The sequence below is a fragment of the Tauraco erythrolophus genome, chromosome 1, assembly GCF_009769465.1.
Source record: "Tauraco erythrolophus isolate bTauEry1 chromosome 1, bTauEry1.pri, whole genome shotgun sequence".
NCBI lineage: Eukaryota > Metazoa > Chordata > Aves > Musophagiformes > Musophagidae > Tauraco > Tauraco erythrolophus.
The window spans coordinates 10,636-122,496 of NC_141465.1; the positions used below are offsets into that span (position 1 = coordinate 10,636).

At 47.0% G+C, this 111,861-nt stretch overlaps 6 protein-coding genes across 12 annotated transcripts; 1 reads left to right on the plus strand and 5 right to left on the minus strand.

Annotated features, from left to right (window-relative positions):
• Window positions 1-3,626: 3,626 nt before the first annotated feature.
• METTL16 (methyltransferase 16, RNA N6-adenosine) lies at window positions 3,627-19,853 on the minus strand. Its single transcript, XM_086631220.1, has 9 exons — window positions 19,721-19,853; window positions 19,083-19,282; window positions 16,631-16,771; window positions 13,068-13,183; window positions 12,175-12,317; window positions 8,980-9,049; window positions 7,112-7,201; window positions 4,850-5,023; window positions 3,627-4,756 (listed from the first exon to the last, which is right to left on the minus strand). The coding sequence occupies exons 1-9, from the start codon at window positions 19,846-19,848 to the stop codon at window positions 4,127-4,129; spliced, it is 1,692 nt and encodes a 563-aa protein (XP_086487346.1). The 5' UTR covers window positions 19,849-19,853; the 3' UTR covers window positions 3,627-4,126.
• A 1,293-nt stretch (window positions 19,854-21,146) lies between these two features.
• TNFRSF1A (TNF receptor superfamily member 1A) lies at window positions 21,147-38,086 on the minus strand. 2 transcript variants are annotated; one of them, XM_086631433.1, is made up of 10 exons: window positions 38,048-38,086; window positions 28,231-28,432; window positions 27,796-27,924; window positions 27,346-27,489; window positions 25,168-25,249; window positions 24,773-24,840; window positions 24,446-24,568; window positions 24,057-24,094; window positions 23,112-23,271; window positions 21,147-22,553 (listed from the first exon to the last, which is right to left on the minus strand). In XM_086631433.1, exons 1-10 carry the CDS (start codon window positions 38,084-38,086, stop codon window positions 22,252-22,254), a joined length of 1,287 nt encoding a protein of 428 aa, XP_086487559.1. In that variant the 3' UTR covers window positions 21,147-22,251. The 2 variants fall into 2 exon arrangements, with proteins under 2 accessions (XP_086487559.1, XP_086487479.1); XM_086631353.1 differs by lacking the exon at window positions 38,048-38,086 and adding an exon at window positions 34,959-35,003.
• Window positions 38,087-40,198: 2,112 nt separating this feature from the next.
• Window positions 40,199-59,375, plus strand: CTC1 (CST telomere replication complex component 1). Of its 2 annotated transcripts, XM_086616472.1 has the most exons (24): window positions 40,199-40,219; window positions 40,294-40,442; window positions 42,591-42,837; window positions 43,696-43,892; window positions 46,659-46,803; window positions 47,186-47,488; window positions 47,658-47,786; window positions 48,127-48,353; window positions 49,734-49,908; window positions 49,993-50,193; window positions 50,425-50,551; window positions 51,450-51,564; window positions 51,899-52,346; window positions 52,605-52,694; window positions 52,995-53,138; window positions 53,410-53,480; window positions 54,284-54,393; window positions 54,733-54,898; window positions 55,147-55,233; window positions 55,318-55,477; window positions 55,948-56,012; window positions 56,259-56,421; window positions 56,563-56,689; window positions 57,849-58,289. In XM_086616472.1, exons 1-24 carry the CDS (start codon window positions 40,199-40,201, stop codon window positions 58,025-58,027), a joined length of 3,846 nt encoding a protein of 1,281 aa, XP_086472598.1. In that variant the 3' UTR covers window positions 58,028-58,289. The 2 variants fall into 2 exon arrangements, 1 of the variants encoding a protein (XP_086472598.1); XR_015222327.1 differs by lacking the exons at window positions 40,199-40,219; window positions 40,294-40,442; window positions 52,605-52,694 and adding an exon at window positions 59,109-59,375 and having other exon boundaries at window positions 42,658-42,837; window positions 57,849-58,259.
• Window positions 59,376-59,483: 108 nt separating this feature from the next.
• Window positions 59,484-69,007, minus strand: VTCN1 (V-set domain containing T cell activation inhibitor 1). Of its 2 annotated transcripts, none has more exons than XM_009979943.2 (5): window positions 68,976-69,007; window positions 65,990-66,054; window positions 64,159-64,506; window positions 62,353-62,631; window positions 59,484-61,643 (listed from the first exon to the last, which is right to left on the minus strand). In XM_009979943.2, exons 1-5 carry the CDS (start codon window positions 69,005-69,007, stop codon window positions 61,522-61,524), a joined length of 846 nt encoding a protein of 281 aa, XP_009978245.2. In that variant the 3' UTR covers window positions 59,484-61,521. The 2 variants fall into 2 exon arrangements, with proteins under 2 accessions (XP_009978245.2, XP_086487689.1); XM_086631563.1 differs by having other exon boundaries at window positions 59,484-61,667.
• Window positions 69,008-74,999: 5,992 nt separating this feature from the next.
• TRIM45 (tripartite motif containing 45) lies at window positions 75,000-80,058 on the minus strand. Its single transcript, XM_086622563.1, is given in 9 exon segments — window positions 75,000-75,151; window positions 75,983-76,019; window positions 76,021-76,110; window positions 76,332-76,437; window positions 78,344-78,401; window positions 78,404-78,460; window positions 79,445-79,612; window positions 79,615-79,859; window positions 80,045-80,058. Coding segments are annotated over 9 exon segments (927 nt in total).
• Window positions 80,059-85,857: 5,799 nt separating this feature from the next.
• Window positions 85,858-106,740, minus strand: SPICE1 (spindle and centriole associated protein 1). 4 transcript variants are annotated; one of them, XM_086616494.1, is made up of 16 exons: window positions 106,663-106,740; window positions 106,291-106,338; window positions 105,141-105,287; window positions 101,878-101,980; window positions 101,038-101,159; window positions 99,411-99,508; window positions 99,002-99,144; window positions 98,624-98,764; window positions 97,593-97,858; window positions 95,272-95,403; window positions 94,442-94,589; window positions 90,338-90,732; window positions 88,920-89,091; window positions 87,615-87,717; window positions 87,182-87,269; window positions 85,858-86,480 (listed from the first exon to the last, which is right to left on the minus strand). In XM_086616494.1, exons 1-16 carry the CDS (start codon window positions 106,738-106,740, stop codon window positions 86,427-86,429), a joined length of 2,238 nt encoding a protein of 745 aa, XP_086472620.1. In that variant the 3' UTR covers window positions 85,858-86,426. The 4 variants fall into 4 exon arrangements, with proteins under 4 accessions (XP_086472620.1, XP_086472613.1, XP_086472629.1 ...); XM_086616487.1 differs by lacking the exons at window positions 106,291-106,338; window positions 106,663-106,740 and adding an exon at window positions 92,710-92,934 and having other exon boundaries at window positions 88,920-89,103; window positions 105,141-105,173; XM_086616503.1 differs by lacking the exons at window positions 101,878-101,980; window positions 106,291-106,338; window positions 106,663-106,740 and adding an exon at window positions 92,710-92,934 and having other exon boundaries at window positions 88,920-89,103; window positions 105,141-105,177.
• Window positions 106,741-111,861: the final 5,121 nt, after the last annotated feature.

Genomic DNA, 111,861 nt, shown 5'->3' on the forward strand with positions numbered 1-111,861 from the left:
ACTTTACAAAAGAGAACAGCTTGAAATATGCTCTGGCTTAAAGAACACAGTGCCTGTGGATACCTAAAAAAAAATAGAATTAACTGTTGTTATATACACATTCCAAATGTGACTGCAGATGTAAACCGTGACTTAGACTTACCAGAGAAAGTGGAAGAAAGCACTCGAGAACTTCAGCAGCACGTGCAAGAGAGCTGGGGAGACAAAATTTGTAATGGATGGAATGGAAGGATGGAATTTGTAATGGAAGGATGGAATTTGACTTCTTGGGAAAAATCACTAACTAGCACTGCAACTGTCTTGTTAATAATCTTTTTGGTGATTCTTGTGATGTATTATTGTTTGAAGAGACAAATAAATAACAAAACTGCATTTAATGGGATGATTATCCAGGCAGTGGCCGGACAGCAGGATGAAACGGAATCAATCCCAAGGCTCCCACCAGCATATAGTCCATGAAGTCCTAATAATGTACTGTAGGGAACACTCAACTTTTAGCATTAAGATCAAAGTAGTGAAAAGCTTTTCAAAACTTTCAAAGGGGGAAAATGTGTCAAAACTTTGACAAAATAATCAAGATTTAATCAAGTACAAGAGTTGGGTAGAAAACTGAAAAGCAAATACGTAGGGGAGGATTGTTGAGTTTAACAAGCAACTCCAGAGACCTCACTAGGAAGTTACTGGATCTTTCTGCGTACTGTTTTAAACCAAGGAACCACGGATACCTCATCCCCCAGCTACTGCATTTTTCTGTGTTTTAAGAAACTCAGGGAACTGTCACAGACACCAGTTACGCTGCTTGGAAAATCCCTTGCCCCTTCCCATTTTGATTTAAATATAAAGGACTCCAATTAAAAGAGTTAAGTCAAAATAACCAATGATTGTTATAGGAGAAGAATATTGATAAGGTTATAGAACTAGTAAAACCAATCGCTTTAAAGGTCAAATTTAAGAGTGAGAATAACACGCAATTTAATGTAAAAAAACCTTATCGAACAAGGACTCAACAACACGAGTGTATAAAACCTTGAGGATTTCGATGCTGAGGTGGGCACGCTGGGATGGAGCTAACCCCCGTGCCCCCTGCGCCAGAATACAGGAGTGCCTGTTTAGCTGCTTTGTGCCGATGAATTTTCTTCCTGGCTGCTGGCAGCTTTGCTAACAGAAGGAAGACAATAGTGAGGAGCAGGAGGACAAAGGGATGTGGACAAAAAGGAGGAGGCAGACTGTTACAGGTTGATTTCAATAGTTTGGCGAGAAAATGATTCTCAACAGCCAATAACTGTAGAATCAATAGTTAAAATTTATTTAGGGTAAGCAAGCAAAACAGCGCTGGGTGCGCCGGGAGTCTCTGCTCCACCAAGACGCACCCCCGCCGTGGCAGCTTTCTTGTATTTATACAAACACACTCATAGCCCCCCCCAAAAAGGTCAGTCTCTCCCAGGAAACTATTTCCATAGTCCCCGCCTCAGGATACGCCTCAGGCTCCTCCTTGACACGCCTTCTGGTGGTCGTGGGCAGGGGTCTTCAGGATGAAGGCCGGAGGTCTTCCTCACTGTGCACTTTTCACCTTTTCTCTAAAATTCCCGATTTTACTGAGCTTGCAGAGCCAAACTGGTTCCAGCCTGATCTGTCCTTGAGTGGACATCTGGTCGCCTTACCTGTCACTATCTGAAGACAAATGTTAGTTTTTATTAGCCCTTATCTTTCCTACACGGGCCAGTTTCTGTGCATCCCTTCCTCCCTGCAGAGGTGTGAGATGTGAGTCGCAGCCTCGCCGGAGTCCGTCTGATCTGTCTTTTCTCACCAGCCTCCTCCTGGGCAGCCTGTATTTTACAGCAGGGACCAGCACTTTACAACTTCTAACATTTTACAGCAATAATCCATACAACAGTTAGTGTAACAGTTAGTATTTAAACGATAATTGGTTAGTATTTAATATTTATCCTTCAAAAATATTGTGGGTTTCTATGCTTAGCTTATAACTTGCTTAGCTAGTTCCTGAGACGATGGCAGTTTCTATTTGATTGGCAAATTCTAATATGTCACTTATTACAAGATGGAAGGAGAGAGACAAACGATGGACACAGAGCACGGGACAGAGAGAGACAAAAAGCAGGAGAAGGAACAGGACAGGGGGGCGGCAAAAGAGAAGTAAGGGGAGAAAGAGACAGGAAGGCAGGGGCACCGTGTGGCACGGACACGTGCAGCATGGAAAAGAATGCCAGGTAACAGGCCAGAGACATTGTAGTGGGGAAGAAAGAGACGGATGCAGATCAGGACAAAGAGAGGGAAAAGGGGGGGAAAAAGGGACGGGCTGCAGGACAGAGGCAGAGGATAACAAAGAGAAGGAGAAGGAGCAGGACACAAGGATAGAGAGGCGAGGGACAGAGAAGCCAAAAGAAATTCTGAGCAGCGTGGGAAAGGGGGGGTTCCAGGGGAGGGGCGGGGGGCCCAGGCACACAGCGGGGGCAGGGCCTCAAAACCCCGGGACTCACCGCAGCTCCCGCTCCCGGCGCTGCCAGGAGAATCCGACGGACCAGACGCTGCTTGCTGTCCCCCCTTCCTCTTCTGCAGCTCCGGTCGCTCGGCCGCGCTCCCCCGGCGCGAACACCGAGCCCGCCGCGCGGGCTGAGGGGTGCAGCCGGCGGCGCCCCCAGGGCAGGAACGGGCCGCCGCGCCGCCGGCGCAGCCCTGCGGGAGGGAAAGCAGCAGCGGCCACCGTTATCCCGGCAGCGTGCCCCGGCCGAGCCCGCTCCTTCCGCGGGCCGCTCGCTGCCGTTCCGAGCGCGCCGGGGCGGAGGGCTCCGCAGACCCGCAGCCTGCCCCAGCGGGCGGTGTCCGGCTGCCCGTCCCGCCTCCCCGGGGCTCAGCGGGCGGGAGCCACCCCGCACCCGCCGAAGGGGCTCCCTCACGCCACGGTGCCCTCGGCCCTCACCCGCCGCCGCCGCGCCGGGCTCCCCGCCTCGCTGCGCCCGGGCACCGCGCATGCGCACGGCCGCCGCCGGAGCGCCGCAGGGGCCACAGCCGGCGCGCCGGGGCCGCGCTCCAGCACCGCCTCTCGGCCGCGAGGCGACCGGCCGCCGACACCGGGACCTGCCGAGCCGGTGCCAGGACTCCCCCTGCCGCGCACGGACAGGTCGAGGCCGGGCGCGGGGCTCCGCACGGCCCGGCGGGGAGCGGCGGCGCCGAGCGGGAGGGCCTGCCCTGCCCCACCCCGCGGGAGGCGGCCGGGCCGCCCGAGGTACCCCTGCGGAGCCCCGCCGCCCAGGCCGCGGCGACGCCGCCATCCTCCCGCCGCGCCCCTGCAGCCACAGCTGCTGTGCCCGTCTCCGTGCTGCCGCGGGCACTTCGGGCCCGCCGCGCTGGGCGCCAGCTCCCACGCCAGTCAGATAAACCGAGGCAAAATCCGTCCGTCCTTTCAGACCGTTACCCTTGAGCCAGGGCAAGGAGCGGTCTCACGCTCAGCACCGTCAAATCCTCGTTAAACCGAGCGGCTCGGAGCGCTTGGGCTGTTGTCAAACCAAAGTTCACAAACCCCCATGCTACCCGTGGGCTCTTCTGCGTTGCAAAGCCCAAGCACCAGAAAAGTACAAGGCCCGTTTTTTTCCAAAATGATTATTTTAATGAATTGACACTTTCCAGAGGTACCCATCTTGCCCCTCTGTAGGCCAAAGGTTAAACGCGTTAAAGGGGAGAGAGGCGTGCTGCAGAAAACGATTCCCACAGCAGGCTATAACCATTTCTTGCATTACAACAGCAAAAACATTGAAGAAAATATTTCAGTAAAGATTTCTACTTAGTAACAATCTATAATTCTATTGCATCAGGAAACAGACCAGAATAAGCACTGTTGATATGTGAAAGTCACAGCATAGACGTGTTTCACTTTAACATGTACTTTTACAACCGCAGCACAAAATCTATTACCTGCCCATCACTTCATGTCCAATGGAGCACACTTCAGGCACTCCCTGAAGCTTTGAAAAAGCTATTTAAAATAGTAAAGAGGACTTTTTTTTTTTTTTCAAGAGGAAAAAAACAGGTTTTGCAAACTGAAAATTTTAATCCATTAAAAATAGTTTAAAAAAATTGAGGATTGACTTTACCAAAGTAGGATAAAGGACTAACTAGCCACCAGTCGAAGAATTTGGTTCCGTAAGTACGTGCACAGCTGGTTCATCAAGTCTCTGTTCTGTCCTTCAACCCAGTGCATTTCTACTAACAAATCATTTCCTTCTTTTTTCACATTCATTAAACACTTAAAGAGAAAACATCTACTAGCTTCTTTGGGACTTTGTTCTTTTTCACCTGCCAAATTGCTAGCTTCCTCTGAAGGGCAAGCTTCTTCCTTTGCATTACTGGAACCTCTGCCAAGTGATGTTTCTCCCTGCTTCGTTTCTGTCTCCACCTCCTCCTCCTCCTCCTCCACATGCTCACTGTGTTGTTGTTTGGCAGCAGATTCTTCCGTGAGCTCGTCACCTGCGGTCAAGTGGACATCCTCATCAGGTGCCATAAACCCCATTTCAGAGTCTTCAGTCTTGGGGTTTTCACAGTCCAAATTGTTGCTCACACTCTTCTGGCTGTTTTTTCCCTCTTCCATTGCTTGCAGAGTATCTTCAGAAGCTCGAGGAAGTTCTCGTAATTGCCTTGTTCTCTCTCGTTTCTTTCTCCTCAAATGAATCCAGGAGTTTTCAACGGCAGTCACAAACAGGCTAACTTCATCTTTTCCACAGGGAACATGTTTATGCTGAACCTGTTGCAGAAAACAGCACAACTTTATACTATCCTCTCACGGTTACACTTTCAAGTAGGATGTTGTTTGAACACATAATACTTCATACTGTACCTTCAGATCAGTGAGAATCTTCTCTACCCAGGCTCTAACCACAGCAATAGCCTCTACAGCATCCCAGCCCATAGCTGCAGCTTTGATGGATAACTCTTTGACTGTAGAAGCCAAGACTATAAATGTAATTGGTTTTCGTGGTTTTTCTAATTTTCTTCTTTTAGAGGGAGGTGACTAGAAGAAGAAAGAAAAAAAAATTAAAATGCTATGCAGAATTAGTGGGACGACTTTTGTACTTTGACGAAACGAGGATTAAGAGTACAACGTAAGCCACTAAACAGTCATTGGCGTGGCCTGAATTTCACTTCACTCCAGAGAGTTTCAGATTAAAAACAGCTAACAGGATCACACACTTTATGCCAGCCTGATGGACAGAGGGAGTTTATCTTCAGATGTTGGGCAAAAAGCTTCACTGGTTCCTTCAAACTATTAGCTCTCTGTGAGCTGAGAAAGTGCAGCTGTTCTTGGGAGCAGAGGTCAAGTGCCAATATCCACATTTTGATCCAAGTTCACTGAAGGTTTACCTGCATCTTCTGTAAGGTTGGTTCTTGTCTACACCTATCTTAGAGTACATGTACATCTGTATCCAAAAAAGCGACCACCTCACATTAGTTCAGGTGAACGAGCTCCACTTACGCTTGTGTTGACAAGTCTCAGCTAGACACGTTCACATCTATTACCAACAGAATCTATTTGGTAAATTAAAACCAAGTTCTCAGAGGGAAGCTTAAAGTTCAAATCTAGCCCCAAACTTAGCACATTTTTAATACTACTGTCATGGCTTGATGTGGAGGGGGTGGGGGTTCTGGTGGCAGGAGAGGGGTTTTGCTCCCTGCAACCTCCCCAGTTTTGGAACCGGGTCAGGCTTAGTTCTGGCCACCAGATCAGACTGCCATCCCCCTCGGGGTTGAGCCAATAGGGCGCCTCTGCGAATTGCCCTATTTAAGTCAGCACAAAGGAACCGGAAAAGGTGCTTTGCCCAGGAGCGAGGAAAGAAGGGAGGAGGGCACTGCCCCCTCTCCCTGGCTCCCGGCCGGGCAGCTGCCTGCGTCGGGCTGGCGCCGCCCACGGAGAATGGCGGCGGCGGAGCCAGCTGGGGAACTCAGGGGCACCCCACTCCCGGGGTGCCCACTGGGCTGAGTTCACCTGGAGAGGACTGAGATCTGAGAGAAACAGCTGCATCGACAGCAGGTCAGTGAGGATGGAGCCGGAGGAGGTGCCGGAGCCGAGTTTCCCCTACGGCTGGTGGTGAGATGGCAGGTGGCCCCCCTGCAACCAGGACGGCCTCGGTGGAGCAGAGACCCATTCACAGCCCGTGGAAGGAAGATGCCTGAGCCTGAGGATGGTCGTGTTGGGGGCACGGCAAGGCAGAGAGGCATCTGGAGTCTGCGTGACGACCCACGCCGGAGCGAGTGGCTACAGCTCCCTAAGTACCCGAGACTGTGGTAAAGCCCACACTGGGGCAATCTGTGGGGAAGGATTGTTTCTTGTGGGCTGGACTCACGCTGGAGAAGTTTGTGGATTTTTCCTCGTGGGTAGGAGATCCATTGGAGCAGGGGAAAAGGGTGTAAGGACACCTCCTCCTTTAAGAAAGAAGCAGCAGTAACAGCACGGAATGAACTGACCTGCACCCCCCCAGTCCCTGCCCCCTGTGCTGCCGGGGGGAGGAGGTAGAGCCGGGAGGAAAAGGAAAGGGGGGGGAAGGTGTCGGTTTTAAGATCTGGTTTTGTTTCTTTCTGTCCTCTCGAGTAATCGGTTTTGTTTCCCTTTGTCCTTCTAAGTAACCATTAATAAACTGTTTTGCTTTAAGAAAGCCCAGTCTGTTTTGCCCGGGACCATGGTTGGTGGGTGCTCCCTCTGTTCTTGTCTCAACCCTCAGTCCCTTTATTTTTTTTTTTCTCCTCTCTACTTTACTGGAGAAGGAGAGACTGTGTGAGTTTTAGTTGCTGGATCAGCCTAAAACCACGACAACTACTCAACTGCTATTTGGAGAATGTTACAAGCAACCCTTACTTTCACTGAAACCCACACGAAGTTTCTGCACAGGCTTCTTTTTTCCTCTGTAAGCATAAGTCATTTGTGCATCACAGCTGCTAACAGACTGGCAGCCAGGTAAGAAATCCTACTGTCCATAGAGCCCAGCACATCCAACGTTCCAGTCTGAAGGAGGACAATTTGTTTCACAACAGTTATAGCTCATCAGGCCCTTCCTCAAATAAGGGGCACAGAGAATCACAAGCAAACCAAAATTAAGCTACTTACAGGTACTTGTACATCATCATAGAAACTCCACGCCAGTGCCCATCTCATGGTGCGTCCTTGACAGAACTCAGTATGAGTCACTTTAGGAACCTATGCAAAGAAGCAACACAAAATTTCATTTCATATTAATAAACTACATTGTTTTCCTGCACACGTCTTCAAATTTTAAAAAATTACAGAGTTAGTATAGATTTATTTTCTGATGACAGAAATGGAGATTCTTTCCATTCTTTCCAAGTGGCAGTGCCACTTGAAGCTGGTTAGTGCCATGCCTGGTACTGGTGCCCAGGATTTCCCATCTCTGCTCTGCCACATCTGTGCCCTTTCAGAGCTCCACGTTCAGCAGCACACAACGTGACCCTTTTGTACGGCGATCCAGCACACCCACAGCACTAATTTGCATTCTGATTCTGCAAAAAGCACATCCTTTCTCCCTGTTCAGAACCTGCTCCTGTTCCACATTAGGATACTGAAGCCATTGCGGTAGCAAAGGAACACAGAACAAAGGCAGCGAAGGGCTGGGAAGCCAAGCCACTCACTTGTGTGCAGATGGCAGAAATGTGCCCAGAAACACTTCTTTGCCCCCCAAAAATCGAGTCTGAACTTACACTGCCTTTAAATCTAAAACTCAGGTGTTAGTGTTTTCTAGACTTTCCACGCATAGATGCTGTAAGGCACTTATGTATGGTATGGAGAACGTGCTAAATACTAGCAAGGATAAATATCAAGCATCCTACCCGACTGTGAATTACCATCAACTCCAGAGCATAAGCCCCAGGTCTGCACAGAAGGCAAGGAGGTGGGGTGGAGAAATCTGTTACTTTTGAGAAATGTCTTCAAAAAGAGAGAGGAAAAGGTGTCTCTATCCTAGAATTTTTCCCACCTTTGGATCCCTAATTCTATCAAAATTTCCAGTAAATACAGCAAATGTCAAGACAGTCTGAACAATGAGTGGACTTTCTGGAACATTTATGCTGCATCCTAACCTGAACCTGCTATGTGCTTGGTTACGATCAACGTATTCCCAGCTCTGATACAACAAAGATTACAAACCTGAACAAAATGGAATTGGTAATATCAAGAAAAACACAGAAGGAAACCTCAGCTTTTCTATGCAAGTTCACAAGGTTTTACTAAGACTGATGTGCAACAGTTCAAGGACGGGGAAGAAAGTCAGATACTTGAAATCTGGTGCCCAGCCCAGCATCTGCTCTTGGCACTGAGTCTGCAGATTCCCTATGGCCTGTAGTTCATCTTTCTGGGAACTGATTTCACCACGTATTCTCTTTTCTTCCACTCTCCACCATGTACAAGGACAGATCTCACAATCATTTTCTTTGTATGGAAATTGGAGAAGACTACGCTTCCTCCAGAAAGCCATAAAAAAGTCCTTTGCACAGCCTTCTTGCACTAGAACGGCAGCACAAGGTTTAATTTTACTTGGTGCCAGAATTGAATAAAAACAAAACAATGCTGCTATTTAAGTAATGTTGCCATTTCTTTTATCAAACAAATTGCTAGATTTCATGTTATCTAAGAGGAAAGACAGGTACAATTTTTTTTTTCCCCTACAACAGCCCTGTTAAGGCTATTTTAGAGCAGAAACCCTATATGTTCTAGAACGGAAGAAGATATGCTTCTACATGTAATAAAAGACAAAAATCTGGAGATGATAGGTGCTACTTATCTATCAGCTTTGAATCTACAATAATTAAATCTCAACTGCTTTGAGTGCTTCCCTAACAAGGAATCACAGTTTATGACTGTAAATAAAAACTCAGAAAAATCATTCAATAATAATTACCCCCACGCATCGAAACACAGTACACATTGCATAGATCACACAGATGTGCTATATACGAACTCACCCCCTGGATTCGAAGTTCCTCTTTCAACGGTGCTAAACTGCATTTCTTCCCCAACATGCAACTGTACCATCTGCAAACACCACATTAACAAAGCATTTTACAAATACAAATCAACTGAAAACGGCAACTACCAGAAAAAAATACTTGAATCAGAAACCTGCAAGAACAATAGATTTAAAAACAAAACAACAACAAACTAATCACGCTCTTGAACTGAGACGAGGACATAGTACAACACCAATCTGAACAGAAGGCCCACAGACAGATCGGTTGAGTTTCTAGGAAATATGTTAAGATTATTATCAAAAGAACGTCTAAACAACCAAGAATCTTGTTTCAAAGAGTGATTTTAGTTATGTGGAAGATGTTATCCCTTACAATAATTTGTTTTAATTTCTCCACTTTATTTGGAGAATGAATCAGAATAAAAAGGAATATTCAACTATTGACAAGCATTTGTGCCTCAGAAGCAGACCTACTGACTACCCCTTCTGCTCATTCGTAACTCGTTATCCAGGTTTCCATCACCTAACCCATATTTCATGAGGAAACAAACAGGAAAAAAAAAGGAAAGAAATATATTTTCCCACTTCTAGTGGAGCTTATCCTTCCATCCAGCTCCACATCTCCAACATCTCCAAACATTATACCTCTGTTCTTTGCCTAAATTACTATTAGAGCTCTAGAACCCTCTCTTCCATAGTTTTTGGTGACTAGATCCAAAAGGGTTATTCATAAATATTATGTCCTGAAGTACAAAAATTAGAGTTCCCTGTTATCAAGGGACAGTTTCCTCAAGACATACTATGCATCTACATTGAAGATAAGCACTTTAAATTGCTCACATATACAAATTAAATATACTGTAAACTGTAAAAAAAAAAAAAATTGTATCAGTGCTACTAAGGTACAAGTATTTAAACTGATTTCCTGTATAATGCAATATACAGAATTAATATATGCAGCAACACTTTAATTAAACTCCAAAGTTTCCTGCAAAACTAAAACACACATCTTTCCCAAAATTACAAAATACTGAACTTGCAACTCCTAGCTGAAGTAGGGATGAAGGGTAAATAAATCAAGATCATCTCCTGGCCCAGGGAAGCCTCTATTAGCAGTTTGTTCATTACTCACGCCCTTTGGTAGATTTGCCAAACCTTCTCTCTAACAAAACAGGAAACAGTACTTTAGGTAAACTGTTCTTTCTGTAACAGATTCTCCAAGGTAGTTTATCCAAAACCGCAAACTGAACCATTCCTATCCCTCAAACACACAGAGCTTATTTTTCCTAAATACAACAAACAGCTCGCATGTGGGTACGTTCCATGCCTTACGCTGTCCGCTTGTCGGACCAAGAGACACCCTCCTCTTTCCCAGAGGAACGGTGTTGCCAAGAGCAGGAATAGAGGAACAATGCATTCCTCACAATTCCACATCACCTTTTCCTGGCAAAGACTTCCTGCCCTGAGAGTAACAGTCAGTCTCTACCACATTTGCCGCTCCTTTCAAGGTGGTCCAACAGCAGCTTCACCACAGGTGTTTCCCTAGGGTCTACAGGCACCATCCGGCACCCAACACGACGTTGCCACTGCATTTCCAGAAGTCTTCACGGATGCATCCCCTGCCCCCACCTCACAGAACCAATTAAGTCCTCAACTGCGTACACGTGCTTTCCAGATGACAGCACTTCGCACAGCACACCACGTGCTCCTGCGGAAACTACACTGGTGGAATAAAATCACGACATACCAGAAAGAATACGTACACAGGATAAACCCATCCAGCTGCAAGTGGAAGAGCATTTAAAACATATACGGATATACCATCACTTCCTCCCTGACCCGCCTCCCCTCAAGCATTGTATCACCGACTAAATGCAGAATAATTGTTTCAGCTCATATTTAGTTTTGAAAAATCACTAAATTTTAGACACACGTAAGAGCAAACACACCTAAAAGTCTGCAGCAACCAGCCTAAAATAACACTCTACCTACAAAGTTCGACAGGAAGACCAGTCGTTTTCCAGTGTCCTTGCTGGCACAAACAAGATCGCTAAAACTTCTCAAAAGTTTAATTCTTCTGGCTTCTAACCACTTCTGAACATCAAAACCTCTATTTTATCACTCTGCCATACTACCCATCCCCTTTTTATAAGATTTGGTGGGTGACAGATAAAAGAAGAACATTAAAAAAAAAACCCAAACCACCATGTTTCAAGGTTTGGTGAACTGCAACCTACGCAAACCTCAACTTTTTTTTCTTCAAACCACTACAAGACAGAAGCACTTTTAACAGAGCCAAATGCAGTTTCACTTTGTCTTGTTTTTTCAAAAACTGAATATATTCTTCTTTTTTTTCAGGCCCATTATTAGAAAACAAACATTCTAAAGAAAAATTTTGGTATTATGTAGATGAAGATGAGATTCTAATGCAATGCTCTGCCTAGAAGGGTCTAAACAGAATGAAAACCACTTCTTGAATGTATAAAAGGCAGGCTGTATTTCCTTCACTTAGGCCACTAATGAAGGTGTGGTAACACACACATAAAATTTTGGCAGCTATATTTTAGAAGGATGTTAAAAAAACACCCTGAAGGAATCTTCCAGACAAGCCAGAGGAATAACGTGTAACACTGGGGAAGTGAAGGTCTGATAGTCAAAACACTGGAGATGTGCCAGCTGTTTGTCCTGTTCAACAGAAGGTCTCGCTATGGTTTCTACTGCAGCTGATGTTCACCCAAGACAGCACTCGGTACAACAGTGCCCCTTAGGAGGCAAAACTGCCAGTTACCAAAATTCCACCAGGAAAAGATAGAAACTTCTAGGTAACGAACAGATAGCTAGGCAATGTCATACACCCTCCCATCCCAGATGCCCTCACGAACCACCTCTGACTGCTGCTGCAGGCAAGTCTGTGTGCTAATTTAGCTGCAAGCCACAAGTGTCACTGGCACAGGCTTTTTTTGCCCTCCGCCTTTAAACAGCTCAAACGACGAGTTGCAATTGACGCTTAGGAACAACTAATTTTACATAAATGAGACTAATTACTGATGGGTATGTACCATTAAACAAACCAGACACCACTGGACCACAGCTACGTTCCGTACTTAAAATATCACTTTCACATGATTTCTGTGAAAGAAGCAGAAAACAAAGGTGTTTTTTTTTTATTTAACTGGAACAAAGCACTTACCGTAACCTCTTTTTAAGTTGTAGACTATCATGAATAATTCTTTTGACAAATTCTAGTTCTCCCCCCTCAGCCATGATTTCTGTGATCCCTCCTGTATTTACAGAACTGGGAGGGGGACGCCGTGGATTTCGAGAATTCACTCCCTGGACAAAAAAGAACATTTGAGATGAGCATTTAATGAAAAGTTAGGCTGCTTTGTACACTGCTTCCGCCGCAATCTTCAGCGGGTAGCAAGTGTCACCACCTCTAGTTATCTTTCCCCCATCAGAATCATGGATAATAGACAAAGATATGTTCAAAATAAGCATAACTGAGTGAATTTCCTACAATCTCAAACCTAGGTAACAGTGTCCTGCTAATACAAAATATGTGGTTCCAACTCACGTAAGACATGCTGGTTACATGCATTACAATCTATAGTGTTTAATTTCAAGGCTTCAATCTTTTTTTCTACTGCCCTGTATTACAGAATTAAGTTTCTGACTATATTCAGTGAGTATTGCAAGAACTTGTTCTGAGCTGTATGACATTGTCCAAACCACTAAGGAAATGAAAAACACAGACAGGCACGATGCCAGAAACTAATTCCTCTGTACCACTGTTATGCAACGGGCACCTGATTTCAGATTTATTAGCTGTCTACTTGCCACACTAATTCTCTAAGACAGTAAGAACTTGTAAAAAAATTCTACATGTCATCCCCCACTTGAGGAAGGGTAACAGTTAAGTTTTTCAAAACTCCTTTTGGGCTGGGGAGGGAGAGGACTTAAATGCCATTTCATAATGATTGGGGATTTTCCACTCAACCTTTCCCAAGGGAAGAGGTTAAATCGTAGCTATCCTCCCACTCACTCAACACCCAGGTACATGTAACATTTAGTTTGTTAACTTACTTTTGCTTCCAGCTGGTTGGCAAAAAAGGGAGGGTTGCACATGCAGAAATCGTAAACGATCTCGGATTCTTCTTTTAGTGCATCCATTAGAAGAGTCTTCTGTGGTACCTTAACCACTAACAGAAAACAAGAATTTGGTCAGTAAGGAACTTCATATTTTATCTAGCACACCATTTACATTCGGTGTTTCTTGAAACACTGTATTGTATAAAAACTGTACTTTCTGAAAAATACTTTCTCAAAAAAAAAAAATGTAACAAATATCAGCATGCAAATAAAGATTTCAGGTTAAGGAGAAGCACACAAACAGCTTGTGTGCTTATGCACAGTAGCAGAATCACATGAGTCTGGTTGAAACAATAGGAACTGCTCCAGTTATACCGAGTTCTCTGATGCAACTACAAATTCACTTTAAGCCTTTTCAAAAATGAACACGAGTGTCAGTTAATCACCCCACAGGCTCCTGAGAGATAAAAGAAATTCCAGTCTAACCAATTTTTTTAAAGACAGGAAAAACCTCTTGTTTTTGCTAGAGCGCAGAGGTAAGAAAGACAAAGCCAAAGCCATCTCCACTGCAGTCACACAGCACAAGATTAGCTCTAAATCTCATCTTACAACAAACCAGACCGGCCGCCTTAGCGACACCCCGCATCCTGCACGGGAACTGTAGTCTCATACGACTGAGACGAATCGCAATGGAAGGAAAAGATTAGACTTCCTTTCTGGACAAACCTTCTGCTTACTTGAGTCCGCTGACTTTTTATTACCCATCACAAGGATGAAGGCAACATCCCACATACATCTCCACTGTCTTTCCCCAAAGGCTACATAATTCCCTTGGAAATCGTGGTCAAGTCCTGTCATGCATCTTCTGAAGACCACAGGAACTCCAGCCCAAGGAGCAGGAATTTAAATACGGATGAAGTCCAGTTAAAGTATGTATAAAGATTATCACAAGCAGGACTTCTGGCAGCCTTTACCAGTCCTGAAACTCACGGATAATGCACACAGAATGAAGACTATTTCACAACAGAGGCAGAAGGCACACCTCTCTTCCTAACATTTACTACTACGGTTTATCATCATCCTAAGAACACAAAATCGTTAGGGTAGCAGGCAATTACCAAAGTTCACATTATCTACAGCAAGAGTAATACCTAGAACACCCACCGACTTTAAAGCTGCAGTTCTGTAAGGCACGAGCATTTCAGAGTACAGAAATTTATAGTCAAGAGGTAAACAAATTTTAAATCCTCTGAGAATAGGATAGTTCATTTTAAAAATACATTAACACATGGTTCCCTGTTTCACAATCTTAAATTTCTCAGTTAAACACTTAGCATTTCTCCTTATATTAAGTTGTTCACATTTAAAATTGTTGACATTAAAGTGTGACACTTTCTTATCTTGACAGATATCAGTTCCCCTGCTTCCCTTATAACATTAAAAAATAGTAAACCAATAAAATTAGTAATTACTAATTACAGATCACTAAATACAAATTACTAATTCCAATTACACAACGCAGTCAAACCCCGAAGTTCTTCAGCCAGGCACTGCCTCAGTTGGACCGACAGTTTTCACAGGACAGACCACACAGCATCTCCAGCCGCGGCGCAGTGCGCTGCTTTTGGCACTCAGGTGCAACCCAGCAGCTGCTGCTGCACACAGAGGAGATACTCACTCACGTGTCTGGAATATCCAGCCCACGGTTATCGGAGTATTTCACTGTCTTTCTTGTTAGCAATATTCTTTTCAATGTTATGGAGGAGGCAAAAGTAAAAGAAGGAAAAAAGAAAAATGAAAAATCACGGAGTTTGTTTTCACAGTAGAGAAAGCAGACAGCAGGGCTGAGACAAGCAGAGCTCTGCGAAAAGACCACGTTAATCTGAGCAGCAACACGTGGTCCGTTGTACCTACTTTCTAACATTACTGCAAAGTTACTCAGAAGATGACATCAAAGAACTCGTTAAACCATACTCCACCTACATAGCTAGATATTTAATTGACAGTATGTGATTTTATTTGGAAATAAGAAAGCAAATACAACAATCAGGAAGTAAACAATGTAGTAATCATGTCACAAGGCAATCCTAAGTTACTTTGCAAGTAGTTTGAAAACTTCCAGAGTCCAAGCTGTTGAAAATCTCTTAACCTACCATTACATACAGGGTACTGATTGATTTATTTATTTATTCATTAAATACCAGCAGACAAATTCTGGCCATCATCCCATTCCAGTAAAACAGAAGCACAACTCAGATGTACAACTCAGTACACCATGTAATTTCTTTTAGCATTTACCATCAATCTCCAGGTTTATCAGTTTACACATATAGAAGATTCCCTTTGGAAGAAAGTTACTGCAAACAGTATTTCACTTTCAGTTAAAAAACGTTAGTTTTCTTTCCTCTGAGAAGAAAGATGCTATGACGCAATTAGTAAACCATCACAGCATTACTGCTGTTTTTACTATCACTGAATTATTTTTATTCACTGAAGCTAGAACAACAAATGAAACTATTTGGCAAAAATTCCAAGACAGACTCTCAGAATACGACAAAAAGAGTGGGTTTTTTTTTAAAAAAACAGAGGTACAGAACAATTTCTAATATGACTCCAAAATGCTTTGCCAAACAAGTTACTATCTACAGCAGTATGCTCAGCTCTAGCTGAACAATTCAGGTCCAGGAACTAAAAAGTGGTAAAGTGGATGATTCCCAGGCAGTGTCTGGCTATGGGTACCACCAGTGGTCCCTTGCCCGTGACTCTGCCCAACAGCAGTCAGTCATTTACTCCAGCTTACCATCTCTGGCACAACAGCTTCACATGAGGCATTTTTCTTTGCCAGAGGTCTTTCCAGTTTAGTGAAACATCACCAGACCACTAAAAATCCTATGATGGCAGCAGTAACAGTAAACTTTCATTGTTGCCCACATCAAGTCCTGGATCTTCAAGACTGACACAGAGGACAGACCAAGATAACAATATTTTGGTAAAAAGGATGCTACCAATTCCAGCAGAACTCAAGTTTCTCTTTCAGAGCTGAATAACGGGCCTGCTTTTTAGTATACTGAGTTCCTACAGAAAATTTCCCAAGCTCATCCACAGACCAAGTCTGGGATACTGCTACTACCACCACAGGTATGGTTAGGACCTCATTCAGAAACCAGGAGGAAGGACTCTCTCTGCACAAGATGCCTATGTGTGGCAGCATGATGAGAATTACTGAGGGGTGCATCCACGTCTCCTTGCAGCAGCAACAGAACGAACTCTAAGAAATACTTCAGTAAAAGACAAAGAAGACAGAGAGGGGAAAGCACCCCAGGGTGAAGTTTAACTTTCAGATTTTCATAAGGAAAAATAGTTCCCTATCCACACATTCCATTCCAGACAAGCTGCGAGTTTCTGGCTTAAGCACACATGGACCTTAATAAACATTCTGCTTCAGTAAAAACAACTGAGCGTGTATTCGGCAGGAACACGGATTCTGGTACACCACTGAACAAGGCCAAAATAGGTCACAAAGTTTGTATGCTACTAAATACCTTATTCCACCGTACCTTTTATAAGATCAGACAAGTTATTCTGTTCCACATTCTTCTTGGCATAATTGAAGCACATATCATCCACTTCTGTGGCAAGAAAATACCAGCCATTCAAAGTTGCCCCAAGTAACGGGTATATGCAAGATGCTCCTGTCCCTGCAGAAAGAAAAAGCCAGGAGAAAGGCAAAATAAGTCTCTGGTGTTAGACACAGCACGGCTGTTAACTACGTACTTTTTACAACAAGAACTAATTTCAAGAAAACGTTGATTACTGATTATCTACTACTCTAAAGTTCTTTAGTGAACTTTATCTTCTTCATTTGAAGTACAACATTGACAAAGATGCACTTTTAATAAAACCAAGAATTTCATAATCCAGAATAAATTTTCTAGTAAATGATCATCTTCTTTTTAAGCTACGCTTTTTCTACATGACAGTGATTAATCTACATAGTGAAAGTCAAATATATTCTGTTTTTACCAAAAAAACCTATCACATATAACTCTCTTCTGCATTTTTCTGTTATCTACCCCAAATAATTTACTTTGATGCACACAGTAATCACAAAAAAAAAAATCCTGTTCCATCAGACTGTTTCTCCCTAATGTCTTAAAACAATCAAAGAAACAGGGGTGCCAATTAAGATATCTAAAAAGATAGCCAGAAAGATAAAAACTTGGTAACAAAGGAAACACATGCTAGCACAACATTATTCTTTCTCATAGTTACGGCACATCTAGGTGATCCAATTAACAATGACAGTCAAATTTAGGATTAAAGTAAAAGTGAATGGATAAAAGAAAAGGGAAAAACTTCTCACCACCACAAAACTTGAGTTCAGAGACATATTGACAGTCTACTGCTACACTGACTTACCGAAACACAAACAACCTCTGTCAGCAAGCAAAAGCATGCACTTATTTCCAGCGCTCCTTTACTGCCCCTCTTGGATAACTTCCTGCCTTCTCAGAGCTGGAACATCAAAGCTCACTGCAAACTCACGCCGAAGGTTTTAAAACAGCTGGAGACCTTAAAGGATCTGTTGTTTCTGCTTACCCAAACACCACGAAGAAGTTCATGGAAATTGTTTTCAAAAACGCTAATATCAAATGCGCAGAAGCTGGCTAACGAGTCTCAAAGTTAGGAAAAGAGGACAGCTGTGCACGCACTGCAGGACAACATAAACCCTGTATCCATCACAAATCCAGCTAAGAATGCAAGTCAGTAAACTTCAGGAATTTAAAAATGCCATTAAAAACCAAAACCAGGCTAGCAAACACCAAGAAAACAGTGTTGAAAAAACTGGCACGGTAGCTAAAATTACTGAACTCAGGCTTTGAGGAAGTCAGTAACTTCGGCATTTTAACATCAAGCATTAAAACTTCAGTTAAAAAGGAAATTCCAGGTTCTCTCGGCAGAAAACAACAAGCCTTAGAAATCATAAAGGAAGATTCTATTGACAAATATAAAAGACATGAACTAAATTCAAATGTACCATCACAGGTGCCTTCTAAATAATTCATGCAGAATCACCAACAATTTACAGTCCAAATGCCAATTTTATTATCTGTACGTGGAATACAGCTCCATGCTCCTACAGAAACTGCCTTTTTTTATTTCTAATGAAAATAAAATCATGTGCATCAGTGCACATCTGGTAAATTCACATCCCTAATGAACAACTGTTTACGTTAATCTAATCCAGATATCATCTAAATATTGTCTAATAATCCAGATATTGCAATTGAACAAGCTGCAATGCTCTTAGACAGGTGACATCCATCTGCTTAGTGGATGTCCATAGTCCAGTTTAAAAAATATTTAGTTTTCAACAACATACGGGAAATCTTTACAACCAAAAGGCAGCTTTGGTAGTATTTGCCTTGGTTCCCAATTAAGTCTCTTTTACAATTTAGCTCATGAAAATATCCGCATTGAAAAAAAAACAAAAATCAAAGCTTAAAAAAAGACAGATCATTCATCTCTCAAATACACCCAAGACCTCAGAAATTTTATTACTAAAAGGAACACTAGAAAATACTGCTACGCAAGTCACAAACTCTCTTGTGGAGTCATCCAAAAGCAAAATTAGTAATTACTAATGTAATATAACTAATTGATGACTGAGCAGAACTGCCAAAGTTTTTTTTAAATTCCTTTAGAATGACGCTGTTGCCCGCATTACCAGCAGCACAATTTTTGTACAGCTCAACCCAGTTCAAGGCCGCAAAAAGGCGAAAGTCTCCCTGCCACGGCCGTCCCGGTGCTGGTGCCGAGCAATCCCACCCACCGCGCAGCAGGCGACACGCTGGTGCAGCCGGACTGCAAGTTTCACCGTGGCAAGCACGGTGCTGACTTTCGTGTTTCTCAAATGTCGCGTTTCCCTACGGACACATGTAGGGAAACGTCCATGGCCAGTTCCACTGGCAGGAAATAAGGAAAGGAAGGGCTTCCCCTTCCCAGTACCTATGTCGATGCCGCGCCTGAGGACGCGCTTGGCAGCACCCTGGTGGCCGATGAGATCCTCCACCCAGTGGATGTAGTTGAGCCTCAAGGGAACGGTAGGGATCAGCCTCTCCACGGGGATGTCAATCGTAAGCCCAAAATCCTCCTTCAGGAGGGTACAGGTCAGAGCTCTCACCGCCTCGGGGTCCTTGAAATTCAGGCTGAAAGGTAGGAGCAGCGGTTACTGGTGCCGCAGGTGCAGAGGGTGCTGTGAGTGCAGCGGGTGCCACGGGAGCAGTGGTTGAAATGGGTGCCACGGGAGCAATGGGTGCAGCAGGTGCTGTGGGTGCCGCGGGTGCCATGGATGCAGTGGGTGCCATGGGTGCTGCGGGTGCAGAGGGTGCCATGAGTGCAGTGGGTGCCGCGGGTGCCATGAGTGCAGTGGGTGCCATGGGTGCTGCGGGTGCCAGCCGCCCTTCGCTGGCCGCACCCCGGGAGCAGACACCCGCGCGGGGCTGAGGAAGCGGCGGGAGCCGCTCCGCAGCCCCCGAAGGCGGCCGGGCCGGGCCGGGCCGGGCCGGGCCGGGCCGCGCCTCCCCCGCCCCCCCTCACGACGCGCCCTCCCGCCGCTCCGCCGCCGGCCGCCGCGCGGGGCCCACCTCACTCTGCCGGTGAGCGTGGTGTGCACGTGCTGCCGGAAGCCGGGGTACTTGGCGGCCAGCGCGGCGAAGTCGGGCGGACGGTCCTTGTACCGGTTGCGCGCGTGCATGGACTTGTTCAGCGCCATGGCGGCGCGGGCGGCCGGCCCAGCAGCCACCGCGGCCCTCTGGAGCGTACCAAGGAGCGGCAGGCGGGGGGGGAGCGGCAGGGGCGTACCAAGGAGCGGCGGGGGGGAGGAGCGGCAGGGGCGTACCAAGGAGCGGCAGGCGGGGGGGGGAGCGGCAGGGGCGTACCAAGGAGCGGCGGGGGGGGTGGAGCGGCAGGGGCGTACCAAGGAGCGGCGGGGGGGGGGGGGGGGGGTGGAGCGGCAGGGGCGTACCAAGAAGCGGCGGGGGGGAGGGGAGCGGCAGGGGCGTACCAAGGAGCGGCGGGCGGGGGGGGAGCGGCAGGGGCGTACCAAGGAGCGGCGGGGGGGGGGGGAGCGGCAGGGGCGTACCAAGGAGCGGCGGGCGGGGGGGGAGCGGCAGGCACTTCAAATGATGGACTGCGCGGTTCGATGGGGAAGGCGGGGGTTCGATGTCACACCTGGCGAAGGTTTCTGAGAAATTTCCCCACTTTAAGCACAGTTCCGCCTACAGAGCGCACACTTCCAGTAGTTATCATACTGCTGTGCTTGTTGAACAGAAATTGAGAAAGTGTATTAAAATGAGTTTTGTACTGTCTCCTTTGTTTGTTTGTTTTTTAAAAGCCACAATTAAAATAGTAGGTAGGCAGAGCAAAACAAATCCTCAAACCAGGAATTAAAACTGACTCCAGTTCCTGGCTTTGTCACTGACTGCCATGAACTTCCAAGGCTCAAGTTTTCTCATCCGTGGAGCGGGAACGGTCCTTCCTGCCTTAACACGGTGCTTCGGTTCCTCAGACAAAAACATGCTCTGTAAGATTAGTATTAATGTATAACCTAGTATTATCATTTTATTTATTTTCCTCCTTAAAAAGCCAAATACAGATCAAAATGACTCATTGTATATTGCTTAAAAAATCACTTTAAAAATGCTAGAATCACCTTTGACCCTTCAATATCTGAGAAGACCTGCAAGTGGATTTAATTTCAGCCCTGCTTCCTGCCCTCAGCCAGCTTCCTGTGACTTGAGGGCAGCTAAGCTTTACATACAAAAGTTCATAAAACTTGTTTTTTTTTTTTAAAAAAAAAGAATGGAGGCAGAGGTAAAAATATGAATTTTAATTCAGAGCATTTAGTGTATTTACAGTAGAAAATTTCTCTCTGGTCACAGGACAAGAGACAAAACCAAAAAAAATCCACGTTACAAATGTGGGGACTACCTGCACCTGATGCAGGCTAATTGATTTTTGCTACTTCTGGTTCCTTCAGGGTAATACCCATGAGAAAATGATGGTGAGAGCCTGGAGATGGTACCCAACGGCTCTCACACCCAAGTAGCAATCACAGAATGCAGTCCAGGAAGTAGTGTGAAGTTATCCCACAGCTGCTTTTACACACACACCCCCCCCCACTCACACACCCGTGTATATACACTTACATACACAGTCCCGTCTGCAGTTAGATCAGACTCAGCAAGCTGCTCAGAGATGGAGAAGCAGGCAGACACCACCTGTGTGCAAGCAGCTCTTGCAGAGGTGCTCACACTACCAGGTATGGAGGCACCTCCTCACCCCGACATGCGCCTGCCTTCCCACGCCGCCCTCGGACAAGCACACAGGCAGGGCCTTCCTTAATGCTATCTTACATGGTTTGCAGGTACAGAAAACACAACTTCAGAAAAAAGCACCAACCCTCTCATCTGACTCACTGGCTCAGAATCCTTATTCCTCTTGAACCTGAGGGACATGGGGGGAGTGGAAAGGATAATGTTCTCCCGTTTCTCACAGAGCCACCACTCCTCGACTCTTGCCACAGCAATAACTAGTTGATACCAAAAGGGGGCAATCCTCTCCCGCTCCCAGAAACGGGAACATCCTCCCACCACTTCCCTCGGAGTCGGATGTAGCCATCAACGGGCTGAAATGAGAGCCAGTTCAGCTGCCTGACCTTGCAGAAAAACAGATGTGCAAAAAAGTGAGTACTTTATCATCTGAACAGCCAGCTTAACCGAGCCATCCTACAAGTTTACCCACCACATGATGGGTGGAGCACCTGTCTCAGCGAAAACTTGTCTGTAGAGTAGCTGATCTATCAAGTCACTCTGAGCTCCTGTTTTTATCTCGGTCACAGTCCACACACCACTTCCTTTATGAGGTGCTTTCCCTCCTTGGGAAAGGAGTTGTTGCAGAGGTCTGTCTTGGCTTAAAGGTGCTGGACTACACGGTGGTTGAGAAGCAAACCTCAGCCTTCCTTCAGCATCATCTGCTGCTGTCTCCAACAAACCCAGCTGAAGAGTGTGAGAAATACAGGGAGGTATGGGAAAAGGAAGACAGGAGAGGAAGGGAGTTACTATCCTCTGTTACTGACTGTAACAGCCACAGTGAGGGCAGCTAGAGCAAAAATGGATTAAAGGTGGCTGTGAAGGCTGCAAGGCTGAGGAGAGTTCTGGTTTAGCAAAGCCTCTTGAATAGCTTCGCTGCAGCCACTCAGCTCCATCTGGTTGAGAACACAGCTGATGTGCTCCACAGTTGCAGCATGGCCCATCTGCAGTTTCCACAGTCTAAGCATTTCATACTGGGCATCTCGTAAACGCCGATGCTCCATCTCAACTCGCTCTAGATCACAGTCGCTCAGACCCAGACGTCTCACAAACTCTTTCCACCGAGATGGCGGTACGTGATCCACCACAGTGTACAGAATAGCAGGGTCTGTGAAAAGAGAAGAAATAAAGTGTGAGAACTAGGATTTTGCAGCCTCAAGGAGAACACGAATAACACAGTGCTGGATGGTGCCTTGGGATCGTGCATTGCCCCCGCCTTTTCAGGTCCTCTACAAAGCAGTCACACAGACTCAGGTGATGTCCAGACTTGCTCTTATCCCTCAAAAAGCAAATGGGATGCTTCCATATGCTCTTGGGTAAGGTTATGCGCAGAGCTGAGCTTAGGGCCTTGCTGCCACGCAGTCCTGCAAAAAGAATGCTCCGGGTCAACATCCCAGAGGCATTAAGACTGACAGCATGTCACCACATGTGACAATCCATTTTGCTGGTAGAAAAAATGGACAACAGAAAGGCCCTGCATAAATCTTTAGCATGTACAGGCTCAGAGGCTCTGGGCATGCTTCTGCCTTTGTACTGTGCCATGCATGAAGTACACACAGGTCATGTACACTGGATAAGGTCTGTCCAACATCCTCCTGGCTGCATTTGCACAATCAGGTTCTCATTTGCCAGGGGAAGGAGGGAAGTATGAGGGAGTTTCACTCACTGTCTGGAAGCTGTGTCTTCCTGGCAGGTCTGACACAGTCTGGTAATTCATGTGAACTTTGCGGCAGAGGTCCAGGTGGTGGCGGTGCGTTCACTGACAATTCTGTTTCCTTCTGGGACTCAGGAAGAAGGATGGAAATTTCCCTACTTTTTACCTCAACCTGAAAGACACATTTTCGTAGTCCAGAATCACCCACAGCAGCACAATACACCTGTCTCCTGCAAGGAACCACTAGCTTCTTTATACACTAACATTTGTCCAAGATAGGTGGGGAGCAGGTGCTGAGGTTTTTAATTTTTCCTTAACATCTCGTTTGAGCAGAAGGCTCCAAACATTTCTTTCCAGCAGAACCCAAGGAGTTTAACTCTCTTTTGGCATCAAAAAACAGTAGTCTGAAAAAAAACGTTTCTCTGCAAAATCAGGTAAAGATGGGACCCGAAATTGCCACCATTCTAGAAGCTCCATATGCTGCCTTTCCCAGCAGCCTTCTCTGTAAGGCTGTGGAAACCCCACCTCAAATATTTTCAGGCCCTCTTAACTGCAGAATAACATTGGACCTGAGAGAACACTGTGAAGCAGCACTGAGAGGCTTGTAGGGTCAAGATCTGAAGTGAAGCAGAATTAGTTAAATCCTGGAGGATTTAGCTTGGGGTATATAGGGAGAAAAAGGGATTAAGGACCAGCTATCTGAAAAAGAAATATGCATCCAGAAAGAACGGAGCAAAAAGACAGGAGTTTGAAATGCACCCTCTAGAAGACGGGAAGTAAAATGTTAAGGGCTTCACCCTCTACAGGAAAAGACTTCTGAATTAAACAACCCTATTATTCAGCTCATTTGAAAATACAAGGCCTAAAACAGCCCACGGGGAAAAATGTTACTCTGGATCCCAGGCTAACATAGTTGAAAGTGGAAGAAAAATCTCTTACAGCCACCATCTTGCTCACCTCAGATACTGGCTCCTTGGTTGTCTGCGGCAAAGAAACTTTAAAGAAAAAAAAAAGAAAGAAAAAAGAAAGCAGAAATTATTTTCACTTCCTCTTGTCCCAGAGAAAACAGGAAAGCAGCTATTTGCAATCCTGCCCTCGGAAAGGTTTTACAGCAAAATGCACAACTCCCAGCAACAAGTTTACACGCCCTTCCAGCCCCAGCCACGGGCATGGATGCAGAGCTGTAAGAACTGTGTCTCAGCTGTGGAGTTCTCATGTTCCTCTGGCCTTGCAGCAAAGCAGAGTAACGGATCCCGCTTTTTCCCCTCGCACATGTGCACGTACATAAACACCCAGAGAACCACGTCTGTCCCAGTTAATACCACTGCATATGCTGCTGTACTCACCACAGGAGTAGAAAGATGATGCCACTCCATTTTCCCGGACCAGCTTCACAACTTTATTTGCAACGTAGCAGACAGACAAAACTCCAAATATTGCAACGATGATGCCAAGGACAAGGCTCCCATCTGGACAAAATGAAGAGGGCAAATGAGAGAGTGACTGAGAAAGGAAGAAGTAAGTGCTAGAGGAAGAACAGCAAGTGGAGACACACAAATGGTAGGGAGAAACAGAATAATGGTTTGAGAGAGTGGAGAAAATAACACTTGACAAATGGTATTAACAGAACAGAAGCCCACACTGAAAAGATTCCGCTGTCTCTCAGTACTCACTCAGCCCAGAAGAAGTCGGTGAGGTAGTCACTGGGCTATGACACTGCAGGCATTCTTCTCCAATGCAGCTGAAAGAGAAAATTGGAGAGGTGAGCGTGCATGAAATGAAACACCAGCCATTTGAGACAATCCTAAATAACAGTCAAGCCAAGATGAGCCTGCAAAGCAGAGCTCTGTGGGGCAAGTGAGCTCGAGTCCTTAATGGGCTGATGCCTACACACAGAGAAGACTGGGGGTGGCAGAGGGGAAGACCCAATCTCCCCAAAAAGGCAGAGTGTTGTAAAGTTACATCAAGATGGACAGAGCCTTGAGAAAAAATTCCTACCCCTGTGGGGCTTGTGTCTGCTGTCTCTCCTATTCAGTGGTGGGGCATACAGAGGGGAAAAAAAGCTCACCTGTTGCAAGGCTTGCAAACATTACTAAGTGTCAGGAAGAATCGAGGCTTACACCTGCAAATTGCATCTCTCTTCTTTGAACCTGTAGAGAAAAGAAGGAACCGTTACCATAATCTGGACAGAGAAGAAAACAAAAGGAGAAAAATCCACTCCAAGATGGGTGGGAGGTTATTCCTCTTTGAGCCTGATACTGAAGAAGAGAAAGAGGATTTGGTCTATGTTGGAGGACGGGGTTGGCAGAGGATAAAACTAATAAAAAACAAGGGTACCACTGTCCTGGTAATGTTATCCAACAATGAAGGGGTTAACATTTTTGTGTAAGAATTTAGTAGGCGGTTTGCACACACCTAAGGAACAGAACAAGATGAGCATCCTTGAAGCTGCCGGAAGTGATCAGAAGGGACACTCTTTGTCCAGAACTGTCTGCCCTTGAAGGGAACATCCCAGAAAATGTATTAACTTTTTTGTCATGTTTCTCTGAACTGTGAACACGCACAGCAGTGACGTGGGGAAAAGGGAATTCCAGCAGCGGGAGATGGTGACCACCGACTCACAGACGACCTGCCCTAAATGTACCCCAGACCCAAAAGAAAGGGGCGGAGGAGAGAACTGAGCACGGGAAGGAATTTCCATGTAAAGCGAGAGAAAATGAACCGATTGTTGAAGAGAATAACAATGACTACGGAGACACGTGATGGACACGCGTGGTCGCAGCGTGTAACTAAGGTTCTGTCCAGGGGCCGCGGGTGCAGCCAGGAGGAGACACCCCCCGTGCACCCGCACCGCAATAAAGCAATGCCGCTTTCCAACACTGCAAACTGTGTTAGAGAGTTTCTGTCCGGATTGTCTGTCGGTGACAGTAGGTCAAGGACCTCTGTAGAGGCCTGAAAACAGACTAAAATTACAGTGCAGCTGAAATTGGTCTAATGGATAATAGTTCCAGTGCAAAAACAGGGAAAGTCACTCAAGTTCAAGCATGACAGGAAGGGGAAATCACATTAGTCAGGCAAAGACAAGGGAGAAGTGGTCCCTGAGCAGCTGGGACTGGTGAGGAAGTCAGTTCAGGGCAGGCAGAAATCACTTCAAGCCATGGCACACACATCCATTCGTGTGATCTGCTATGCTGTGAGTGGAAGGGGTAAGAAATGAAAGAGCTATTGCTTCTAAGCGAGTCATAGTATGGAGACTGCGTAAAACAGGTACGGGCAGGGGCAGACAACAATAGTGATGGAAGGACAAAGTTGCATGAGGGGAGGGAAAAAGGGAAAAGAACAGGCAGCATCCATTCTGTGGCAAGCGAGGGACAGGACTAAAATATCAACCAAGAGGGAAGGAAATTGCTCAAGGACAGCCTATGATGATGACCGTCGAGGCCAGGTATAAGCCTAGAAACTGTGACAGAGGAAGATTACTGAGCACCAGAGGGAATACATTCACCAGTGAGACGGCAAATCTCATGCTAGGCAGGGTAAGAGATGAGAAAGGGATCAGGAGAAGCAGAATCTGCAAAGAAGAGGGGATAGCTTTAGGACAACAAGGTAAGGAGCATTTAAGAGGCAGGAACAGAATTAGACTACAGCACAAAGTGGAGGGCGACACGCAACATTTGGCTAAGATCTCCGATTCCTGACTGGAGACGAGGCAGCTTGGGACAGCAGACACTCTTCTCTTTAAAGCACTGCACAGTACACTGCGGTGGTTCAGCCATCAGCTGACAAGCAGTTCGCCTGGGCACTGGGACCAGTGGTATTTTGAGCCATTGTACTCAAAGTGCTTCCAGCAGCTGGTGAGGGAAATGCAACGAGCATCAGGAGAAAAGGCAAAAAAGGAAGGCAAGGGGGAAATCTGTTCCACAGCATAAAGACCTCGCTTCAGTACGTGCAAGGCGGAGGTACCAAAATTAAGTAGAAAACACCTCCTGACAACAGCCAAAACCAAGAAACCATTCAAAGACAAAAGGAAGGTACAAACTGTGATAGAAAACAGAGACTGATACCAAGGCAGGCAAAAAATGGCAGCCTTTCTGGGGAAAGGGGGCAGGCAAAACCAAGAGTTGTTCTAAAACTACAATGACTTCAGCACAAGACGCTGCAGCATGTCAGAAGGCAAACAGAGGGCTGCTAATGTCTACCCTAGCACAGTGTGTCCATACCGGAGCCATATCCGTGCTGTACTCACAGTTGGCAATAACTCCACTGACACAGGAGCTGCAGTTCCTACACTGGAAGAGATCGGAAGGGCCAATCTGATATTGATTCTTCCGACAACCGCACACGGTATCTTGCTTTGGGGTGCAGGGGGTCTCTACTATCTGCTGGAATTCTGAGGAAAGAAACGAGAAGTGATTATTCCAACCTCTTCCTTCACCTTCGGTTGAGAGCACTGTTATGATGACAGGTATTGTCATCCCCTAATTTTCCCAGGAAGAGGCCAAAAGGCCTGCAAACAGTGTCTCAGACCGTGGTAATTTGGTAACCCGCATTCCTGATGTCCCCAAACCCTTCCTGTACACTGTCCTTCTGCCCATTCAGTTGCTTACTTTTCTAAGCTTCCTCACTCACCTTGCCATCCCCTCCAGCCCCCACCACCACCAGCCCCCGTCTTCCTCAGCTCCCACACATAACTCACCTGTACGGCAACGTGAACACGGGAAGCACTTCGACATGATGTTATCAACAGCTGTGAATGTGCCATTAGCACACGGAAGACAGAGAGGTGCCTGGTCAGGCTGATCACAGTCTTTTGCCTTGTAGGTACCTGTAAGAAAATCATTTAATGGAGCTCTGACAGGAAGGCAAACGTGTTGTCTTAGGGAGAATGGGAGTCGCTGATTTCTCAGAGAAACCCTGGAGCTGATGGTATAAGGACCAAGCATGCTTTCTCTCACCAGTGTGAAGGACACTGACAGTCCAAAGGAAGAGACAAAAAATAAGAATTTCTCTGGGTAGGGATAGGTACCAAGGAAAGGAAGCACTGATGTAGCTGTAGGACTGAGTTTTAGAGTGCAGAACAGGGAAATGCCTCTAAGGTCAAGGTCCCTGTTACTGTACTTATTTTACATACCTGCATGGCATCTCATGCAGCAATGGGTCTCTCTGGGATGTAGGTATTGTCCTAGTTGACACTGCACCTCCCTCTTTTCTCTCCTTAAGGGGTTAGAGGGATCTCTTCCATCCAAAGTCACCCGATGGACTTGCACTGTATACGGCACTGGAACAACTTCTCCAGACTCCTTCGTCAACCCACAGACAAATATTAGGATAACCTGTAAATACAGAGGGAGAGCGACAGAGAGGGAAAGAAAGAGGGAGAGAAACAAGGTGAGAAAACATCATATCCCCTTGCAGGCAACACAGCTGACTTCAGCACTTACAATTAAATCTTATTACAACAGTGAGTTCAATTGACTTGACCAATTCTGAAATCAGGACCCTCCATTGACAAAAGTGGGTGGGTGCGAGATCATTAAAACAAACAACCACCACCCCATGCCTGTCATCTGTGCTATTAATATGCCATACAACGGTCTCTGTGACAAGCTGGTTGTACATAAAGCAAACACATTTCGTAATGTGCAATTTATAGATGGAATGCCTGGAAAATGCTGCAGCTTGCAAGAAAGTTACTCAAGTGCAAAGGAATGTTTTTATTAAGGAAGACAGTAAGGCTGCCCATCTAGAAACAGTTCCAGAGAGAAGACTGCAATCAGTACTCGCAGTTCTGCTGAATAAATAAACCAGATGAGAAGTCTGGAATAAGAAGGCAGAGGAGGACCTCGCTGCATGCAAAGTACAGAAAAGCTTCCAAAACCCCTCCTGAGCAAGCCAGCCCTAGAAACGTGGGAAAGTTAGGTCTGCAACTTCTTCCCGTCAAAACGTACATTCTTCCTTTTAAACTGCAGCTGTTAACATTCAGTCTGAACAGTCTGCCACAAAAATGTGCATTTTTTTCTTTTAAGATTTACTTGCTGCTTTTCATTTTGAAGATGACTGTTGTCAAGAATTTTAACAGAAACACTAAGAGTGGCATGACTGCAGTATGACTGTAAGAGAGCATGAGTGTGTGTGCACACATACATGGGAAGGAAAAGGAGAACAAAGGGTTACAAGAACAGCCTGTATCAATAATGAAAGACACCATTCCCTGGACATTGTTTTCAGGGGACTATTACCAGCAGGGAAATTGAGAAATGTGCTGTTTATGTTATGGCCAAAAGGTCTATGCTCTGGTACGACCACAGCATGTATGACTCATCACCAGAAGACCTTGTCCCAGGAGAACAGTAATGAGATTGCAGCATATCACGAACATGATTCCTCTGTCTGTTGGCCCAACAGAAAAACAGACCCTAGGCATGTATTTCAAACGTGCATTCAGACAAGGAAAAATGTACAATAACAAATAGGTTAAAAAAAAAAACCACAAACACAAAACCAGGAAACAACTTGGCCCAAGATTTACGGAGCCTGAAGTCAGCAAGTTTCTACAGCAAAAGCCCATCCCATACCAGCTGATGACTCCCGAAGGGTATGATGGACTTGTGCAAAAATTAGTTTGTATGCCATGAACCACCCCAGCGGCGCGATGAAGACTCGGCAGCCACTATCCCTTGACTGCCTTGCACACACGGGATCCTGCCATGCCACCTGGACATACACGTGCTGGTGTTTCCAAGTACGTCATGGAGAGCACGTGCCAATGCAGTCTATGCATCAGATCGCGTGAACGCATGAAAATCAACTCAATCTTTGCAAATAAATACCACCCTGTCCCGTCCATACAATCTCACACTGAGTTTTACTACACTAACTTCCCTACGCTGCCATGCTTTCCCAGCTTGCTGTTTTGGAAGCAGCGAAATGCCAAGCTGCACCGACACAGCTTCAGAGTTCTGGTTCTTTTTGCTTTTTCAGCTAGGAGAGTTACAGAAAAAGCGAAGTAAACCAATAAGGGTAAACCACAATGCTGATACCAACGTTGTGGTTGCGAGCTTAAGAAAGCACATGCAAAATGAGATGGGTATGGCAGCCCCGCGCCGTCCTGTTTCTCTCTCAAACTTAAAGCCTTGGCAGAGAAAGGTACATACACAAAAGCAACTTAAAACCTCCAGAAGGACAGGACTTTGCAACTCTGACAAAGCAAAACCCCCTTTTTTCAGAGAGCTCTGTCATACAAAAGCATACTCAACAGACCAGATGCTAGAATGGTGAACAGGAAAAAGAACCGCACATTTGAATAGCTGTCGTTTCAGACTTAATTAGCTGACCACAGGATAAACGTGAGCGCTCCAACAACAACTCAGTAAGGAATAAAACTCATTTCAGCAGCTGATAGTCTTACAACATCGACTGCTTGCAGGGAAGTGGGGAAAAGATCATTCACACAGATGGTCTGACAGTGACGATAAAAAAAATCCTGATTCTTTAGCCAATGATTAATTCCCTGAGATGGGAATATATACAGCTGGCCCGTAAGTCAAGACAAGTCATCAACCGAAACAACAGAGGAAAGCAAAGATCAAGCCAAAAACAGATAGAAAATTGGTCAGCTAGACCTTCAAAACCAAGGGAAAACATGAAACGTGTTTTCAATTTTTCAGATTAAGTGAAAGCATGTATGTAAGTGTGATCAAACCAGAGTTAGCACAGTATGACTGATCAAAATCTGAGGGACAGAGAGTCACAGACCACAAGTGACTCACAAACCAATGACTCGGCCTTCCAGAAAAATCATTAGCATGGCAGGAAAAAAAAAAACACACCACCATCTTAAGCAGTTCCCCAAGCTATTCAGCAGTATACTGATTTATACCAATGATAGACTTCATAAAATTCAGGAAATATATGAGGACAGGACAGGACAGGACAGAATAGAATAGAATATTTCAGCAGGAAGGGACCTACAACAACCATCTAGTCCAACCACCTGACCAATTCAGGGCTGACCAAAAGTCAAAGCATGTCATTAAAGGCTTTGTCCAAATGTCTCCTGAACACTGACAGGCTTGGGGCATCACCCACCTCTCTAGGAAGCCCGTTCCAGACTTTGGGCACCCTCTTGGCAAAGAAACGCTTCCTAACATCCAGTCTAAATCTCCTTGGCACAGCTTTGAACCACTCCCACATGTCCCATGGCTGGATCCCAGGGAGAAGAGACCAGCACCTCCTTCTCCACTTGCCCTCCTCAGGAAGCTGTAGAGAGGACAGGGTCACCACTCAGCCTCCTCCTCTCCAAACTAGACAAGCCCAAAGCCCTCAGCTGCTCCCCACAGGACATGCCTCCCAGCCCTTTCACCAGCTTTGCTGTCCTCCTCTGGAGCCATTCAGGGACATTTGTGTCCTTCGTAAATTGTGGAGCCCAGAGCTGCTCACAGCACCAAGGTGAGGCCGCACCAACGCTGAAGACAGCGGCATCGTCACCCCTTTTGCCTGGCTGGTTCTGCTGTGTGACACACACCGGGGTGCCCTCTTGACTGCCGGGGCACACTGCTGACTCGCACTGAGCTGGTGTCGACCAGCACCCCCAGATCCCTTTCTGCAGGGCTGCTCTCCAGCACTCCTCTCCCAATTTATACTCGTGTCCAGCATTAACTCCATCCTAGGTGCAGAATCCAGCATTAGGACTCGTTAAATTTCACCCCATTAATCATTGCTCATTGCTCCAATCTATCTAGATCCCTCTGCAAGGCCTCTTGTCCCTCCAGAGAGTCAACAGCACCTCCTGGTTCAGTATCATTAGCAAGCTTGTTAATGATGCATTCAACTCCTGCATATACGTAAATATATGGAACAGGACTGGCCCTAGAATTGACCCAAGTTAACTGGTCACCAGCCCCATTTACCAAGCACTGAAGCCTCAGGTCATTGATAACAGCTCACTAAGGCAAAGTTGAGAGGTCTTCTACAACCGAAATAAGGGAACTCTCCATTGTTAGATCTACAACATGCTCCAATTCCACTCAACAGAAAAACGAACGAGTACCTACTAACCAGTGCTGCACAGAAACGCGGACAGCGTGTACTACCTAAGCCGAGTGACAATTCAAACCACTAAACCACATCTCGCACATCGGTGATTCACATTTTTAGTGAGTGGGGACTGCCTGAGGGAGAAAAAAAAAAAAAAAAAAAAGAAGTCAGCAGAAACTCTAGGTTTTACTTCTGAAACTGCTGCAGAAACAAACAAAATATGGCAGATGAAAACCAGAATGCTGCTTCCTTAAATCATTCCACCCCTCTGGGTGACAGCTATATGCTCCACGAATTCTCTGAGTTCCTTCCTATGTCTCATGCCAGCACTTACTGCCTGACAGCTACAGTGAAAAGAAGAAAAAAACACACCACGCTGCACAAGCCCAAAAGCTCTTCTATGCAAAGTTCTGGCAGCTGAGACAGGAGGTAGGAGCCCCTGCACCATCTTCAACCTCAAATATTCTTGAATCGCTGCCACCACTACAATTCACACCCTTGCTGCTGCTTCTGCCTCACCAGACCACACACGGAAAACTGCCACATGAGGTGACACCTCTGCAAAAGTAAGTCAAAGAAAGCAAGAAACGGCAAAGAGAAAAGTGAAGAACGCAGCAAGACGCAAGAAAAACAGGCGGAGGGTGGAAATAAGGAGGGACATCCGAGAGCACTGTTGGCAGGACAAGGAGAGAGAAGGCACAGCATCCGAAACAGAGGGACAGCGCGGGGAAACGCGGCGCACCAGCGCTACCATATCAGCGCCCGCGGATGTTGGCACGGGCGGGAAACGCCAAATTACTCAGCACGGCCGCCACACGCAGCTGCAGCCCTGCTGCTACCTGCACAGCTCCTCGCCCTGGGGAGAAGGGTGGAGGAGGCAAGGACACTGACACCCGGGGACGACAGTATGACGGGAAAGAGAGGGTGAGAGGGTGGTGTTGGGAGCAAGATTCCCCTCTCCTAGGAAGCCAGTGGATGCCTAGAGGAGTCCGGAGTGGACCAAGGCCAGTCACAGAAAGCAAAGTGAAGTGGGAAGGGGGGGACTAGGCAGGTGGGAAGTGACTCCTGCTCCCACACGCAGCACCAAGAGACGTCATGCCCGTTCACGCGAACTAACAGGAATGCCATACTTGCTGGAGCAGATGCTCGGATTAGTATTCCAAATGATTCAAACAATATTGGCTGTCACTAGGCTAATGTTTAAAATAGTTCCAAATTATTAATTTCCAGAGTTCAAATCTCCTTAATACAAAAGCATAAAGCTGAAAATTTCAGAATAAAACAATTTTATAACTCCAGATGTGCTGCTAAAATCCAGATATTAGGACATTTACTCCTTTTTTTTCCCCACACACTTAACACATCCATCATCTAATCAAGTGTTTCCCCACCAACAACTTACTCAACTGCTTCTCTCAAAAAAGAGTTCCATTTCGCTAATTCCACTTTTAAAGTAAATAACCACCTGCAAATAAAAGGTATTACAAGTCATCAGAATTTCTCAAATATTTCTTAATAGAAACTTCCCTTTGCTGAAGAGTTCAACATGACACATATGAACAAACAACTCATCTACATTATCAGTCATCCGTAAGCCTTTTTGATGAGTCATAAAAATCAGCTAGCTTGGAAGTTTGGAAGAAAACAGAGATCCTGCTCAGAGTAACGAGCTACCAAAGAAACGAGGGTGCAAGATCACCCTTATGGTCTTTGGCTGCTTCTGCCATTTCCAAACGCTCTTCGAGGTGTGCATTTTTTTAGTTTGCTATGCAAAGACACAAGGGAACCCAAAACTTCTGCTTTACACATTGAGAAATGCATATTAAAGACACATTTACAGGAAGCTTTTCTCATTGCTCACTAAAACCTGGAAAGGTCAAAAGAAGGATACAAGAGCTATTATTATAAATAATCCTCCATTTTATGAAGATCAGACAGAGGAAATGCTGTATTTTAGGGCTTGTCTAAAGCCAGGAGACTGACAATCGCTTCCATGCAATGAAGAAAGGTCTTAGAAAACTTAATTTAAAAATAACAAAACTGTGATTTATCTGTAAATGTCATGAGCTTCACATCACAAAGTGTGTGTATACATACACCATATAAAGTTAGAAGGTTTTCTTTTGTATTAGCAGAGATAAAGAGTGTGAAAGTCAGCAAGTGATCACAACCGTAAGAAAATAATCTTTTAGCTTTTCCTTGGAGGACGCAGCAGTGTCTCCAGTTACAGACACGCACTGGCCTGTGCTCAGGGCTGACTTTGACCGTGCAGCCTCGCGTCAGACTGCAGTCAGAGCAGGAGCTGCAGGAAGGCTCAGCAGGGTCTCCCCCTTCAACCCCAAACTGATTTTCAGCTGGGCACACGCCCTCGGCCCCCGCCCGGGATCGTACCCCACGTCAGTGACTCACGAGGTGAGTGTTTTAAGAGTCGGGTAATTGTCCCCTGCTGAGTCCTACTCGTTGGAACTGAAATACCCCTGTTTGCTTTAACAGAGAAACACAGCGACGTTGCCTTGAGATGCACTTCCCACTGTCAGGTTCCCGAGACTGGAGCAGAAAGGCCCGTGCCACCGAAGGTTCAAAAGAAGCTCTCGGTTACCCAGGGATGAGGCCAAGATTTCGGAAGAGAATACCAGACCTCTGTCCCAAATAAAAGCAAAGCGCCTTTGTGATGACTAAAGAAAATGGATAAGAAGGAGCTAAATGACCAATGTGGTTTTACCCCAAATAACACTGCTAAAGCAGAAAATGGATTACTTACTAAAAAGTAAGGGAAAGGCATCCAAACTGACAGTACTGATTACTCGTGAGAACTTAAACTACCACATAACTGAAATCGGCACACACCCCCATATCAACATGTTCCATTTGGCTAGAAGTGGATGGTCACCAAAAATAGAAATTAAAATTAGATTCCTAAGTGGATAAAAAGTGGAACAAACCTGGCTGGACAAAGCAATCAGAAATGCAATCAAATGCTATGAATTATTCAGAGAAGATTTGAAGACAAAACATAAAGTGTTGTTAAGCCAATGCATATATCCATAAAGTTTGAATCCAGACTGTAGTTCTGGTCCCCAATACTGAGAACACAGATTAACCCAGATATGATCTAGAGAAAGGTAACAAGGCTGCCATAAAGGGAATGATTAAAGATACTGGTCTGTACAAGAGACAACTGAGCAGAGGATACTATAGCAGGCCCTAAAGCCATGAATGCCATGGAGAAGGTCAACTGGGATGGCTGTTCTTCGTTTCTTCCAAAGAAAGAACTAAGAGGCATCATACCAAACAAGCAGGAGACAGTTTCAAAACAAACACAGGGAGGTACTTTTTTAGCCAACGCAGAGCTGAGGTGTGGGACTCCCTGGCAGAGAGCTGGGAGTGTCAGAAACATGCCTGGGTTCCAAAAGCAATCATCACACCCATAAGCAGACGAAAAAGCACACTCAGGGGTCTGAAATACGAAGACACCATTTCGACTGGGGAATTCCTACAGTCACAGATCACTGGAATTCAAGAAAGTATTTTTATTTCTCATTGCTGTGTGTTTGCCCCGCTCCAAAACCCAGTGCTGGAAGCTGGATGGTAGGCCCAACAGCTCTTTCTCACAACACACTTGGTGGCTTGGTTTTCAATTTTCATATAACATAGCTTCTAACTTCAAAATTGCAGTTCCTCCCTTTACCTTCAAAAGGAATCAATGCCAGAAGCACCCTTGTGGCTATTTTGTCTTTTTTCTTCATAAAACTGAACTGCCACTAATTAAAATAATTAATTAATAATAAACTGCCATAAATTAAACTGTCACTATTTATTTTTTTTTTAAATAAGACTGAAAACACACCGGCCTCAGTGAAGACAGCTCCCATTTTTTCCAGTGTGAAAGTTGGAAGCGCACAGGGAAAACACGGATGACCTGGAAATGAGGTTAAGGACACGCAAAAAAGAGAAAATGCATGGAAACAAGCTACAGGAAATTTTGAACAATCAAAGGAAACATAAAAGGATTAGACAACTAGAAGGGAAGCATCAAGGGAGTAAGGAAAGACAGGAGGGCAAACGTAGGAGGATATGGAAATGGAAGATGGAAGGACATGCAACAGAATTGTAACACTGAAAAAAATAATATGATTTCACAGAAATGATTAACCTTATCTGTTATGAGTGAATACAGTGTTATGGAGAACTTCAAATGACATGTAAGATGGAAAAATTGTCCTCCAAAAGAAATGCCACTGAAGGACACACTTCTTCCAGCATTATTTAATTGATGATAATACAGTCAATTTTGGGGAATCCAATGATTTTTTTGTGCATTTTATTGCCAATAATATTACTATCACCACATATAGTATCTGAATTAGTTCAGATACTTAATTACTTATCTGAATGCACTGTTATACTTAAGTCAGAAATACTTTTCCAGGTTTGCTAACTGCTTTGCAATCTGTATGAAAATCAGCAGTTTATGTATCCTACCCAGGTCCCGAGATGGTGAGTGATTAACAGTTAGAGTCAGGGTGCAGCGTGCTCCTACTCCACAGTTTTAGCTGTGCCATCCTGTCAGTGCCAGCTGTTAACTCTATTACCTGCTTTCCAAATGCTTCCAAGTGCAAAAAAAAATTAAAACTTCTGGAAGAAAGCAACCTTGAGTCATGTAGTCACAACTTTCCCACAGCAAATTAACAACTAAGCCAACATTGTACGTCCAGTGCAGTCAAGTGCAAGTGTTCGTTACCAGTATGCTCAGGTATTTAGGGATAAACAGTTCGACCGTGTATCTTCTATTCCAGAATTTGTAGCTGTGTCATGATGCCAAGTGGCACCACCCCTTCTATCACAGCTTTATCACACATCTGCTGATAACTCGATCGTTATTCACCTCCAGCAGCCAAGCTATTCATAAAACTCTCAAATCTGTTTCACAAGTCACTTTTTACCCGCGTTGTAACATTACAACGAACAACTTGAAAATCTTGACCTAAGACATCCAAGAAGGCTAAGAAGAAGGGTTACCGGCAAAGGCAAAGTTGCTTTTAAATAAATCCCACGATTTGGGCGGTGGGTGCAGCCCACGAACCTTTGTGTAATCTTTGTCTAACCGCCCGCAGAGCGGCACCAAGGCTTTCACTGCTCTAATCACAGCGACGCGCCCGTCCCGTCCCCGGCGGCACCACCGCAGGCACCTGCGGCCGCCCGCACGGCACAGCGGGGGCGGCTCGTCCTCCCCGCCGGCCCCGACCCCCGCACACCGGCGGCGGGAGCCCAGCCCAGCCCGGGCGGCTCCGCGCCCGCAGCAGGCCCCGGCGCCGAGACAGCCTGGCGAGCTAACGGGAAACCCTCCGCCGTTCCCGTAAATCCAGCCGCCTTTGCACTGACTCAGGGATAACCCCGGAAACGGCGCCGCCGAACCCAGCGAGGCGGGCGGGGTGGGGGGGGAGCACCGCCAGCCGGCCCTCGCCTCGCCGGCCCCGCAGCGCCGCTGCCCGGTCGCACCGGCGGCGGCCACCCGACGGCGGGCGCGGCGCGGCTTCCCCACCGCCTCTCGCCGCTCGCGTCGGGCCGGCACCAGCCTCCCCCTCCACCGCGGGCACCGACTTCGCCCCTCCGCAGGAGATAAACGGCTCCCCCGGCGCTCCCAGCCCGGCACGGGGCTGCCGTGAGGGAAGCCCAAGCCCGCGGGGCGCGGCAGCGGACAGCGGGCTGCCCGCAGCCGCGGAGCGATGGGGAGCCCTGCGGCGGCGAGGAGGGGCGAAGGGAACCCGGGCCTGCAAGCCTCACGGCGGAGCGGGACGGCGGGCACCGCGCCGCATCCAGCCGCGGCTCCGGGGCAAAGGCCCGCGAACCGCCCGCTGTAGTGCCGGAGCCGCCGCCGCGCCGCAGCACGGTCCCGTCCCGCCGTAACTTACCGTCCGCAGCGAGCTGCAGGGCAGCGCCGGGCCGCGCATGGCTCCGCGGCCGGCTACGTCCCCATGGCAGGGCCGCCCGCGCCCCGAGCAAGCCGCCCGGCCCGGCCCTGCCCAGCCCCGGCCGCCGCAGCGCGCAGCGGCACGAACCTCGCTCCAACTTCCTGCCGGCGGAACGGCGGGCGGCCCCGCCCGCCGCCCCCGCCAGAGCGCGGGGCTCCTTAACGGCGCAGGCGGACGAGCTGAAGGAGAACAAGGGATGGTGCATCGCGCGGCTAAAACTGCCAGAAAACACAGGGAAAAGGAGTGAAAGGAGGCTCGTGGTAATCTTGCATTTTCCCGACTTACGAGTGTTTCACCTCTCGGCTGTACTTTTCCTAAGTGCCTGTGAAACTTCACCCTGTAGTTGTCAGAAAATAACTCTTTGCATCTTAGCTGCCTTGTCAGCACCTAAATAATTTAAAAGAAAGGTATTTATTAGCCCACACCAGAGTATTTAGAATATATATGCCCAGCTGTGCTTTTTAATTTAAAACACGCATTTTCTTGTTCGCTCCAACGTACCAGCTGCATTGACAGTGCCAACGTGATGGTGAAGCATATGTAACAATCTGCATGGGCTCTGCTTCATTTAATGTATGCCCTTAATGACAGTGTTTAAAAATGTATACAATAAGGAATACGTGTCTAAATTATAAAGAACTGCCCTTCACTTGTTGCCCGTTAAGACCTGCCCTCATGCTGTTTCAGAACGGTTTCCCCTCTTGAGATAACGAGGTACGTGCGTTAGTTACCTGGTCTCGACGTCTCACCTGCTGAAGGGTAACAGCAATTGGTCATTTGGTACTTATAGAGACAGGTGTCATGAACAGGAGGGACCGTATATGCTGCAGCATATATTTTCCAGCTATCAGTTTGTGACAGGGAACTCTTGTTTTCTGTAATTAGCAGTCAAAGGCATTACACTGAGCTACTAAGCATTGTTTTGGAAGAATATGCCCATTTCACATCTGTGAGCCCAAAACGCACGTGTAATTCACTCTACGCGCTGCCTCTATTGCTGCGGACAAAACCAAACACCTCCACAGGCTGCATCTACTCCAGAGTTACTTATCTGCTGCACAGAAGCCAGCAATGGCACGTGCACAGGACAGAATAACAAGGGCCACACAGCTACACAGCTCTCTTCCACACTTGAGGCTTGGAACGGCTCTGACCTTCCAGCAGCAGGCTCCAGGAGGGAAGGAATAACCTGTTAATCGGGCTGCAGCCATCTCCAGGGATAGAGACGGAAAAGATGCTACCGAGTGCTGTTTAGTTCATTTCCTTGCCTTGAACAAGGACAATACGAAATTAGCCCCTAAAGGAAAAATTCTCATGCACCAATGAGCACATTCTGTGGAGGAGGAAATCACATTTTTAACGGATTGTTTCAGGTTTATCACATACTGCCATATGAGTGGATGAGGCACACCCTACAATCTTCAGCCTTCCGAACGACGAAAAAGCGTTTCTCTAGAAACGCACAAGCGCCAGAGAAATCCCCTCAAAGCTCCACGTCTGACTGCCCGCCGCTTGCCCAGGGAGAGCCATCTCACATGACACCAATGCCAAACGCAGCAGCGCGCAGCCACTGCCCGGCTTTCGCCAGAGCCGGCGAGCCCACGCCACCCTCTCTCTCCGCCGTCTCCCGGTGGCCTACCAGGCCTCCAGTGTGCCCCGAGGACGCGGGGCTATGTGCCACCCAGGGGAGCGAGCCCAGCTCGCCACCCTCCTGCCACAGCGGCGGGATTTCAGCTTGTCTGTCAGCGCGGCCGCTTGAATCCCGGCCTGCAGAGCCCTCCTGGCTTCCCGTGTCTCGCCAGCCCTTTCCGTGAGGGACAACCCCGGTGACTGAAACGGCTCTCGCTGCCGTTGAGACACTTTTTTACCTCAGGGGCGCCCGCAGCACTCCCGCCCGCGCAGCGCCCACCCCGGCAAACCGCCCGCTGCGCGGGCAGGGCGGGGGAAGGAGGAAGTGACGCGCAGCGGGGCTGGCGCGGCGATTGGCCGGAGGTGAGGAAGGGGGCGGAGTTCCCGGCGGGCTCTGCGCGTTTCCCGCCGCCGCATCGCCATGGCAGCGCGCTGAGACGCGCGGCGCGGCCTGGTGCGGTCATGGCGGAGCCCAGCGCGGCGGTGAGTGTCCCCGGGGGTCTCCGGGCCCTCCCCGCCACACAGCGCTGAAGCTCCGTTTCTGTGCCTCTCCCCAGGAGCAGCGCTGGCTGCAGACGGCTCGGGACTTCGTCCGCCGAGCGCTCCCTGCCCACGAGGGGCCTGGCGGGCCGGAGCCGCCGCGGCTGGACGCGGTGCTGCGGTGCCTGCGGAGCGCGGGCGGCGGGAACCTGCCGCTCGGCTACAGGTGACCGCGGGGCAGAGACGGGAGGAGGCGAGGAGGGGGACGAGGGGATGGAGCGGGAGAGGTTTTCCTTTGGGCCCGGTGCCCGCACTCATCCCTCGGGCACGTTCCGGCGGAGACGCCCCCCACGCTCCGTGCCACCGTGCAGGGCCCGGTTGCAGCCACGGGCCGGTGGAGCGGAGCTGGCGGCGTCCTCCCGGGAGCTCAGCACGGCGGCTGTAGCAGCAGTTCGTGTGAGCTGCCTGCCCCGGATGCCGGGTGTGGGAGGGATGTCGCTGAAAACGGGTAACCGCACGCGTTTTCTTGGCTTCCGTGCACCCCCGATCGCTCTTGTGGGATGATTAAGCACCGTATCTGCCAGTCTGCGGCAGGCGGAGTGTGTAACCAAAGTAGGGCATCTCGCTGAGAGAGAGCTGCTCTTGCTGCACGACGTTTGCACGGCGGCTTCCCCGCTGGATCCCGCTGCTATGCTCAGGAGGCTGTTCTGGGCAGGTCTCCGAGGCTGTTGGCCAGCTGACGTCTGCCTTCGGGTGTGCGCTCTCGGAAAGGGCGAACCTAGGATAGTGTGGTCCGTATTTCAGTTGATAAAAGGCTTTTGGGTGCTTACCAGCATGAAAAACACACAACTTGCTGAAAGAAATCCAGGTTGGAAGGTTTGGCTCATCTGGTTCTGTTTCTCTCTCGCTCCAGCTTGCGGTGGGAAAATGTCTATTAAAACTTCTGGTACCGCTGGTTTCCAGACAAAGGTCAGCTGGAATTGATTAGTTACTTGTGTTCTTTACTTTTATGCTAACAGTTTATAAATGTAGTGGTAGGTCTTTCACACCAGCTAAACAATTCTTATCTAAGCTGTATTTTTTCTATACACTATGATATTTATTTAATATTTATTTATATTACGGTATTTAACCTGAGTTTGGTTTATATTCAGGAAAATTCATAGAGAAGAGTTGAAGGTAGTTGGTACTTGTCTTGTATGCTGCCAGTGGTCTGTCTGTGAGCAGCAGACTACATCCACAGGTAACCATCAAGCTCTGAAGCACTAGAAGAGGGTTCAGTTAGTTCTCTGTGTGCGATAACTGGGATCCAGCATACTGCTGTCGTTTTGGTTTCTCCCAAAAAGCAGTCAGCACATGTGACGAAAACATGAGCAGCACTGTGTTCTCCTTGTAGATCGTAGATATCAGAATTATTCTTGATGCTGCTCTGTCTCTGAGGATGAAGCAGTTTGCTGATGTCATTTTCGGCTAATCTTCCTCCTCCTCCTCAGATTCCTGCCAAATGTACAACATAAGTACCTGCATAAATTTATCTCTTCTAATTTTTTTTTTTAATATAAATACCATTTATAGCTGATTCAAACCCATCACTTGTCTAGACTAGTTTTTGACTTTGAACCTTTGATACCTGACTAATAAAGTAAAACTCTTCAAATCTGTACTCTCTGAATTTGATTATATCCCACTACTGAGTGAGGGGGTGTTGTGAATAGAGCTCCAGTTTCACGACCTAAAATAGTCAGTTAACCTTACTGGAAACAAGTACCAAAACCACTAGCTGGAGACCAGTTTATATTTGCTCTTTCAGTGTTGATGTTAGCACGGACAGAGGACTCTTGTTAATTCTCTGGCATAGAGATCCAGGATGTAAACAACGATGATTAATGCTGCCGTGATCATGTAAACACTGAAAAGGCTTAGAATCTAGTGAGGGTGCTGCCTTGTTCTCCCATATTCACTACCGTGATCAGTCTAAGCGTGATAGATGCTAAACTGCCAGCAGCTTTGCATGTGGTTGATTTGGTATTACACCTCCTTCCCCCTCTCCCCAAAGCCAGGAAGGTGGCTTTTTTTTTTTTTCCCCAAGTCTTCTGCCTGCCTGCTCAGGTAAGCGTAGTAGCAAAGGATGTCTGTTTTCAGAGAGGATGCTCAAGCAGAACAGACATGTTGACTGCGCTGAGAGAGAACGTTAATAAATGCCAGTGAATGAGCTGGTTCTTGCCATGTGGTATCATCAGACCACACTAATAGCTACAGCTCTTCTGACTTAGCCGAGCTTTGTCCACTGCAATGATCACTGTAATACCCAAACTTTGCAGACTGACTTTTTGTTACATCCTTCTATATTCTCGCTTTTCTTTTTTTTTTCCAGTTTCATCTCCATCTCTGACCTACAGCATCAGCAGTGCGTTCCGTGCTGCAGCCACCTGACCTGGAGCACTAATGAATTCAAAGAATGGGCTCAGCAAGGAGAAGGTGCTTTACCCATGCAGAGCGCTTTGCCAAGGACTTACCTGATCTTGGTTGGCTACTTAACAGATGGAAGGCAAGAGAACAAAGAAAAGTTGGTAGATGGTTGCCTATACGTGAAAGACAATACTGGGATAATTCCATGTGAGGTATGTCCTCAGTCTGAAGGATTCTGTGCTTATTCCTGCTTCTGTGGCAGCGTCACAGACCACCAGGAGCTTCAAATTGTCTGCCAAAGTCTTTAGCGAGGGAAATAACACATCTATGTAACAGGCAGGAAAACAGCAAGCTCAGAACCTGGGGAGAGGACAGAACACATTCTCCTAGCAATGACAAACTTGACAAATATGGAAAAAAGAGACAGCCTAATGTACAGTTCTGTGAAATTCTCAACAGTACGAGGTGGCCTGGGAGACCTGGAGGTCATATTCCCCCCTCTATTTGTTAAATTCCAACTAGCGGAGCAGAAATAACTTTCTAGAGAGTTGTACTGGGTGTTCAGTGAGGCACTGATGACATGCTTTCAGGAAATAATAGCTTTCATGACAGTGGTGTTAAGTTAAAAGCTTTCTGAAGGTCATTGCAAGGGGAGGAGTCTAGATAAAAGGTAATCCCTGAGGGTTGTGCTATCCAAGGAGGTGAAGACTAGGAAAAGTTATATTGGTCTGAACTTCTAACTGAAAACACGAACAGAAAGCAGGTGAGAATTTTAGAAGAATAGTCTGAAAATAACTAAGCCTTGCAGTGAATTATCACCTTGCCGGGAGGGTGCGAGTATAACCCAGGAAATGCTAGCTGTAGAGCTCAGCACATCTGTTCCAGGTTTGCATCTGGAAGGACAAAAGAGTGGGCAGAAAACACTACTCTCATTTAGTAGTGAAGACCAGCAGTAGAAGAAATGTTTGTGATGTGCATGCAAGGGCAGATCAGTAATGAACATTGTAAGTAAGGCTGAGAAAACGTACTGTAACTTACCTCAAGCTTTATCTCATTATCTTTTGTCTTAGCTCTTGCATTTTGAACTTGAATGGCTGGAATCACTGTTCCTCTTCCCGAGCTGGTCATATATACCACAGACAGACCAGAGCGCCGCAGGGTATGTGGAGATCCTGGGGGATCCAGTGCCAGTAAATCTCCCAAAGGAAAGACCTTACAGCATTCCAGTCACCTACCCAGCATCAGCCGAGCCACTGCTTACGTCCAGGTAAGCACCCAGCATGCTCAGCTCCATCACAGCACTGTTCCTCTGCTTCGGTAGGTACCGTGAAGAGAGCACTTGGCTTAGGAAGAGCAAAATGGCGTTTCTGCATAACAAGTGGAAGCATAACAGTGAGTGGTGGAAGTAAAAGTTATATGATAAAGCTGCTTTTTATTAACTAGCTGTTTTCCAGGACTTTACTGGGAGTTTTTAATCTGCATTTTGACAAAACAAGATAAATTTTAATTATTTCTGGATGTATTTTGATACTACAGAAAGGACATGAGAACAAAGCGATGGTTCAACTTGCACTGAGGCTAAAAGGCGCTCTTTTGATTAGCACAACTTTTTTTTTTGAACCTACAGTGAACCAAAAGTATTATTGAAACTAAGTCTAGATTCTAATATGCAATTAATATACACCACCAGTCAAGTTCTTATCAGATTTCTGAGACAAAGGCACCAATTAAATGTCAGCTGACAAGAGTAACTGTTGTCTTTAGTGGGAATAATACAGTATGTGGAAATGTAGCCAATGGAATTGCAAATCTTATTCAAGTTGGTAATTTCAGGTTGCGCTAGATAATTTGTCATGGTTTAGTCCAGCTGGCAACTGAGCCCCACACGGCCACTCCCTCCCTCCTCCCTGCCTCAGGTGAGATGGAGAGGAGAAAATATAACAAAAGGTTCAAGGGCCGAGACAGGGACTGGGAGGGATCACTCACCAGTTATGGTTGCAGGCAAAACAGGCTCAACTTGGGAAAAAAAAAAATCAATTTAATTTGTTACCAGTCACATCAGAGAGGATAATGAGAAACAAACACAAATCTTAAAAAAACCTTTCCCCACCTCCTCCCTTCTTCCTGGGCTCAGCTTTGCTCCTGGTTTCTCTGCCTGCTGCCCCCAGGAGTGCAGGAGGACAGGGAATGGGGGTTGCAGTTAGTTCATCACATGTTGTTTCTGCTGCTTGCTCCTCCTCAGAGGAAGGACTCCTCACACTCTTCTCCTGCTCCAGCATGCGGTCCCTTCTCACAGGAGACAGTTCTTCATGAGCTTCTCCAAAGTGAGTCCTTCTCACAGGCTGCAGCTCTTCGTGAACTGCTCCGTGGGTCCCTCTCACGGGATGCAGTCCTTCACCCACAGACTGCTCCAGCATGGGCTTCCCATGGAGTCACGATCTTCAGGCACAGCCACCTGCTCTGGTGTGGGGTCCTCCACAGGCCGTGGGTGGGTCTCTGCTCCACCGTTAATCTTTGTGGGCTGCGGAGGGGCCACCTGCTGTCTCGCCACGGGCTGCAGGGGCATCTCAGCTCTGGCACATCTCCTCCCCCTCCTTCACTGACCTTGTTTCTCTGGCATCTCACTCCTCTTTCTGCTGCAGCCACGCCGGGCCCAGCAAGCCCTGGCAGACTCGGCAGGATGAGTTCCTCCCAGCAGGCTCCCTGGGAGCGGGGAGCTTCAAAGCGCTTCAAGCTGCTGCAAGCCGTGCCCCACCTGCGGCCAGGTGAGGGGCCGTGGCGTGGCATGAGGTCCTGCATGGAACAGGGTTTTTTTGTTCCTTCTTCAATATGTTTATCCCAGAGGCACTGACTGGCTCGGCCCTGGCCAAAGGTGGGTCCCGCTTGGAGCTGGGGAGACTTATGGCAGCTTCTTACAGGGGCCACCCCTGTAGCCCCTCCTCTGCTACCAAACCCCTGCCAAGCAAGCCCAATACATCATCTTTTATCTTCTTGAGTAAAGAATTCTTGATGTAAGTTAATAACAATAAAATGTCACTAGTCAGGCTGCTTTGGTTTCTTTTTAGTTTTCTTTTAATTGGGTTTATCTGCTTGTGAGAAACTTACTTTAAGCTAAAGTATTTGATTTAGCTCAACAGACCTTTCTACACAAGAAAACTATTTCAAGTTTAGACTCTCAGGCTTTGTACCTGACGAATTTTCCATGTTCCTTCTTTAAAAATGTTAGCAATAAAGTGCTGGTACTAGTGTGTGTGGATGTCCTGGTACTTCTTTTTTAAAAAGTCATAAAGTTAAATAATTGTTTAGATGTTTTAGAATCAAGAATTTGTTTGTTTAGAGTAAGTGGGATGGTTATATTCAAGTCCAGTAGGAGCTGAAATGAAAATGACAAATGAAATGACAAACATTTTTTTGTTTGAAATAAAGGGGTTTGAGTTGGTTTTGGTTTTTTTTGTTTTTCATTGTTTGAAATGAAAGTTCGAAATGACAAACAGAAATTACTAAAGAAATGTTGCCTCTCTCTCTCTCTCATCTGCTTTCAGTTTTGCTGCTTTTCCATCCTGTGCCAAGTTTGTTAGGCAGACTCCATTGTTGCTTTCAGGCCCCTCGTGTTTATAGGCTTAGAGCTTCCAGTGTCACATTCCATGGATCTACAAAGCCGAGTTCTGTTTCTTAATGAAGAATTGTTTATGACTTTATTTTCCCTTTTGACCTATAATTAACTTCTCATTTGTAGTAAAGCTTTTTTATAATCTGGCTTTTGTCATGGAACATGTGAATTCGTTTAACAAAACTCTGCTGTCTTCAAATATTAAGGTTGTTTTTTTTAAATGTTAAAGGGATTTAGTATGTAAAAGTTAAAGTAAGAATTTTGTAGCCAAATATTGTTTTGAAAACCTGAGAGATGGTCCATATTACCTTGTTGGACCCTTTATTTCCAGAAAGGGCATGCTGCATATTTATTTTGCTTTTGAGATGCTTTTGAGTTGTTCTTTCATCTCTGATTTCCTTTGCCTCCCCGATTGCCCTCAAGGATTCCATGTAAGAAGAGATCAAAGCTCACTGTGGCAGGTGAATTGGCCAGACTTGGGCCTCTCCTTTGTATTCGCCACAAGACGTTCTTCTTTCTGTTTCTGAAGTGCTTCACCTCAGCTCTTTGGGTCCCTGTGCTGGTGCAGGTAAGTCCTTGGAATTTTGCTCACAAATTCACCATGTGTATCTGTGTACGTACTAGTTGATTAATTCTTGAATCATGCCCTTGACTTCCTGGTTTGATTTATTCTTCCTTTTACTAGTGATTCTCTCCCCTTTTTGTATTCCACGCAGCCTATAACAATCCTTGTATGTAAGAAGTCTAGTTCTGTGCCCCACAGAAACACAGCTCTCCTCCCTCGTGCAGTTGTACTGTCCCTGCACGTCTTGCAGATACCACCCTTTTGCTAAGAGTTTGAGCTGGTCCTCTCAAAGGAAAAGTTTTTTTGGGGTGAGGTTATCAGAGTTGGTAAGAATTTTTTTCCAGTGCAGGAGATGCTGATGTTGCTTTTGGTTTCTCTGCTCTAGAAGCCCAACCAGCTGGCGTGGCATCATAGCCTCCGGTTGGGTCACAGGTACACAATAACGGGCCTGAGTATATCCAGCCTGAAGAAATCTGGACAAAGGATGTTCGTCACCAGTGTTTCTTCCTGCGTTCTGCCCTACCATGCAGAGCAAGTGAGGGAGCAGCCACTGGACAGTGTGTCACAAGGAGAATCCACTCAGTCTTCTTCCCTTGAGACTGCTGAGCAGCTCAGTGATTCCTTGGAGCTGGGAATTGAAGAGGAGAGGCAAGGATCAACCAAAGAGTCCAAGATCATCTCATATGTGGTAAGGGTTTGTATGGTTAGCCTTCACCCACTCGTGCGCTAGGGTTTCAGCTCCTGGCCTGCAAGGTCTCACTTTCATCGTTAATTTACTTCCTTATTGCGCAGACCTATGAGTCTCTTGAGTTCTGGGACTCTCTACACTCCTGTAACTTTGTTTGCTTTCTATTTAGGGAACTGTCACCAAAATACTCAATGTCCAAGCTGGTCTCTTTTTACTGGATAACAAAGTCTGCTTGTGCCTTGCTTACCAGCAGATGTTGAACTCTGCACGGGGGCTCCGCCCAGGAGCATGTGTGGAGGTAAGTTGTGAGACTTACAAGGCATAAAGCATTCGGTGGAAAAGACTCAGGCACCAGGGGTGGCTCGTGAGCGTGTGGGTCAACAGAAGACTGTGGGAACATTGGTATTATTTCAACAAGTATCTGGAACAAAATTGGGGATCTTGCTGTCTAGGCTTGGTCATGAGAATCGAAATGATATTTATCTGGGTCCTTCCTAAGCCATGCCAGGTCCTTCAGGCCCATTGGGTTTATAGACAATCCAGTAGAGCGACAAAGGATTTAGGGTGGGGTGATGGTTTTGAAGAACAGTGGCAGATTGGCCATCTCCTCTCTTAAGTTGTACGTCTGTGTATCTCAGCTCGTCGATGTCCACCTCCTGCAGAAGCCTTTGGTATCTTTCCCTTTCGTTGTACTTGGTGCTTGCCTGAGCAGCACTGTTGTGCTGAAGAGTTTTTCAAGGCTCAGCACTCCCTACCAGCCACCAGCCTCTTCAGGAAATCTCTACTTGCAGCTGCTCTTCCGCTACAATCTTGGTATGCCGCTCTACCTCTGGCTGGTGAGCCTCCTGGAGACATTTGAGGAGAGGTGAGAACAGTTCTTCTGAAGTCAGGATACGCGTAGATGTCCTTTGTAGGCTACCTGGGCGTCTTCTAGAACAAATGGTCACAAAATTGCTGTGCTTGGATACTAATAGCAGCAGCAATTGCTTCTGGTTTACCGACTTAAATAAGCCATTTGCCTAGATTTCACATCTGCAGCACTCCAGAGTGTGTGCTCACACGCTCCTGCCGAGGAAGTTTTGTCCTGAAATATGGAAGCGCTGTGGGGATGTGTGCCCGCCAGTGCGGTTTGCTTGGCAAGTCAAGGTGGGCACTGAGGCTGGAGCTGGAAACTGCTGCTACAGGCAGATCGCAGCTGATAGAAAGGCTCTTGTATCCTGGCTCCTCGCACTTCTGGATATTCTGAGTGTTGCCAGTAGTGTGACCATTCGTTTGAGAGCCTCCATCTTAGCAGATTTTCCCACACATGCTTATCTCTGGGTGTTCCGGATGGCTTCCTGCTCCGGCAGCTACACTCTGTTCACCTGAGAGCTGTGGGCCAGTTTCTGGGCTTACTTCTGGGTTCTGTTAGTGAAAATATGTGTTTGTTCTGAAATGGTTATGGTTGATCACTGTAACTGCTGCCTTGGGCTTTAAAAGCTAAAACATGTATATTTAACCTCAGGCAGTCAGGTAGCAGTTTACAGAGTGCTCAGTCTTCCTGTGCTTTACTGGCACTGTGGAATTTTTACCATGCTTTCCAATAAAACAGCTTCAGTTTTGCCACAGGAATGATGCTAGCTGTAAGGTTCAGTTTTCATTAGCTTTTTCACTTTGTTTAAATGTGACTGCTAAGTCCTGCTCCTGCTTGCAAGTTGTTCCAGTGAGTTAGTTCCTATCTCTTTCTATTTGCTTTCACTTTCTGTTAAGTCTTTTTTTGACTGGCAGTGTGATCACTTCCTGGCATTCAAAAGCAGTGAGCCAGACTTCTGAAAGGAATGCAACACAAGGAAAATATTGGAACAAGAGCAATCTGTGATTGTTTCTGTCTAGTGATTTTTGCATCCTTGAAGCCAAGTGTACCTAACATGAGGAATCACATCAAGCTTAGCCAAAATGCACGGAGGTTCATTTGTGTGACTTAGAGGAAGATTATTTTGGGTGGACTTCTTGGCTGCTTGAGTTTTGAGATTTTGCCAGTCTGCCCATTTCTGTGTATTTTCCTGTTCCTTGTCTGCTTGCCTGACATAAATCTGACCACCATTAAACCCTCCTGTTTTTTAATCATGTCATGTTCTTTTTGCACTCTCCTTAGTTCTTGTCCTACACGGCGCGTTCACTTGTAACAAGCAGAAAGAATCCCTGACTTACATGCAAAAAAGAGGTGAGGATTGCTAATGTTTCTAACTGCCCTAATTTTTTTCAGGTTTTCTTGTTTCTTTGGGCGCCGTCGACTATTGCTTAGGTCTACGCACCGAAACCATGGAGCTGCTGGGAAGTTCCTTGTCCCCCTTCTGCAAGCTGTGGTGCCAGATAGAGAGGAAGCAAGAGATATTTACAATGAAATCCTAGCAAAAATACACCAGTGTCCCCTGCAGAAAGTGAGTAAATGCTCTGTGAGCTGTTCCCTGTTTGTCTGATGGGAAGAAACTCGTGTGTTTTATTCTTTCTTTCTTTTTCCATAGTATTTGACCCTGAACCCCCCGTGCCAGGCGCCATCTCTGTCTGCAGTTTGCCGTGTGGCGGAACAGAAGAGCTGGGAAGGCTTCAGTCCATCACAGCTGCTTTCCCGCTTGGAAGCCCAGCACATGGGCACCCAGGAGCTGAATCGCAGGCTGGCCTGGTCCTACTGCACGCTCTCAGCAGGAAGTTTCCAGCCCCGACTGGTAAGCGCCTAGTTCCCTTTGTCTGTGCCTTGAGAGTTCCTGGTGCTCCCCATGCCTTCCAGCACCCCACATGATGCATGCCTGTTCCTCCTGTTGGAGAATGACACTGCTTTTCTCACCTGTGGTGTGTCGAACACAGGCTGAATTTGGGCTGCTGGTGTACACGCTTTGATTTATGGCCTTCAAGGTGGGAAGTGTTTGATGCTCTTTGCAGCTTCCTTTCTGTTGCAGATACTACTGGGTGTGCTTAGAGTCTCCTCCAGGAGCAGTTCCCTCCAGCTGCAGGATGGGAGCAGCACGCTTCCCTGCGTGATATCCCATAAGGATGGCAGCCCCTTTGCCAATACTGCTCTCATAGGTACGTCCCACTATGCTGAACCTGGAGGTGCTGGGCTTTTGCTGTTCTGCCATCCAACTTGTTGTGGTTTAACCCGGCCGACAAATAAACGCTACGCAGCCGCTCGCTCACCCTTGCCCACCCCTGGGGAATGGGGAAGAGAATTAAAGGGGAAAAAGGAAGGAGACCTGTGGGTTGAGATAAGAACAACCTAATAATATAAAATTACAAGCAACAATGATAAAATAATACTAATATATACAAACAAGTGATGCACAGTGTAATTGCTCACTACCTGGTGACCAATGCCTGTCCCATCCTGGTGAGCAATCCCGACACTGCAATCTTGAATGGGCGAGAAGCCTGAAATGAGAATATGAGAGAGAGAGAACTCCGAGAGTCCAAGAGAGAGCGCCCTCGGAAGCAAAAGAATCCCAAACTTCCCAGTCTACCCTCGTCTGTCTACTGGGCATGACGCTGCATGATAGGGAATACTCAATCAGCCAATTTAGCCCTCAATCCTAAATCTAAGTTCAAACCATAAGAGGAGTTGTGGGCCCTTTGTCCCAGCCGTGCCCCCCCTCAGCCTGTTGTGCTCCTGCACACTGGCAAGAATACAAAGCTGAAAGGTCCTTGGTGTCTCAGCACCAACTATAAACATCAGTGTGCTGTCAACATTCTTCTCATAGCGAATCCCATACTAAATCCAAAACACAGAGCTCTCCTAGCTGCTAAAAAGAAAAGCTAATTCTGTCCCAGTCAAAACCACACACAACTTCAAAACAATGAAGACAAGACTTGGTAGGGAGATGCTGAACTGTCACTGCCAGGTCTCGTGACTTTAAAATGAGGAAACTGAGCTTACTGTTTTCATTTTCTCTTCTTATTAGCTCAGTTCCTTTCTCTGATGTGTTTGCAGGATCGCTCTTGCAGGTGGAAAACTTCCAGCTTGTAGTGGAGAGATTCCTTCAGACTGATTTTCCCTCCTGGCAGCAGCTGGAAAATCTGGAGCATGTAAGGGAGAAAAAAAACAGGTGAGTCCCTTTATTCAATGCTTAAGTAAAATCATCACTCTCCAGTTCCACAACTATTTTGGACTATGGTAAAGCTACTTGTCAGCATAGTATTCCAGTGCCAAAGCAACTGTCCTTTGGTATTTGCAGGACAGGAGATCTTTATTAGCAATAGACCCACCATCTCCGTCTTGTTCAGAATACAACCAGCATGGTAGCTACTTCACCCTTTCCTTCTGCTCCTGCTGAATACCTGCAGGGCACTCACCAGAAGTTCTTTTCCCAGATAACTGTTTGTTTCAGACAGCCACCTGGCAGGAGCAAGGAGTTTCACTGCTACCATTTATCATTTCAGCATCTATGTGCAGTTCTACTTTGAGGATGTTCAAGTTCTCCATGCTGCTGAAGGCTTTAGGAGTGGAAACAGCTCCTCTTCGAGGAAGAAGGATGATGGCAGCTTAACATCTGAGCTGGAAACCCCAGAGGCCAAAATGCTGAAGTTGGAGGATCCCAAGCCAGACACTCACCGAGATGAGAGCTGTCAGAAGGGCCAGAGCAGTGCTACAGGAACGGGCTGTGTATCTCGCCTGTTCTTGGTTACCCAGAAAGAGGGACTTATGTTACGCAATTACCAACTACCCAGGGAAGAAGATGGAGAAGGACAGGAGCTGCAGCGCAGTTTCCAAGCCACAGTGCTGTGGCTGGGCAAACCTCAGCTCTGGAGCCACCCCAGAGAAACTGGGAGTCTACCAGAGCTGGAGGAGACGAGCTGTGATGGAGAAGAAGTCATGACTCAGCAAGAAGTGAGGCTGAAGGCAGCTTTAGGGGGTGGTTTGATAAGTCTGGGAGCTGGCTCCTCAGGGAACTTGTGTGATCTAGATTCCTGATCAATGGGAGAGTGATTTTTGCCTTGCTTGTCTTTGATGGTGCTAACCTTACTTCTTGAGCAAGACATCCTCTGCTGGGTTTGCTCTCTTCTTGCTGTATGTTTAATTTCCTACCTTTTTCCTAACACTTCTCATCACCTTTTCTCTCTCTCCTTCCCTCCCCTCCCCTGCCAGGCATTGCTGCTCTTTATGGGGAAGTCTCTCCGATGGTTTCCATTTCTGCACCCAGATGGGCTGTATCGCTTCATTGTGCCCCACTGCTCGGTAAGAGAGAGGTTGGCTTGCTGTTTCCTGTTGGAGACTTTTTACTGAACTGCATGTGGGAGTTGAGGAGTCAGAGGGTGACTAAGCTTTTTTCGAGGCTTGGAATTCCCATCCATCTTGCCAAGGAACTGCTTCTGTTCTGTGTTTGGTTAAAATTCTCGGAGCTCTGAGTTTAGCGGATTTTTTTTCTTTTTTTTTTTTTTCTTTAAAGCATCATTCTTCAGGGGCATTTCTTTCCTGTATAGCTTTCATCTCCTTCCTTTAATAATCTTTTTTCTTGCCTTTTCCCTCTTTTCTCAGGACTTGGAAGTGTTTGATAAGCTCTGTTTTCCACCTGTGCCAGTAAAGTTCCTGAGCAGGTCATCCTGCCCCCTGTGCCTGCCAGTCCAAGACACCTGGCACTTACAGCACGAGACGTGGATCTCCTGTCTGACTGAGCGCCAGGTATGCGGTGCCTTATTGCTCTGGGATTTCACGAGCAGCTTGTAGATCTCTCCAGAACCAGCTCAGAAAACTATCTAGACAGAATGTCTTGTTCCTGAGACCACTCTGCTCTAAGCTCCATCAGAGGCTGCTGCTGGGCCTCAGAATTCATCTGGGGAGGAAGCATTGGTTGCTTGACGTAGCTCTAATGGTGCAGAGCTTGTCTTTGCTGCTCTGGCCGGGACGGCTACAAACTGCAATCCTTCTCAGTCTGTGTCTCCCCCGCTTCTAGCTGGCAGCCAGGTCGGTGCTGACAGGCGTGGACCAGAGAATTTCCTCCATTCCAGAAATACTCAGCAACAGGTATGTTGGTCTGCTCCAGATTAGGTGTGACTGTATCTTAGGAAATGGGTTTGTATTCGTCTTTCTTGGAGACTGTACTTTGTCAAACAGCTGATAATATGAATTATCCACCCCAGGAGTACGGTTTGGAAATCTTCCTCTGTGCAGGTAGTGCAGACTGACTCTGTCCTGTTTATCAAAGCTAAAGTGATTGCAGGTGACAAGGCTGCAAAATGGTGTCCAGAAAAAGTTTGATCTACTACTGGTGTGGACTAGGTCCCAAAGGTCTCTACTCAATTTGTGTCAGAAGTGGAAACAGGTGCAGCAGGGAAAAGGAGGCTGAATGTGTGAGATTTTGGTTGTTTTTTGATTGGTTTAGCGTAACTTGCTCAAAAAAATACTGTGGTTAGAGGCTTTTCTGTCCGAAGCATGTTTAATCTGGAGTGATAAGCATGCACGCTAAAATCTTCACCAGTGCCTTGTGGTAAACTGAGTTTTTCTTTGCTTGGCTTCTTCCTCTAAGAAAAACAATCAGGAGTTAAGCAGGTAGGAAGGCTGTAATGCCCATCTCTTTTTTTTTTTTTTTTTTTTTCCTCCTTCACTGATGAGCCTGAAGAAGCAGAAAGGGGCCTCTTGTCCCTTGGTGGGTAGGCTGCAGCAAGCTGCCCTCAATCCAGTAGCTCAGGTGCTCAAGGGCAGGTTCCCCTGAACCCACCAGGCTCAGGCAATAGCACTTCGCCCTGTCCTTAGTGGCAACCTTGAAGTTAGGCCTTCTGCTGCTCCCTTTGTCTTCAGGCAGGACGGAAATCCTGCTCTGCTCTCAGTTTCACAGGTTCCCTTGTTACGTTCTCTGGTGAGATAGTGGAGAGGACCTTGTGTGCCTCTCCCAAGAACGAGAAGCCGTCTGTGACTCTCGGCCCTCGGAAGCAAAAAGGTAAGATTGTGACAGCCTGTCAGGTAACAGCAGATTGACTCTTGCTTCTTTCTGTCTCGGAGAGCCCGTGCGCCTGGCTAACTGTGCTCCTCTGGCCGAGAACAGTGGAAGCGTGCCAGGATGTTACAGCCCATTGCACATCAGAGGGCTGGGCAGCTGTACGCTGCGTGTATGCTGGGGATAGGAATGGGAATGCCCTACCTGGAAAACAGGTGAGGTGGAGCAGCAATAGCCTCGCTGTGATGGGAGGGAAAACACCTCTGGCAGGTCCAGCTGAGCGACAGACCGCGCTACCTGTGTGCCTGAGCTCATGGTGTGCGTGGCTCCGTGCCTCCTCAGGCAGCCTGCTCGCCAGGGATCACAGCGTGAAGCTCAGCGTCTCAGTTGCTCCAGGCTCCCCCGGTGTGGTGGACGTTTACATTGCTGCTGCCTCTCTGCAGCACCTCTGGGGTTTGCTGCCTGGAGCCAAGATCCTCTTGCAGAACTTGGAACGCAAAATCTCCAGGTACGCTCCTGTCTTTAGAGCCCTGATCTAGGCCACAGCTCTGACCTTTCTTATTGTCTTTGAAACCATCTTTAATCTCTCCTCTCATGTGGACGTTCCTCAACCCTTGTCCATACCTTCGTGTCTCCCAGTCCCTTGCTACAAATGATTTTCCTACCATGTTACAGATGAAGACTAGCACATGCCAAGAAACCTGACCGGTTTGGTTTCTATAAACTCTTTCTGACACTTACTCTTTCATGTTGCAGATTCCATAATGTTTATTGCACATACATTGCCTCCAGCTGTGTGAGCATCCTATCTCTGCCAGCCTCTCACCTACCATTCCCTTCAAGGTGAGTCCAGGGTCTCTTTCCACCTTACAGTGTCCCAAGAAGGGTTTCTATGTTCCAAGCTTCTCACTTTCCTATTTCTTCTAGCCCCGCAGGAGAAGCCTCATCCCCCTCACTAGTGTTTCTATCCAACTTGCAATCTCACGTGCAACAGCTGCCCCGGGCACGGATTTTATGCCACTTGTCCTGTGTACTGACTCTGTCCCTGCAATGGGTTTGCTCACTTTGCAGCAGCATCTTCAAAGAGGTATTCAAGCTCCCACAGAGATAATTTGTGAGGATCCTTGCAGATTTTCTACTCTGACACATCCTCTGCTACCATATAGAGGAAATAAGAGTTCCTATCCCAATTCCAAACCTCTTTTTCCAGTGTCTGAAAAGGACTTGCTTATTAGAAAGTCACCAAAGTGACAACTGATTGAAAGTATGCACCTGCTATTGGGCAGGCTGGGAGTGAAGTGAGGGCATTCAGAAGGAGAATCCTACTCCATTAATGCTTCGCTTTTCCAATGTTCACTGCTGTTGGGGTTCAGCACCTTGCAGCAGGTGATTCTTCTCCCCATACAAAGTGTCTTCCCAAGACACTCACTGGAAATGCAGTGAAGTTCTTTAATCCTTTGCATACTTAATTAGGGGAGGGTTAAAAGAAGCAGCGGCCTTTCCCCTTCCCTCTCTTACACCCACCTGTCCATAGCTGTAGCTTTACTCTTCCCTCAGGGGAGGTGCACTCAACGCAGTCCACCGTGTCCATCACACATAGGAGTGAGCCAAGCCAGTGCACGGTAAGCGCTGTAGGGACCAGGTACGGGGAGAAGTGGGTAGGAGGGAACAAATTACACCCCAGAGAGGAGGGGGAAATCAAGGATGGGATGTGGATGGAGTAGCAAAGATAGAAGTTCGAGTTGTGATGTCTTCCTAGATGTGAACAAACCTCCCTCTCTCTTTATGTCTGGGACGTGCCCGTGTGCAGGAGCTGGGCGTTGTCCTGACCTCCCTCCGCATCCTTTGTCTGCCCGCTCTCTCCATAGGGTGCTGGTGGAGGATGGAACGGGTGAAGCTTTAGTGCTGTGCAGGAACCAGCACGTGGCAGCAATGCTGGGCCTGAGGCTCCTGGATTGGGAAGCTCTGCAGAACTGTGTGCAGAGCAGGGGCAGAGTGTCCATTCAGCACGGGGAAGCTACTGGCACAGGGGTAAGTGGGTTATTCTGGTAGCAATCGCAGCATGCTGGGCTTGAGCCTCAGCTGGACTGGATTTCCCTTTGCTGTGGGTGTTCTGGTAGCTCCTTGCTTCCTTCTGCACGTTCACTGGCAACACACCCTTTCCTTCCTCAGTGTGTAGAGGAACCCGAAGATTTCGTTGCTTGCTACCTAAGGAGCCTGTGCAGGAGCCCTCTCATCTGTCGCCCTATCCTGCTGGATTTCAGCCTAGACAGGAAGCCCTCCAAGATCCTGCAGCCTGGTAAGCAAGCATTGCTGGCTTTTGTAATAGTTAGCGTGGGAGGGAAGGGAGGAACCACCTCCCCAGGCTGGGGAAGGAGAGCTGCCTTCCCGGCCCATAGAGCAAGATCTTTTCCATGGAATTGTCAATTCTGTACTGTAGAGCTAAGAGATGTGTCTTAGCAGAACCATGATTACAAAAATGCAGAAATAACATTATAAAAGTCGCTATATACAACAATGTTATACGTTAATTTTTCTACTTCACACAGAAGCATAAAGGTAGTATTGAATTGTCCTTGTAGCTGTGGTGAACAACATGGAGCTTCTCTGTTCAAATTCTAGATACGGTTCCAGGAAAATATATCAGCTAAACAACCGGGATAGTAATTGTTCTGAGGTGTCACTGAGGGAGGAGGTGGGGGTTGTATATATGGGTGGTGGTGGTGGGACAGAACGTTTAATTAGCATGCCCCAATATTAAGGTACAGGTTTCTTTCTGTGGGGTGCCTCTCCCACATAAAACTTTCTCTGTTTTAGAGCAAGGTTCTCTAGCCCTTGGATGGGATGGGAATCTGGCCAGCCAGAGCTACTGTACAGACCTCTCAAATCAAGGGGGGGTTGACTTTAGACAGGGCAGCAGGTAGAGTTAAGATGAGGCCTGAAAATCCTCACCACAGCCACAGAGTTTAAAGCATTGAAAAGTCTTGAATTGATGGGTGCTGATGTCTGAGCTCACGCCGCCACAACTGTGCAGTTGCTGTGTTAAGGGGACGTTCTTCTTAGCTGCTGAGTATGAGTGCAGGTGCTGCAGGGGTTGATTTGCTGAGCTCACCAGGGGATGCTCTGCTGTGGAGATGTTGTCCTGTAACGCTGTCTGTAAGGCCAGGCTGCTGGCAGGGAGAAAAGATACAAAGCCCAGTGCATCAGCTCTGTGAGCAGCACAGTTCACAGCGTTTCACAGTGTAAAATGTCTGTTTCCTCCGCGCTGGCGGGATGCTGGCCAAATGTATTCATCTGCTTACATCCTGGGTTCATTAACCATGCTGTCCTTTGAGGTTTAGCAGATGTCAAGCAGCTGCTGCAAGACCTTCCCTCCCCCTGCAACTGCTCCAGCTGTGTGCCAGAACAGAGCAGGAGCCCTGTACTGAGTTGTTACAGGTTCTGTCTTTCCCCTTCAGTGCCGCTGCAGCTGAGAAATTTTCATTGTGGTGAAGTGGAGTTTGTGTCGCAAGTGGGACCTCGGCCGAGCCTGCTGTGCCTGAACGTGGAGGAAGTGGAACAAGACACCTTAAGCTACCTGAACAGCGAGAGGATTAGGAGGACAACTAGTCACTGCCAAGTGGGAGCCACTGCTTAACACCTCTCCTAGTGGGAGAGGAATTATAGGAACACCTACTGGGACTGGGAGCTTTTTTTAGTCTCCTTTCCAGTGGGAGCACAGGCCTGTGAGCACAGGGTGAAGGGTGCAATCAAGAAGCTGCTGCGACTTGTGGAATTCCTGAATGGTCATTCTGGACCGTTGCCACCAGCGATACTGGGCAATGTTTTGGAAGAGAGCTGTTCAATGCTTTGGTCTTAGAGCACACAATGTGTGTATTTTATGTGGTAGTATCTACTAAATAAAGCTACTAAAATACAGTTTAAATAACACTGTATCTACTTTAGTATTAGGGTTTAATTTATTTATTTATTTATTATTTATTTACTAAAATACAGTATTAAATAATACTGTATCTACTTTAGTATGGGGAATGAGGCAAAACGTAGATCCTTGTTTATGAGCCAGAGCCAGGAATTTCACACTGTCTTCGTGTGAAACTGTACAATTGCCACAAGGGATAGTATTCTTAACCCAATTAAAAGCATAATTTTAATAATTTCAAAGCATTTAGAATCATAGAATGGTTTGGGTTGGAAGGGACTTCAAAGATCATCCAGTTCCAACCCCCCTGCCATGGGCAGGGACACCCTCCACTACACCAGGTTGCTCAAAGCCTCATCCAACCTGGCCTGGAACACTGCCAGGGATGGGGCAGCCACTGCTCCTCTGGGCAACCTGTGCCAGTGCCTCGCCACTCTCAATGTAAAAAATTTCTTCTTATATCTAACCTAAATCTCCCCTCTTTCAGTTTAAAGCCATTGCCCCGTGTCCTGTCACTACACACCCTTGTCCAAAGCCCCTCTCCAGCTTTCCTGTAGCCCCTTTAGGCACTGGAAGGTGCTGGAAGGTCTCCCTGGATCCTTCTCTTCTCCAGGCTGAACAGCCCCAACCCTCTCAGCCTGTCTCCATAGCAGAGGTGCTCCAGCCCTCTGATCATCTTCATGGCCTCCTCTGAGCATTTTTTTTCTCCAAGAGAGAAGGAAGTGAATATGTTACTGTTTAGTACACACTAAATCGTGGTACTAAAGCACAGGCCCATATGGGCATTGTTTTGCAGCTCAAACAGTGTCCTGGACAGCATGTGGGGCTGGTAACAAGAGGCAGGCAGTGAGCTGTGATACAGACTCACAACATGCTACAGGCTCGACCCCTGTTCCTGGTTAGGAAGGGGATGACTGCAGTGGCACCTGCCAGTCTCCATGGTGGCATGGCAGACTGACCAATACATCACCATTTGAAGAGATTCCCTTCCACTTGCAGTGATGACCGAGTGTACTGCACTTGCTTTGGGCAAAATAACATCCAGCTCCTTCGTCATGTGCTGGAGGCGAGTAAATTCCACATAAAATTTCCTCCCCGCCTTACTCAGCGCGTAGTGCTGACAGCTGTTTGAACAGCTACTCCGTTCGTTTGTTCAGCGTCCCCCCTGCCCTTCCTCCTCACTTCGAGCTTTATGTTCAACTTCAGGTGCTGGGTTTACTTTACACATGCTCAATATCTTTGCTCTCAAGACCTTCTGGCTGCTTCTAAGACCAAAGCATGAGCGGCACAAGACCTGGCAGATGCTATCGTTTGACAAAGTTCTGCGAGTCCATCCTAAAAGAGGTGCAGACCTTTGCTCTAAGCTGTTTTGGCGACAAGTTTTGCTGTGACGGTCTTTTTTTCTGCAGGTGCTTTCTGCAAAATGGTAAAGATTTTGCTAAAGCTCACCCCCACCCTCCTCAAAGAAAACAAAACAAAACCAAAATAAACTATCTCAGTCTGAGGAAAATGTTGACTGTAAGATAAAAGAGATCAAAATCTGATTGAAAAGTGCGACTGAAAGTAGTCGTGTAATATGAATAGCGTAGTAACAGACAGTGCTACAGAAATGATAGGAAGTGCCAGATAACAGAGACTTATTTAAAAGCAAAAAAAGGCAAATTTGTTTCTATATCTATATGCTTAATAACTCTGTTTACTTCTTAATTTGAACTTTCCAGTAGAAAGTCTTACTAGTCTCCCTCTTTTCCTCACTATGTTTGTTAGTCTTCCGTCTGCTGCCACAGTTACTACTCGCCCATTCCTCTCATTTCGTATTAGAAATGCAGTCCTCAGTCCTCAGGGAGACAGAGCTATGGGTACACTGTTTGCCTTTGCCAGCTTGAAGACCTAACACTTATTCCAAGCCTGTTGGCCGTTCCCTAATCCATCAGTGGTTTGCCATTCATAACATCTTTTTCAGGAGTTTGATTATAGTCTTCTGAGAAGACTGAGTAGATTAACTGGCTCTATTATTTACAGTTCTATCAGTACATTTAGAGAACCACAAGACATGAGACTGATTAATCAAATCTGTCTGAAGGGAATTAAGATTTCCTTGCTTTTAGTACTCTGACCGGTTCTCAGATGTATTGCAGGAAACCCTTTTCCTGTTTGTCTCAGCTTCTACCTATGATCAGAATTCTGGTCGCTGGGTTACTTCAGACAAGAGAACATATCTCATTCCTGTGATCAGAGTTTCTCCTTTATTTATGTAACTCCCCTTATTGCGTTCCTTGCTCTCTTTCTGAAGCTAAACAAAGGATCCTGTTGTGGGCATGGGTAAGAAATAATAATACAAGAGAGAAGTCAGCTGGTTTCATGCTTGTGCTACTGCACGCTCTGGAACTGACAGGAGCTCTTCAAGAGGGAGGAAGGCATGAAGCATGTCCTGCCATCAGGGTATCTGTAGTAACTGCTCTGTGTAGAAAGACAGAGATGTTCCTTTTAGCTGATTTTTTGTAGCTCTTCACTCATCACCAGTTCACCTCCAGAGCTTACCACCCGAAGGCAAAGCTGATGGCCAAAGGCAGTTGTCCGGTGCTTCGACTGGCTACAGCCCCCCTTATTCCACGTGTAGGTGGGTTTGCTCAGGCTGGCAGCTCCCTCTAGCCCTGTTCAAGGTATCCCTAGTAGCTATTATTTACTGAAGATACTGCACTGTGCAGTGGAGTTGTCTTCAGTAAAGCAGGAGCAAGCAAGGCTTGTATTGTAGCAGGCCTCATGGGGAGGGAGAGAAAGAAGTCCAAGCTGCCTTGCAGCCATGAACTGTTGCCGAGGTTCTGAAGGTGCTCAGAGCAGGAAGCAAGATGTCTTATCTTTTCGGGCAGAGAGAAGGTTGAGGAGGGAAGGAAAAGAGAATGAGGGGACAAGTAAGAGATGACAATCAGTGACCTAAGAGAAGAATTTCTAAAGTTGCAGAAAGTGATGGGAGAAGCCAGGAGGGAGGCACAAGCCATGCGTCCCACCTAAAGCTGGGGATGAGGAAAGGATGGGGACAGGGGAAAGACATGCCCTCCCATTCTGCCATCCTTGAGATAAGTCTGCTGCTGTAACAAAACTCAGAAAGAGAGTCTACATATACTAATACCAAGCTTATATACTTATGAGTTTGCCTTTCCAAGCTTACCTCCATGTCCAGCAATGTTTCTGATTGTTTTATAGCAGCTCTATATCGACAGCAGATACAGGGGAAGCAGAAGCATCCAGTGACAGGCTGGAAGGGAGGAGGACACTGACTCCGCATTCGGGTTCACCAGCTGCAAGTCGGTCCTCCTTGTAATGCTGAAATCTGTAGCAGAAGGATAGTGAGAGGCTAACAGAATGAGGAACACAGCAGAGAAGGCCAAATAAGCGTGTGTATTTATTCCCACCCATTTTTCTGAATGTCAATAAAGATAGACCCTGCCTCTTGTGCTGAAAACCCACTGTAATGAAACCCTTGCTGTAGAAGAGCTATGACACTTCTCATGTAGAACAGAAGATATCCAGGCTTTCTGGAAAGTTTGCTTTCCTGTCAGTAAGGTGCCATTTTAAACAAAGGGAGTGGGCTGGAGTCAGGGAGATTGTCATTGGTAACGGCTAAAGGGGCCTGCTGGTTTGGTATACAAAAGGGATCTAAGCTGAACTGGCTAAAGAAAGTGTCAAAAGTTGGGGTGATTTGTTGGTTGGTTTGGTTTTGGTTAACATTCATGGAATACATTCTTTTGAAATGTGTCCTTCCCTACTTCCCATTCCCTGGCGGTTCTGTCCCTGTGCCAAGGGAAAAATTGCTGCCACGAGAAACATCTGTAATAGCAGGACCAAACACAGACCCTTTCCTTCATCCCAGGGACAGAGAGAGGCTTGGGTTAACCATGCATTTCTGTCCTTTCCTTGACTGAACCTGTTCACTGACCCAGGGCAGGCGGTGCAGCAGGAACCCCCCCCTGCACACAGGTGCATTGTTTAAACTCCCTTCTGCCCCGTGCCTGTGGTCTCTGGCGGGTGCTAAACCCCACCTGTCACTTTGACGTTGCCTGTAGCCTTGGCAATGCTGTTTTCAATCACGCAGGTGTAGGTGGCGTTAGCAGTAATGTTGTGCAGAGAAGAAACCACTTTCAGAGTGATGTTTTCGGCGTTCAGCTGGTAGCTGGTGTCGGCAGCGTGAGGCAGGTCCTCCCCAGCGTCACTGTAGGCTGTCCAGCGCACGGTGGGTCGAGGGAACCAGCGCGGTGCTTCGCACTGCAACGTGTCCCCGCTGCTGCTGCTTTCCACATGGACCTTGGGGGTGCTGAAGGCTTTGGGAGGGAAAAAGGGGAGAGAGAGTCAGAAAAAGGCAAATGTCAGGGAACTGGGCGTGAAGTGCCCAACCACATCTGCCAGCCACGGTCCCAGGTGTGCCTGGGGTACTTGCTGCTCAGCATCGCAGCACCGCATGTCGCCAGACCAAACAGGGAGGCTCAGACAGAGGTCTGTCACACTGGGCTACAGGGGGTGACTACAGGAGATCTAAAGACTCCTAGGACAAGGCAGTCCAGTTTGACAAGATCTGCTGAGGTCACGGCACAGCTTTAACATCTTTAAGTAATTCTGCTTAACAGTTACGAGCTGGGTCCCAGGCTTGTAAACTAAGCCTTTCCCAAGAGCTCCTGGACATCCTGGCTCCCGGAGGAGACTGGGCTCAGGACATGGCAGGGAGAAGCTCGCCAGAACTGCTTGCTGTTCTCAGAGGCTGGGGGAAGGGGAAGACAACTCACCCTCTCCGCAGGCTGAGAGGGAAGCCTGACCAACGCCTAGTGCTTCGTGATGTGACTCTCACACTAAACGGGGCGGCAGCCAAGGGAAGCTCTGTTTGCACCTGCTGGGGCTGAGGGCAGACTAAGGCATGGCCTGAGCTGCAGCATTTATGCCAACATCCCTGGATTAAACAAAATGTTTAAAGCCCATTGCAAACTCAGCTGTGTTTTAAAGCCAAGGCCATCTCAAATAAAACTTTATGAGTTTTGCTCTCCTAAAAAAACCCGTATCTCTGTCTATTCACTTTTTAGGAGAGCAGAGTTTATCAGTTTCTACTGAAATAAAACATAACACAGCATTTCACATGCCTTTTCTGTGTGGATTACTTAAAACATCGAATCAAGCAGCACAAAAGCAGGCAGATTCACAAGGTTTGAAGGAGGGTTTGGAGACTGAATCCCCATGGGACGTAAGTACGCCTCAGATGTGAGCCAAAGTCCCCTGGCCTTGCTGTTACCTACTATAGTGCCACGCAGTTCTTCCATCCTTGCCACTGCAAGATAAGGAGCTCAGCACCCTTTTTTTTTTTTTGTCACTGCTTGGGAAGGTGCTTCACATAGCAACAGGGCAGAATTTGGGTTAGAATTTTTACTATGCAGCACTTGTGTATGGAGATATATCTTAACCTAGAGAGAAAAAGCTATAATTTTATCTTTAGTAGGTACAAAAACTGCATCTTTATGAGATCAATTAGCTACTCCCATTCTTAGGGGCTCTTTGTAGTCAGTTAAGCAGCTGGTACACTACACGTGGTAGATGATAGAAGAAAAAAGACAACTGAGTGCATTAAAACAATCATCTCTTCTGGAACAAGGATGTGGAGAGAGTGGGTAAGGCTATAAACACCTCTGGAAAAGCCAAAAATACCCCAGTCCTACTCAGGGGTGCAGGGCTCTACGGTGGCTGCCGGAGGAGTGGGTGCCTCTCCCACAGCCTCTAGCACTGGCATAACCACGGGTAGGTCCGACCGAGCCACGTTAACCACTTAAGCAGGTTTGTAGCAGGATTTTCTTCCTCGTATCCCTCACCTCCCGTCCTGTACTGCAGCACTGCCGCTCCACTCCCTCTGGCCGTGGTGACGGAGCACCGGTAGGTTCCAGCATCAGAAAGCTGCACATCCCTCAGCTCCAGGGAAGCATTGCCACCGATCACCTGGTCTGCGAACACTGCCGTGCGGCCCCGAAACGACGCATCTTGCTCTTGCAGGTAGTCCTTCCCGCCTTTAAACTCGTGCACCAGCCCAGCTACTCCCACCTTGGCCCAACGGATCACTATGCTGCCCATCTGGATGTCGGGCTCGAAAGTACAGCCCAGGATGCCGTGCTGACCGATGTTCCCAGGAGACGTCAGCGCCGCCACACCGATGGAGCGTTTTCCTGCAAGGGGAAAGCCAGGCGGCGTGAGAAGGGCGAAGCAGTGAGCACCAAGAAGGGTCGGACCGCAATGCAGAGGGACAGCAGCCCCGGCCGGCTGGCGTGCACCAGCCCTGAGGCTGAATGGCCACCGGCACACACAAGGGCACCAGTAGCACCTACCAGTGCTGCTAACAGAGGTCAACTCCCATGGCTTATATACCAAGACAAAGCAGAGGAGTATCTCTGTAGCGGGCAGTCTGCTTCAAAGTCGCTTCTCGTATCTGTTTGAGAAGAATTAACACTGTCTTTTCTTGCTTACTTATCTATATCAGGGATTTTTCTCTTTGCAGCTGCCAGAAGAGCATGATTTTTGTGTCTTTTCTTAGTCAGAACCTCCCTTTATGCAATATAAATATGACTGTAAGGCGTAACCTTGGCAGAGAAATAAGAAGCTGCTCTTTCACGCTTAGTGCAGTTTTCTTTCCAAACCATTTTCTTTCGTTTAAGAAAAGTCAGCATTTCCCTTCCCTGGGGACGCAGATCGCTTCTCAAGTCAAATCCTAACCAGCAAGCTTGAGAATTAAATCCTTCCCAGAGTCCTCTTTCCCGTGCAGCCCTTCCCTACGTGTCCTTACTCATCATGCCCCAAGGAGGGTGCGTTTCAGCCAACACCGAAGCAACACATTTTTGTCATCTCTGAGGGAGCAGAGGAACGTGCCCCATCCTGGCAGATGCTGCGTGACTTCGCAATAAATACCATCGACTCCTCCTGTCTGGGAGAAGGAGCACAGTACATTCAGGACTTTCTGGACGTGTAGGTTTAGGTCTCCAAGCCCAAGGAAATTTCAGCTAGCACAGCACTAGATCTCCAGTGGCACAGGCTCTGCTACACTTATCAGCCCCTTGCCTCAGCCACAGCAACACAGAGCAACGGATGGAGCTGAACATTTCAGACACTAATGTGCCAGATAACTAAAAAACAAACACCTTAATTTCTGCTGTGAAAGCATAATTCAGGAACTCGCTTCCTGGGGCAAAATGGAGCTGCCCGCAGCACCGGGGCTCATGCGCGCACAACCACCGCTGCTGCCCAGGGCCGGCCCGCTGACAAGGTTTGGAGGAAATTAAGAGCCAGCACAGACTTCCTCGCTCAGCACTGAGTGCTGGTGTCTTCTAACGCACCCCAAGCACACGTGTGTATGTCAATCTCTGCCTTATTTAAAACTGGCGAGAGCTCATGGGCTCCAAGGAGAGCACAGCTCCTTGTGGTGTAACACCACGGAGTGATACCTGGCTGGGAAAGGCCAGGACTGAAGGTGCCTGTGCAGTCAGTTCAGCCATCTGACACACGAGTGTTACAGAGAGCCTTCCCCCAAAGGTGGCAGGCAGCACTGCCGCACCACATCACACCCCGGCCCACGCACAGGATGCGGACACGGAGCAGCGGCAGGGCAGAAGTTCATCGCCCCGCTGCTACCAGCAGGTAACCCGAGCAGCCACATACCTGAGACACCAAACCCGATGACCAGGGCGATCACCACAGCCAGGACGGTGATGACTGTAGTCATGCTATTTGGGGAAAAGAGAAAGAGCGACATTACCGCACAGCCCACCCCCTCCCACACCCTACACCCACGGCGGGTGTCGTGGAGCCGCTGGCAGGAAGGAGGTCAAGGTGTGGTGGGTAAGATGCAGACCTAGGGCAAGGTGGGCTGGTGAAGTGCATGACCGCAGTCGTGACAAACGCTCGGGTGAGCGCTCATTGTCAGAGGTGGGGGAACCGTACGGCGGCAGGACAGGAGACCCAGGCTTTGCCTGCGGGAAGAAGCAGCAGGTCCTGGCAGAGGATTCTCTGCTTGACCCCTGCCAGTGACCCACAGCCGTGGTCACAGCTGACCCTGTCGGGGAGGAATGCGATGGATATCCTCCAGCCACAGGCGCTGGGCAGCTGGGGACCCATTGCCAGCCACCACCTCCCCTGGGGACCTGTGGGATGGGGACTTCGTTTCTCAGCTCACATGGATCCTGCAGCACGACAGCTCCCAGTGGAGACTTCTCATGTGTCACTTGGGGTCTCGGCCAGGTTCATCATGGGACGACCCTGTGCTTTCCTATCCCAGGGCGGATACCGAGCCTCTTGCGTCCACTGAATAACATCTACCTTCTTGAGGAGCTCCACCAACTTCTGATCCCAGAGCAAGACAGTTGCAATAAACAGCCACAGTTGCCATGATCAGCCGCAGCTCTCATGCCTGGGAAGCACAGACTGAGGCCCACAGCACACGTGCCTGGAGCAAGTGGCAGCCACACTGTCTCACAGCGGCTGTGACTCACCCTCACGCCTCTAAATGATAATCCTCCTTCTCCAGAGCGGGCAGGGGAGAAATAGCTGGGAGCTGCAGGACGCTGCCTGCATCAGTAAGTGCTGGAGGGGGTATGACAGGGGACAAGCAGCCAGGACACCCTCCTGTGCGATCCCTGAAGGCTTCAGGTGCCATCACACTTAACCCTGCTCCTCAAAAGGACCCTCTGGCCTAAACACCACCTCTTATCTAGCACCGTGCCAGGCAAAACTGTCCTCAGCTCGCTCACAGACAAACACAAACCAGCACCAACAGGCCAGCACCAACACTTCTGTGCCCTGCCGGCACCGCCTGCCCCCAGAGCTGCAAAGCCTTCCTAGCTTTGTACCCAGAGGTGCCCCCACCCCTGGTTCAGGGCAGCAGCAGGGCTGATGGAAAAGTGGCTTGTTTGCTACAGTGGGATGTTTGCTACAATCTTGCATACGTGGATGCCACTACCCACTTCAACAACTTTACTAGGGATAAGGGGAAATCGGTCCCCTTGGAGTTTCCTCCGCAGAAACTGCAAGATCCAAGAATCACAGGGGCCTTAAAAACATTTGCCTGCGTGCCCCCCGTGTTTATCGAGCCGATCCACAGCCCAGGGTGAACACGAGGAAGCGGCGACCCGGCCGCAAGCTGATGGTAGCTGGGTTACGCAAGTCCAGTCCGGCAGTTGCAGCCAAGAGCATCAGCACCCCTCGTACTTCCCATGTTTCGGAGGCACGGAAACAGGCCAACACAGACAGCTGGCGCTGCCCAGGTCGGAGTGCCGGTCGCTGCCCTCGGCTCCCGGCAGTGCTTTGGCAGCCTGCGGGATGCTGTTCCGTGCATCCATCCTACTCTCTTTTCCGTGGTCCAGTTCCCTATCAGCCAAGAGGCGTTTTGCCTGCAGGTCTGGGCAGCCGGAACGCTGCCGAGCACAGCCTGGGCACAGAGAGAGGCTGGCAGCCGTGCCGTGACACGCGGCAGAGGCTTAATCCTCCTGATCTGTGGCAGAGTAAGCTTTCCCTCAGGAAGGGGCTTAGAGGTGCAAGGATCAAAAAACCCAGAAAATTAAGAGATTGAAAGTCCCCTGCCTTCCCCTTTATATCAAAGCTTACTGTGGAAAAGAAATAGCACGGCAGGGGTAACCCGAAAGGAAAGGTTTTCCATTCCAATAAGCAGATTGCAGAGCTCAACTTTTCTCAGTTTTATTTTTTGAGTTGTTTTCTTTTTTCCTGAAACCACTAGAAACCTCCCATTTCTCCTCTGAAGCTTCCTGGAAAATTCACCCCTCATAACAGATGAAATCTTTTTGGCAGAGTAAACGCAAGCAGGGATGTCTCACACACCTCACTGGAGCCTCTGCCCCTGTCCAGCCTGGAAAAACCCACACCTGGGATGAAGAGGTGCGGCTTGTTGGTGGCTCTGTTCAAGCAGTCAGGTTTAGGTGCAAGCCTGGTCCACGTTCATGGGAGGCTGAAGCAAGTTTGCCAACTAATTTAGCAATCTGGTGGGGGGCATTTTCAACAAACCAGTAGATATTTTTATGGCCTTCCCCACAATACTTCTTTTTCTGACTGTAGTTCATCAGGACTTGGTCAGTAGCTTCAGAGGAAAGAGGCTCATTGAAACGAGAGGCACAAACCAGCTTCCGTGTCTTCCCAGCTCTTACTCCTGGCCCACACAGCAAGGAAATTTGCTGTAGGACAGCTTCTGCCTTTCTCCCACAGCACGTCAATGTGATGGAGACGTAAGCAACTGTCGGAGGGCCAGCAGGAGGAACACAGAGTGTCCCCCAAGCCAGTGACACCACAGCCTACAACAACAGGAACACAGAGCCTGTCTCGAGCCATCAATACCCTGACCTACAACAGCACTCAAACCTGAGGTGGCATATTCCGGCCATGCAGAGTTTCTAGGACATGTCCCCAACCTGGCTGCAGTCAATGACCTGTATACGGGTGTCTGACAGCTACACAGCCCTACTGACTGTATAAAAGAAGCTGTACTGGTATTTAAGTAGCTTGGGTGAGTGCAGTATAGTCAAGCTACAAAGAACTGGTGTCTTGAAAGCTCCTGGCAGCAGAATCATAGAGCTGAGGATTCTAGAAAATGCAATTCCCTCCCTCCTCTCTCCCAAAGCAGACACAGATAATACCATACCTCCAGAAAATGACCTGGCCTTGCGATGCCATGGTCACAGCACCTACGAAGACAAGCCAAACACCAGGTGCCCGAAGGTCTCACACTGTTCAGCACAGTCCCTGTCCTTCACAGGATATATTCTCCTGGGCTGTCCTGCTTAAATAACTGAACTCAGCTAAGGAGTGGTGAGCCCGAGTGGCAAAGTCTCAGGAATGAGGAAGCAATGAGCATCTCAGCTCCCCCCACCAGGCCAGTCTAAAGCAGGGAGGCTTGGTTAGTCACTGGAGCAACAAGAGAGACCTCCTACACCATCCACTAAAGAAACACATATGATTTAAACCAAAATACAATACATCTCATGGTTTGGTAGCCAGCTAATCCTTGGATCAGAGTGCAGCAGTGTTGCATGCAGATCCACAGCTCTCCCATCACTGGTGGGTTGCGTTATACCCAGGACCAGTTCAGGTCTCCTTGCTAAATTCTCCAATTATGCTGTTGGCACTGGGCAGAGAAGTCCCACCTGCAGGCCCCCTTCTCGGCCCCATTCACAATGTGTGTCTTCCCCCGTCTCCCTGTGCTCTGCTAAGAGGCTCCTCCAGGCTCAGCAGTGCTGTCAGAGCCACACAGGTTTGGCAGTGGCCTCTTTTCTACTGCTATTTTCTTCCTCTGAACTCCTCCAGACCAAACTACTTCTACTCCCCACAGCCAGCTCCTGCTGCTCTCAGACCTGCCGTTGTGGTGGACACCAGAGCATGTAAAGGCAACTGGCACAGATTCTCCAAGCCTTTCCCTCTGTGCTCGGTTCCACTCGAGGCTGGGGGCAGGGTAAGCAGCTCTTGGGCATGAAGTTGAGAAGGGCAGGGAGACTGCGCAAGAGCAGGAAAGGGAAGGCAGCTTGCAGCACTGTGTTCTGTTTCCTGAAGGGGAACCTCTGTATCCTGTCATCTGTGTTCCAGGGAGGACGGGGAAAATGGAAATTGTGACAGTCCATAGCCATCTCCAGCAAGTTTGGATGATTAGAGGGAGCGAACAGCTTTCCCATGCAGAGCTGAGAATGCCCAGAGTAACTGGGAACAGTCCAACACCCAAGAAAAACCAAATTACTTTCTCTGCAACAACCAGCGTTCAAATCGAGACCAATCGATACTGGCCAGTGATGACCAAACCAGCTGCAAAGGCTGAGAAAGGGTTCAGGAGGGCTCACAATGCACTGAGGGTCACAGTAGCCCTCCAACCGTGCACGTGCAAGATTTCAGAAACATGCGCTTAGTCTTTTCGACCACAGTTCAACTCCCAAAACCCCTGCTCACCTCTACAAGGGATGGACACAGCCAGATGTGGTGCACGACACAGAACAGATTTTTCTAGACAGCAGAGAGAGGGTGGGAATAGGTCGTGGCTCTTGCACAGGCACCAAAATCAGCAAACTGTATTCCAAGGTATTTAGCACCCAGGAGCCACTTCCAGCCTCCTCACGCCGGGATGAAGTCACATGTCACAGCTTGTGTTGAACCTCCTCCCACGTCCCACCACCTTGCACTGATGAGAGCACAGATGTAAACCTCCGCTGAGACTAGCCACCTGTTGGGAAACAAAGTAAGATTAGAAAGTCAACAGTTTCCTGACGGGTTAGGGAGTTGAACTGGATCCCCAGGTGGTCAGAGGAGCATCACGCCCAGCGATGTTTGTGGTGGGCCAGGACCAAATGGCCTGCAGCAAGGACAGAGGAGCCAGGGTGGGACCTTCTGCTTTCACGAGTGACGAGGCATTGGGTTTACTCAGCCGCTCGTACGCTGCGTCAGCGCGAGCGCTCGACTGCGAAGCCAGTCACTCTCCAGGGAGAGGAACCACCTGAGCGCCGCGTGCAAGGTCCGTGGCAGAGGTGCCAACAAGACCTACTTCCAACACTCCAACCTTGGCTGTTCCTGAAAGCACATCCTTCATCCTCTGGCCTCTGAATGAATCTGAGGAGTGGAAACATTTCACCCGAGAATCACTCTTTGGTTGTTGCAATAGTTCAAACTTTTAAAGCAGACTTTATGTGGTTTTCACTTCCCTTCTGCTGTAGCACGGAATAGCCCTTTTTAATCGGAAAACAAGAAATCTGACTCTTTTGTAGTATTCTACTGTTTACTAAACCTGTTGTAATTTACTAGTAGAGCACTACTGGAAGCTAAGAACAGCTTGAGACCACAGCAGCCTAACGAGAAACGCGCAGTAAGAAATATCTTGTTGCCCTCGGTGACACCGATTTAGGGCTGCAGTGCGCAAGCAAGGTGTCCCCTTTCTGCACCCGTCAACTCCAGGTCGTAGCCGCAGCACACCCCACTGTGGAGGCAACTATTGGGTTACTTCCATTTTGGAAAAACAAGTCTGTTTCTCAGGCACAGGCAGCCCCAGCAGGACTAGAGCAAGGCCCACTCACCAGGGCAACGTGACATTAATGACTAAGCAGCACTCATGCTGCAGCCCACGCCTCCCAACATGTTTATGTTGTAAAAACCAAGAGGTATTCAGAATATTTTGCAAAGAAATGAAGGATCCGTGACCACATGCTCTGCCCAGCTCTTACCACTTTTGAATCTACTGGTGAAATCCGACCAAACGTGGCAGCAGGATCTGGCAGCAGAAGAGTTTCCTTACTTACAGGAAGTCCATGCCTTATTTCAACATCACCGGAAAGCTGATGGAGCTATCAGCAAAGGAGAAGAACCAGGAGAAGTTGGAGCTGCGGCAAGCTGACAAGCAGCCAAGTTTGATGGAGCGCTCAAGACAGATGAAGGCAGCCAGCAGGCTGGACAAGATGAAAGCTATCCTTGGGATTTCATCAAAAACATTGGACACTTTTCCAGCTTTGTGCTCCCACGTCTGTAACAATGATGTGAAGAGGTGCTTGAGAAGCACCGGAGATGGGAACACGAATGGTCTCACCCAGAAGGCTGGAAGAAGGGAGCCTGGCACTGCCTTTTCAGCTCTACTATCCTTGGCCTTGCCTACCCTTGAAGGGAAACTGGAAGCAGCAGCACTCAGAACAAGCCCTCGGCTCTCAGAACACGGAGGTGACGAGGCACCCTTGGCTGGACATCGGCAAATCCCCTTATGCTGCCTGTGGGCCACTGCTGGGGCCTGCCGTGACATGACACCCCAGATGGTCAGTGCACCCTTGTGACTCACCTCTTGCCATGCTGAGCCACAGCTTCTGCACTGCTCCTGTGATCTCCTGGGGACAAACTGGGCACTCATGCACAGAGCTGGAAGTGCAGCCATGTTTCCAGTGTGGTTTGCCCCCTCTGAGAAGGGAGAGAGACCCTAGCACGATACCCGACCCTAGAGGCACTCTACATGGAGTCTTCCAGGCTACAGGGCCTCTTCCAGGTCTTCCATAGTCTGTTCTTGCTGTGTTTTTGCTTCCAGTTAGTCTATTTTCCCTATCTGGGGAGTAAGTTCTTCTTCTCTTGCCTCCCAAAGCCCCTACTCATGTTTATCAACCTTTTTCTTCCTTTCTTTTCCAAACTTTGCAGACAGGCAATTTTATCAGCAAGAGCTTTTGTCCTGGAAAAAACATGTATATTTACTGGTGCCATTCTGTCAGCACTGCATGTATGTCTGTCTTGGAAATACCTTTGAAAATACCTACCTCAAGGACCAGCTGGTCAGAAATAACATCATGTAGCCCAGCAGACTAACTACATCTCCTAATCCACCATCTGCCCAAGGCTGATTATCAACAGAGCACTGGAAGCCATTCCTGGGAATGGCTGTCAGGGTCCAAGGTGAGACTCCAGCGTATCAGTAGGATATATCCATTTGGCAAAGCATTCAAAGCAATGGACACTGAGGGCAAAGTCTGCTTGCAAATAACAGGAGGACGCTTGCACCTAACACCCACGAAGTGACTAAGGTCATTAAATGTCTTTTCTGCACATGGTTCTTCAAGCTCTCCTCATGCACAGCCTTCTTGTCCAAACACAGAGCTTTTGGACTGACTGAACCTTCAAGTCTAACCAAAACAACCCCCAAAAAAATCTGATACAAAGGCCTGACCCTGGCAGGATTAGTACCCCACGCTGCCTGAAAACCGCTCTCCCCGTGTCAAACGTCGAGCTCAGCCCAAGCTGACTGCAGTTCCCCTAAAGTTTATGTTCGCTGGCGTAATTCTCACAAACGGCTTCTTGGAAAATGTCAGCGACAGGGTGTGTAAAGGATGCCTAACACAAAGAGAAAACACATTCTTCTGTCTGAGAGGACTAAGATGTTTTTAGACAGAAATTACATGCCCAGAAGGTAGTGCCATCCTTATGCGTTCCCTCTGCAACACAGCATGGAAGCTCCGGGACTAAACAACGCACCTGGCGGGGGGGGCGAGAAACAGAAAGACACAGAAAGAGAAAGACACGGAAAATGCGGCATTTCGTTTTACATCCCGTTCTGTACTGGACACTGACTCTGCACATAGCAAGGACGAGTTTCTGTTTGTTCCACTAAAGGTCAACTCGAACTAAACTTTGAAATTAGTTCTCTTTGAAATTTCAGAGTCAGCAACTTGGGGACTTAAATTGCCCAACTCAGAGATTTCAGCTGCTTAATCTTCCCATTTGTTTGACAGCCCTTTCTGGATGATTAATGGAAAGCTATAAACAGCATTTGCATAAGGAGAGCTATCTCCTTTGCTGGGAAGAGGAACGAACAACAAATGAGAGTCCTCTGGGTCTGAGCAAGCAAACAGACAGCGTGGGTTTCTACTGTTTCCGAGCCAGCTATCACCAGCCAGAAAGCAAGAACCGGTCCTTACTGTTGACACTGGAGCAGCATTCCTCTCCCCGAGTGACCAACAGTCAGACCTTTGTCCCCAGCTCCCCAGGCAGCATGAGGAGCCCCTAGGAACGCACCCTACTAGCACGGTGACCCCAGGACAGCAGCGTTCCTAGTCTCAATGACACCAGTGTGTTTTGCTCAGGAAGGTATCCAGGGTGTCTGCTGCACCCAGGCAAGCGGCAGGTTAGCAGTTGCCCTTCCAGGAAAGGGCCTCTTCCTCCTCATCACCGAGGCCATTTCCACAGTTATGGGTTGGCAGCACGCACACAAGCCCAGGAGATACTTTCCCTCTCCTTTGTGAAAAACAGGCAAGCTCTCCTTCTAAAAACAGAGACCCGCCAAGGCTGCACAAGCCAAATCCAGTTTTGCTGTATTCCGTCTCCTTCTGCTGCTCTTGCCTTGTTGCCCCAGTTCAGGACAGACGCCTCCGAACTTGCACCTATGGCTCCTACTGATGCTCAGACTGTCCCCACATCTTCACCTAGTGAGCTGGGTGCTCTCCCGGCTCCCACATCACCCCCAGCAGCACCATGTCCCACATCATCTCCATGGAGAACATACAGACTGAGTGAACGACGTTCTAATTCCTGTTCCCATCAGCACCACGGCTTTTCCTTGGATTTTCTTCAGACATATTACTAACCCATCTTGCTCCTACTTTGAAGGAAGGGTGTAATGAGACTCCAGCTTACTCGCAGAAAATAAGAGTTGCAAACACAACAGCTCCCAGGGGCATGACTGTGCTGTAGGTGCTGCATCTCTAGCAGCGAGGCAGAAGCCACTTTCAGGCTGCCAAGCCTTTCCAAGTCATGAACACAAACTCTTTGGAATGTGCCCCAACAAGCAGCTTTGACCTCTCCAAGAAGGACAGCAGAGACTGTCGATCCTGCAAAGTGAGACACATCTTGACCCTCCTGTGAGGTAACCGCTCAGACCGAGTTTCCCCTTAGAACTTAACCCCGCAGGCCTCAAGCCCCTGAACGCATGGGCACCAGTACCATTCCCAGTGTTTGCTCCTGCTCAGGCACAAAACAATTTTGCATACACAGCCCTGGGTGGAATGTAAGACCCAATTTTGTTTTCCCCTGTTCCTCTTTCTTGGTTGGCACCCACCACGATGCTGTTTTCTGGCAGTGAAGCCATGCCGTGAGCGCAGGGATCCTGGTGGTTTGTGCTCACGCAGCAGCCAGCAGCAGTGCCTCGGGCTCCCAGGGCTCCCCCGGCTGCTCAGAGCACCACGGTCCTGACCAAACTCCTCTGTGAGGTGTCACCAGCTGGCTCTCCCAAACACTCTGAGCTCTCCTTCGCTTGTCCACAGCACAACCAGTGGGGACAGCCCGGGTGACCTTTGTGTCCATGGCCACAGCCTTGGTACCCACCTGCAAGGGAAGAGGCACCATCAGCCGAACCAAAAGTGGGCCAGAAAATCCCAGTGTGTCAGAGGCTTTCAGAGAGCACTTCAGCCCCGGACTTGTCTAAGACGGGGAGGCACGTGCTGGTGAGAACACAGCATATTCAAGACCAAAACTGCCAGGGCTCCATAAAGAAAGGGGAACAACTGAAGGGGATCTGCCCATTCTGATCACCAGGGAAAGCTGAAGATTTCCTCTTGCCTGTTGAGTGATGCAAGATACAAGCCTGCAGAACCCTGTGCCAGCCACTGGTGGCTATGGTCGGAGCTAGATACAGATCAAGCACAGAAGAAGGAAGAGGCCTCTTCTATACCAAAACATGCAAAACACACAATGACACATGCGGGTCGAGGACAGGGAAACTGGTTGAGATTAAACAAATAATGGAGTTGAATTCTCATCCTAAATGAGGAGTGAAGCTTCTCCATAGGACAGCACTGAGCAGTGTGACACAGCTCAGAAGCTCCCAACCTGCCCGCGCTGGAACGAGAACAGCACAGACGCAGTGCTGCTTAGCCTCACCGAGAATGGCTGAAAGACAGAGCTGCCCTGCCCCAGCTCCTGCGCCCCTCTGTCTACGGGGTGGTGCTGCAAAGACCCTTAGCGTGTCCTGCTGCATTTCTCACTGCTGCAGTCCCATGCTTCCAGAAGATAACTACAAACAGGTTATCACAGGCCTGGTGCATGTGTGAGGCAGGAGTCGGGCTGAAGTAACCACTCACATCTGCCCACACTAGGGAGGACCAAACGCAACCAGTCTTCCTGATGCCAGCAGCATGGGGAAGGCTGAGCACTCACCTGGCATGGTCCCTCCACAGGCACAGTGAGGGACCTTTCTGCCCTCCACTTGAGCAGAAGGTGCAGCAGTGAAACATGCCTTGGTGCTCACAGAACTTGTTTTTCACCATCAGAGTGAACAGAGAGCCCTGCAGAGAACAAGCAAGCAGAGAAGCTGCTGCAGTGGATGCTGTCAGATGTTGTGTCTGCATTTTCAAAACCAACGGGGTGATGCTGTCAGTCACAGATCACTAAGCCCAGTCTTAAACTGCCAAGCAGTAGAGGTAATCCTTAGAAAGATTTCAAGTAAAAACTTAGAAAAGAAAAGCAGGTCAAGAAGCAGCAGCGCAAGAGGAACAAGAAGTGCTACCTGTACGTGCTGCCCTGTCACACCGACGCAGACAGCGTACAAGCCTGGCTCCTCAGGGCTGTAGGAAACATGGCAGGTGTTACCACGCACTGTTGGCTTGACCGCACTACGAACAGCGAGAAGTCCAAGAGGTCAGTGACCGGCAGAAAGCTGCTCTACACGTGAGCCACTGCCTGGCCTACATTTGTGGCTGGTTCCTCATCCTCAGCCGTGTTCAGCAGCTGCGGGTCGCAAGCCAGCCTGACAGGATGCAGGAGCAATGCTCGAGCACTGAGCAGCTCTCACACACACCTGCTACCCGGAGCTGCAACAGCCGTACAAAGGAAGTCAACAAAACCAGCTGCACTGCAAGAGTTTGTAGCAACCCTGAGTGCGGAAAAAGCAGACGACAGGCAGCACACTTTGCAGGTCAGATCATCCCATAAGATAAGAGCCTTCAGAAACGGGGCAAATTCACAGCTTCAGAGAGCAGTTATCTCCAGAAAAGGCCAGGAATAAGACAGGACATAAACAGGACAGGTGACAGGTTTGAATCCCTTTGCCCACGGTCCCAAACACATCGACCCCAACTCTTCCCTTCAGTGCTCTGAGGAGCTCTGGGTGCCCGCTGGCAAACTCGCCCTTTCCAAAGCGAAGCCCGCTGGGTTTCACAAGGAACCCTGGTGGACAGAGTGCCAGGGAGTAGGCACCAGCTAGTTACTCAAGGATGGATTGCTCGCTTCACAGAAAGATGGAGAGACCTTTCCACAGACAATTATCAGGCAGTTCTGCACAGAGGAAAGTGCTCTTCCTAATCCCCACTAATTAGTGTCTTGTGTTCCACGACACGACAGTTTATCATCTTCCAGGCTGGCAGGCCGTGTTCCCAACCCCCCGTCACTTCACATCAATAAGGTGCCGACATCATTTCCTGCCATGAACCATGTGGCAACACGCGATGCTCTCCTGTAGCCGCCGTGCCTCAACCCAAGGCCAGACGGCTTTCAGCTGCAGATGTAGCAACTGCATACGCACGAGAACACGAAACTGAGTCAACGCGGCCACAGCGACCCCTACCCCCCCCAAGCAAAATCCACGTAATCCTCACGTACATAACTCCCTGCCTCGCACGCGTACCTAAGGCAGGACGGTACACTGGAACGGCGTTCCTGAACACGGACCTGCGCAGCAGCATGCTGCTGGACGCCCCATCAACACTCCCCCGCAGCGAGGAGCTTTAGCATCCTGCCCCTTTTCTCATTAGGTCATCCCACCAACGGTGCTCCTGGAACAAGTCACTCCTGCATCCCGCTCCAGCTACGCTGTACGCACTAATAAAACAGAACAGATGTTTTTCCTAAGAACTGAGCCCCCACTGGTTCTGCATTTGTGCCTGGCTGCTTTACAGTTACAAGCGTGGCCTGGAAACAGTCATAAAATAATTTTTTCTGGTTGTCCATTTTCATTGTGGAAACATTTAGGAGCTCAAGCCCAGTTTCTCCCTGATTTCACTAGAAAACCTTCAAATGCATTAAAGTGCTCGATGCTTGCAACTATGGGAGAAAGCGCGATAAAGTCCCGACGCAGATTCTTTCTCCAGGACATGAACTATGCACTTCCCTCAACTGCCAGAGGCTCCTGGGCTTGGTGGCCTGTCTGTCCTACTCGGGACAGTCATTCCGGGGTTGCGATTCTCTGTGCTCATGAGGCATTAACACAAGCAGGAACCCTGGGTGTCTACTGGCAGGGGTGGGAAGGAGCTCCCTCTGACAATGTCCTGAGAGCTGAATCCTTTAAGGAGTCCCAAATTGCTTGAAGACTCAATAAAAATCTGAGCCAACGCTGCCCAGCTCCACACAGCAAAGTACAACCAGTAGGAAGCACTGGTACAGCGGTGGGGAGCAGTGCCTTTTCCCATACAGACTCTGAGCCACGTGCTGCAGCATGTTCTCCCGCCTGTCCAAGCATGGAGGGAGCCAGGGAGGCAGAAAGGCAAATCCAGTGACCGGGGAGCTCTCGGGTGAAATACTCACCAGTCCTTCTTGTCCTTGTGGGCGATGGTGACCCGCACGGCCTCTCCTCCTCGCCCGCGGAGCCATTGCAGAGCAGGGCAAAGCCAGTCCGCTGGTTCTGACGGGCACTGCGGAGATCTGCAGGGCAGAGAAACAGGATCAGGAAGGACTCATGCCGGCCGTAACTGCCACCTCCCACCTGCTCTGCAGCGTTGCAGTCCCACCAGAGCACAGCCAGGACCTGGCTGCTGGGGCGAATGGATCCTTCCACTCACAGGGAAGAGTCAGTCTGTGACTGGGGATCAAGAGAGAACGGATGGCTACGGGCACTGAGAGATGTTGGGCAGGCTTAGCCCAGGGGTCTGCACGGACCAGGGTGCTGCCTGGCCCTCTGAGCCCAGCTGGCATCTTCTCAGGTGGCCTCAAGGTGCACCATGCAACCAGGAGGGAGGAGGAACAGCCCCACTGGGCAGCGCGGAGCCGCAGAGTTCAGCACTTACAGTTTGGCACAGAAGGGATCGAAGGAGCCCCGGGTCCACCTCATCTGCCCTGCGCCGGCCATGACGCACCAGAGCTACCTGCGCTCTGTGGGCTGGTCTGAACGTTAGCTGTTTGTTGGCCCTGCTCCACGTCCTTAGTAAGCAAATATCTGTGAAACCATTGATGCCAGTTATTCCCATGGCAATCTCAGCAGAAGCTGTAAGGGGAATGAACCTCATCGCTCAGCCACAGAGATCTGCCTGGGCCCATGCTGCAGAACAGCTGGGGCCACCAGGAGAGCATCACGGCCTGCCACTGCAGGTGCCATTCCCATCCCCAAGTAAGCTGTGGTCCTTGGCCAGAGGGCCAAAGCAGCTCAGCCCCGTGCTGAGGGCAGTGATGCTGTGGAGGACAGCCCCAGTACGCTCTGCACATCTGGACGGGGACAGGTCTCTGGCTCCCTGCTCAGCACGGCTCTCGTTGGCCCATGGCAAGCAGCGCAGCCTCTGGCAGGGCTCCACCTGTGCCCCTGGTCAATGCCCGGACAGCAGGGAGCCAGCTGTGCACGTGGGGACAGAGAACTGCGAGGTGACTTCGGGAAGCGGCACATCCCCACTCGGCTGTTGTACAGCACCCCATTACCTTCCCCGCACAGCGTACACCTGGCCGGGTCAGCCATTTTATTGATGGCCCCAAAAACTTCATAGCTGCAACACTGCCCAGCCCTCTCCTGGGGAGAGAACTGGATCCCGTCATCCACGTCGGGGCCAGTGTTGTACGCAACGCTGTTGAGCTTGGCCAGTCGGCTCCCACCACCCCGTTGGTGACGAGGAGCTCCAGGTCTGAGCCACTCGTCAGCAAGTGCTGCGCGAACTCCACGCCTGTCCTCATGTCCCGCAGCAGCTGCTGCAGCTGGGCCTTCTGCAAGCACAGCAGGTTTTCCTTCTGTACCCTCACGTCCTCCGGCTGCTTCAGCAGCCGGTCCCGGTGCTCTTCAACCGCTTTCATGTGCCCGCTGGCAAACAGAGAGATCTCTGCGGCCACGGCCTCTGTGCAACTGCGGGCAGCGCATGCCGGGCAGCACGGCACGGACTACATGGCAGGAGCTCCAGTTCCACACAGAGCGTAACGGCCTCAGTTGGTTTTTTTTTAAAAAAGGCTCTTTTCTACAAAACCATGTTGACTAGCACTAATGATGTTCCTATAGTGTGCTGCATTCAGCCCTTAATGACTGCCCTTTACATCAGCTTCTCCATTACTTTGCCTTGGACCACAGATACCTTATCTGTCCTATCCTGCTGGCCCTTCTGAATACCAATGTGACATGAATGTCATTTGAGACTTCTGGATTTTAAGTTTCCTAAATTGCATTAAAAATCCAGAACTGAGGGAGATCTCCAGTCAGGTCTTTTAGGACCGCCAAGTGCAAATTATCTGAACTTACTGATTTGTAAATAATCTGTAATGGACGTTAACATCCTTCTGATGTGTAATGGCTTGACAAAGACACCATCTTCTTTGTGCAATACACTCAAACATTACTGTGTCTTTTATATTGTAATACGAGATCAAGATTTTAGATCACGATCAAGTGTTTACAACCTTGAAGCAGATCAAAAAAGAAAGATGTTCTAGCAGCCTCCTTCGGATGAACTGCTGGCGAGTGAAGTGGTTGCTGCAGAGGTTTGAGAGGATAAAAGCTGCAGTAATTGTGAGACGAGATGACTTGATAATGATATTAGACACTGTCACAGAGAGGAAAGACTGGTTCTTTTAATGATGCTCGTGGAAGGAATGGCAAATGACACTGTAAGCGTGGGTGTGGGAAGAAAACAGGAGAACTACGCTGCCGCTCTTGTGCAGAAAAGGCAAGCTACCTAGAGAACAGCAGCGCCTTCCATCGCTGCAGAGATGGTGAAATAAGTTGTGGCTGGCAATTGCAGAGGAAATCTGAGGTTCCACCCCAGCTGATCTGATCATCTGCCCTGAGGCTGATCAGATTGGAGCACAGGACAGATCACTGCTCATTAGTGTATCCATGAGTCATCAGCAAGAAGCAGTGGCAACCTCCAGATGACTAGAGGAAGTACAAGTGAAATGGGCTGAAGGGAATGGTCATGAGACCCTTGTGAGACAAGAGAAAGAAAAGAGATGCAGAAACACTGGGGAAAAAAGATAACTCAGTGGCCTGCAAAACAGGAGCCAAACTAGAACAAAGTCATGCTCTGGTTTTGATTACTCTCCCCACGATATTGCTTTCTTGGCTATTGCCAGTCAGTGGCAGAAGCCCCCCTATGCCAAGTCCAAACCTGTGGAAGGCAACTCAATGGACATGCATGCTGGCACCCTGTGAATATCTTCAAGAAACACACTGGGCTGCAAAGCACTGCAAGAACTGGATTGGGAGACCCTCTCCTGTCGCAAGTTACTCAGAGTTTGCCTTGTAACTGGGCAAAACATAAGGATTAGAAAAAAGTGTTAATTTATAAACACTGATGGGCAACAAGGGAGCATAGTCACAAAAATGAAACAATGAAAATGGGTCATTAAAATTACAGTAAGCAGTAATTTTTTCCTTTGCTGCATTTCACAAGAGTTGACGGATGGGACAGTTAATTATCCTCATTTGACCCACGATTTACTCGAAATGGAGTCCTCTTCGAACTCATTTTCCTGCTCCTATTGTTAAAGGTGTCTATCAGAGCCTCTCACAGTACTTGCCTGTTCTTTCCCTACCGCGCTTTCCCTGCCAGCTCCTTCCTCTTTTTTCCTGTTTATCTGCTTCTCGTTTCCTACCATTATGCACTGGGTCATCACACAGAGATGTGGAAGATTTGATCGTTTCCTTCCCCCTTCCCTTCAAGGACTCTTGGCTAATATTTCTATTGTATTTGCTAATTACTCCATTCTGGGGAGAGCTTTATGCTGTTTCCTGGTTTATATTTTTCTGAAGAAATATTGGTAAAACTTCTTATATCGCGTACCAAAAAAATCTTTAAAGCATAATTTCCTTCCTAGACTCTTTGTGAGCAGTGCGGGTATAAATCATTCATCACATTTGGAATGGGATGCCTTATGCTTCTCTACCCACTCTGTTAATTTCTGGGATCTGTTTCTGGATATCCTGCCTTAAGGAACAAAACAAAAAGGTGGTGAAGCCAAAGTCATTAGTGAACAGGACAGCAAGGAGCAGTTGTCTGGATTTGCAACAGGAAACACAGAGTTCGAGGCGGTTGAGCAAGATCCCTTTTGGCTGTCCGTGGCTCCTTGCAGACAAAGGCAGCTGCAGCCCAAACACCCAGCAGTGCCGGCGGGTGCAGCCCTGCGCTCGCTGGGCATCCTGACCAGGCAGTCCCACCTTCCCCTCCTCCTGCAGCTTTCCAGCCACCTGCTCCCGCTTGCAGCTTGCTGCCTGCTATATATATTCTTGATAATCTCTCCCGAATCCTGCCTACATTTTTTGAAGGGAAGATGAAACTGGATTTCTTTCAAGCCAGGTTTTCTAAGGAAGCAACTTTTATCTGATCTGTCGGGACAGTAACCTTTTCTACCTCCCCTCCAGCCATGTTTGAGACAGGGGAAATGATCTCAACAACTGAGTTTCTACATGCAAAAGAAGGCTGATAAATTAGACACTTAATACTTACACTGAGCAGAAAACAGAGCCGTTCGTCTTTCCCTTCACTGCTGGGACCATGAGAGCCAGGAGGATATTACAGCGGGACATGAAGTGGGGATGCAGCTATTGTGGCGGTGGCGGGGGGCAGGTAGAAAAATGGGGCAGCACTCCAGACAAAACCAAGCCAAACTAGTTCTGCTGCTCAGAGAGTAGCTACACACCGTTCGGTGGAGGCACTGCGGGAGGACACACACACACACCCCCCACATCCCGCAGCAGAGGGTGTCTGTGGGGCGAGCGCGTAACAGCAGAATGTGCCTTCTGGTGGGGTCACTGAGACAGCACCCCAGCACCTGTACGGCATCCCCCCCTTTCGCCCGCCCCATGGCCCCACAGGCTGAGCACAGCTGCTGTGTGTGCACAGGAGGTGTCCTGCGGCACTAAAACCCACAAACCCGGCCTCGCTGCGGGGCAGGGGGAGCAGGGAACTCACTCACATGAGGTTTGTGGCCAGTATCAGACCTGACAAAGCAATATTCTTATGCACAGGTGTATATATATGTACACGCACACATCTGCACTCAGCACAGCTTTCCTGCTTCCTTATTTCCTTGCCTCGCTCCAGGCTCCTCTTCCCTCACGCACACAGCTCCCTTCCTGTGCCTAACGCGCTGCACCCGCTCCTGTGCAGTTTTCTGGCTGGAAAGCAGAACTGCACAGGGCAGAGGCAACCCAAACTCTGTTTTCCTCACTCTGTGGCTATTGAGACCTTCTGCTGAATTGAAACAACAACAACAAAAAAAAAGATGGGGGAAGGAAGACAAGTATTAAGGTTTTTACTCAGGTGTCCCAGCAAGAATTTAGGCTGCCTTGGATCACCTATCTACTCCAAGATGGCCCTTCCTAAGCACCTCACTCCCTACTCCTACCTCAGACACCCACGCAGGTGCTGTGCGAAGAGTGAAGAAGAGGCACAGACGGGCACTCGCAAAGACAAGGATCTTTTCAAGCTTCTGCAGAAGCTCTGCCTGCCCAGCTGCCGGGCTAACAAAAGGCACTCACCCTTCTCCTCTTTGTTCTGTCTCACCAGAGAGGTGAGTTGCACCCAGCAGTTCTCAAGAAGATGGGGCTATACCAGAGATTGTGACTAATTGTTATTAATGGTGAAGTAACTGTACTCCGCAGCCTGCGGCAGGGGAGAAGCCCTGGCAGCTCTTCAGCCCAGCTCCACCCTACCCAGAGCTGGAAGCCCACTTCTCTGCAGCAGACGAGGCCACTGCCCGTTGTAAGCACTGTGGCTGTAACGGGGGAGCCACGCACTCGCTGTGCGCTGCCCCTCCCTGCCTGCCCCATGCCTCCTTACTCCTCACCTGGACAAACGTAACTGCAGAAGAATTAACAGCTACGAAAGAGGAAACAACTGAAAACCCAAGAAAATCCCCGATTTTTCCCATTTCCAAAAATAAAACAAAACCACTATTTGCAATGACGTTTTTAGTTTAGAATTTTGTAAGCAAAATCCGTACCAGAAACCTTCCCGTGCTTTGCAAGGGAAACGTTTTCAGGGAGAAACCAATTCCTACCTGGCCCACCTGATAAAAGAGGAAGACAAGAGAAAACAAAGGCTGCAGCTCTCCTCTGTACCTGCCCCTTACTATTGTGCTCACCAAGTGTTCTGCTGACATTTAAGACAAAAAGGAAGAACATGAAAAGCCTGGGAAAAAAGGAAGCGAGGCAGGAAAATGTTTATCATGCAGAATCAAAAAGTCACTGGCAATAAAAGACATTTGCTGATAAAGCACTGGGACTCGGTGATATCAGCCTTTCTGTGATTTAACACAACTGAAGAATAAAGATCAAATGAAGCCCTACAACTTTCTCCTTCATCTGAACAGACAAAAAAAACCCAAACAGTAACACGGTTCCTCAGCAACTGCCTTTGCTCTGCACCAGCCTACGGAGTTCCAGCAAACACACTCCCACTGCATCTCGGCTGCAGCTCGTTTTTAGCGACGAAACACTGCGACCCCAGCCTGAGCCGTGGGAAGCCGCCTACCGCCAGCCATGGGATGTGGAGGAATTGGTGGGAGGGTGACTGCAGACACCCAGTGACACATTCCTGCCTTCCCAGATGAGCACAGAGCTCTCATCCTCAGTGCTGAAGGCGAGCTCTGGCACCAGTAAGCGCCAGTTACCACTTCAGATGGCCGCAAGCCGGGTGCTCTGCACCGCAGATGCTGTCTTCTGGGGCAACAGGTCCCTCCCCAGTCCTGACTCTGGAGGGAGACCTCCAGTCCTCCTGAACCTGCCTTCCACTGATCTCAAGGAGACTCAGATTTCACTAACAATGCAAAGGAAAACCAGGAGAAGTTCTCATCTCCCGGAGCGGTTTTAGGCTGGAATACAGCCAGATGACTCAACTTATGAACAGGTGGCTATTTGATAGAGCAGCTTCCAAGTTAAGGAAAACAGATGATGACTCAAAAGATTTAATTCCAACCCCGTATTCCCAAAGTAAATCTCAGATTAAAGCATCAGCTTTACAGAACTTATCAAGCATTTATAGAGCATTTGTAGCAACCAGGAGCTTGGAGGAAGTCTGAAGCAGCAGCATTAACGTGTGGGCACTATGGTTATGAAGCCCACCCCAGCCTTGGCCTTCCTGCTTCTGCATGAGCTGAGGGACTTCTTCCAAGTAATTTTAACCGTCACATCACAAAATACAGGACTATCAGCCCTTTCACTTTCCAGAGTTAACAATGGAAAAATAAATTGCAGAAATTTCAATTAATATTTGAACAGGTCCTCTTTTGAATCCCACATATTTTAGATTTTCTAAATCTGTTTAAGAGAAAACCTCCCTTAAAAAAAAAACCAAACACAAAAAGGAAAAGAAGTATTTTTTCTTCATTCTCCTAAAACTGAACTGATTGAAACAATATGGGCTAGCCCCCTTTTAATGCCACATTCCATCGATATCTTTAGGGCCAAAATTTAACAATTAAAAAAAAGAAAAATACCAGAACAACTGTACTCAAAATCTGGTTTGAAGACCACAGACTTGCTTCCCCAGACCTGCAGATTTTTTTCATTTTTTAATCTCCAACATAAAGGTTTTTCCCCAGGTTTACTACAATGTAAGGAACAGATATATAAGCATTTCCTCACAGTCCTAGATTTTATTGTTAATCATTAATAATAAAATGGTGGCTACTGTAAAAAGTCAAATAAAAACAGTATAAAAACATGGTCATTAGAGTATTATATACACACATAACAAAACAGCTTAATACAACTGTACTCACGTCACATTTTCTGTTGTATCAAAGAGAGCACACTTTAGTACACAGCAAATAGAGATTCTGATTTCAACTTCAAATAGTCACTTTGTTTACTATAAAAAATTAAATTAATTTTTAAAAAAGGAATCCTCAAGTCCAGATGCAATCCCTGACACGTTAACTGCACAGAAAACAACTCTGGGGAGCAACTGTAAACCACAGAAGGAACGAACTCCTCTTGATGCAAATCCTTGCCCAGCAGGAATGCACTGGCTCCCTAATCTCCCAGTTGCTTTTGAACACAGGTACATTTCCTCATCACAGTTTTTCTTGATTTTTTTCATTCACATACTGAGGCAAATGCATGTTCCAGAAAGTTTCACAAGCAATTTCTAAAACCTCCTGTCTTCAGCACATCTAACACAGATATTAGATGCTCATTTGTATTGATACAACAGCCTCAGTTTAAAATCTCACAAAAGATTTATTTGGTGAAAAGGGCTAATGTCAGAGCAGCGTGTTCCGTTCAGAAACCCATTCCCAGGACTTCCTATAGTGCTCTGGGTGGAACAAACCGAATAAGCATATGGACTTTTTTTATACTAATGGCACTGACATTAGGGTCAGCGTTAAACTGCACATCTGGAGAGGAAGACTATTGTGATCTAATTGTGGTTGACGAAAAAAAATATTAAAAAAATATAGGACTTGAGTGCAGCTTCCTTTACATAATGTGCATTGACAACGCAAACCAGCCTTCTTCTCTTTGCTTTTCCATCTGCAAAAGCAAAAACATCATAAAATTGATGTTGAAATTCATACATCATACCATTTCCCACAGATTTGCTAGTTAGTGCTGGCTTCTGTAGGAAGCGAAATGATTGTCTGGCCTCAGCACCATGGAGGGAGTCGTAGGACCTGCTTCAGACATCTCGTTTAAGGCACACCTACCTCACGGTAGATGACCATATTAACCTCTCCTCATGATTGCTTGCAAGCATACAAACAGATCTATGACTGGTTTGCCAGACTGTACTACTGCCTGGACTTCTCCATGAAAGCACCTCAGTAGTCTGTTCTTCTCTTTGCACATCAGGAATCAGAAATCTAGATGAATCTATTCTTTGCATTTCGATTTATTTATCCTTCAGCCACAAACTTGGGCAACGGTTCACTTGCCTCTTATATGCGACTCTACCAGTACATCGTAATGGTTACTTGCAATTCCCTCGAGCCACCAGTGAAAAACTGCCAGAGGTTCCCAGTTCTAATGCATGAAGATGTCGCAGCAGAAAATGTAGTTACAGGATTATTTGCCTATAAATAGCAGCTCTGTGGCAGGAAACATGCCATGAATTCAATACTATTAGCCTCAGTAGATTTAAGGTAGGACAGAGGTCTCTCCCCTTCTTTATCTGTCTTGCTTTTTCCTTATGTGGCCGCAATGAAATGTTCTGGCTGAAGGTTTTTCAGTCTTACCTTTGGTCTTTGGCCGACAGGAGTTAATTTCACGCTTTCTGACGTGGCACTTAGGGGTGAACACGGTTTGCCAGAGTCACCTACAGACCTGTAGACATTGAAAACGACACTGAGAAAGTGAAAAACAGAAGTGACCACTAGAATCATGTCTCAGATTCTGAGTTAGGACCCCTCATCAACAGTCTTCAACAACCCATGTCATCTGTCTCATGTCACATTGCAGGTATTCTACATACAAACAATGGAAGTTGTTAAAAAGTTGTGGAAAAGCCATTGGACCTTTGTCCCATTTCCACAGAGCTGAGCATGATGAAGCCAGGGGAAGTCCGTGAAGCCAAAGAAAAAACATGGCAATTTTTTCATTGCGTTCAAATTCTGCTGCACAGGTAATCAAGATTCTATAAAAAGGAAATAGCAGAGGGTTAACTTTTACCTTCTTATACTGGTCATACTGGTGAGGGAAACGCTGTCTTCTTTGGAGCTGTCCATAGCAACTGCCATGGGAACAGACACTTCAATTGTCCTCCTTGCATTTTCTAGGCAATAAATAATAGCTTGATTCTGACGAGAACACAGCAATATTGCACAACATTCATTTCATTTTCCCATTTTTTGAGAAGCATCACATAACTCTTCACAATTGTACAGAATATACAGAGCAGATGTAAAACATCAGGCTGAAGGTTTATTCAAGCCCATACCCACTCTATAAAAGTGACAGATATCGAAAGCAGATACTCAGAGCACCATGGACAATGTGCATAGATACAGACTGATCCTTCCACGGATGAACCCTCTGGCTTTTGGCAATCAGAGGCTTAGGGACTTCTGGTTTCCCTACTTTGTCCCTCTAAGATTTACTTTTCATGCTGAATTTATGTTACAACAGCCACAGAAGTGTCAAAAGTGTTATGATCCCACTGCATGAGTCATTGCATATGCACTGGCATAAATACGCACACACACGTTGTGTCTCCTCCCCCTCCTCCCTCTACCCTTCAAGTCCTTCCCTTTATCCATCCTCTGTGGTTTAGGAAGGGAGAAAGGGCGGGTGTCCCAGACCATGCACGTGCACATGCTCACGCGCAGTTCTGCCCGTAACTGCAATAACTCCATGAAAAGATAAGGCAGCCCTCACCTGCTGTAGAGTATCTTTGTTTATAGTTACGCACGCAGCTAATCTATCAATCTTGAACCAGTAAGAACATTCCCTTCGCTAATTTACCTCTTCAGACGACTGGAAGCTCCAGTTATTTCTTTCTATTAGCACTGGCAGTAGCACAGCAAAGTAGTCTAATGGAAAGAGCACCCAAAAGACCAAAAACTAAAATGTGGTTGAGAATCGGACAACCACTCTGCCGTGATTTTTAGAAGCCTGATGCAAACACAGCCTTGTTAGAAAAGATTCTCCAGCAGAGAGAACTGATGAAAAAGCCCAGTTCTGCCCATCTGTGACTATGTAGCAGAACTATTCCACAGACAAGGACGTAGCAAAGAACAGATTTACCAGGAAGCATGACATTTGCAGCAGAGTAATTACTACGAAACTAACTTTAAGAGAAGTTTAGCTGATATATTTTTAGCACTCTGAAGAAGTGGGTGTTGGTACCACACACTCATTAACAGCAAGTGTCCTACTGACCACAACCGCTGATCCCATCAGATAAGGACAGAGAACTCCCAGAAGGGGAAAAACATTGTCTTACTGGTTTTGTTTCTCCTGAAGCTGGGTACTTACCAGCAGAACTTAGGGATGGGGGCAGAACAGGAGACATCACTGGAGGGACCGAATTGGCAGCAGCTGATTTCTGCTGGTCTATTAGCTGCAATAGTTTATCACGTGCTTCTGTACTCTGGCGATTCAGCTCTGCTATTCTTTCCTCCAAGCTCTTCGATATCACGAGATGAGTCTCCTCGGAAAACTGGATAATGACTTCCAATTAAAAACTTACAATTTGCACCTTCAGGGAAAGCATGCAATATATTTCAAGTACTTCTAGGCATCCAATTTTCAGACTGAAAGTAAACATAATTATATAGCACCTCTTGTGGGAAACCTGAATTTGTCTCTTTCACTGTCCGGTCCTTCATTGACTAAACACAATATTTTAAATTGGCCTTCCTACAAATAGGAAAAAACAGCTATTGTCTGTACCATTAAAAACAAAACAAAACAAAAACCCCAGCCATCCAGCAATTAACCATAATTAAGAAAATATTTAATCAGAGACACATATTCAGGGTAGTGTGGAGAAGCAAAAGTATCCTGGAACTCATCTTTAAACCAGGTTTTCATCCACTTTGACCCATTCCCCTCTCTCTCCAGTAATTGCTTCCACAAAAACAACACTTAAAAAAGCTTGCATCATCTTGTACAACTAAATGACTAAACATTACAAAATCTAATACAACGTGGAAAGTGACACTCTCAGTCTACATTTACATGAGGAAATTTAAAATCTTTAGGATCCCTAATCGAACAGTAATTCAGCCACTGCGATGGAACAGAAATGAAGAGCAGCAAGGGCAGGGATTAGGCACTTCTGTGATGTTAACTCCACTCACTGAGGTGCCACCAAATAGCTGCTTAGCTGCAGACAAAAGGTTCCCCATGTGAACTGAAGCATTCACGTTCTCTCCTTCCCACAGATTTTGGGATTTTCACCACTCAGCAGGACAGACAAGACAGATCCAACTAGTACATGCACTGTAATTAGGTATTTGCAGGAGATGTACTTGCACTAACTTTAATCTCACGGGCTCTTGGGTCACAGTAGCAGAAGAGATATATGGTATGGATTTAATTACGTATTTTAGAAGCTTGACAAGGACCTGTGGGCTGATGCAGTGCTTTCACTCTTAATACTACCCAAGCTACAAGAGGTATAGCTGATCGTGTTGCAATCACACCTCTTTTTGCAGCATAATCTTACCCTAAGCTGCACACTTTTCAGCACTCATCTACAACACAGGCCAAAAATAAGAAACTCCTGTTGAGCTCCTTAGGGAGTGATAAAAATCAAAGTCTCCATGCAAATGAATCAAAAGAGTATTTGTTTTGCTACTCTTTTCCTTAAGACAACTGACAATGGGGAAAAAGCATCTCAAAGCTATGGGAAAGCAGAATCCAGCCTTCCTTTTCTGTTAAATTCTCACCTGTCCTTGTGAAGAGTCTGGACTAGGATTTGCAGTTTGTATTGAGTCTGGCTGATGTAGGCAGCCACTTGTGTCTTCAGAGAAGCCTCTGAATTTGCTCAGTTGAGCTTTAATTAGAGAGTTCTGCCGTGTGAGCTCAGCTATCTGTCCCAGCAGATCACTGTTTTGAAATAACTCTTCAACTGTGCTGTTTTTTCTAGTGTCACCTGGGCAGGACAGACTGATTTTCTCGTGGGAACTCTCCCAGCCTTTATCTGCAGGAGGAATTGGTTGCCTTTGAGAGATGGGAGGGTTTGCCTCAGTTGTGCTCTGTGTTCTCAGGGAGGAAGGTGAGTTCCTTTCCTTGCATGATTCTCTTTCAGTGTTTTCAGGAGACTGAGAAATGGCTGTGAACACTACAAACAAAAATAAAGGAACAGTAAGGAAAGAGATGTGTGATCCTCATCAAGGAAACTAGCAGGGACTTTATTGCATCAGGCTAGTAATCATCGAGCAGGAACTTGAATCCTGCTGCAAGAACTTACCAGGTTTAATATTTCCTATTGCAAATAGTCTTACATTTACATGATTTAATTAGAGATTGACAGAGAAGTCAGAGAGAAGAAGATAAATTGTTCTGAATTTCCCAGCTGATAGATCAAACATTACTTCTTAGTTAGTCCTCCATTTTCCTTACCAAGTAAACTGTAAGTTTGTGTTTTACTTCTGATATTTACACTGAGTTGGTAACAAAAATTTTAGAATAAGAAAACAAAATAATACAAGACTTTTGGCATAATAACAAGCTAGTTATTGACTCAGCTCTTAAGAAAGGGGAAGCACTCTGGCCAACAAAAGTAGTTAGGTATTTTTTGTGGTCACCATCAGCAAACAGATAACACACCACACACACGACTGAACAAGTTACAGCACTGTCAGCTGCCACCTGCTAAGTCCAACTCAGAGTTTGTGATCAAAACCAGATTTTCTGTGCTTTATATACCAAACAGCCCATTCCTTCCCAAGCTTTAGCTTTTGCCTCTTGAGCAGAGCACAACATTTAAAAATGTACACATGAATCTTTTATGAACATTTTTGCATAAAGAAAGGTTCAAAGAGTTTAACATTTGTTGAACCATTCAGCATCCTTAACAGAGTAACAACACATTTCTCACGCAGCAGGATGACAGTGAAGTCCAGGAATGCTGTTTTATATCCTTGTGTCAAACGACAGGCAACATCTGACAGTTCTCAATGGGACTGAAGCCAGATGTTCTTCGCAGAAAGCTACCTCTAGTTCACCTCCTCCTGGTTTGTTATGTGCCTCCTTGCAGCACAGTGACCACTAAAAGCTTGAACAAGACATAAACTTTCAGTTGTGCCAACTCCTTAAATCGAGAGGACTTTTGGGTTAATTTTCTGGCTTGGAAAAGACTTCCAAAGTAACAGCTGAAAGGAGGGTGGAAAAAGGAGGAGGGAAGGCACAAAACCCCACTGCAGTGCCCTACTTTCTGTCGGCAGCCATCAAGGCAGCCACAGACATAGTTATCTGCGCCCCAACAACAGAGGGTTACAGCACATTCACTAAGACACGTGTGGTTACAACGCCAGTTGCAGGAGGAAACAGCCCATTTTGAGAGGTGCAAAGGGTCCTCCCTCCTGCTCACTTCAATAAATTTAATTGAGAAATACTTTTCCTAATCACTCCTGATGAACTTTCTTCCTCCCAGTAGCCAGAGTTGAGCTACAGATCTATAAAACTGAAGCCTACGGATACTGACACAGGACTGAGTTAATCTGATTATCTAGCACCACATAATTTCACCCAAAACTTCTTCAGCCACTTCCTGTGGATTGAATGAAATCCATGTTGCAACCTGCTCCCAAAGCTTTTAGGAAACTCTCTGCTGGAAAGATTAGCTCAAAGCAAGAGTACACAGACTACGGACAGCCTGGTTTGTCTGCAGCGTGGGCTGCAGTGGTCCCACCATGAAAGGTGATGGAGGCTGGATGACAACAGCAGCAGATGGAGATCTGAGATGATGTGCTGGACGTCACAGACAAATTGCTTCAGCAAATCATACAGGAGTGACAATTAAAACCAGTACAATATAAAAATGCCAATCTGGATTGCAAGTGACAGGATTACAGACAGGAGACGGAGAACTGCAGGTGACAAGAGTCTGAAAGAAGGAACAACAGGCACTGCAGGAAAGGAAATACATATCTGGGTGCAGAAGAAGGATATTCCAGCCATAGTGCCAAGGTGTCCAGGCATACACATTAGAAGTTTTCATAGAAAATACATCTCCAAAGGTAACGTGAGTCTGGGAGATTGAAACAGCAACACACAACACAGACTCCCGAGTCTACTACAGCCAGCGAGATCTCACCGTTCTGGAGCGGAGACAACTCCTGACTGCTCTTCTGCCGGGGCGGTGACAACAGCACAGCGGGCTGGAAGATGTGAGCTGGCAAGCTCCTATCGGCTCCTGTGCCACCAGAGGCACTTTGCTTTGAGGGAAACTTGAAAGGAAGTTCCTCCTGTGGGAATTTCAGCATATTTTCCCCGTTGCCTGCATCAGTCCTGGGCTCAAAACAGCTCAAATCAGGTTTTTCTACAAAAAGAGACAAAAAAACCCACAAACCCCCAAAAACCCCCAACTAGTTTGAGTGCAATACAGAAATAATAAAAATAAAAATCTCAATGACAACTCTTATGTTCAGGTATCGGAAAAGACAGACTGGAGTATTCTGCCCACATACTCCTAACTTTGAGAAAGATCCTCCTGCTCTGCTTCACTGTGCAGAACTACATTTCCAAAGGATCCTCCCCACGCTGTGCATCACTGTGATATTCCCCCCACCCCTCTCTCAGCCACTCATTCTCTCCAGAGAAGTCCTGTGTTCACTTACACATGGTTTCTCTGCTAAAAGTAGCTGTCTCAAATTTTTCACACCCAGTCAGATGCCTTAAGGGTCCAAGGGATCTTCTGAAGGAGGAAGAAATATTTTTGTAACTTTAGGAAGCTTTCCTCTCAGGAAGATGACTTTTCCTGAGAAGAGAGACCTTCTCTTTCCTGAGAAGGAAAGATTTGGAAATTCTAGTCCTGCTGAACTATTGAATAGGAAAGTTCGGTCACTTTTTTTTTTTTTCTTTTGAGAGGTGCTTTTCTGATTGTTTGGAATTTATATTTTAGGGTGGGATATTTCGTTTGCTTTTACAAAGCCTGGGTAAATAAGAAAAAGGGATCTAGTATGTGGCTCCTTGCCAAAGACCCACAGAAACAGTCAGGAAGAAAGTTTTTGACCACAAAACTCCTACAAAACCAGTATTTAACTAAGGATACAAACAGCTCCAAGGAATCTTGGGATTCACGCAGAGTTACTGACCTTGAGAGCAAAACCAATGCATTTAAAGAACAAATCAGGGAAGATAGTTGGGAGAAAAGTCCGTGGTGAAAGAATGTTAAAAGTGCAAGGTGAATCACGTTTGGTTACTTTGTCCATCAATGCTACTGGCTTAAGTTGGCGTAGGATTCCCTTACGCATCCCCCAGCTGGTCCTTCCCCTCCGATACAGTCACAACCACCGGGACAGGCGCCGCCTCAGCAGCTGCTCTTCTGGCCAGCAGCGACATCCAGTGTCTTATGGAAGACACAATCTCATCCTGCCAGACTGCCTCAGCAACGGAAAGGGGAGATCCTGATCCAGCTGGGGTTTATCTTTTCGCTCTTTTTAAAGATCCTCAGATTAAACCTGACTTTGTAAGCCATCTTAACGGGAGAAGGCTACTCCCCTCCTTTTTTCTGTTGTTTAATAACATATTATGTATCAATTAAAGCTCAAGCTCAACTTGGCTAAAAGGTTAATCTTGAAGTTCTGATCCAGACAAAAGGATGCCAATGGGGATGGAATATAACCTATAATATTGTTTAAAAATAATCTGCAGCAAAGTGCTTGTGCTCACAGCAGAACGCATGGCACAGGAATTTCCAGGAGCAAGATTCATGCTCATGCAAGAAGTATTCATTCAAGCAGACATCTGTTAAGTACCACATTTTCCACTACAGGGATAAACTAGCCACAGGTCCCATTTCATCCTTCACACACGCATGCACACACCTTGGCCGTTCGCTGGACCCTTGCTTGCAATTCCAAAATGGTTTGGACTTTGCTCTCTTCTAGGTTCCACCAAAGGGAGGCCTTTAAATGCTTGTGTGAGAGAGATCAGCTGCTCGTCTGTCACCATCATGTATTGCTGAAGCGTCTTCTACAGGAAGAAGGAAAAAAGAGAGATATAGAAATTTGTATTCTAGCAACATGAATTAGAAAATTATATACTACAAGAAGTCCTGAGAAGAAATTTGGTCTCTTAATACCACTGCATGAAGCTGTAGGGTTTCAGTGACGTATTAAATACTAGTGTCTCCATGTTTCTCAATTATTTCCTCTCCTGACTCAAATAAATTATTTGTTTTTCCTTTTCCTAACTCATGACCCCACTTCCTCTCCAACATTGCTTTGTTGCTTCATTCCCAAGTGTAACCATTCAACAAACCTACCTTCACTGCAAATGGAAAAAATAAAATGTAGTATTACACCGAGTCTACTCCGTTGCTCCAGTAGAGTTAACAGTATAGAAGTGTGGAGGAAGATGCTTCAACTTTTAGACTGATAAAATAAAGCTCAGTTTCACGGAACTAGCATTTTCTCAGGCTTTAATATTAAACATCACAAATGAAGATAAAATAATGATTTTCCAAACACTCCTCCCCCCACTTCACACCTGCTATTACAATTCTCAGGCTTCTCATTCAATTTTACAATTTTCTTTCTGTTTTTTTGTTAAAATCTCTTGAACATGAGACAATGCATCTCAGCCCATATTTGCAACACAACTCAGTATTCCAACAAGTCGTGCTGATCGGTAAGGAGCAAGAGGGGCTCAGTACCTGCATAGTATTGTTTTCTTCCCTCACTAGAAGTATTTCTGCAGTCAGAGCGTCAATCAATTCTCTGTGTTCATTCAACATCTCTTCATGCTGCTGCCTCATTACCTCTTTCTCACGCAGCTGCATTTCACTCTAAAGAGGGAGAAAAAGTTCAAAGTCTACTAGGAACCAAGTTAGGTTTATCCATTTCCCTTTAAGAATTTCGTTATTGCTTGGCAAGCATTTCAGAGGTTTCTTCTTCCCCTTTTCTCCAGCCTCTTCTATATTCACTACCTCCTTCTTCTTGTAGGAGTTGATTTTTTAATCACTTATTAATACAACTTTCAGGAAAGATTCAGTAATTCAAGTTTCTCTTCCTACTTTTTATATATAATTTTGCAAAAAAACTCAGCATCATCGTAATTTTTCTGCATTCAGCTTTTCTGCAGCAAACCTGGAAAATATTTTTTTCTCCCCAGACGAGGAAGGAAATCTTTCTAGAAGCTTCAAAACCTCCTGAAAACCAATTTTTTACAGGAAATAAGAGCCTTTTTAAATAACTGCTGCAAATTCATTTTCTTGAAATGCACTGCTAGCTGTAATCGAGGCATTGGAACTTCGCTAACGCTCCTGGCTAGGCAAGGCAGGAGGTGCACACAAGCGCTTGACTTATTCCTAGCATCACAGAGATCAGGTTTTAGGAAATACTCAAACAAGCTGTGCTTCTTCCCAGTGAATTTTTAAATTCTAATTGTAATTAAAGCTCCACAAAAAGAGGAAAAGTCAGTGAAGATTATGGATACACACTGTCTCTCTCAAGCAACTCTGAATGGGACCAGCCACGCACTGTAGCTTGAGTGACCTCTGCGTATTTCTACCCATGAACTTAGGTAGTAAATCTAAAAAGTTGCAAACGGTTCTACAAGCAACAATCAACTCCTGGAAGGAAGGAATGGTAACATCTATTAAAGTAGAAACAACATCATAGAGGCACTCGGTAAAAACTGGGAATAAAGTAAAAGTCAGCATGTATCTTTCAAAATAAGCAGTCTCTAAACCACCCAGACTCCTTGGCCTTCTGTCTGAGTAGGATAAAAGCTCTTAAGATACACTGCATGTTACATTCATAAGGAGAAAGTAGCAACTAAGGAAGAAGAAAAAGACAAAGAACATCTGGAGTAGTTTTGGGGGAAGCCTGAGTGTCAAGAATAACCCATTTCTGTGGAACACAAATTACAGGCAACCTAAATAGGGTTAAAACTGCAATTATACTTATAATATTAATTTGACGCTATTATCTTGATGCATCCCTAATAAAGGGAAAACATTCTCTTGGAAGTCCAGAAGATCCTTCTCTGTAACTGCAGAAGAACTGAATTTAATACCCTGCTGTGGTGTTACAACTTTAACAGAGAACAAGCACTCTTAACTTCTTTTAAAACATAAAATCTCCTCAGCCAAAGTCCATCTTCTGATGGTAGTGGCTTTTCACTCTTGAATTGATTATTTACCATTTGTTTCTGAGACAGATCTTAAAGTAACTTCTTTCATATAAATTAAATACAGAGTAATACAAGGAATAAATTGTTATATATCTAGCCAAAAAAAAAAAAACCCTCAAATTTTAAAATAAGGTGCTTTTTTTTTTCCCCCAATGATTATACACTGTGAAAAGGAACCAAAATAGGACAGTTCCACATTCATTAGGAACCTATTGCCTTTGCTATGAAATGAAGCATTGGGATTGAGATAACATACTCCTATGCATCTACTAAGAGTGCAGGAACCGTCATAATCTGGTTCCAAATTTCACACAGGCCCAGTGAAACTGTGAGCCACTGCTGCATCTTGAATAGCTCTGGGTTAGAGAGGAAATCAAACTGGGGATTTTTTCTTTCTATTTTTGAAAAAAGAAGTTCTACACGGCTTACAGGCAGCCTTCTTCCACCGATCCCCAGCTGTGCTCTGCTGCAGTGAGCACGTCAGGTCGTTCTTGCTTAAGGTGACCTTGCTGATACGGATAGAAAGGCATCCTTCAAAGAAAACTGAGGGGCCCACTGCTCTAATGAAAATAGTATCGCCTTCGGAGGCAAAGGAAGAAAATGAATTTGTAAACCAGGCTGTAGTTAATACCCTGCTACAAATCTGAACATATTTAAATAACAAATTTAAAATTATTTCAATTGGTATTTTATGCTAATAGTCACCGGGAGACTTTCATTGCAGTCACCTCCTCCCTCTTCACGAGGGACACCTGTTTCTAGCAAACTAAAATTTTTAACTCCTGATTGCAGGCAATCCAAATAATTAGGAATGATAATTAGACTTCAAAGTAACCTCACCTGTCTGAGGTAGCGCATCAAACGGCAGAGAGCGTTCACCAGTGACAAGGTAAACCCAGTGAGGCCTTCGCTTCTCTTGGCTTTTTGAACCTCACGACCTGTACATCGCTCATATTCCTCTAATTCATGCTCCACGTCATGTATCATGCGGTTGAGAACATCTAGGCTGGATTTGTTGTCCCTCCGAAGGTCAATGGGGATTGAATTAGCTGGAGAATCTTCTCTCCTCTCTCTTGCAGAGTTCTGTGCAGTTTGTTTTCTTTTCACTGAGGAGGGGGGAAGCATCACTGGAATTTCAACTTGCATAGAAAGCTTTGCAGTACCAATGAAATTACATCGTTTATTGAAGTAAATCAAAGGAGAGACCCTCTCTTGCCCTGAGCTGAAACTGACCATCAAAGAACTTCCCCAGCCATTCCAATTATTTCAGATCATCAAAAACCACAATTTCTGCCACCACGTTAGTACCTCTCAGAGCTTTTATCTTAGGAACCTTTTTATACTTTCCTCCTTCACAGTTAAAAGCACAGAACCAGTACCAGTGAACAGCCCGTGAAGAACACCAATTGCTTTCAGGTCTCACGTTTAGCGAGTAACTCTTCTACAACAATCTGTTCATGTTACAGTTTGCATCTGATGTCAGTCCCCACATACAACGTTTGTGCAGAATACGGGGACTGAAAAGCATTGCAGGTCTGTGCAGCACAGAACAGACAGCTTTATCAGAAACAGAAACGCCCTGCATGGCAAACGACCCACGGCTGGCAAGGTAACGGTCGCATCCAAGGGTTCCCTGACTGCCCTGGACTCTGCTTCGCCCAGGAACGTGCACGACACAGAGGAACACACCACACAAGAGCCTGTGGAATGTCCATCCTTAGAGATGCTCAAGACTCGGCCAGACAAGGCCCCCCCTAATCAAACCTGGGAGTCAGCCCTGCACCTTCCAAAGATCCCTTTCAACCTGTGTTTTCTTATGATATTAAGGACTTTGGTCAAAAGAAGGCATGTTATTTTTAAAAGTACTAAACTTTTTGTTGCAATTTGCTTTTGTTTCCTTGACTTCGGGTTCAACACTTGCTGCACAGTGTAAGGGGAGTCCACAGTCTCTTCTTTGTCTTCGTTCTGAAGTCTTGAATGAATTCTCTTGACTAAACTGGTAGCATTGAGGGCTGATTTAAACACAAAACACAATAAAAAATACACACATGAAATATTTCAGGTATGTTCTTAATAGTAATATGTTATAAAGTAATTTTACTAGAAGACCTGGGTTTTTAGTCTGGAAATTAATCTGAGCCAAATCAGCATTATCTCTGCCTCTCACCCCCACCCAGAAAAGGAATTCCAGAGTGGATCCTGTGAACAGCTCAGCAACCTTTGAGAGGCTGTGATTTGGCAAGTCCAACCTGACTGATCCAATGATGGAGAAAGAGTCGTCGGAGTCAAAGGCACATTTGATTCCTGTGATAAGGTAGTTTTTCTCGCATCCTTTTCAGTCCACAGCTGAGAATTCACCAAGGAATTTTCTTCTCTCAACAACCCAAGTAGCCTGCATTCAAAACAAGCAGAACAGTGAATTGTAACGGGATAATAGCATGCTTCTAGATTACCTGTAGAGTCCAGAAAGAGCTTTTTAAAATATCTGTAACTGCTCACAGTTTGAATGTTACAACAAGGTGTTTTCCCTAGAATTCTGAGGTCAGGAAAACAGAAAAAAAAGTAACTTAACTATATTCATGCAACACCCTTTTAACTCAGTCTATTTCCAGTGTTAAGAATGTGGGAATTCGAATGGATGGATACATTTGTACTGACCTGTCAGAATTGATGCTGGATTTGAAATTCAGAGAGTCATGGTGTCCATCTTCTGAATGACAGATTGATAATGCTTCCTCTCCCACTTCATTAAGAGACTTTTAGGAGACAACAAAGAAAACAAAAGGGACTTCAGAACAATTTCAATTTGTTTTTAGGAAGAAGTTAGAGATCAATTTTCTGAAATTTTTTCAAAAAAATTGAAACATCTGTTTCAGTCTCTATCTAAAAACAAACAATCAAAAAAACAACACAAAAAAAACACACACATCCCTCTATGGGAAGAGTTTTGGGGGACTTTAGTACCTAAGAAATACTGATTGTCTCTGAAAATAACACAGCAAGTGATTAATTCAATATCGAATATTTTATCTGGAGGATTCATATTAAATAAGAAAGACCACACACACTGTAGCATAACAAAGCTTTGAAGACTATACCAAAACAAATACAGAGACATAGCAGTCAGAAGGTGGAAAAAGACACATAACTATAGCGTTTCTAAAATTTCAGCCATTTGACATTACAAGCTAAACAACCTTGTAATGAGATCTGCAAAATTACATTTATATTCTGTGTGCAAAATGCAACCAGAACAAAATACAATCCTACATACCACGTTCATAGCAAAACTTGAGCAATCAAATTTGGAATTAGGGTTCCTCAAACTACCAGGTTTCTGTGCTTCTGGCTAGGCTTCACCAGATAGCCTTTAACTGTGATTTTCGTAGGCACATAAGGAAAAGAAAGTCTCACAGAAGCTCAGCAGACAACTATCACTACACGTGCCTTTTAAAAATTTAAGCCTATCCTGCAGCGTGCATCCAGTGACACAGCTTATAAAGGCACTACAGTTAACTCTTCATATTAAAACAAATCAAAAACACAAAAACCAAATACCACATCAAAATATATGACAGAGCAGTACTGCAACTCAAATTGCAGATATCTGTGCAAGATAGTAGGAAACAGGATTAGAGAACCGTAAGAATGTGACACCATCATTTTCACTCCCACATCCCTTTTGGTCTTCACCAGTGAGCTGCTTTCCAGGAGCGTTATATGCCTGTTCGCAAAGCACAGTGAGCATTCCTGGTACAACTCATGTTATCTAAATAATTGTAAAAGAATGTGAAGTATTAAAAGCTAAACTTGTAGGACTAACCAAGGCTGTGGAGCTAACTGGGGTACAGGTACAAGTGTGTTATCAGAAATAAATTGGAGCCTGACTGTCCCCATATATGCAGACATCAGAAAATCAGAGGCATATTTCAATACGCAGCAACTAGTTAAGTGACACGAGTTGTTTTCTTAGTCTGCAATTATTTTGTTCTCTTGCTGATAATTCCAGAATTTAAAAGGGAGAGCATGCTAATATGAGAGAGCTTCTATGAGACATAAGATGTTTCTTTCTCATATTCAAAGGTTAAGAAATCAAAAAACCATGATTCTCAATCTCCCAAAACAAACTCACTTCCATTTAACATCATTTTCTATGTATGTTATCAACACGTACACAATACACAAAAGACAGATCTAGGTCTGCTTGGAAACTCGACCTTTGAATATTCTTATTCTGCGCAAACAAAAAAGCCACAGGACACGCATGGAACAGAACAAACACTACCTGGGAATCCATGACAGATTCACTAAGGCTGGGAAGCCGAGTGGGAGGATCACATTTTTGTACAATGAGTCCTTGAGGTGATTCTAGGTCACAGTTAGGAGCCATTGTTACATTGGGGACACCTAGAGGAACAGACAAAACGGGAGAGCACAGAGGACTCGGTCTATAGCATGTCGCAGCACTTTGTCCCAAAAAGCACATTCCTGTACTTTGCACAAAAAGGGTCACAGGGATGAACGTCGCTTTACAACCGCCACAGGCCAACCACAGAGCCATCTTAATACCTTCGGCGTATTGTCCTTCTCACCCATACAAATACACTTGTGCAGAAGAGGCATACGGGATAGAACGGGCATTATAAGCAAAAGAGAACGGCAGCCTGCAGAGAAAAGAACCTAGGCTTAAGATTCCACACGCAAACAGCCAGTCCTGCCTTCCAGCAGCGCACGGGCCCATAGATCAGGACAAGAAAAGGAAAAGCCGTGTTCACGAGGAGCAATGAGAACCAGCACGACACTGGCTTGGACTGGTGCTGTGTATAAGCCAGCAGGCTGGCTGTGGAAACGGCAAGTGTGAGATGTTCCACAGCAAGTGACGGGAAATTCCACAACGGGCCGATACTGTAGAACAACCAGCCATGGCTCGCTCTCCCCTGCCACAGGAGGTGGCATCCTCATCTGTGTTTCACCCAACGTGAACAGGATCAATGGTACTACGTTAGATGATGAGATGAAAACGGTTAAAAAGAATTCTTCGCAAAGCGAGGCTATCTATGAAAAGCAGGGAGATAATTTTAAATGTACTAAAATTATACTAGCACGTATAAATGAGATGGCCTACCTGTCCTCGTGCGAGGAGCATCCCCAAGCAAGTCTTTTGCCGCAGCCATAACCTGATCAGATCGTTCCAATGCATCTTGCAAATGGTATTGATCAGACAGAATCTGAAAGCATAGCGTATAACGAAATACTTCATACTGAGCAGACCGATTTTTCCGTTGTTTTTTTGGTATTGTTCTTCTAAACAGTTAGCAAGAGAAGAGCCAAGATAAATTAGCTCGGGTAATTAAACAGGACTAATCCTAAAACCTCTCCACTATGATAATCCACCTACTCTTCAGTGAAACACACTAACGTTATTTTAAAAATAAGTCATTATAGGACCAATGTGTGTGGTACCTACACATTCACAACTCACAGTTACAGAGACAAATTCACATTATTTTTTCATTCAGACTTTCAGGCAGACAAATCCCCGAAAGAATAAAATTTTACTCATCCATTTTATAACTTTGGCTTTCTTCCTCTTCAACCCACATGAAAAAAATTCACTACTAGCAGTATCTTCCTAGTTTTTGTCTCCGAGTCTTCTGCAGTTGGGTAGGATTCAAGGGGCTTAGGAAGCTACAATCTCACAGCAGTAACTAAGGAATAAAGATCAGCCAGGTAACAGGGACAAGGAGACAACCCACAGTGGTTGTACTGTACCGAGAGACACAGACGAAAGAGTCTCCCCAGTTACCCTGAACAACAGAACTTCGCAAGTAACAAGATTTAAGCCAGAGACAGGTGAAAATGGTGACTCTCCTCCCTCTACATTTTTTTTTTCTCTATACACAACAAGATGCCACTGTTTCAAATAGCAACAGCCAGGTGGGTTTCGTCTTGCCTGACATCATCTCCTTTTGTCTTCCTATCTGGTAGCATCTTTTCTCTGATTCAGAAGTAGACACAGTTTATGTTGAATAAAGTCATTTCTTAAACTTGAAAGGGAAAGCCACTCAAAATGAATTGAAATTTCTGAGTCGTCATTAGAAATGGCAACAAATATGGAAGACTTTCCTGACCATGAGTTTCACATCTGGAAAATAACAGTCACCTAATAGGTGGTCCAGCCAAATCTTAGAGTGGGTAGTCTGATCTACCTTTGTGAAACATAATTTATTTCTGCATGGAAGTCTTCCTGAAACCAGCCTGCTATTACATCAGGGAAATTTGCATAAAAGTCCTCAACTTTTCTGAACACTCCGCTAAAACGCACTTGGCAGAAAAGTATGAAAGCAACAAAGGTCAAAATTAGAGTTCAAGGCTTGATTAGCACGATATCCTTCCGGTAAAAATTCTACTGTGACTGCAGAGCAACAGGTGTCAAATAGGAAACTAGAAGGTGATCTTCAATTCTAAGCACTTTCATTTGTTTCTGTCTATGCTTGAACGTTCCCAGAGATCAGAAAAAGACTTCTGCAAATTCACAAAAGAGAGGTCTGTGATGGTTAATTCACTGCACATTCACAGGACTACTAGATCATGTTTAACTGCTAGGTGAATGTTGCTCATCATCATTTTTTACCAACAATTCTCAGTTTGTCCAAGTGCTGATGAGGTCTGAAAGCCAATCACTACGTTTTGAGATTAGCTTTCACAACATATGGCAAGGAATGTTTCACCTGCCATGGGAAACAAAAGGATGTCTTCCACTGAAATCCCTTTTCAGACAGTGACAGCTACTGTCTCTGGTACTTAAGTGTCCTGGTTTCGGCTGGAACTGAGTTAGTTTTATTTCCAGTAGCTGGAAGGGTGCTGTATGGCATCTGATCATTATTAGCCAGCTGGACTGAGTTGAATATAATGAACTAATTAACTAATCAACTCAAGGTACTGATCCTGCATACAAGAGGCAGGCCTTTTCCTCCTGGCTGTGGAAGATGCAACAGTGTCCTTGGTGCTGCAGCCCAGGCTGGTGAGCAACAGTGCTGTGTTTTGGATTTAGCATGGGAGTTATTGTAAGAAGAATGTTGATAACACACTGATGTTCACAGCTGGTGCTGAGACACCAAGGACTTCTCAGCTTTCCATGTTGTGCCAGTGTGCAGGAGCACAACAGGCTGGGGGGGAGCATGGCCGGGACAAAGGGCCCACAACTCCTAGTTTAGCATTTGAGTTCAGATTTAGGCTTAATTTGACCAATGGAATACTCCATATCATGCAATGTCATGCCCAGTACACAGATGAGGGATGGCTGGGAAGTTAGAACCTGAGAATCTGAGAATCCATCTCTTGCTTGCTCTCTTTGGATCTCTCTTTTCGGGCCTCTTGCTCCTCCAGGATTGCAGTTTCAAGACTTCTCTGTTTTCAGGCTTGCTTGCCGGGACAGGCTGGGCGTTGGACACCGAGTGGTGAGCAATTACACTGTGCACCACTTGTTTGTATATATAATTACAATCTTATATGTTATCACACACTGTTATTGCTTTTATTATTTTTTATCATTATTACTTTAAATTGTATTTCAATTTATTAAATTGTTCTTATCTCAACCCATAGGTCTCCTTCCCTTTTCTCCTTTAATTCTCTTCCCCGTTCCCGGGGGCTGGAGGAGGGTAAGCGAGCGTCTGTGTGGTGTTTAGCTGCTGGCTGGGTTAAACCACGACACTAAGCTTAGGTTTGCTGCTACAGTTCAATACACAAAGCAAATTAAGTAATATTAATATTTTCAGTCAGAGTGCTTCACAATTCCTAGAGAATAAGCATTTTGATTCCCAGATGACGAGCTTGTCTGCTAGCAGCCATAGCTCCTCAACCTTTGTTGTGAAAATTTTCCTTCCAGACAAGCTCTTCCTTACCAATTTCTTGCCTCACCCTTTCTGCCCCTATGACTCTGCATTCTGTCTGTTTAAACAAGCAATAGCAGATAAGGATGTCCCTCTCAGGAAGAGAAACGTTCACATTTCCATCAAAGAAAAATACTAGACAGGAGAAGAAAAAGGCAAGAGAGCAATAAGAACACAAAAAATACATATCCTCTTCACAACACACAGTTTAACTCTGCAAACGGTTCCTGTTCAGACACAGAGAGGCTTGCAGAACTACAGAGGACACAGCCAGCAACAAGGATTAAATCAGCAATTCCATAATCAGTTAGTGCATCACACAGCCCATTCCAACCAACGCACGCACGCAGCATGCAGAGGAGGGAGAGTGCACACACACACGAAGTCAAATTATCCAACAAGAGGAGCAAATGCCGACCTACGTGCAAGAGCAGCTTTCTGCTACTGCTGCAAATCACCTGCAGCATGCTGGAAGTGCAGGTTTAGCTCTCACCTCACGCATCAGAGTCAATTTTCTTTTCTCCAAGGAATCAGCGGCCAGTTGTTTTTGCTTCTTCCATTTCTTTTTCAGTGCTTTCTCTCGCAGTTCCAGATGTGCCAGTGCTTTGTTTTTTGATTTGTGTATTTCATGGCGACGCAGCTACGAGAGCATGAAAGAAACCATTTCAAAATCATCAAGGGACAATCTAAAGCGAGATTTGCAAAGTAATGCTAACAAGCTCCTCTTGATTTTACCATTCACACACTGAATGCTATTTATGTTAACTTCATGGTAGTACCAATGACAGCCTCACAAACATCCAGCAGTCTAAAATGCCACCAGTACCAGCCAAATTTAAGGTGGCTCCAACTGTAAATGGGGAAAGTCTCACAGTTTCCATCTGCCCTACATCACTGACTCAGTAAGTTCTCTCCGCTGTAAAGGGAGGAAAAAAACAAGCGCTATCATCTATCATAGGCATAAAAAGACATCATGCATCTTCCTGATTTAATACTAAGGTCAATCATCAGAGATACTCTCTTCTAACAATTTTGTATATATATACATACACACATGTATATATATTCAGTTTAAATACAAGTTAAATGTGTGAGGTGCTTGCTAAAGTGTCTGGAAGCAATCAAGCCAACTGCTATTGTAGCCATCTGTCCTGATGAACTTGTCAAAATCTATAAGCAACAACAGTTCCCAGGAAAATGAAATGGAAGCCACATATTTTGTAATGGACGGGTCACTCAGGATAAAGAAATTATGTTAATTGTTTAAATGAAAATTGAGTATCCTTAGAGAGACTCCTAAAATAAAGCATGTCTTTCAGCCCTTCCAGCAGAGATAAGACTCAAATTCAACTACTCCACTGAGTTTTCATGCATTTTTGCTTTTATGGTATATACTTTATTGTAATAAGAACCACGGCTACTGCTTCCTGATGGAAACAGAAAACTGGAAAACACCAACTGCCAGAGCCAGGGATGCACACAATAACCCCAGGCCTAACACTAAAGAGCCCGCCCTTTCGAAGCTCACAAAGGGAGGTTCCACACCGGCAGGAAACACCCCACGAGCCCGGTAAACGCTCGTGCCAGACAACCAGCGGCGTCTCGCCGCAGAGGAGCGGCGGCGGCGGCGGCGAGCGGCTTACCAGGTCCTCCGGAGTGGCCCGGTGGGCGGTCAGATCATGGACGGTGCTCTGCGAACAGGAACCAGAGAACACGCTAAAAGCCCGAACCGAGGATGAACTGCATTTTTGTCAAGTTTCATGGAAAAAAAACCACCAAAACTCTAAATTACAATATAATTAGCATAAAACTCTACAATGGTGCATTTGTAGGGCACTGCAAAGCACCGTGCCCTGGGCGAGCCACAAGGCCCTGAGGAGGCCGTGCCCGCCCCTCGGCCCGAGCGCGGAGCTCGGGGGGCCCGGCCTCCGGCGGCACCGAGGCCGCGGAGGAGCGGCCGGAGCAGGCCCGGGGCGCGGCCCGGCCCGCCGAAGGCGGGAGCGAGAAGCACTTACGTCCCAGTCGCGCCTCACCGGCGGCCGGGGGCCCTTCGTGCCGGCGCCGCGGGGCCGCGGGCCGCGCAGCAGCGACATGGCCGGCGGCGGCTCGGGCGGGCCGCGCGCGCCTCCCCCCGCCGTTGCCGTGGGGACGGAGCCGATTTGCGCCTTTTTTTTTTTCTTTTTTTTTTTTTTTTTCCCCCTCCTCTTCTCCCCGCCCCGAGGGGAGGAACGCGGCAGCGGCTCTCCCCGCCCCGCGCGCCCCCGCCGGCCGCCCCGCGGAGCAGCGCCCGCTGGCGCGACTGGTCCGTGTTCCCCGTCCCGTCCCCGTCCCGTCCCCGCCGGCCGCGCCGCACGCCGCCTGCGCGGCGCCTCCCGCTCCCGCCCCTCTGCGCTTCCTGGGAGGAAGCAGCAGCTTCTGCCCACCCCGAGGATGGCGGCGTGTGTGTCCCGTCCCCCCCGGAAATTCCCAGCTGCCACAGAGCAACGGGGCTGTTCTCGGACGAGTCCCTTCGCTGGCAATAGGTATCCCGAGATATCCCGAGGGCAATAGATATCCTGCGGATTCGCCTCGCAAATATAGAATCATAGAATCATAGAATCATAGAATCATAGAATCAGAATCATAGAATGGTTAGGGCTGGAAGGGACCTTCAAAGGTCATCTAGTCCAACCCCCCTGCAAGGAACAGGGATATCTCCAACTAGATCAGGTTGCTCAGGGCCTCGTCCAACCTGGCCTTGAACGTCTCCAGGGATGGAGCATCCACCACCTCTCTGGGCAACCTGTTCCAGTGTTCTATATGCCGCAGACCTTTCACTTCCCTGTCGCCTGCGTGGCGACAAGATGGAAATTACCCCGACAGGTGAGAGTTACCGTTTCGTATTGCTGTGTGGGATTAATATTTTGCTAGTTGGAAAGTGAAGACGCAGGGTTTATCAGCCTGCCATTCAAAACTTCTTCCTTGCTGCAAGAGAAAAAAAATCCCTTTCACCAAGATTTCCTAGTGCTTAAGGAAATCAATCAATCTAATTCCAGCCTTACCAGCATCGCTGTAAAAAAGATTCACGGAAGGTGCAGATGGTAATGGTTAATGTGCTGAGGGAAGGAACTGCATTGCATATGATAGGAAAAGACAAAGATTGAGATTATGAAGGCAGAAAAAAAAGCGACAGAAATACTATCAGCAGTTTGCCTCTGCTGAAATGCTGCAAACGTGGCTGAGTTTTTTGGGTTTTTTTTATACTGGAGGTTGCACCTGAACTTCAGTTCCCATCTAAGTGCTAAACATAGATACCATATGCAACCTGAAACTGAACGTCAGAGCTCAGCCTGTGCTAAAACAAATCCTTGATCCTAGGCAGATGTGCAAGGCAATGCACTGGATTCATTCATTAGTCTCTGTTTATTCAAAAATTTGGAACCCAAAAGCATAAATTAAGGGCACATCTGGAAGTCTCTGCTAAAATGGCTTTAAATTGTCTTGAAGAACAGGGGTCTGTTGAAGAGGAAAGCAATGCAGGCACAATTAGATCAATACATCCTTCCCTGAAAACTCTTAAACCTCTCTATTATCAATTACAATCAAATATAAATGTTAAATACCTCATACAAGCAAATATAGAGCAAGCCAGAGACACTTCTCATTCAACCAGCCTATTCTCAAACATTTCGGCCACCTGTAAGAAAATGTGGAGCGGGTTCTATCAGGCATCTTAAAAGCCTGTGTACCTTTCAGTTCTTGTTGTTCTTCACACTGCATTCACAGCAGAGTCTGAAAATGTTGCGTTATCTCTGCAGAAGCCAGCTGAGCATCTACAACATCTACTTACTCACAGGGGAGCTTATGTAAGATGGAGATCACACATTCAAACAAACCATCAGCTTTCCAACCAGTTGGTTTGTTATATATTTATATTCTGTCCTCTTCCAAGCTAGTATGATTTGGGGAATTCTTTTGTAATTAAGATCTTTCTTCTATCCTGGATGTTTTTGCAGCACTGGTTACCAGGAGAAATGTCATTTCTTTACTGTGTTTTCTACTTTTGTGCTGTAGCAAAAAAAAAAAAAAAAAGCAAAACCCAAACCCACACTTTTGTGAGCCTCTGGGTCAGCACAGTTCCTCCTTCCCCTGAGACACTCACAACCCTGGGCTTTGCTTACACTGGAAAAACGGGCCATGTTAGGAAATATGTGCCCCACACACAGCCAGAGGAAAGGGCCCTGAGAGCATCACCCTTCCTGGAGGGCTGGCACTCTGGTCTTGCTGCCAGCCTAGAGAGAGAGCAGCTGAGGGCTGTCCCCCTTCCCTCTAGGGACCTTGGAGCAGGGTTGTGGGGAGACCTTGGCGAGGGCTGACCTCCCCCTTCCTGCGGGAGCTGCGTTTCAGCTGAGGCTCCAATGCTTGGCCCTGCCTGAGCTACACCTGCAGCTACGTGACAGCCGTGCCTGCATCACATCCACCCAGACTTGCTGACCGACTTGCTGGCCAGACCTCAGACCTGCCTCACTGCTGTGGACTTGCTTGCTCGTCACAGGGCTGTGTCCATCCCCGATTGCTGTCACCAGACCTGACTCACTAATTTACGTTCCCAGCTTGATCCCAGACCTACCCCATTGCCACGGACTTGTGCTCTGGACTCTCTGTTGACGCTGGCTGCCATCTCCAGGCCTGCCCTGCTTGCCTTGCTCAGGTCCTGTGGGGTGGGGCCCTGGCCAGTGAGGTCCCTGCTCCGCTGGCCATCTTACGGCACCCTTAGGGAGTCACTGGCCCTTGCTGGCCCCTGACACCAGAGGACTGTGGCACATAAAGAGTAACAGACAACTTCCACTGCCCCAGACCCATGGTCTGCCGGGATCTGCATCTTGTCTCTTACAGGTATTAGTTCTTTCTTCCAAAATGCACACTGCTGTTCAAGACCGAGATCCAGCTGGAAGTGAAAAGGGAAAGCAGGCTACCCATCTTTATCGAAGGAGCTGAGTAAAGCCTTATAAATCAGCCAACCTCCATTTGTTATCTGGAAAGATAATGAAACAAGCTGTTCGGCGATCAGAGTGCAAGTGACTAAATAACAATAAAGAGATGAGAAACAGGCAGTGTGTATTTGTCCAGAACAAATCATGTCAAAGTAACCTGATTTATGTCTTTGCCAAGATAACTGACTTGGTAGGTACTGAAAGGAATAGGTGAAACATATTTCGACTTCAGTAGGGCTTTTGGCATTGCCTTGAACACCACTCCCATGAAGGCAAATATGTCTCAGATGGTATGAACATGAGAGGGGGGCGTGATTGAAAAGCAATTCCCAAACTGTAGCAGTGGATATTTTCCTGTCAATAGAAAAGTGTATCCAATTAAGAGATCTGATCTGTCTGCTAGGACTGATTAATTAGTGACTCAAATGGTGGAACTGACCTTTGGCTTCAAACTTCTGCAAATAACACCAAGTTGAGCAGTACCACACTTTGGAGGCAAAGGTATGAACAAAGGTTTAACATTGCGAGATGAAATTCAATAAAGACAAGGGCAAAGTATTACACTTTGAAAAGAAAACTTGAATTCTGAAATTCAAAATGAGGAAAAAAATGTGTAGGCTTTCATAAGATGCCAAAACGTACATCCACTCAGGGCAAGTACTTTAAGAAATCCATAATTCTGCATTGGAAAATGTGGACTATATGAAGAGCCACTTCTTTGTCATGAAGACAACATGACTAGGGAGGGATGACGCACTGACGTCACACTGATCTCCCAATTTGAATTACGCACGGCACCAAATGACACAAAAATTACTTGCCGCTGTCAGCGCTACCTTGGTTTGCAGAAGAGTGGCCTTGTGCCATCCGTCACATTGCTCTGAGCAACCCGGCATGGCCCTGACATGCTTTTGCTTTGCCGTACCTCTTCCTCTGCCCTGAAGCCTCTCCTTTCGGGGAGAAGATGTGCTCCCCAGTCCCGTCCTAGAGGGCTGCCGGCCCTGCTAGGAGGACCCTGTGGGTGAGAAGGGAGCTGCACAGTTCAGGAGCGCTGGACTCTATGGGGTGGGGAGGGGATGCCACAAGTCTCCTGGTGCCACCACTGCTTGAAGGTCCCCCAGGACAGGTCACACCGTGTCCCAGTAAGAGGCGAGACATGCACAGCATGATACTCCTGGTTGAAAGGCAAACTCTTTGTGTTGGAGTGTCCGTCTTCCAACAGATCTCAAATGGGACTTTTCTGCCCTTAATACCACTTTTTGGGACTCTCACAAAAGGCAAAGTGACTTGAATGGCAGCCTGCTTCAAGATGAGCCCAGGAATCACTGACAATTTATTTTCTTTTTTTTTAATCTTGGCAGAGATCACCCAAAGGCCCGAAGATCAAAACGACAGCATAATGCACGCTGGCTTGTTTTGCCAAGCTTTGCAAGTTTTCCTCCAAAGACGACGAGTGACTCGCAGGAAATCTCTCAGTCTTGAAAACAAAACCCACAACGTGGAAAGCTGCTGTGGCCAGAGTCGCTGCCGTTGGAGACTGCAGCCTGGCCTTATAAAACAGCAGTTCCTACAAGTTCATCCTCTGAAAAACCTTTCCGGTTGCTTTCTAGTAACGCTCTGTCTTCTCTGACTTGGAAGTGCATCCCTCCACCGTGGGACCTGACACGTTTCCCAGACGTGTTTTCAACAGGAGAACATAGGAGGAGTAAGCCGTGAGAATAGCCCAACAGCATCACTCTCATCTTGCTGGGAAGGTTAAGAGCATCGCAGCGTTGTTTGCAGCAGTTTCATGAGCCGCTCACAGAATGTAAGATGCACAAAGCCACGCTTGAATTAACAAAACGACGTTTGCCGAAGCCTTTCACAGCTTTGGGCTGAGCTAAAACACAAGGGCGTTTATCCCAAAGTTATGAGCAGCCAAAAATAAAGGTTGGGGATGGCCTGATGCAAGACGTGGTGCAGGTGCAAGCCACTGCTCCAGCAAGCTGGGAGAGCGCGGGGCCAGGACGCCCCTGGGTCGGTGGGCCGGAGGGGTCAGTCCTGCCGTGGTGATGCCGGCGGGCCCCTAAGCTCACAGCAGAGCTCCCCAAAGGGAAAAGCTCCCTGACAACCATCTGCCAAAGGCGGCTCAGAATATGGGAAGGCACAGGGAAGGGACCCTCCTCCCCGGGGCCGGCCGGCCAACCCGCCGGCCTCCCTTCCCTCCCCTCCGGTTCTGTGCCCGCCGGCCGGCCGGCGGAG

Coding starts and splice junctions, on each gene's coding strand:
- METTL16 (XM_086631220.1), bottom strand. CDS start 19,848: ATGGCGCTGAACAAGTCCATGCACGCGCGCAACCGGTACAAGGACCGT. Junction 19,283..19,720: donor ACGCTCACCGGCAGAGTGAG/GTGGGCCCCGCG, acceptor CCTACCTTTCAG/CCTGAATTTCAAGGACCCCG. Junction 13,184..16,630: donor CTTGTCTGATCTTATAAAAG/GTACGGTGGAAT, acceptor GTTTTCTGTTAG/TGGTTAAGGTACCACAGAAG.
- TNFRSF1A (XM_086631353.1), bottom strand. CDS start 35,003: ATGGAACATGTTGATATGGGGGTGTGTGCCGATTTCAGTTATGTG. Junction 23,272..24,056: donor CCAAGGAGCCAGTATCTGAG/GTGAGCAAGATG, acceptor TGTGTCTTTCAG/GTTGAGGTAAAAAGTAGGGA. Junction 22,554..23,111: donor GAAGACACAGCTTCCAGACA/GTGAGTGAAACT, acceptor CTCTTTTCACAG/ACCCTGCTATTCTGTACACT.
- CTC1 (XM_086616472.1), top strand. CDS start 40,199: ATGGCGGAGCCCAGCGCGGCG. Junction 40,443..42,590: donor AACCTGCCGCTCGGCTACAG/GTGACCGCGGGG, acceptor TTTTTTTTCCAG/TTTCATCTCCATCTCTGACC. Junction 50,194..50,424: donor GAAGTTTCCAGCCCCGACTG/GTAAGCGCCTAG, acceptor TTTCTGTTGCAG/ATACTACTGGGTGTGCTTAG.
- VTCN1 (XM_086631563.1), bottom strand. CDS start 69,007: ATGGCATCGCAAGGCCAGGTCATTTTCTGGAG. Junction 64,507..65,989: donor CATCGGGTTTGGTGTCTCAG/GTATGTGGCTGC, acceptor TTCCCCTTGCAG/GAAAACGCTCCATCGGTGTG. Junction 61,668..62,352: donor AGGCAACGTCAAAGTGACAG/GTGGGGTTTAGC, acceptor TCATTCTGTTAG/CCTCTCACTATCCTTCTGCT.
- SPICE1 (XM_086616494.1), bottom strand. CDS start 106,740: ATGTCGCTGCTGCGCGGCCCGCGGCCCCGCGGCGCCGGCACGAAGGGC. Junction 105,288..106,290: donor GGGCCACTCCGGAGGACCTG/GTAAGCCGCTCG, acceptor ATGCTCTCGTAG/CTGCGTCGCCATGAAATACA. Junction 98,765..99,001: donor TCCATCATTGGATCAGTCAG/GTTGGACTTGCC, acceptor TGTTTAAATCAG/CCCTCAATGCTACCAGTTTA.